The following is a 141,988-nucleotide window of genomic DNA, read 5'->3' as shown; positions in this document are numbered from 1 at the left end:
TGGTACATAACTTATTGAGTTTATAATTTCTACTTTATTAAAGTGTAAAATAGCATTTTCACATTAGATCACTCCGTTTTGATATTCACGTTTTAGAGCCAACTGTTGACAAAGTTTACAACAAAAGTTTGCTCTTCAAAAAGGTGTAGTTTATGAAACAAAAACCATGATTGCAGTACGAGTATGAATCAACCTGCGCTCGTCCCTACATATGTAGTGTCAGATCGGTATGTATAGGTTACTACTCATCCATTGATTATCAGGACAAGCCAACAGCATGTTTATGTCTTATAAATAAAAGCCGCTGACTTCTATTTGACTCAAATGTTCTGCTAAACCAAGAAAAGTATCAAAATACGGTTTTCACAATGATGTAGGTTTATGTACGAGTATACAGAATGGTTTGTGAATATACTTCATTGTAATTAAAGTTTAATTTTAACTCAAAGTTAAAATTTGACTTTTTGACTTACGCAGGACAAACCGTTAGACCTATATAAAAATATAGATCTTAAAAAGTTCTACAAAAAAGGCAGCGATGGCATATCGCTATGTTTGACGTTTTTGTAACAATAACCACTTTTTTCTTTAAAAAAAGCTATTAAAAGAGATGAGATGTATGTATCCTTTGCCACCGGTAGAATCACATATAATTTTGATAAAAACCCAGAAAATAGAGATTACTGTTCCTTTCGCTTTGTCCAGTCCAGTGTGCGTAATGCATGACGAATGACTGCGGTGCGGTCGTGACAACGGCGTGAACCGCATTGGGCGAGCCGGCCTCGCGGGCCTCGCGAGACACTAACGCGACGTTAACGCTGCAGATTTAATTAAATAATTAACTTTAATTAAGCAATGTGCCCAACGGCCGGCCAGGAGCGTGCGCCGAGTACAGTCATCTATCTTCGCTCACTCACCAAATCAAATCACTAGTATGTACAGTCGCGTTCATTAGCGGTATTTCACGTCTAAAGGGTTTGAACTAATTAATATCTAAGCCTTGTAATGTTAAAAGTTAAAATGCTGTAACAATAGCGTATTAAATTATACAATATACAGGGCAGTGGTGAAGGTAATGCACACTTGTCTTATATTTGAACAAACCACAGATAGCAACCAGATTGTTTTTTTGTAAAAAGTGCGTTTGTTACGAGGCGTAATGCTATTTTTCCTGTTAGCAGAATACTGCGAAGTTACGCGAATGTACATTAAACTCATTAGTTACGTTGTTCTCAAAATTCAGATGGATCTATCTTCTGGAAACATGGTCGATTTTAATTAATGTTATAGATTTGATGAGTCCGATTGAGCTCGTATTGTATTGACACAGAGTTCTTTTAATACAATTATCCTGCTTTGCGTCAATTACATACGGTCACGAGTGATTAAATATTATTTATTGTTAATTTCCACTTTGCGGCTGATCATGAACTAAGTGTTAAATAGGTTAAGCTCGAACGAAGGGGCCAAAGAGTTTATTAGCCGCGGCTATGAGTCGACATCGTCGAGCGTGCGGGCGAGCGGGCGAGCGGGCTCCCCGCGCGTGTCTCCTGCTCCTAATGGAGCGGCGCGGGAGCCGGGGGGACCCACCTCGTCCCTCACCGCGCCGCGCCTCCTACCGGTATTGTATGGAAATATATAATTGGCTCTCGTATTCTTCTTTTGACGAGCTCCGCGGCCGATCCATTATGTCAGGCGCAGCGCGAGCGGCGGCACTCGGCCGCTACTGACGTGTCTCCGGTGGACTGCGCTTCAGCCGCGTCACCGCCTCGACTCAGTTGCGGGGCTGCCGCGTCGCCGCAGCGCTTCCGCCGCATCGCGCAAAACACGTAGCGTGCCGAGACGTTTCTTCCGCCGCCATGAACGCGACCGACCGAGGTAGGACACTCACATATTTTTCGGCGGAAACGCCACTGAGCATCGTGAAGTGATCATCGCGCGACTGAGCATTGGTGCAGGATGACAGCGGACGACAGCCGAGTCTCTCAATGGTGTGATGGTAACGCACGGCAGCCGCTCCGCGCCGAAGGTGTCGTGCCTTGTTGTCGGGCCATCCCTCGGGTGTCGCTGGGACGCCGCTGCCCTATATTTCTCGCATCCGCCCATTATACCAGAAAAATACGTCGATTTGGGTGCTGTCAATACAATTATATTACGGGTGTGGTGGCCGATTCCTACACAATAGCCCATGCTCACTTTATATTTGAATTAGAGTCGATTATGGCCCAACTTCCTCAGAGTTGTGCTCGCCGTCTCGGCATGGGCAAGTCCCGCGACCGACCTGTGTCAGTTACGGGAGTCACCTGCCGTTACTCATAAAGCTCGGTCCTCTCATTAAATCTGTATGAAGTGAATTCTTCGAGTAAATACAAACTTTGCAAAGTCTGGTCAAAGACTGAAATAATAACTACACTATTACTCATCTCTCTTAAATCTCTCTCTTTAAATGTCTTTAGACGTCCGAGACGAGACACAAATGTAAAGGCAATCGCTTGACGCTTGACCACTCTCGCTCAACTCTTGTTATCTTACCACTTAGATGTCGATAATTTTGTTCTTCACTGTTTATTTTCTTATTATTTGACATGTTTATCGGCTGCCAAATTAACGTGGTAATGATAAAATAAAAATTGTCTTCTGGAAATAGCTTGAAGTTATCTCCGTATTATTTGTATTTTAAGTGACACTGATATAGCATTCAAAAGAAGCAGAAGAGACAAAAACCTCGCAAAGTTACGAGACTGGAGACCGAGACGGCGATCCCGACAGCAGCGACCTGGCCACATAGTCCCATAGCCACCTAGCCACCTGTCCGCCTGGCCTACTAGGCCGACTAGGCCGCCTGGCCGTCTGGACGTCTAGCCCCGTCACATGAATACGTCGTTGTCAGCTCAAAAATATCCTAATTGCGGGGCTCGGAGCCTATCGTAACTTAATGGTGACCAGTCCATAGTCAACCACGCTGGCCCAGTGCCGGTTGGTTGACTTCACACATGTTATCTTTGATTTTCTTATATAAAAAAATCTGTATGTCTGTCTGTCCATTAGTCTATGTCCATCTTCATGTCCGTGTCTTATGTGTGCTGAAGCAAAAATCCCCTCTTTTTTTAATTCCACTCTGACAATTTCGAGCGATAACTAGTATTGGTAAAAAAAATCAGAATCGAAAAACACATTTGTTAGCAGTGGGTGTCGAATCAGGACCTGTAGTGTACAAGCGTTTAACCCTTGAGCTACCGGCGCTTTTAACGATCTTTTTAACAATAACAACAAAACGACACAACTTACGTCCATGTCCTAGAGGCGTAGGCAGGGACCACGGAGCTTGAACGTCTCGCTTCCTCTACATTCATACATCTATTCATACATGTACTTCGTCTTAGGCTACTCTTGATACTGCCTATCTCGAGTATTTCACCATCACCACTCTGGACGGTTATAAGCTGAGCGACCTTGACCAATACTCACAGTGTCTCACTTACGCGTCATTCTTTACTCACATTCGTATTCTTACATAAGAGTATATAGAATCATTCCCTTACTGTAACATGGAGACCATGTCAAAGTGTAGACATCGCCCTGTCCCCCGCTTCTTCGTCCTCTGTCTAGTGTCGTCTGCGTTCTATTCCAACTTGTAAAGTAAATAAGTAACAACGCACTGCGTGACATGAAACATACAAGGATTTGGTTCGTACCAGTTAATGCTCCAGATGGACTCATAAAGTGAATACGGAGCGAGCTTTACGTCTCGTGTGTTATGTTTTGTATAAGGTGTAAGGTGTTCGTCCCGCTTGCTTTGTGAGAAGCACTAACCATGGTCGTAATGGACAAGATTCCCCAGTGTCATGTTTCGTTTCGGTTCCGTTTGCATTTCGCGAGTGTGTGCTAAAGGCGTGGCCACGGTCCGGGGTCGTGTACTTTCTGTGTGAATAACGAAGCGGTCAACCGTAGTTTTTAGAATCGATCGGAATCGCTCGCAGAGAATTCACTCATAGTTAGTTCATACAGAGGACACTTTTCTTGCGGTAGCACCAGTTCTTTTTTGAAAATCTTTCGCTAAACCTCGTACACGGCAGCCATACGAGAGCGAACACGATCGGGATCAAACGTAATTGAATTTCTCGGTTTGTGCGGTATGTTATGCGGCATGCGGTGAGTGACAACGCGTGACGGGAGTGCGGCGTATCGAGCGGTATAATGTAGACATCCTGCCTTCTTTCATGTGTCAATTCCCTTTGCATTGCACTCACTTAGCCATCTAAACGAGTCCCGGCACGCACTATTCAAAATTAGGGCTTCATATTTATTCGCCTTAAGTATTTGATAGTAGACGCTTCCGACCGCTGTCGCCGCTCGCCGCTCGCCGCTCTCCTCAGGCCCCTGGCCGCTCACCGTCTATCTGCCGCTAGTAAGCGCTACACCGCTTTATGGATACTGCTCGGGTGGTCATGGGTCGGTCATGGTCGGCGAGGCGATATTCAGAGAGCCGGGTCGAGCTTATCTCAAGCAAATCTTTAAGGGTTTCCATTATTAGTTTTAGGAGTATGTGATACAGGGTGTGTGATGTTGTGTGATGATAAGATAATGAAAATATTTGATCTCATAAAATAAAATAAAAAGTTGATTTTTTTTTTAAATATATTTCAACTTTGACATGCTGACATAATTATTATTTTACCTCGCACAAAATGCAGTACTTCTATCACACATATGTAGGTATATAAATATAGGGTCACGCTTTTGAGGTAGACGGTCAGAATAAGTAAAATAATGTAGAAAATCGGTTGTCGTAAATACTGAAGCGCGTTAGATTGAGGCAGGGTGAGTTAATTACATTCAGAAAGCCTACATTTCAAATAGTGCCTTCCTCGAAAATGTAAAGGCGATTTATTTTTGTTGCAACTTTGAGTCTCTTCTTATTTCCTAATACAGATATTCTGCATGATATTAACTCAACTGCTTGTTTTAAACTGACACGCTTAAGCATTTATAACGATAGATTTTCTTACTTCACATTCTGATTGGATGAACAAAATGTAGGGCCTTATACGAGCGGTGAAAATATTTCATTAGGTGCAATCGACCTCTTTCTATTTAACTGCCACGCTTGAAAAAATCTCTAAATCCCATAATAATCGCTATAATATTTAAGTAACCTTTCTTTCCTCTCAATCAGTTCGTCAACAAAAGGTAAAGCGAATTTAATAGAAACCGTAACTTGGAATGTAAGCTGACCACGCATTTGTTAGGAACGTAAGAAATAGGAGTCAATCTAGCCCGGACATTATCAATGTAACACGACCACGCCAACCAATTTGCGGGCGACAACTACGTATATTTTGTAATGAATTATACTATGAACGGCATCATGGTACAACAGAAATAGCAAAAAGCCGCGCACTGGCGCAGACTGACGCAGCTCCCGCTCGTACATGTGGGGGCCACGAGGCCGGGCGCGTGTCATTTTCTAAAATCAGTTAATCCGGTTATGCAAGTTAGTGCTATGGTCATTTGAGACAATTGACCCATTGGCTTGTTGACTGTCACTTGGCGGCCGCTCGGAGCAGGAAGTCGCTCCGTTTGTTTTAAGTCTCCCGGCGACAGCGCGGCGACGGCTCGCGACGAATTGCTCTGCCGCACTAGCTCTCCCCTCTGTGCTTCACGCGCTTTGCAGACAGAGCATCTGTACCGGCCACCGACAACTAGCTCTTTATGTACCTATATATCTCAATGGAACTGCGCACAAGTAGCAACTCAATTTAATGGTATCGGTGAAAGACAATAGTTTTTACTTTCATAGATTCTCCAATCGGAAATCGTGTCGCATCAAGCGTGTAGATACATTCAATTTGATTTTTTTATATTACAAACAGACACTTGAAGTTTGTTTATCTATTATATAGGTATATTGATTTGTAAAGGAGTTTGCTATTTTATCTGTTTGATTATGATACGGTATCTAATTCCACTACCAGTGGTTACTCAATTGTCGATTGCTGATGTAAAGGTTAAGTGATTGTCCTCGGTGGCCAGCAGAGGGCGCGCGGGGACAAACTGTGCAAACGATCATGACATTCGCAACTTTATTTACATCATATTAGGTATATTGTATTTACTCTGTATTTGTGCAAACATTAGCTGGCACACACCTATGTATACCTACATATTGTTTTACTGTACCACGGAACGGCTCCAACTTCGATCATATTACTATACACATTAAATACTTTTCATTCTGTGTAAAAATTACATTAATAAGATTATTATTAGTAAGATAGATTTGCGGTCTTCCTTTTGCAGTAACGTATACTTAAAATTAGAACATTGATGATGTTTTAAGTGCTAAAGTAAAACTGATGAACGTTTGTTTGCAAGTGGAGAACGCAAGCGCAGGGTACGTGTAAAGTATGAAGCGTGCTTCGCCGCCGCATCCGCCACCGCTCACACAAAACATTGAACATTCAACACAACACTACAATACTCACAAACGAGATGAAACAGAAAGTATAGATCGTATTCCCAGACGAATGGAAAAAGCGACTCATTATTAATGTCAACTTTAAATAGTAAATATCGTATGATTACAATATGACTATCCTAAATGTATGTTTACGAATAGATAATTGTGAAATTATTTTTAGATTTGAAGTACGGCCTTGTTGCTTATCTCTAAAGACACGAAGAAACAGGACACGAAGTGGAATTTTTAGAATTTGATGTCGGTGTAGTTAACAGCGCCAGCGCCAGCGAGCCTGGAATTCCTTCAATAAAACCTACCTATGGTTTGACGAAAAATACGTTCACTTTTGAATTTTTTTTAGTGTACAATTTTGTGTTCAAATTACATTGGAGTTTTTTAAACCTACATTTTATATGTATACTACTTAACTTATCTACTAAAGTCTCGCGGTCACCAGAATTGCGTCACTTCAGCAAACCTGGGTCTCCGTCAAAAGAAAGTCCTAATTGTGTTAGGAACCATGGCGAAGAATGAAATTCAGGTAAGGATTGCTTAAGAAGTTTGGGGACTGAAAGTAGTTATAAATAGCAACCAATTTACGTCATTTTATCAAAGATGGGACTCACTGAAATGGCATAACTCGGCCAACTGCGGGATGCAAGTTTACTATACGGCTAGGCAGTTCATATAGTAACGTACATTAACAATGTTCCCGCGACACGCGACGGCTTACAGACACGTACTTATAATGACTTGACTTCATCTCACGGGCTTTACTAAATGAGACCGCTACAAAAAATGAACGATACTTTTACTATTATATATTACGTACATACGAAAATATACACGAGCACTGGTTACGAGTAAACGCACACACTGATAGACGAATTTTCATCATTAATACTTGCTTGTTTTTGCATTTAAAACTCGCTGGCACTCTCTGTTCAACAATGATGTAATTTTCTTCAAGATCACAAAAAAATAGAATTTAATTTCCATACATTACTAGTTAGCTCTTTTAAAGTTTGGGACAAAAAGTAAAATATCCTGAAACTTTAGCTGCCTTAAAATTGATTTGGCATTGAATTGATGAAGTATGGGGTGGCCTTGGGTCGTTGGGGCCCTGGCCGGTGTGCGCGCAGGCTGGCAGGCGCTGCGCAACTGCACACCGCCGGCCATCGACGACTTCCCGGCGGGCCTGTTCAGCGAGGCGCAGCGGCAGCACGGCGCCATCGTGCTGCACGCGCTACTGTCTGTCTACCTATTTGTGGCGCTCGCCGTCGTCTGCGACAAGTTCTTCGTGCCTGCCGTCGACAGGATCTGTCACGGTGAGAGTCCAATGTCGCCCTCACTCGACGTCGTCAAACCCTGTCGGCGGCAGATACGATACAGCCGTTCCCGTTGCAGCGCTCAACATGACGAACGACGTGGCGGGTGCGACCTTCATGGCTGCGGCAACCTCGGCGCCGGAGCTGTTTGTCAACGTGATCGGCACCTTTATCACGGAGGGCGACATCGGCGTCGGCACAATCGTCGGCTCCGCTGTCTTCAACATCCTCGCCGTGGCCGCGTGCTGTGGGATCGGCGCCGGAATGGTATCGTCTGCCCACCCTACTTCATACACCTATATATATTTGTTTTAAATATACTACTACTACTTATATTTGAATCTTTTCAACATCTAAATACCTATAGCCGTATCGTCAGAGTTTCAAAATGTTCTCTTGTGGCAGGTGGTGCCCCTAGACTGGTGGCCGCTGACGCGCGACTGCCTGGCCTACGGCATCACCGTCTCCATTCTCATCTGCATTATGCATGACGAGTACGTACAGTGGTACGAGGCCCTACTACTCGTGTCGCTCTACGGAGTTTATATATGCATCATGTATTACGACAAGTCCATACAAAGCTTTGCTAAAGGTACGTATTATCGTTTTTATAATTTTTTTATTGGTTAATGACACGATTATTCTAGTAATGGTCACGTTATACATTTCAGGCAGCTGGAAATGTGTATCGGAAATGTTAAAGAAAAATGAAGGCAAACAAGATAGCCCATATGGTGTCCCCGGCGGTCGGTACCATCAATTTATCACTAAAGGAAAAAATATGAAATAAAAAATTAAGTGGATCATTTAAAAGCGACTTATGCGGTAAATATAAACGTATTGTATAATTTCCAGACCAGAATGAATCGAAAATAGCATCGACGCATCAAAGAAGTGAGACGTCGGCGAGTCACTGTCTGCACAACGGAAACATTCGCAGCACATCTCTGTACCGCGATCGCGAACGCGACCTGAAAAAGCTGGACACCATCGAAGACGAAGACAAGGTAATGGGTCGTGCGGAGGAGCTGACAGCCTCAGGGACAGAGGGCGCCGGCCAGCTGGAGGCCGCTACTAAAGTCGAAATGGAGCATGCGAACACCTGCGAAGGGGACGCGTACGAGCATTCACTGTGGAAGTGGCCCTCGGGGCGCAGCAAGCTCACCAAGGTATTCATGGTTATCCCATATTTCTTGTGCTTGTTCATGAATTGTGGATCACCACATTGAGTATCTACTCATTGTATGTTTATCCTCATTGACAGATCGCTTGGATCGTAACTTGGCCGATACATCTGGTGTTCCTGTTCACGATACCGGACTGTGAGAAGCCTCGCTTCGAGACCTGGTTCCCGTTAACGTTCGTCATGTGCATCGTGTGGATCGGCTCGTTGTCCTACATAGTCGCCTGGATGATCACTATCATCGGTTCGTTCTCTTGTGACTCTATTGTGTAAAACAAAATGTCGCAAGTACGGCAGGTAACAGTAACATTTAATTTCTTAGGTGATACGTTAATGATTCCGGACTCGGTGATGGGTATAACATTCCTGGCCGCCGGTACCTCCGTACCCGAAGCCGTATCCAGCGTCATCGTCGCCAAGCAAGGTAACCCCTCGCTGCTAACTGGTCGACTGAAGGTATAGATTCGTAAAAACATGTTTCGAGACTAAATGTTTCATAGGGCACGGTTCGATGGGCATCAGCAACTCAATCGGGTCCAACACGTTCGACATCCTGCTCTGCCTCGGGCTGCCGTGGCTCATCAAGGCGGCGCTCACTCCGGCCGAGCCCGGAAATTACTGGGTGACGACTTCTTATTACTTAAAACAACTCGTATACTTCGAAGCAGCCTTGCGAATACGAATGTAAGCTCCGCGACTAGCTCCGCGAACAGATGCATGGCGAAGTACTGAATATGTTTAACTCATCTTATAATTTCATAATATACTTAGCTATTATAAGAGCGATTTCGATCGTTGCGCGTAGCACTCGAGCGTGGGTATGTTTTCGCATGTTTTGATATAAGATCGTATGAATAGGTGAAGATAAACTCGATGGGTCTGGAGTACTCGGCTATATCGCTGCTGTCGACGCTACTGCTGCTCTACCTCACATTTTGGCTGAATAAGTTCCGGCTGGACGCGGCGGTGGGGCGCGCCTGCCTCGCCATGTACGCCCTCTTCCTGCTGCTCGCCACGCTCATCGAGCTGAACGTCTTCTTCCCCGTCAACGTGCGCACCTGCAGGAGGTCCGAGTTAGCCTCTTAGCCGCTTTTCTTTTTCCTATTCCCATTATCTTTCCAATCCCTTCCCTACCAAGTACCTATAGTATCGTAAGGATCCCCAGAATACCGTTTATCCTTTCCTGTTCGTAAATGTCGTACTTCGACGGTCTGTTTAATTCTTTAGTAATAAGTCTCATTTGGTGTTCGAATGAAGCGGTGTCACATTGGAGCTCTAGATCTTTATCTAAAGGTGCTGCCGCTATTTATGTTTGTAAGTGTTCATTTATCTTCTGTATTTAAGACACAAATAATGTTTAAGATAAAATGCTGGCATTCGACAAATAGGGCATTACAAGAAGGCGAAGGCGGACGTGTATAGATAAGTGCGAGTGCTGTTCGAGAGGCCGAGGGATCCGATTGGCGCTGCAACAATTGGCTCAATTGCGCCTCAACGGCATCGACGGCTCCCTCTGTCATCATAAGCAGATAATTACTATGTCATTTGATGGAACATCATTCCACTCCGTTGGTTACGATCGTCGGCTTCGATTGTGCTAATTATTAGTATATTTCGATGAGACCACATTCAATAAAGAACACCGATCAGAAACTTGTTTTGTAAATAAGTACATAATATTTTGTGTGGAGTTTTAGGTTAATTAAATATATTAATTTTGAAATTAACATTGGAGAATTTTATTTTGAATATAATTAGTCAAGCAATGCCGGAAACGATGACATAGCTATTTACTCAGTCACAGACTGGGAGTTTTTCCACTAGCGCAACTACTCGTATGCAGTCGTCTGCTGGTGATACGTCCGCCATCACCGCAGTCACCCAGACCTTGGATACATTATAAAAGTTTCTCTGCGCATGTCCCCCCCCCCCCCCCTATACAGGTAAAAACGAACAGCCACTACAGTTAGCTTCAGAAATATCATTACTTGTGAAAGTTGCCTGCTAGGCATATGTAGCGGGAGGCTCGTATTAAAATAAAAAAAAACCTCTTTTCCTCGTAAAACTTCCTAACATTTTGATTACTCAATAAGTTCTTTACATTTAACATCGTCATTCCGTCATCAAATCTTCTATTTACAACAATTATTATAATTTTTGATTTTATTAAAAAACTATTAATGTGCCAGAATGCAATGAATAGGAGTATGATGGGGGTGAGATTGTCGGACAGAATAAGAATTTCAAATATCAAGAAGCATACCAGAACATAACGTCACAACCGTAGCCAAAAAGCTGGAATGGAAATGGGCGGGCCATATTATTAGGGGAATGGCAAAGGCTTATATATTATACTAGCTTTTACCCGCGACTTCGTCCGTGCGGTATAATAAAAATGCACACAAGATAAAAAAGTTCCTATGTCCGTTTCCTGGTTCTAAGCTACCTGCCCACCAATTTTCAGTCAAATCGATTCAGCCGTTCTTGAGTTATAAATAGTGTAACTAACACGACTTTCTTTTATATATATAAGATAAATTAATGCGTATATCCTGGTTTGGCGGAAGTTCTACTTTCATCTTTTTTATTTTATGTTTAATTTCTAATGAATTTTATTTTCATTCTGAAATATTATCCTACACACATGAAGAAATTAAACAATTTTATCCGCCAAAGTAACCACAACCCAAACTCTATAGTCGCCGGTGGTTTTTACATGACATATACGTGAAATCATAGAGTTTGTAATATTTAAATGACTGTCGTTACATTGTGTAGTTACAGACATGTTCAACATTGATGAAGTATTCGCAATTTATACTAATTGATGACTAAATATTGGCAATATAAAAATAAAACATCTATTATCAATCATATTATTGTATTACTTTTATCAAGTATGATAGAAGGTAAGTGTACTGTTGAAGCACCCCATGGCCAGGGCGTAGCACAAACTATGCTTGGCACTATAAAAGCCGTACCTAGATTAAGAGTAGGGTTGTAATAATTATAATTTTAACAAATCTACTGGGTTTTTCAGTCTCTTGGGTAACTGATCTGTTCTACTACTAAGAATACTAAATTCGAAACAGTATTCAGTTCGGTACTGAATCAACATTAGTGCGGGCGGTGTCAGTAAACAACATTCAATGATTTGGCTGTTCGAGCTCGAGGGTCGAGTCGCTTACGATCAAACAATCCTCTAAAAAATGGAATACACAAACACTAATCAAGATATTTAAGGTCTTGATCCCCTTAGTATATAATTTTTACACTATGGTAACATCAACGTGCCGCAAAAAATAATTGAAATTTTCTTATAATTATTTAAATTTAATTTCTTTCTCTAACTTTGACATCCTGTTATTTTACAAGTCTGTAAAGTGAAATGACAAAGTTTCTGTTAAAAAACACATGTTACGTTAATGAAATAGTTATGTTTAATTTATTTTTAAAATAAAATACAATTTTGAAACTAAACCAACGCTTCGCATATAAGATCATAACTCAAACTATCACGACTTCTTCTACGTATAGCTCCTTACTGCTGGAAGCTCGGAGTCATGGCCGGAGCTATTCTTCTGAAACAACCGAGACATTTATAAAGTATCTGCTTCACTTTTTTAAGTTCCTTTAACATACTGATTTGTCAATAAATGAATATTGGGGTTTAACACCCACATTCCTAAGAGTAAGTAAGTGAAACGATAATGCTATTATTTTTGTACATACGTCGCCAGAGGGGTTGATGTGAAGTCTATCAAGCGAGGCGCAGTAGTCGGTGGTGTGCGCGGGCTGTGCAGGGCGCGGGCGCGAGCAGTGCGCGTGCTGCGCGGGGAGCCACCGGTGCACCACCGGAGTCAGTAGGTCACGATGCACCTAAACAAACAGCAAGTTACGTAGAGACGACACAGCGCTTCGGGGGACCTCGCTCCTTGTAGTTATACCCATCGAATTATTATTGCGACAAAAGTATTTTAAAAAAAATGTTTGAGTTGAACTAAAATCTAATTAATATAATCAAATAATTTTGACACATTTATGCATTGATTGACATAAAGTATCACGCTTACTAAAATACTTTAATGTACCTATAGATCAGACCATTGTGAGAATCGGTTATGCTATTTCTGAGCTGATTAGCGTCCACAAACGCACAAAGTGACAAAATTGTAAGAAACTTTTATATTGTTGATAAAAGCTCTGAAGCTCAGTTTTTTTTTATGATTTTAATTTACAGTCAATATATAACTTTATATCTACCTTTTATTTACATTATGAATGTGTAAATATGACATTTCCATAATCTCCGAAACAGTTATTTCTATTTGTTTATTATTTTTGCACTGAGATATTTATGTCTTTAATAAATATTATAAATGAAAATAGCATTTCAGCTAAACCATCATATAGGTTATGTATTCCGGATAGATTGTGTATATACCTCATTGTAATTAAACTTTATTATACCTATATATAAATAAACAGCGTATTTCTGAACCTCCTTAAAATTTTCCTGTTTTTACTAACGCTGACTAATCCGTCAGACCTATATAAAAATGATGTATGAGAGAATTGTAAATCTCAAAAAGTTCTATTTATTCTGCGTTTCTTTACACTTAGAGTTCAAGAAGGTCTCCGTTGAAGGTAATAGTGATGCAGAGGAGGACAACGCTCGTTCAGGGTACAGCCGAGGCCCGAGACGAGGTAGAGAAAAGTGGTAGGGAAGAGAGACCATGGCTGGGTCGTTGGGCGTGGTGCACCAGGAGACGAGCAGGCCGGTGGCGACGCACACCGCCGTGCCCACCAGCGTGTAGTAGAGGTAGCTCAGCCGGTACAGGAAGAAAGTTGCTGATCTGAAAACGACCTTTATTTTGAAAATATTAGCAGATTTTTGTTGATTTACAATATATTTCTTTTAATTCGTAGCTTATGCTAGAATATAGTCCACAGTCGGATGTCGGGATTCGAACCCACGACCGGGGGATCAATATTCCGAAAACGACTGTCACAAATTTTCTTAATAAGCCCACTGAACGCTGATTTAAAAAGTTAGGCTGTATAAGTGGCAGGAAAGGAATGGACACCTGTCGAAGTCGGTGCGAGCGGCGGCGAGTAGCGGCGCGGAGGCGTTGGCAGGGCAGCCGGCCACGGAGCTGGGCTTGGGCGCCAGGAAGAGTTGCCCGCGTGCCATGGCCGCCTGCGTCCCTAGCGACATCCAGCCCACCAGCAGCGTGGATGCCACGCCGCCCGCCATCGCGCCCTGGACACAGTGCGTCTTTTATTTCTTCGCATTTTCGTCTCATTCCCTTCGAACATGAACGTATCCGAAGCGATGTTGTCGGTCGCCATTAGTTTTACTGCTTCACTAAAAAATAACATTAAATGAGTTGCTTCTAAAATATTCCACAGAAGCGAAAAGCGCTTCAATTCACATTCACACTAATTGTTAAAGTTGTAATTATTTTTATGTATAGTTTTTTTTTGTAGGGAGCACAAAATAATGTTAAAGCCCAGTCTGGCGATAGGCGAAAGGTGAAAGTAATAGACAGAGAAACGTCTTACGGCGGAGTTGACCCAGGGCAGGAAGAGGCCCATGGAGAACATTCCCAGCAGGCTGCCGGCAGTAATGCCGGCCAGACTCTTACCCGCCTGCACCAGCGCGCCCAGATGCTCGACCAGGAACACCAGCGCCGCGCACGCGCCGCCTGCGCACACAAGCCGCCGCTACTAATTTTGCTCCCCTCTTCCTTCCCTGCCTCCTACATACCGCGAGCCGATCTATCTGTGGGTATCCACTGCCGAAGCACCTGTACCTGCTGTCTGTTATCGCGGTTTATTCAAAGATCATTTTATTCTAAAAATACAGAGATATATTTGTTTGTGTATACATTATATGCTTGGGCAGTATCGAACCGCGGTATGTTAATATAAAAAAAGGTTTAAATCGATGTGAATGCTCACCTACAAGAACGACAATTATCTTCATAATGAAACTGGCCGCTCGCTCCGAGATAGGCGACTTATAGGCGGGTCTGATGAGATCCTCGAAGATGACGCCGCATAGAGAGTTCAGGCCCGTCGACATCGAACTAGGAGAGGCAGCGCCGCATTGGCGTCGTATTACTTGCACATATATGCACCAATCGTCCGCAAAAATTACACTTTTCACACGTCCGTTTTGTCAAACCAAATAGTTAAGGGGTTAAAACTTCCGTATTTAATTGATACAACCACCTTTCTTCCTCGTGTTTAACTCCACGCGAAACGCCGAGTGGTGTTAGTATTATTTTTTTATTTTAAATTATGAAATGTTATGCGATACGTGAGGCTCGCCTAGCTGTATAAGTAACGGTACCTGAGCGCGGCGCTGAACACTCCGCTCATGAAGAGGCCGGGCAGAGCGGGCACGGGACCGGCCATGCTCATTACGAAGTAGGGCAGCAGCTGGTCGCTTTTGCGAATGGCGCCCGTCGCCAGTGGGTCGCAGCTCGCGAACGTCGCGTAGATCACCAGTCCCGTGTAGCAGCAAAGGGACACAATTGTGAAGATGCCAGCCGCCATTATGAATATTGTTCTACAACAGACAATAAATAATATAAACTAATCATTTAAATTCTTCCATAGAAGAAGCTCGTAGCAGTCCTGCACCACCATACCATGTCAGGTAGATCATAGTGCTACTTACATCCGTGCTCGCCTGAGGGAGGAGAGCGCGAGGCAACGCTGCACCATCGCCTGATTGACCGAGCAGGATGCGAGCCAGCTGAAGTAGTTGCCGAATACGGTTGTCCAGAATGTGTGCCGAATTGTCGGGTCGAGGTCCATACTGACACAATTTAAAGAAATTTAAAACTAAGTCATTGAATACAAACACCTTATATTGTGATTATATTTATTTTGCTGATCTACGGCTGTAGTATGTAAAGATAAAAACCTCTAATGTTTTTTAGGGGCAACTCTAATTTGTTCCAGAAAAAAAATAACTTTTTTTATGTTTACTTGAAGAATTCGAGACGTTGTCCTTCCTCGTTGATCCTGAAGACCTGTTGCACGCCGCCTAGCCGCCAGGTGCCATACGCGAGCACGAACACCACTCCGAGGAACATGAGGCCAGTCTGCAACGTGTCTGTCCACACGACCGCCTTTAGCCCGCCCTACGGCAGTGTTTTCGTTTCATTTTACATGCACAACGGAAAACTATAAACTCCTCGCATGAAAAATCTTGCGCCAGTTTAAGTAACTCTACAATCGTGGTTGGGTGCATAGTTACTTAGTTGATTCTTGGTCTGGTTTGGTTACGGATCATTTTTTTGCTGGGCAAAAATTTTTTCCTAAGCAGTTAAATAAATAATTCTAAGTTATCACCACAACAGTTTCTTATAAAATTGGACGTGTTCTAGCCTCAGGCTTTGAGTTAGTTGCGATGAGCGTTCGTCGCCCATCTTCTAGTTTGTATGCGAAACATATAAGTAATGTATAGTTCACGAGCCAACGGTTGAGCAAGATATCATCGGGGTCTCGTACTCACAAGCGTCGTGTAGAAGATGCACACGATGCAGACGATGGGCGTGATCATGTGCATGTTTATGCCCGTCACTGCAAACACACAACAAACTGAACACATAAAAGCTAATTGAGAGCAATACCAAAGAAAAACACTTTTACTAAATTAAATATGATTGGTGAGGGAAATTAAGAACAAATGTTTTTAATGCGTTTGGCGGATATACTTTCAGTGATGGGTAGGCCTGCAGCGTTTAACGTGCAATGTGCATCATGTAGCATACCTTGGCTGAAGGCCAGGGCCGGAACGTAGATGACGATCGGGATGTAGAGCATCATCTTTATGATGAAGATGATGGAGCCCAACAGCCGCACCTTTTGATTGAATCTCAGCCGCAGGTACTGTAGCCGACAAGCTTTTGTTAAATTAACTTTAAAGTATGTGTGTGTCATGCAAAAATTAATAGAAAGCAGTAAAGTTCGAGTCAACATTTAATATATATGTATATCTAGCTATAAATACAATACATATATATATATATACTTGACATATTTTAAATAATACATATACATATACATTTGTATCTCTTTGGTTCAAGTAAATGCTTGTTTGAAATATTACAGAAGTCATCGTCAATTTTAACCAATGGTGATTAAATTTTTTGGTAAAGCAAAAGGCTGGGGTGGAGTTCGAGAGCAGCGTTAACGACGTGCTGCTTCGAGTTGTACTGCTGCATCGCATGTGCGGTATCAGTGCCCTGTGCGTGCAAGCACAAGGAGAGTGGGCACGGGCAGTAGGCAAGCGACTAATTGACTCTTATTTCTATACTAACGATTGTTTTACAAGAGAAGGGTAAACTAACGGCCGGCCCAACGAGGTATTCCTAGACGCCCATGGATATCCGCAACTAGTCTCAGCTTTAGTAATTAAATATCAAATATTCAAGAAGCGTACGTGTATTGAAAGTATTTCGCAATTATCGGCTCGTGCAAAAGTTAATGACGATAGGAATAGGTAATGTAATACTGGTTTTACGCATACGAGTATGTGCCTAATGTTTCTCTATTTTGTATTAACTTTGGTATAGTGGGAAGGGTAGTGAGGCGACCGCGAGACATGCCGTACCAAGGTACAGGTAGCACAGCACAGGAGCGTCGCTCACCTCGTACGCTGAGGTGATGTGTAGGTTGTAGAAGACAGGCAGGTAGACGGCTGCCACGGTGAGCGACACCAGCCACTCGGAGAGCACGATGGCCCACAGCTGGGTGCCGTAGGTGTACATCTCGGCAGGCAAGCCCAGCAGCGAGATGCCCGATATGTAACTGGCACAAGTATCGTATGCGGTAACTACTTGACGACAAATTCACACATCGCGACGTTACAATTTGCACCAACCATTATCTATAAATAGATCGCGACAATAAAACCTCTTGAGGATATGTATATTATATATGTACGAGTATATATTTTATATATGTACCTTGCGATGAGAGACATGGATATGGGAAACATTCCCATCGTCTTCCCGCCCATCAGGTACTCTGCGGTGGTGTTCTGCTTCTTGGCGGCGAAAAAAGCGAAATAGACGCCGATGAGGGCGGAGGAGAGCAGCATCGCTCCGAACACGATGTAGTCCAGCCACCCGAAGTAAACCGTCATGTTGGCAAGTGATGGCAAGTGATGGCGCGCGGTGCGTGTACGCGTCCGATGTGTCGCTCGCCCCCGGCGTGGACACAATAGCGCGCCAGCTCGCTGCAATACCGGAACCCGGACCCGTCCACTTGCTATATTTATCCTTGGAAGGATCTCGGTCGGGCCCATTGGAGGGATGAGCCTCGCTAATTGACTATTTACCGGTCGCGCACTTCGCCGCGCCGCCGCTTCTAAGATACGTCATTGTGGCGGGTCGCAAGTCGCGAGTCGACCCACATAGAGCGCCGCGATCGCACTCACGCGGGGCGTCCTATATAATATGTGTAAGTACATACTACTCGTAAATACTGGACCACACAAACTCGAAATGAGACCCAATACGTTGAATTTTCATATAAGGTATTTTGCGTCCTAATAGTAAGTACTAAGTCTTAAACATCACATAACATTTTTGTAAGTTATTCAAAGTTAAAAGGAATCTCGAGTTATTAATAAATATTAACATTTCTACAGCCACCTGCTTGCTACCAACGATCCGACTGAGGAGAGAGGATCAAAGACAGTCGCACAGCTCATCGCCGTTATGAGGTCATCTTACACGAACACGCGCCACGCTGCTCTCCATAGCAACTTGCATCGAAGACATTGCATTAGGAAGGGATAAAGTAAACAACTAAGTATAAATGTATTTATTTACTCTTTTTGTAAAAAAATATTATTTAAAAATATTTCTTGAATCCAATTCTAACTTTTAGCAATTCATTTTAACTTTTTACTCAATGTTTTCAATTTTCCACGTAGTTCTATGAGTTAAATTCTATTATTTTATACCCATTTTGAGGAAATAGTAAAAATTTTTCACTGGCCACTTTGTATTGTAAGCCAACTTGAATTTATTCATAGAGATAAGATATATCATACTCCACAATTCAAGCCCTTTAATTCGATGTGCATGTTGGAGCGGAAGGCTGAGATTAAATATGTCCTCCACCTTTTGAGGCGGCGCCCATCTTGAATTTACAATCACATTGGATTTAAAAAATTGCATTGTCATCAAGACTAAAGGTATGTGCCACTGAGAAACATCGCAGTGCAACCTAATAGTAGGAATTGAATAATAATACATGTTTGATTCTCGACTTTAATAATAATAAATTCAAAGGAGTGAGTTTAGTGTAGTCTGTGAAGCTGATGCGGCTGTTTGTGTACTGGGAGTTGGTTCAACAAAATAAAACTACTCATTTTTGTTTATTCTGTTTAATGGTTGGTTTACATTCATGATTGTATTGAAGAACAGCCTGGAGAACTACAAACCACTATAGTCAAATTCAATGGAAATGAGAAATTTCACTTACACATTTCGCTGGCTGACAATACTCGTATCTATGGATTTGATATAGATAGTTTTAGTGTTTAAATTGATGATACAAACATATCTGTTGTTATAAGTCTGTCATTACAGTCTTCCAAATTGTTGTATTGATTGATTTGTTGTCATTTCCCATTCACATTGAATTCCACTTTACATACGTGATTAGTGAAAGTGAAATTGACTTTAGCGAGTGCTACATGCAGATAATTTACACTTTGTCGTATTGATGTAGAGAATGGAGTGATTAAGTACCACATCAGGCCGACAGTGCACAGCACAGCACAGCACAGCGCAGCATAGCGCAGCACAGCGCAGCACAGCGCAGCACAGCGCAGCACAGCGCACTGGCACTGACACGGCGTATTACAAACATAAAAACTAATTCTCACAAGATATTAAAATGTAACAAAATTATAAACTCCAGGCGTTCAAGCATCTGTTTTTTACATTTAGATATATATAGTTCGAGAGTTAAACTTATTTATACAAAGAAAAATAATGAAATGTTATAATGAGACGCACAAAAAACTATTATTTTTATTTTGCAAGACTAAATCATTAAAATACAGGACTTTACAAAAATGCTTGAATTATCTTCCAGGTACATAAGTACGAGTTGTTAGTTATTTATTGTACATGATGTTGACAAGCATCAATGGGAGTGAACAAAATGTAATAATATGAGACAGTTGTCCGGATTGAAACAAAGTGCGGCACTCGTCAGGCAGTATTCGGGGACTGGGTTTCTGCAGTTTGGAAATTTTTACAATATAATTAGCTACACGGAAAGAACATTTCAACTATCGTTACTACTTTATACTTCATACTGCTACATTTGGCGGTCATCGGTTTGCGACCTGTTGTCGATTCCTGTCTGTGGGAGCTTTGTGCTCCACAGTGTGCGCAGAGAGCACCACGGCCTGCCACGCTCCACCACGCCACATCTTGCTCACATTGCCCGCTTCATTCCGCATGTGCTCCTCCATGCCGAACAATATTTAGATTCATTCAGATTATCGTAATTGCGTAAAGAAAGTTGCTCTTGGTTCTCTGAAGTAGGCTCGCGACGGCGTAGGCGTGTGAGTAGGCGCCGGCGTGGCGGGCTGGCAGTAGATACAGGCAGGATACAATACACAGGTTTCACAATTACCGCGTGCCTTTTTTTTTAATATTCACAAATCTGCTTCCGAGCTCCGAAATCTTAGGAATCGTTTGAGTAAAACTCTTTTTATCGAAACACAACAAATTAACATTTCGTGGGTTTCCGTCCATCAAAGCCTTGGGCAAAGTCAAGTTGTCTTGTCCTTTAATACATTTTCAAGTGACAGATAACAGTAATGTGCGGTTATTTTAGTATTTACACCAATAATATTGTATTCAATACATACTTCTACATAACGTTTCAACTTTTTGGAAAGTTGTGGACTTACACAATGGTTTTATGTGCTGACAGACGTTTGAACAATATAAACGATTTGTTAACTTAATAATATTTGTTTTTATTTTTTGTTATATATAAGAGAAGGGGGCAAACGAGCAGCGTGAACACCAAGGTGTTCATCGAGGCCCATGGACATCTGCAATACCAGAGGAACCGCAGATGCGCTGCCGGCCTTTGAGATGGTGATACGCTCGCTTCTTGTTATTGAAATATGTATAAAGCAGGCAGAGCAGATCAAAGCAGAGCAGAAAAGAGCACAAAGTCAAGACCACGTGAACTTTCCCCGCCAACAGTCGTAAGCTAACACGATGCAGATTAAATAATTTTTGTAAATCAAATTGTTTTGATTATTGCTTGCAAATTGCAATGCAACGCAACTTGTATCGACAATATTTAGCTTTATTATATTTTCAAATCTTCTAATTAACGTAACGGAATAATTAGCGATCAGGAGCAACATAATATTTTTAAAGATATAACAGTTTTCAAAGAATATTCGCATCGCTAATGATCTTGAGTCTTTATCACTGCAAAGTGGGCAAAAAACATCGATGTAGGTCTAGTCGCTAAAATATGATTTTTAGAACTAAATACAAGACAAAAAGACGATAAAAAACAATTACTTTTCAAGAGTTACTAAGGAATAATCCTAATTGATGTTAAAAGCTTTGTATTTAGAATTTTCGTGTTGAATGCAAAGTAATGACGTGGACGTGAAGGAGAACGGAAAGGCGCGGATGGTCAGCCTCCAAGTGCCTGCTCTGCTCAACGTCGGCTCAGCGTCGGCTCAGCGTCGGCTTAGCATCGGCTCAACGTGGCAGATTGGGGCGTGGCATGAATTCACGTTACGTCACTACTTATGCACTTAAAACGATGCTTGATTATATTTTAACTATTATCAGCTATGCCTATATTTTATGTTTTTTGTTAAAATATTTGTAAATATTAATGACCGCATCTAAAGATACGGCAGCAGCTTAATACAAATCAGGTTCCTGTTAAATCACAAGTTATTTTAAAACTATTTAGCTACTTCATTAGCAACAAGGTGCTGCCGACCGGTTGTTGAATGGCGCATTGGATGTTGCATAATGCGCTCGCAAGGTAGCGCAAGTGTAGCCCGGTGACAATGACCACAATGTACTTCGCGCTGTAATGCCTATCCGTTGCCGGTATATTGAGATGTTTTATTTACCTAACCGTAAGTGTTGAGTGTTATATCGAGGTAACATGTAGCTTTAGATGTTAAGGTAGTATGAGCCCTACGTGTTCAGGTGATATGTTATCCCTTATCAGTATATACTATTTAGGGATGAGGGCTCCGGAACTCAAGTGGAAGACTTTAATTCGCACCTAGACCTTTTTAATTGTATTATTATAATATTAATAAGGCAGTGTTTGTTGATTGCAGGTACTCCGAGTAATTGGGTGGCAATGGCGCGCGGTCAAACAAGTCGGCCGCTCGCTCTACGCTGCGGAACTCTGCAGTGACACTGTGCAGCGACACTGTGCAATGACACTATGAAGCGACACTATGCAGCGACACTGTGTAACGACACCGTGCAACGACACTGTGCAGAGACAATGTGCAGCGACAATGTGCAGCGACAATGTACAGCGACAATGTGCAGCGACAATGTACAGCGAGTATGTGCAGCGACAATGCACAGCGACAATGTGCAGCGACAATGTACAGCGACAATGTACAGCGACAATGTGCAACGACACTGTGCTGCGACAATGTGCAGCGAAAATGTGCAGCGACAATGTGCACCGACACTGCGCTGCGACAATGTGCAGCGACAATGCACAGCGACAATGTGCAGTGACAATGTGCAGCGACAATGTGCAACGACACTGTGCTGCGACAATGTGCAGCGACAATGTGCAACGACACTGTGCAACGACACTGTGCTGCGACAATGTGCAGCGACAATGTGCAGCGACAATGTGCAGCGACAATGTGCACCGACACTGTGCTGCGACAATGTGCAGCGACAATGTGCAACGACACTGTGCTGCGACACTGTGCTGCTACAATGTGCAGCGACAATGTGCACCGACAATGTGCTGCGACAATGTGCAGCGACACTGTGCAGCGACACTGTGCTGCGACACTGTGCTGCTACAATGTGCAGCGACAATGTGCACCGACAATGTGCAGCGACAATGTGCAGCGACAATGTGTACCGACACTGTGCAGCGACAATGTGCTGCGACAATGTGCAGCGACACTGTGCAGCGACAATGTGCAGCGACACTGTGCTGCGACAATGTGCAGCGACAATGTGCACCGACACTGTGCAGCGACAATGTGTAGCGACACTGTGCAGCGACAATGTGCAGCGACACTGTGCAGCGACAATGTGCAGCGACAATGTGCACCGACACTGTGCTGCGACAATGTGCAGCGACACTGTGCTGCGACAATGTGCAGCGACACTGTCCTGCGACAATGTGCAGCGACAATGTGCAACGACACTGTGCTGCGACAATGTGCAGCGACACTGTGCAGTGACAATGTGCAGCGACACTGTGCAGCGACAATGTGCAGCGACACTGTGCAGCGACAATGTGCAGCGACAATGTGCACCGACACTGTGCTGCGACAATGTGCAGCGACACTGTGCTGCGACAATGTGCAGCGACACTGTGCAGCGACAATGTGCAGCGACACTGTGCTGCGACAATGTGCAGCGACAATGTGCACCGACACTGTGCTGCGACAATGTGCAGCGACACTGTGCAGCGACAATGTGCAGCGACACTGTGCAGCGACAATGTGCAGCGACACTGTGCTGCGACAATGTGCAGCGACAATGTGCACCGACACTGTGCTGCGACAATGTGCAGCGACACTGTGCTGCGACAATGTGCAGCGACACTGTGCAGCGACAATGTGCAGCGACACTGTGCTGCGACAATGTGCAGCGACAATGTGCACCGAGACTGTGCTGCGACAATGTGCAGCGACACTGTGCAGCGACAATGTGCAGCGACACTGTGCAGCGACAATGTGCAGCGACACTGTGCTGCGACAATGTGCAGCGACAATGTGCACCGACACTGTGCTGCGACAATGTGCAGCGACACTGTGCAGCGACAATGTGCACCGACACTGTGCTGCGACAATGTGCAGCGACAATGTGCACCGACACTGTGCAGCGACAATGTGCAGCGACACTGTGCAGCGACAATGTGCAGCGACACTGTGCAGCGACAATGTGCAGCGACAATGTGCACCGACACTGTGCTGCGACAATGTGCAGCGACACTGTGCAGCGACAATGTGCACCGACACTGTGCTGCGACAATGTGCAGCGACACTGTGCTGCGACAATGTGCAGCGACACTGTCCTGCGACAATGTGCAGCGACAATGTGCAACGACACTGTGCTGCGGTATAACGCTGGCGTAGATCACAGTTAGTTACGCTTAAAAATTTAAATATTCTGATAGCACTTAACTCGGAATTGCTTACCGGCCTTAGAAACTTATCCTACATAATCTATCAACTACACTTAACATCTAATAAACCTAAATTTAATAAAGATTATATTCCAATTGCCATATGTGCACGATTAGTAATATTGCCAACAATCTCTAAACGTATAAATTAATGAGTTTCTACGCACTAAGACAATATTGCAATAACAAATCTTTACGCCTAAGAGGTTATGCGGTTTTAATTTCGAATCGCTGAACCATTAATAATACTCGTCAAGGCACTACTCAGTACTCTCACCACGTTCATGTCTCCTAGTTAGAAAGTAATTCTGCTTTGTATGTGAACTATTCTGTTATTCATATCTTACGGCTGTTTTAAAACAAATTATTTGTAAATCTTGTAGACCTTGTTGATGTTATAGAAGGACCACTCAGGTGTTAAACGCGATTTTGGCTCTTTCTTTTACCAACCCTTATTGTAACGAGTTCACTTAGTAATGGTCCAGCAACTCGAGTGTAACATTATAATGTCCACGGTAAAGGTAATTCCTTGTTATGCCCTCAATGTAACAAGCAATCTGTCGGTATTTAGATAATTATTGCAAAAAGTATTCGCAGTCTAATCGAATCCCCTACTCGTCTTTGAATCCAACACATCGATACGACTATGAGAAGTTAATTAATTAGTTATGCTTTTTATTTCTAATGAGGTTATAAGAACGATGCGATGCCCGTGGGGAGATAAGGCAAGCTACGAAACCTGCACCGGACCACTTCACCTACAAGCTCGGGTACGCCTCCGCTAGCTCCCTCCGCGCCTTTGCTAGCTCCTTCTGCGCCTATGCTAGCTCCCTCTGCGCCTCCACGAGCCATTCTCACCACGGCAACCACACGGATCTCAACATTTTTCATGTAATCGATTGGTTTCATAGATTATTTCTAAATGATATCAATTTCAAGTGATAGAAGAATAATTCCATTTGTTTTTGATAAAACGGGCATCGCAATCGGTAAGGCGCCATGCATTTATAACTGTTACAAGATCAATTGTAGAAGTATCCACAATTATGTACCATTATGAATTCAAAATGAGAAGAGTAGAATGGGTTCATGTGAAAAAACGAGGCTGCGAGTACTCGGAGAGGTCGTTAGGCCCCGTGTGCGACGGTCGGTAGAAGTACATCGCCGCATCGACCTGCCCGGGTAGGGATCACGACAGAAAGGGGGAGCGGCCATGCCTTTGTTCTGCCCAAAGACAGACACAAAAGCCGATTGCCACAGATAGACAAAAATGCGCATGCAAAATAAACAATTATAAAAACTATTTAAACTAAACATTTATATGTAGTTGCCAAAAGGGCATTGTTACACTAATAAGGAGTATTAAAGAAGTAATGCATGCACTAAAGGAGCGAGGCAAACAAACGTATAACGTGAAACTAGTTTGCGGCGCCATTGATGAGTACTCCTACAAAGGTTCATACTTCTTACATATGTACCTAACTAACTATATGTAGAATTACGTTCGATTATCCTAGATGAGGTTACACAGTATTTAAGTCTTATCGTCGGAGTCCGTCGGTTAGGTTGATCGCGAGCGGGGAACGCGGCGCGTCGATCTTCTGCCCCCTATTGCCTACAACCTAACATAACAGACACATGCAAGCCCTGCTATAGACCTTCACGGTTACGGCACAACACTGAACTGTACTGGAATTGTAACTGTTCTGTGCTGCACTGTTTTTGGCCCGCTATACTATATGAAATTTGTATATGCATACATACATACATACATACATATAGATATATATATATATATATAATTTATATTTAGTTTTTATCACTACGATATCGCTATTAAACTATAAACAATAAGTTAACTATAATTAATTCAGAATTAAATATGACCCACTTGAAAATTATAACTTACATATAATCTGTTTCTCCGCTCCGTAACAAATGATATATATTATGATCATATGTGTAATATATTATTTATAAATCTATTTTTCACATTTCTGAATACAATCAATGGAAGTCGTGCAGCCAGAATGAACACATAAGTTTATTGCAAATTAACTCAATCTCTATTCTATCAAACTAACGAACACATCACAACTATACATATCGAAATATGGACTAACCGAAAATATGAAAAACTATATCTCGAGTCAGAGACATTTAAATCAAAAGGACAAATAAATAGTGCAAGTGGCGCCACTGTCCGCTACCGCGGATGAGGCATTAACTAAACATATTGTTTCACATAAACACAATAATAAGAATTAATAAAAAAAATATACAATATAATATATAAGTAATTAATTTAATAAATAATAATTAATTAATTAATATGTAAATAATAGATATAAGAATAATTTTAAAAATACCTAAATAACAAATTCAATACATTCAAATTGCAGTAGCACCTTTATCCTTCAAAGGTTAATAAAGTCTTTTAGCGGTAACGAAGTTTGGGTTTGAAGCTTTTAAAAAGGCTTTTCATATGATGATAACAGTGTACAGTGAACAAGGCTCGGCGATGGCCATGATCGAGTTCTGAATAATCAACAGTTTTAATGTCACTGAATTCCAAAAGATTTTATGAAACGTAAAAAAAACCGAGCGGGAAAGCAGAGTATAACGAGGAATCGTTAAAAGAAGTTCGGGATGATGATCTTTTCGATATGTAAAAAAATAACATTTTGAGTGTAAGTATCTACATAAACCGATATATTTCTCAATAATAACTTTTTAGGACGTAAAGACGAATATGTAAATTGAAAGGGTACGAGAGACCGAGACGCAAGGGCGCCGACGACGCGCCAAAGGTGCGCCTGTTGCGGCCGCCAGCGTCCTCCACAGACCGTAATTGACATTTGTCAATAGTTGGAATAGGATGACGCTCCGCATGAAGCTGGTTCTGATCTGGCCGAGGAACTGTCGACGACGCTGGTGTCAACAGGGGTACTCGCGCTCGGCTCTCCGCTTGTTGCATTACACAACGCTACGCCCCTAGCGACGACACGACGCCGGACAAATTTAATATCAAGAGTCATTTTTAAATGTAATAAAAAATACAGATAATGAGCTAAAGAAAGTTCAAGTTAACACTTTTTACAAATAGTCCGTATGTACTATAAATACACGAAACACAGGGAACGTGCTTGTTGCTTCCGGAATCAACACCGATCACTTGTGGGTAAGTCTTTTACGATTTGTGTGTATTAACACCAAATAATAACGCAGCAATGAATGTTCGGTGTCGCTGGCGGGCAACAAGGTGGAATCGATCTTAATGGCGTACAAGTGCAACACGAACTTCTCGTAAGGCAACATTATCAACGAAATTGAGTATTTATATTATCCTTAATAATTTGATAGAAGACGTGTTGTGAGACGAGGCGGTGTTTAGCGACCTGATCCACGACAGCAGTGACACATCCGCACAGAGTCGACATAACTTGTCATGGTCCATGCCATGGTCTCAAAAAATCAGATACCAAAAATGAACATCACCTAACTCTTTTGGTTAAAAATTAATTTCAATAATTCGGATAACGAGCATACATTACGTAAGGTTCTTTAAATTTCAATTTGGAATGACAATAACATTGTAACTATTTTCTATGTGACCGGTTCAGTTGCAAATTCAGAAATGCTGCAATCAAAATAACCTTTCGTCTAAATATAGTAATTTTGGAAGACATAATTCTTGCGTGAAATTTAAACAACGGGTATTTTAACTTACACTATGTATTAAATCGGAACACGCATCAACTTTTGATGAAATCGGAACCGAAACTAGCTGCATAGACTGCCAGGGCCGGCTCTACACGCACGGGACCGCCAGGGCCGGCTTTGCCCGCACTAGTCCTGCGACAGTGCATTAGCAAAGAGTGAAGCTTACATAACTTAACCAGTCAATAAGCTTTAAAATTAAATAATCTCTAATAATAAATAATAAAGTGAATCAGCCCGCGCCGAGAGTAGGGTTGGGTGAGGTAAAGTACGATGGTCATGTTACCAACGCTTGACTGTCAGAGCGTTAATGTTTCGCGCGATGTTCCGACCTATCGTTGTTTCGAATGGAAGTTGTACATATTGCTTTTAATATATCATTCGTTGTTTGACGAAGTAACGATTGTTTTTCCATTTAATATTCTACGATCTTGTTACAAGTAATCGTATAGACCTAATGAATCGAGATCGTACGAGTATGTGCAAGGCGGGTAGAGCTCGCGAGTACCGCAACCCCCGTCGAGGCTGATTTTAAACATTTCTCTATCAGACTATGATCGTCAACACTGACTTTATCAATTTATTAATTAATTATACTAATTTCACTCTTAATCTTAATCTTAATCTTTTTTTGGATTTTCCTTTTTTGGATTTTTTTTGCGTTTTGCTATTATATATACTTTTTTTTGATTTCATATATTTTGAATTTTTTTTCTGTTTTTAAGTATTTTTTTTTAGCAGCAGTATTTTTGTCATTTATTTCAACTTTTTTGGTTTTTGTATTTTTAATTTTTTTTTGGATTTTGTATTTTTATTTTTTTTTTGGATTTTGTATTTTTTAGTTTTTTTTTGGATTTTGTGTTTTAAACTTTTTTGGATTTTGTGGTTTTAATTTTTTTTTCTTGTTTTCGGTTTTCTTGTTTTTTTTTTGGTTTTCTTATTTTTAATTTTTTTTGGGTTTTTCGTTTTTGATTTTTTTAGGTTTTTCGTTTTTTATTTTTTTTCGGTTTTATCATTTTTTATTTTTTTTTGGTTTTCTTATTTTAATTTTTTTTTGTATTTTCTTTATGTAGTTTTTTTTTACTTTTTTATCTTTTATTACAGCTAAACTAAACTTTTTCAAATTAAAACTTCGCTTATATTTATATATAATCTGTATTCGATAAAGAAATAAAATTTTATAAACTTTAAAAGACATAACGATCGTAAAATTATCCGTGTATTGCAAATCCATGGTGCAGTCAAATGTCGGCCTACGCGACACTACGGCACAACCCGCTATATTGCACAGCACAACGCACAGCATTGCACGGCACAACGCGCAGAATTGCACAGCACAACGCGCAACATTGCACGTCACAATGCGCGGCATTGCACGGCACAACGCGCAGCATTGCACAGCACTACGCACGGCATTGCACGGCACAACGCGTAGCATTACACGGCACAAAGCGCGGCATTGCACGGCACAACGCGCAGCATTGCACGTCACAATGCGCGGCATTGCACGGCACAACGCGCGGCATTGCACGGCACAACGCGTAGCATTGCACGGCACAAAGCGCGGCATTGCACGGCACAACGCGCAGCATTGCACGGCTCAACGCGCGGCATTGCACGTCACAATGCGCGGCATTGCACGGCACAACGCGTAGCATTGCACGGCACAAAGCGCGGCATTGCACGGCACAAAGCGCGGCATTGCACGGCACAACGCGCAGCATTGCACGTCACAATGCGCGGCATTGCACGGCACAACGCGCAGCATTGCACAGCACAACGCGTAGCATTGCACGGCACAAAGCGCGGCATTGCACGTTACTGTGATAACGTCACGAGCCGTGCCGCGTGCCTCGCTACTCCGCTACACTAACCTATTCTATGGTTACCTAACTAGGTGATAATGTGTCAATACACAGTACACACGCATCTTCTAAACAGACAGGCAAACTGCGACGCCATTTCCATTATACAAGTTTATTATTCTAGAAATAATTAAATAAGACGGCAAAAAAGTCTTTAAAAAAAACTGGCTTAATATAATTAATTAGCAATAATATAAATACCTAAATATTTAATAAAATTGAGCGAACTTAAAGAAAATGAGGCAAATTATAGTTAACTCGATTAAAAGATATAGCCAGCAAATCGTTTAGTTTGTATTGTAACCTGTCTTGGCAATGCATTATAACGGTCTATATTTTGGTGTTACGATGGTCGCTTGAAACGGTGGTTAGCGTTTTATTCCGGTTATACCTGTAGGTATGTAAGTATATTTGCACGCAGATATAGTTAACTGTGAACTGACTTGCGCTGGATGAATATGCAGTAAGTAACAAAATCAAAAATAACGAAACGACAAGAAGTATTACGGTGGCTATTTGTGACGGTAGGACAGAGACCGGTAGCGGCCGGCCCCGTCCGACTCGTCATAATCCTACTTAACCTAAACTAGCTATTTATATTGAAGGTACGTCTAAGGGCACTTTAAACCTTAAACAAGATTTCATAGCGGCAGCACAGCTCTAAGCACTTAGCGACGGTTAGAAAATGGCAAGGAAAGAGCGAGGCGAGGCGGAGATGGCGTTCACCCCAGCGGAATGTTACTCGTGGCTGTTGCCCGTTCTCCTGCCCGACTTCCCGCCTCGCCGCCGTCTTAGCGCGCGTAAGGTGTTAGATGATTGGCGAAACATATGATTTATGTGAAACCTTAGTGGCAGCTACATTGAGAACAATCCCACATTAGCGGAGCCTAGCTCAACCGAATGCAGCAAACCTTGGCCTAAACGATATTCGAGGCCAAAGAAGCGATGACGTTCACATGAAATGCTGGACCGTAATAAAGTAAGTAGTTGTATTTGCCCGATGATACTAATCAGTTGTCATTAGTGTGCAAAGCGGCAACATCGGCGTTGCTTACGTCGTCGGCTAACGCTAGGAGAGGTCGTACGTTCGTTCTCCATATCAAATTTTCACACAATTACAGAGAGTTTGCTCGATGAAAGCTACGCCGATTAAGTTATGATAAGGCAAGGAGGAGAGTGGCGAGAGCGCACACCGAACACACCGGCGGCGCGCTGCACTTATTTCATGAATAAGAAGCAATAAATTTACGTTACTCATTATTGCTATTCGAGATTATTTAGCGATAATTTTATGTAAATATAAAACAAACCATCAAATACACTACATACATATTATAATATTATAATTACTTAATCTTACAATGTAATAGCATGGTATTAGGTACTTATAGAATGGTTATATCTAATAAAGAAGACAAAACATTTTGTTGAAAATACGAGAAATTAATTATAAGAATGTGCCGAATCCCAAAATGGAAGAAAACCTTTATCCGAGCGTACGTTGCTCGAATAAAACAAATATTTGCCACGACTAACCACTGCATCTTCTATGCTCTGGATCAAATACACATAGAAAATTTTAGTATTCGCTAGGCGCTAGGCTACAGCGGTTCATGGAATAGTGATGGATGGTAAGAAGAACAGTTAGACGATCAGAGAGTCAGTGGCTGGAGACATATTACCGAGACGCAACTATCCCGAGCCACTAAAACCGTAGCTGGTAAGTTAATTAAATGTAATTGAGTGAATCAGAGAATTGCTTTATTTAAGAAGAAGAGGCAAGGTGAGATGGGGTTGGGCGGACCTTACAAGAGAGGCACTAAGGCACCAGAGGCATTAGGCACCGTCAGCAGCCACAGCCCACCATAACTGTGTGGCAAACTAATTATCCTTTATTATATACGAGGATTATGTACACGGGGATCTCGGGTCTATGTAGCGGACTAACATAACCTATGCATGCTTTATGATGTTACTAAACGTTTAAATAAGTCCGAATAACAAAAAAGGACAATAAAAGATTTAAAACTATCAGATACAAAGTGATCATAAACAATAGAAAATTTAAATAAGTAACTACTTTACATTTCATAGAACCGTTATCTTGACACAAAACATAAAGGACGATTGAAAATTATATTAAAACTTAAAATAATAATAAATAGCTAAAGTTAATGATATTATCTAAGGCCGGTAATAGCAATGATTACTTTGTATTTTATTGCTAAGAAACTATTTAACTTCAATTAGGATTATTTTAAATAAGTTAATAAAAAGTAAAACTTGTGATCGCAAATTTCTTTGTATATTTAAATATATATTATAGTTATTTGTTGGTGAGATTGTGCTACTCGTATCTGCTCTGCTCTGCTTTGTTTTTATCAATTTTAAACTTTGATATATTTGACAAATTGTTATAGTTTTTGGTTTAGAAGAACGTTTAAAAAGTTATCACTTGAGTTATAAAAAGGCTTTGCAAATTTTGTTTGTTAAATTAGTATTTATAATTATTTTTGCTTCAAGCTACCGACGCGACGGTTTCGCATAGTTCCGTCTATGAATCGAAAATCCTATCTAATTTAAGTCGCCTTTACAAGGTCATACATCGACTAAGTCGCGAATCTTCACCGAGATTTTATCCCTTCTACCCCTTGAGGATGTAAACACAAGGGTGTGTAACCACTTTTTCAACCCTTGTTGATTTGACTGTCGCGTCGCCGCCGTTGATTTTAAATTATGTCCAATATTTTTGTTTTCAAATATCAGAATTGGTAATGGCACATATTACACACCTATCTTTTTTTAGGTAGAAAATGGCAAACGAGCAAACGGCCAACTAATTTCGAAGACAACGGCAACAGCAATGACAACACCTATATTAACAAGCACCTAAGGCGTCGTCCTCACAGCAGCAGGCAGCTCACCTACCTATATTTATATCTATGTACCTAGTTATGCTCGTTCTGATTCTCGGTATGATTTTAACATTTACAAATTACAATTCTTATACTCGTAGTTATGTTTTAGTTAACCGTAACAAAATAATACTTTTGGGTAATTGATGAATCAGTTTCCAGTGAACAAAAAACTAGGTCATTTCAGTACAAGTATGAAACCCAAGTACGTAAAGTGTGGATAGAGGTCAGTTGTTAAATAAACATCCTTATTTACGTCGTTCCGGCAAATTCCGGCCTTGCCCAATCGCCATTCGTTACTCTATCTATACAGTACAATTAAACATCTAATAATACTTACTTGCGATCATTATGTATACGTCCAGATTCATTCAGTGGGATATCGCTGCCCTCTCTCTACTTTGTTATGCTTTATATAATTATTTTATAGCTTACAATGATTGAGTTTAAGAGTTGTGTCTACAACTTGAAACATTACAGAATCCGATTACTTTTAATTTGGCCGTGAGTGTGTTTAAGTGGGCGAAGGCGATGCGACACGCCCCGAGCTCTATGTAACTATGGCTCTGAGTGTTTACAAGAGAGAGAGAGAGCCGCGGTAGACTCGTAAATGGTTTTTGTATGTGCGCACGAATGTCTGGACGTATAAATAATAATGTGGCAGGAGTAGAGTAGAGTAGAGCAGAGAAGAGGTGGGGCGGGGCGATGTTAGATGTCGGCGGTCGCGGCGGGGGAGCCGAGGTCGAGCCGTGAGCGGCGGCGGTCGCGTGCCGCACACAGCGGGCCCGAGGGCGAGCGCTGCAGCGAGGCGGAGCGCGCCCGCGAAGGCTCCGACTTGGACTTCTTCGCCTTGTCGCCGCCCGAGGCTGGCTGCTTGCCCTTCAGAGACGAAACCGATACCACCACGTCTCTCGATATACCGTCTTGCTCTGTTAAACGACGCGAACGATTTATTCAAGGCGACGCCGGACGGTGATATCAGGTTGATGAACCACGTGGGTAAAATATATTCACCTGTCCTTTTGATGACTTCTCCCGCGTTGTTCAAAAAAAACTTAGGTTTTGCATCCTTGAGGGATTCCTGTGAAAAAGTCAATCTATTTTTAAAACTATTTCACTGTAAACTTATGTTATTTTAAAAACGTAACTATTAGCTAATAATTGGTAATAAGTATTCGTTAATGACCTTAGATTTAGAAGATTTGGAAGCAGATTCAGTGCTCCCGCGCCACCACGGTCACTGAATGTCGCAGAAGGAGCGGCCGGACTCTTTGGCGGGCGTGGAGGCCTCGCCCTCGGCCGACGCTTCGCCCTCCGGCTTGGGCGTGCCAGCGCCCGAGGCCGCGCCGCCCCTGTCGGTTGAAAAGCTGTTTAATGTGTGCTCGACTAAGAACCGCGAATACCGCGAACTCACAGAGATCAGTAAATGAGTGTGTGGTCGCATGTGTGGGTGGGTGTGTGCGCGTGTGTGTGGGTGTATGTGTGGTGGGGTGGATGTGTGAGTGTGTGTGCGTGTGTGTGTGTGTTGGTAAAGTGGAGTTGAGTAAAGTGGAGTTGGCAAGAGAGTGGAGGTGGCAAGAGACTAACGGCATGTCGATCCTGACGGTGTTGCCGGCCTGCTGGCTGCGCATGGCGAGGGTGGAGAGCATGGGCGGCCGCTGCGGTTTGTTGCCCAGCAGCCGCTCCACTTGCGCCATGACAGCCGGCGTCAGCTGCGGCACTATCTGCACAAACATGAACAGACTCTCGCTATCGTTTCCTGTACTTACAATCAACCACAACTTTTTGATTTTGACTTTTTGATAGATCAAACACAACTTTTTGTTTATTAAATGGCATTACTTACCTGAAGAGCGTGAATATGGTGTTTGAAATGGTCGACGCTGGTGGCGCCGAGCAGCACGCAGTTGACCGCCTCGTTTTTGAGGCACCACGCCACCGCCAGCTGGCTCATTGTGCAGTCTGACGAGAGAATATTCGCCTTTAGCCAGTCGATGGGCAAAATAATACGTCCTCAAATCATTCCCTCACCCAAATGATGGAAAAAGCAAGAACCTGTCGTACTGGTCTCGTATATGCACACAATCTTCCTACATACACTCGTACGGACACGCTAACTTGTAGCCCCTATCCGTAGTGGCAAGTTAATAATGTAAAACTGGATCGCATTGGTAGAGGCAAAGTGAACGGGGCTAATGCGGTATAAGTATGTATATATAAATAGGAGCATGCATGCACGCACTCAAAGTGTCGGCGAGGTCGTGCAGGGCGCGCAGCTTCTCCCCGTACGTGCGTGGGGCCTCGCCCGACGGCTCCCTGCCTTCCGCACCACCCATCGCTGTATGCTGTGATGTGTACCATATATTATATATTTGAAATATATATCCGTACCATAATACAAATTTTCTCGTAATTTGATCGTCACCGACAACTACGACTATAGATCTATGCATAATATAATTTTATAAAGACGAAACATTTGCATTTTTGTATTTAACGAAGAAACTCAACAACTTCAAGACCGATTTAAATAATTCTTTTTCCACGAGAAAGTGAAACTGTCACTAAGTGAAATACAAGGTTTTCTTTTGTTAATTTAGCTCGGACGAAGTCTCGAGCAAAATTAGTCTAATATTAAACAATATTTAAGTCTGATGAGATAATGTACAAATGAGTTGCATACGTACTTCTGTGAGCGCTAGATTCTCTTCGCACCAACTGAAGGTGCTCGACTTGCGGTTGAACCTGGACTTGGCGAAGAGACCGGCGCAGTCGTCGCGCCCGACCCGGCTGCCCGTCGTGATGGCAGACCACACCATCATGCCTGTCATTGTATACAATTTGCCTATTATTGTCTTTGTTGAGTAGTTACATACATAAATGTATTTTATAAAAATATTTAATTTTGAGAGTGGTTGATTCTCTACGTGTGGAGCTCAGCATTAGTGATGGGGCACGAGGGGACTCACCGACGCCGATCTTGTGGTAGAGCTCGGGCATGTGCAGCTCCGGCTTGTCCCTGCAGAACATGTTGTATTCGGTCTGCTCAACAATGGGGGTGATGCAGTTGGCGTGCTTGCAGTTGGTGTACGCTTCCATTATCTGCGCCAGGACCACGGCCATGAGTTTCATGGGTATTGGCATTTCTCTTGGACCCATCACCACTATCACACAACTGCATTACGCGCAATAGTCTCTTATTCGCGACGGCAAATGTCACAGAAAGGGATAACACACGATCGCATTTAAAACGCTTATACAAACAAATATGACATCATTTTAAAATTACTGTAAATAAAAGTTCGACAAAATATTTAGGCAGCGCAGTCGAAGCAAAACTAGCTACACACAACAAAATGATTGTCGTTACCCCATAGTTACCAATAGCATGTAGGAAGGTAATCGATATAAAATATGCAAAGGCGCAGCTTAGGTATAAGATATAATTGTCGAGTGTTGAGATGATGATAGAGGACAAGAGCAATTCCTTTTCATCATCATCATCAAATCAGCTCATTACATGACTTATTCAAAATGTAATAGTGGTTTACCTCGGAGGGAGACCAGCGAGCTGTGCCCCAGTACATGACCCAGCCTTGGTTGATTACGTGGTTCATTGCTCGAACTAGCTCTGCAAAAATAAAGCCGCAATGAACATTGTCGAAATTGAATAGCCCATTCAAATGAAATATTAATATAACATTAAATCAGCAGTTACCTGACATTGGGCAGACAGGGTCCGCTTTATGCAATAAAACCACATCAATGTATTCCGTTTGGAGGCGACCGAGCGATGCCTTAACGCTCTCGATGATGTGCCGTCGCGACAAGCCGCGCTCGTCCGAACTTAAACAAAGTTGAAATAACTTGAATTGGAACATACATACCTAAGCATATAGTCCAATTTTTCGGGTTAATTTAGTAATTTTGTATAGTTACAAGACGATTATTAATACGTTTTTTACGGAACCGATTAAATTTGACCGGCCCATGTATTGTTTTTTGTAGATGTCTCCTTATAGATATAATGAGCTGCAATTATTGATTAAATGTCGTGGCCGAGATAGGTTGCTGCGTTAAGGCACCGAACCTGCTGCGACTACGAACCACAAGCTATTTTAAATGGTACGGTCACATTTAGCATTACAACGGGATTTGTAGAAGCACCTTTACATGTGATACTCACTTGGTACTCCAGTATATTTTAGTTATTATTATGACACTGGTTCTCCTCACGTTGTTTTTCTTAAGGATTCTTCCTAATTCGGCCTCGCCTTTAGCTAAAAAGAATATTCTTGTTTAAATTGTGGAAAAGAACGCGTCAAAAAACACGCAACACTACACCGGAAACAGGCATGTTGTGTAACTATGACGCGGATATCCGGTGGAATCCGGGTAAACTACAGGACATAGATTTGAGAAAGTAGAAATAACGCATTGGATTTCGTTATCTATGTTTATGTTTCGGACACACAAGTAACGACGCGTTTGTTATCCGTCGTTGATACTTCTTTGAGATTAGTGTTACCGTTATGCGCTTCCGACAAATCAAAGAGGTTGATGCCGTTCTCTAGCGCGGCGGTGACGATGGCCTCGGAGCTGTCCTCATCGATGCTGCTCCATAATCCGAGGCCAATGTTGGGGACGCGGAGGCCTGACTTGCCGAGGTTCCTATAGCGCAGCCCGGCCGTTACCGCCGAGGGCAGGTTCGCCAGGCTGTGGCTCGCCATGTATCTTGTCATCTTTCTGGATTCTGACATTTCTAAAACTGTACAAATTAAAACATATACTGTATATCGGCTTTCTTCCCATCCCATCCTTCTTGAATTAAACATACATATTATGTTCCTCAATAATTGCCAGTTATTGAATTGCAAATTAAACCTCACAGAAGGCAATAGTATTCATTGTTTCCATTCATTTCCTCTCACTCCTCTACATTCAAACCCACTTAAGTGAGAGGTGTCTACTGTGTGGTAGTGCACTGTTTGGTGCAGTAGCGACATGCGGCCGCCTACTCTACCGCTGTGAGTAGTTAATGTAGTTTGAAGTGAATAGGTTGTTCCAACGCACGGAATCCGAATATTCGCACCAACGTGTAGTACATAGTACATAATTATTTATACTTGCCTTGATCAAGCATTTGCTGCGAATTGGAACTAAAATCATCCATACAATCCAGTGAGGCAATGGGGGCGCGGCATCTGTTTGACAAGCGACAACACCCGTTAACAATGAGCTCTCTAAGGTAACATACATACGAATAGTATATATGTATGTATATGTTAGCTAGCATTCAACCAAATTTTAAAATGATTCATTGATTGTGGAGCCGTCACTTTTACAATTCCTTCATCAAAACCATGTGACTGCACGATGCACAGAGCGACCTTAACAGTCGCAACTTCATGTGCCATACTTATGAATACGTATTTAATAATCATTTTATAATACTGTTTTTCGTATAGACGAATACATTTTATGAGGTACTAGGTGTCATCAGCGATTCCGTCGCAGCAGAAATTATAACAAGATCCGTTTAGCTTGTTAATTCTCTCGTCTCTGCTGTTATTTAAATACATTACAATATTTCCTTCTAAGGAAAATGGTATACATTATTTTTTTATCAGAGATAAGGACAAACAGATGGCGGGAACACAAAGGTCATGTATGTCTGCGACATTAGAGAAAGTGATTTGGTGACTTTGTCTTTGCTAAGCATTTGCTCAGTATAAGCTGAGCACATGACTCTACATTTCAAAGCAAACTTAACCCGTAAGATAGATATGAGCAAAGGTGAAGTGCACTCTATAAATTGCAGCCTAAGTCGCACCGAATCGGATACAGACAGACTTTTCCACAATGCGACAGTGCTAGGCATGAAATACCGCGAAAAGAACACTATTAAGGATAACCGGCCATCGAGATGGTGCCTGCCTACCATCCAGGTACCTGGATTGTTGAGGCCAGAGGATGCACCGTCGATAACAACCTTATGCTCTGACACTGTAAAAAGCTGGAAATCCAGACGACAGTCCTTAAGAAGGTAATTTCGCTTCTATAAAGAAGCGATTCGTGTCACACCCAATCAAAGCAAACTAACCGCCAGGGCCTCCTCCGTCTATTGCCTTAGACCATTGACACGTAAGGTAAAGAAGAATTTCTCGTAATTGATGGTCGTCTCTATGACGGTCAAGGGGTTTATGAATATCGACCTTTAGTTCTACGGAACGCCTAAAGAGTAAGAGAACCCGAAAATCTTTTCTTATTTTTATTCATCTTATTAGTTTCAATAACGTTAAAAATGTTACCTAATCCGGACATTTAAAAACACAACTTAATAATTTTACAACAGAAACAAAACACAACATTGTGTTTTTAAAAATGTTTTGGAATTTTTTTGTAAAAAATTAAATAAAAGTAAATGTTCACCATCGAAAAGTAGAGATTTCAATGAACAGAAAGGCTACCAACTTTTTGAAAAAAGCTGATATTTTGACGGGCGAATTTTCGATTGAAAATTAGTGTGCTTTTTCTATATTAATTCAAAATAAGGTGAACAAATAAATATTTCTAATCAAATAAATTACATCGTATTTGGGACATAAAAAGGTAAGTTATTTATTTATTTACAATACAGTGTTAACCTTGGAAATACAACTATATCTCACAAAGTTATTTTTAAATAATTTGACTGTAGGAATCAAAAATTATTTTTAAATTTAAATTAATATAAAATGAAAGTAAATAAGCTAAGTTAATTTAAATTTAAATTTATTTAAAGAAAGTAGTAGTAGAAAGTAGTTTATTAAAGTTTTCGCCAAATTTCATTTTTTTTGTGAAAGATAAAAATAAAAAACTTATTATAAATTATTTTTCCTTTAATTTTTATAATATTCCCCTCCTTTTCTAATGGGTTTCATCCTACTATTTTTTTTTTTTGGTTTTCAAAATTATCGCCCCTGGTCTAATAAAATGGCAAACCCTTTTGTCGCAAAATAACATTTCAAAAATTTCGAAGTCACTTTTGAATGAGGGAATTTGTATTAAATACGCCATCCGTAGTTGTGAATCTATTGTTACTAGATAAATATTTTAAAAAGTAGTCGAACCGTTGTCAGTAATAATATATCTGAAAAGAAATATCGTTTTGTTTTCTAGATTGCTAAGATATTTAAGGATTGTTCTAGAACATGTTGTACTACGTTAACAAGATGTCGCTTCAGCTCATAACGCCATTTTGAAATCGATTCAGCAAGTAAGGCGAGCCGCGCATGCGCGACAGCGCCATCTTGATTTGCAAGGTCCACGCTATGTCAAAGAAGCGCAGCATTACGCAATATTCCAATATAGTTGATGAAGGCAACTAAGCTATGTTAGAAAACACTACTATGATGTATTGTTTAAGTATATTTTGGTCTTTAATACTATGAAACATAAATTAATATGTCTATGGTACAATTGCAACTAGATCTAAAATAAAAGAGCATTATTAGTACGTAGCTCTAAGTTTAGCATAGAATTTATCTATTTCTATGCTATTTCATTGTAGTGACTGTCAAAAAGTTATCGGATAATTGTATTTATGTAAGTACTAGCTTACTATTGCAATGCTTAATATAGTATCACTAGTACAGTTAGTTACTACTATTGTATAACTTCCACTTTGTAATTAGAATTATGTAGGCATTGGATCTGAGTGTAAAAGCTATAATCTACAATAAACATTATGATATCAATAGTTAGCAACAAATTGTTAGTAAGAAACAAATTCGTCACGAAGGCATTTTTGAAGAAGTCGGCTAAAAAGAGTGCCAACTCATCTTTAGTCGACTATCGTTTTGTAACGAATCGGACATCTTGTAATGAGTCGGCCATCTTGTAATGAGTCGGCCATCTTGTAATGAGTCGGCCATCTTGTAATGAGTCGGCCATCTTGTAATGAGTCGGCCATCTTGAAATGTCTGTGCCATTTTGGAATAATACGATAGTTATGTAATCTAGAACTTCCATAAATACCTTCATGATTACATTGTTATTATCTAAATTTATATTTGATCAAGATTCACGAGGTAAACAATAAAGAGAAAAGGTAATACGGTCAGAAGCATACACAAGCTTGAAAGAAATACGTGGTACTAGGATGAAGGATATATGTGGGTATGAGGCGGAAATGTGACTCGTCCATGTGCGTCCTGCCTGGCGTACTCGAGGATTACCGTACCTTAGCTCCGGACGTCGGCACCGAGCTGCATGATGCAAGCCAAGCGGTCGGACTATACTCGTATCTCAAGCTGTTGCGAAGTAACAAAGAACAATGTAACATCCTGTACATACGTCGATGGCACTTGACAATGCGTCGAGATACGGTGCCGTGGTTGCTACTCGCATGCGACGATCACGGTGCGCGATGCAGCGAAGTGCTCAGCTGTACTCGTCCTTGGGAGAAGACATACGTACGAAGAACCGGAGCTGTCAACTTAAACTCCTCTGCAGCACCTCTACGGCAGCACTTCTCTCGGCTCTTGTGTCGACAAAAGGACGCAGCGCACTTCTGTTGAAGCCGCGATACATGTTTAAATGCGCATTCCCACTAGAGGTGCGTTGCGCCTCGATCGATATTACGTCTTCTCCCTAGACGACCATCCTTATAGGTCAGTTACCGATATATCGTGGGCATTGTATTGGAGTCGATGCTGACGGTGTCTGGTAGGCCGAGCGGCGTCCGCGGCGTGTGCGGAGTGTGCGGCGTGTGCGGCGTGCACCGCCCCATCGAGGACTCGCTGCGAGACATGAGCACGCTCACGCCCTCTCGGCCGCCCTCTTTGCCCTGCATCTCGTTCCGCCTCATTCTGCTCCTACGCTTAGTAACGGCACCTTATCTCTCTACGCACATCTCGTATGCAGCGAAATGATCACACGTCTCCGCACGCGCACAAACCCCATGGAAAGGATAATAGCAGGTTCAGTTTTGAAACACTTAAGGACAATAGGTATACACAGATAAGCATGCATGCCCTAACGCTAACACATAGTCAGCTAGGACTCTGTGATTCACACCAGGAAACAGAAAACATCTAAGCACTGAATTCTAACGCGAGAAGATAGGTAGAAGGTGAAATTTAACGTTTATTTCGCGGCCGAAGACTCACCGAGGTCGAGGCAGGCGTCTACGTACTCAACATTGGTCCGGAGCGGAGCACTGGCGGACCCTGACTGCGCCGAGGCGGCCGCCGCCCGGGACCTCATAGCCAAGCGAACAAAGGAATTGCGCGCGCACCTTCGGCCCGGGCCACCCACGGTATCCCCTCATCAACCCACTCCACCCACTGACGCCCGCCGCCGCCGCAGCCCGCCGCCGCCACAGCCCACCGCCGCCCGCCGCCTACGCCCGCCGCCCGCCGCCCACGCTAATGTACCCACTGAGCCTCCCTAGATGAAGCTATTTTTGGATTCAGCCCTAGATGCTACGTGTTCATCCCATAGCCTTATTGATTTCATTTTCTGTGTCCCTCATAGCATGTGCGTCATCGCTCGCCCCCACACCGATCCCACAGCAGTCGCACAGGCGGTCGCCGAAGAGGGGTGATCCACCCGACCCATACCCAGGCTAGGCAAAATCAATGTTGCAGCGTGGGAGGCTGCGAGGTCACGGGCTAAAGGGCATCACGTAAACTGCTTATTTCAACACACATTACATTTAATATTTTATGATTAACATAGTCATAATATAGTCTTTATTCACAAATTGTTAAAAAAATCTATTTTAGGGGTTTGTGAAATTTTGACTTAATATGTTAATAGTGTCGAACATGGAATACTTTATGTTTTACTTTATTTGTAACTAGTAAGTTACGGGGAAACAAGAGTCGGCTCACTCTGTAAGGGTGCTATGTGCTCATCGACACGCAGCTCGGCGATGAGACGTCCCGAGGGGCTACACGTTCATACGTCACCGCAGCTTGCTATTTCCACAAGTTTCACTTGTTGCGTGCATTTGAACCACTAACACAGTGCCCGACATTAGATTCCCTTGCGAGTTGCCAACACTAGTTATGTGAAAATGTTACCAATGCTTAATAATAGATATACACACATAGAGACAAACCAATAAAATACTGTTGAATGTTAAATATTCTGTCATCGGAGAGTATTGCAAACGGGCGCTAGATAACTTAACATTTTGTTTTTCGTCAATAGCGCTATAGCTTGTCGTGGCACACCCATGCCTAGCGAACGTTAGAAAAGATTTCTATTTTCTAGTTAGTGGAACGACTTTTCGACACCGTGTCTTTCTTTGATGGACACTATGGTGCTTTGCGCGACATCCCCTCCCTTAACGCCACCACTGATATTCTTGGGTATATATTCCTGTAGGTTTCTTTTGGTAATTGATGTATGCTCGGTCTATTGCTACCCCGTCACCGCAACCAGATCGAGCGATGTGAAAGTGCGGTATGTCATTCGACCCTCTTGGGGGAGCTCGATTATATCTATCTATCTATATAAAAGAAAGTTGTGTTAGTTACACTATTTATAACTCAAGAACGGCCGAATCGATTTGACTGAAAATTGGTGGGCAGGTAGCTTAGAACCAGGAAACGGACATAGGATAATTTTTACCCCGTTTTCTGTTTTTTATTCCGCGTGGACGGAGTCGCGGGTAAAAGCTAGTATGTAATATAAGAATTGGTAAATGCTATATAATAATAAAGCTTCATATTTTGATAAGTTAGCAAGAGCAGAATTATTTATTGCAATATATTTGTAATGCTGCATTTAGTGCGGGAGTGGGCTGTGTTGCTTCATACCGCGCTCCGGTCGCCCTGGTCGATATAGCAGATCGGTTGCGCCGAGCCGATTGCGCATCTACGTCTCTACCTGCCCAGGGTGCGCAACGCGCCCTCCGCCGCCCACCGTATCTAGGTTGGCCTAGACTTTAAAGCGCTACTTCAAACATACCCCCCATTGGGTAGGGTGTGAGGTAACCAGCCACCCCCGGCTCCGCCAATTTGTTGGCGCCGCCGATATTGCATTTATGAAATATTTTATATACATACTTACTATGATAATATATAACAAATCTTGTTGATTTCAATCTCAAAAACACACAAGTCTGCACAATTACCGCTAAAAATCAACCATTTTTCGTAGATCTTCTTTTCGAGGTCACTCCCCTGGTTACTTCAGCCAGTATCAGTATTCTCGGCGTTCACATATCGGACGACATTAAGTTTCGCGGTCCCTTGGAAGAAAAGACCAAGTCGGCTTCCAAAAAGAGCAAGGCATTCTCAGCAGGGGAAAGCAGTATTTCCATCCGGGCCATCGCCTTCAGCTATATAAGGTGCAAGTTCGGCCCCACATGTGTAATACTGTTCGCCTCACTGGGTGGGAGCCTCCAAATACCAATACCAATACCATGGGGAGTGCTCTGAAGAATTGTTTGGGACAATTCCTGCTACATGACAGACCGCCAGGTACCATCTACACCGTCTAGATGACCGGCAACCTTCAACCTCATGGTTATCGCGCATTTTTTTTGCCAAAAAATGGCGCCGCGTTTTGGTATGGTGTGTCCTCGGCGGTATATTCAAACCAGTAGGACTTAGGGTCCTTCAAGAAGCAAGCGTACCTCATGGAAAAGCCCACTTAGGCCCACTGTGTTCAGTTCAGTTCTAATGTTCAGTTAAAACGTGAAGTTTAAAAGGATAATGTATAGCCGGCTTATGTACTTACTTAGTTGAATAAGTGTGGAAATTTTTGCGTAAAAAGCGTTTAGTGGATGGTTTCTTTGTTTTGTCTTCGTTCTCGAAGCTTGAATCCTCGATAGTTGCGTCGTAAGTTTCCATTGAAGTATCTGCAAAATTATCGAACTTTTATCACGCCTTTTATTCACGACGGAATTGATAAAAAATAAAACGCACTTAACATACATGTAACGGCTTAATTAAGGTATAGTTATAGTAGGGTAGAAATACATATTATCAGAGCTGGGCATAAACTCGTTAATCCGTTAATCGTTAATTAACGAAGTTAACATTTTACTTAACGGATTAACTTTTAAGTTAACTTCAAAAAGTGTTAACGCTTTTGTTAACTTTCGTTAAACTCAACTTCCGTTAAAAAGTGTGTGCTGTCATTTTGTTTAAATTAGTTCAGCTATGTTGGGCGACTGTCAGTGACTCGAATGGTGAACTAACGAGTTGATAATTGATATAATATGTGAAGTTCGCGTGCAACTGTGATGCATGAGAGCGTCCGGGAAAGACGTGACCAACATGACTAAATCAAAAGAAGGTTCGAAATAGTATACTACATTAATAAATAAATAAAAGCATGAGTATGTAATAGCCCACATTCCGAACGCTCTTTGTCCCTGCAATACGCCACTTTTTGAGCAACAGTATTAAAACACTTTTTTACTCGTGCTTTTTTTGTCAACTGTCTACTTTCCCAACTGTCAAAACAATGTCTGTTAAAAAGAATAACCAACCACGAAGTTTTTACAAAAAAAATCATTGAAGTTCATCATAAAGATTCATGCAAATATTTCTAAAAAGAAGCTTCTAATTGGTTACAATATCAGATTTAATGATTTGATTCAATGAATAAGATTAGTTTTCATTTTATTTCATCTCATTAAATTTCATTTTCATTTCATATACTCGTATATTCAATAAAAATAATCTACTGAAGACTTGGTTGTTTGGGCAGAGTTTCCTTTGCCTACCCAGAATGTGTGAAGAAAACAAAATAAAATCTCTGTTTGTATTCTTTTACGGTTGGCGCCATTTTCCAAACATTTTAGATAATTGAGTTTATTGTGTTTTTATTATTATATTAAATTGCTTCATTTTCGCAACTGTACAATGTAATATATAATAGTTGTTTACTACACGTGCGGAACTGTCATTACAACTTGTTCCAACTGTCAACCCTCACCTTCGGCTGCGCCTCGGCTCGGGTAGACATTTGTCGGAACTCTTTGCAATGACAGGCTTTCCGCACTCGTAATGAAATATACTATAATGCATTCATACTTGTCTCTAATACTAATGTGTTATAGAATGTATAGTCAAATTACTATTTTAAACAAGTGTCGCCAGAATAAGTGTGAAATTAGTATGTATTATTTTGGTATTGTTAACTGTTAACGATTAACTTTAACTTGCGTTAAATTTTCGAGAATTTAACGCTTTATCGATTAACGACGTTAATTTTTTAATAAACGATTAACGAAGTTAACTTTTTGATTAACTGTGCCCACCTGTGCATATTATTATTTTTTCAACAGATTAGGGATATGAAATAAAGATAAGTTACAATTATGTAAAACGAGGCTAATTATCTAATGGCAGTAAAAACCAAAACAACTTACTGATGTTAAGACTTATGGTTTTGTGTGATTCGAGCTCGGACTCCTGCAGAGAGCGCGCTTTGGCTAACTTTATCTGTAAGTTCAAGATTTATGCATCTAGAGAGTTTTGAAAAAAATGTGCAAATGGAAACTTCTACAGTCCGTCTTTTTCCACTTTCCACAGACGGCAGAATTTTATACTATCTGACAAAGTATCGGAGGTTACGTATCTCCTTTAAGGCGTGATATTATTTACATCGCAAACACAAAGACGTACGTGTACGAGTGTGCCTAACCTAGCCTAGCAGCCGTCGTGTTTGTGTAAAGCTCACCTTTTGTTTGTGCTCTTCCTCAGCCCCAATAGCGCGCTGGTACAACAGACTTTTGTCTAGCTGCCGCACCTCTTCATCTTCTCGAGCTTGACTATTTTTTTCCTGTTCAAAAATTTACATACCTTAGAGAGTTAATAAGTATAAGTAATAATATTGAATTAAAAAGTTGATAGGGACTTGTGGTCCCTTCCAATGTTCGTTGCCTAAATAAAGGAAAGAATTTTTAAATTAATAAATGTTTTCTGCGCAAATAGTTATGCTTTTTCTTATAGTGTTCTTGTATGTAGTTATTTTTGTATGTAGTTATGTTCAAATTAATTGCCTTTCAATATAATGAAGCTTGTGTATCAAGTTGGTCTGTTTCTTCTAGCAACATTCACAATGATCATTTCTAAATTATTTAACAGGTACAGGTCAAAAAAGAATATTCACTTTTTGCAGCCTCTCCTCATGATTAAAGATTTGTTTTTCTAAGTCTTCTTGAGGGAAGGGGGGTGTTTCATCACCGCTCGAGGTGTGTTTTGCGCCTGCGAATGAAACAAGTCAATAGATCAATATTTCATTATTTCAATAGGTGCAATAGGTAAAGGAGCAGATACAGTAGTTTGTGGTAGTAAACGTCTCACTCTACTCAGGATCTCCATCTTTTTCGTCAACAACTCACGCAGTGCAAATTTAACCATCAACTTCAAACAAATATGGATTCTGCTTTATAAAGCACACCTATCCATTGACGTCGAGACGTTGAAACCTGAATAATAAGTGTTGATCTGTAACATGAAAGGTAAACGATCAAAATGTAGACAATTTATTCACATTTGACAGTGTTTACGTGGAGTTTGGAATATATCAGACCGGGGCCGGTATTTGCATGTACTCAGACATGCTCCGTGTTTTTCTTTCGAGCTAGCCTTGAATAATATTGAATATTTTATTTCGTACCTTTATAAGAATTTTTCAGATAAAGGTATTTAAAAAGCATGTTTTACGTCTGCTGTCATACTCTGGTAGAGCAAAGCAACGTAATAAATAAGGTAGTGCCGAATGTGCCGTCGTTGTCTGGATATTAGTAAAATATCTCAGGCATTTACAATAACTACATAACAAGTTAACAAGTAAAGGCTCTACTTGTCGTTGTGCTGCGCATTAGAGCAAACAGTTTCACCGCCCGGTTATAGCATGAGTAACTACTAATCACTATTTCGATGAGTAATAGTTGTGGCAACCGTTTGTTAGATCTTCTGAAGACGAAGCGAGTGAAGTGCATTGGTGCAAACTTTAATTTTGACACTGCTCTATGTTCGAGTTAATAAACAGAGGATAGCCGATGGAAATATCCAAAGCTCGTTAAGGAGAAAAGGGAAAGTTTTGAGCACCCACCAGTTACATCATCATCATCAGCTCACTTTACGTCTACACTAAGGCTCTGAGTCTACTCTAAGTTAGGGGTGGCTAATCCATAGTCACACACACATATCTTTGAATTTCTTCGCAGGCTTGTGCAGGTTGCATCACGATGTTTTCCTTCACCGTAAGAACGTCGGATAAATATACATATCTAAATCGACATTCGAAAAACAAATTGGTACATTTCGGTATTCGAACCCAGGACCTGCAGATTACAAGTCAAGTGCTTAACCCCTGACCTATCAACGATCTATGTGTATGAAATGCTGAAATTAAGACTAGGTAGATAGACTTTAGTATGGCCTTTAGCCTTATTTCTCTGAACGTTCAGCTAAAGTACTCACGTACAAGTATAATATCATTAGTAATACGTAGAAGGTTATCAACGTGCATCGAATCCACCGAAAATCACCTACCTGTGTCATGCATACGTTGAAATTACGAAATATGAAAATTAAAAAACCAAAAATGCAATTAACTTTCTGTAAGAAATTCAAATAAAGAACAAATATGCATCAACATCGGTTCAGGCGTTTGGGTTCCAGATGGTCACAACTCACAATATAATTTAAATAATATGAGAAAAATCATCCAGATCCGTTGAGCCGTTTTTGAGATACGTTCTAACAAGCAGCCATCCATACAAACATACGCATATATAAGTAAGATATACATACAAACATAGATTCATAAACAATGATTTATCTACGCTGGAAAAACATAGACACGCGCTACTACCATTACCCTTCCGAGACAGTCGGGTAATTATGTTTCATTAAAACGATAAACTTTTTTTAAAGGCACAAAAGTACCTTTCTCAGTTTACCTTACAAAAGTTTCATTAAAACACAATCAAAACTTTTGTTGTATGCCTTAAAAGATGACATTGGGCCGAGAATTTTTTGAGAGTTGAAGCCCCAATATCTATCGTTGAAACCCAATTTATGTTGCACGATTTTCATATCAGATCTAAAATTATTACTATTATTTTGTAAACAAGAGAATCATCCTCCCTGTGCCGACCCTCCATAGGGATAAGGGCAGGTTGATGATGATGAAACAAGAGAATCATAAAAATCAAATATTAAACTGAAATAGGCCTTGACTATTTTTTATATTTATTTCTTAGGTATTTATTTCTTCAATATTAAGTTTCGCATCGTCGTGAAGCTTTTTTGGTTACATACTCACTTAAATATATCTATCGTAAAATTCCAAATTAACTTTCCCGATAATTAATCTTATTAATTTTTCAAGCATCAAGTTCGTATCTAACCTTACGATTTTTCTATGAAAACATGAAAAAATTGTCGAATAATTTTTCACAAACAAATGTCTTTAAACACATTTTAACCTTACACAATATCTTAATATTTGGTATTTATTGGTATGACTGATGAGTTTGAGCACAGCTTACCAGTATGGGGGTGGTAGGAGATCCAGAATTGATGGGCCAGCTTAGTGGGTAACGGTGACGGGCTGGTCGGGTCTGTGCGGGAGGCGCGGGCACGGCCGGGCGCTGCTCGGTGCTCTACTCTACTGAACGCGCCCAACGCCTCACAATTTATTCATAGATGTTTATTTTGATGGTAACACATACATATACATTCAGTATAAAGTTAGGTTTGTGCGATTGGCAAGCGTCCAAATCTTTTTTGTCCCTAAATCTCGCTCTTTGTGAACGATGTTAAGCAACACGGCCACAGCGTGTTATTATGCACAATAACATAATTGTTTCTGGATACCTCATTAAATTTATAAGATTTTTTTCATCCGGCCTACCTACGACATTAGGAGCTCAGTACAATTAAAGTCTGCATCTTACCTGTCTTAATAATTCTATAAGATAAAAACAAAACAAATTTAACTAAAAATTGTGAAAATATTTGATGTGATTTTTTTTATACAAATACTTTTTCTTTCCTCTTCAAACTTCCAAAATGAGGATACTCGAAAAGCGCCTGTATGCTTTTTACGCAACGGACAAGAGAGTTAAAAACAAAAAAGAGTTCGACTCTCACTAGCCAAAACTTTTTTTACTACTAAATATTCTTTATGTTTTCTAGTATATTCGAGAATATACACGATGATTCTTAATGGATTGCTTTGTGGAGGTACAGGACCTCAACAGTTATCATTTAAGCCCAAAGTATGTTGCGTGATTTTCAACAGATCTATAGTTATTTCATTTTTGTACAAAAAATAGTAAAAATCTGATTTTTGTATATTTTTTTCTTGTACAAGCTCATCTTTCCTTCGGTTATTATGTCTCCTTTTAGATTGACTATCATAAGAACGGAATAAAAATAAAAAATAAAATCATTTTCTTAAATATAATTTCTTTTTCCAACTTGATATGTTTTAATAATTTTTTACGCATATTTATTTTTCAAAAAACTATTGAAAAACTACGCCCATGTCTGTAGAATAAAACTAAAAACAAAATATTAGTCTTGGATTTTTTTTTTCATGTAAAAAACATTTCGGTAACGTTTCATGTAAATAAAACGGCAGTGAGTTTCACTAAAACCGCACAATCGTGCGGTTTTTCTGACCCACTCAGCCGCGTTGTGAAAAAGTCTATTGGTCTAAGGTCCTCGGCGGTATTTCTAAACCGCTACAACTTAAATTCCTTCAAAAAGCGAGTGTATCACCTTCTCAAAGACTGGCAATGCATCTGCAGTTCCTCTGGTATTGAAGATGTCCATTTTTCTTTTTTTTTTATGTTTTAGCTCGTACATCCCATGTTAGCTCCGGGTGTGTGAAATGACTCCGGACATACAGCACGACTTCGCACGGGAGGTGCACCGACAATAATCAACGGTGCACCCCGAATACGGAGCACGGGGAAATAAAACCACCTAATGCTGGGTAACGAAAGAGATTTATTTGATATATGTTTCGCCTTATATTTGTTCTTAGATGCCTGACCAAGCATGAGCATTTACACAATCTACATATGTGTATGTGTTACGTGCGCCCCAGTCTTCTAGATTTCCTGCGTGCAGTGTGTTTTTTGCACAGATCAAGTCATCATCATCAACCTGCCCTCATCCCTATGGAGGGTCGGCACAGTATGTACTACTCCTCCATACATACATTCATCTCTAGCATCTCATCTATCCATACTTTCTTTGGTCTTCCTCTACCTTTCCATCCACATTCAATCTCTTTACTTTTTTGTTTATATGATTATCATCCCTCCGCATAACATGTCCAAACCACGCTAACCTTCTGCTCCTCAATTTCTCGAGAACTGGCGCTACTTTCAAACTTCCTCTGATATACACATTCTTAACTTTATCTTTTCTTGTCACTACAGCTCTGCTGGGCGGGGCGAGGCGCGGGTAGATTCCGTATTTGATAGGAGCACTCTGGATAGCCTCAAGACGGGCGACGATGGAGAAACCTTGCAGGTAGACGCTGGCTCACGACAGTTCTGGTGGGCGGAGCGGGGCGCGGGGCAATTTCATAGATACTGTCTTACAGCAGCGTCTTTATTTTTTTATATTAGTCTATATTTTTTTAAGGTTTCACATTGTCTTTGGTTTTGATTGGTGCAATCATCGAAGATCTGTGGAAAGTATATTTTATTTTATGATATTTTCGAACTAAGATACATTAAAAGAAATTATTTATCGTTAACTTTCATTGTTTTATTACTAAAAAATATTAACCGTCTTTATCAGGAGATATAAACCGCGTTTTGTATATTTTTAGATGTGTATTATATAAAGTAAGATGGTTATATACCGTACCGGTACCTTATCCGTTGCAGCTACACGAAAATGTCCATAGGAGACTATACATATTTGTTCATAGAATTTTTATCCCCATTTTTATCCCCAACAGATTTTCAAAAAAATGTGCACTTAGCAAGAAAATTGCCATTTTAGCATAAAATTCTTTTTAGCTGACTTCAAAAAGAAGGAGGTTATCAATTCCACTGTATTTTTTTTATGTGTCTTACCGCAAAACTCCGCTCCTGGTGGTCCGATTTTGATAAAAATTATGTTAATCGAAAGGAAGTGCTTGCAGATGGGTCCCATTTTTTTTAAACAACTACAAGACTAGTAGATTTTGAATTTAGCTTCAAAATGTGTGGCGAAAATGAGGGACATTTTTGCTTTCAACGCTTACGTAGGCTATATGACCTACATAGAAATGATGTATCGAAGAATTGTAGCTCTTTAAATGTGCTAAATAAAAGTCTGCAATAGCATATATCTATCTTTTATAGTTTTCTCACAATAAACATTTTTTTCTTTATGTGCTAATCGATCCTGTTTCTAATACTGATCAAAAAGTTCTATGGGACCTACCAAAAAGTTGGAGTTGGAGTACTCAAAAAGTCACAAATTGTAAAAAGCTTTTCCATTACATTTTGTCAAGAATTTGTGTAACTGAAATACAGGAAATAAAATAAAGGACAACGTAGAATTTTACACATATCAAAAAGAAGGCGTATTATTACAACCATAGAAGTTTTTGATAAGTACTAGATACAGGATCGATTAGCTTTTTTTTTTGTAAAATGGCTTTTTTTCTTGCTAAATGTACATTTAAAAAAATCTGTGAATGGAGATCAAAATTCCATGAAATTTACAGATAGACTCCTAAGACCATTTTCGTGCAGCTGCAACGGATAAGGAACTTCCCCTTACTGCCCCACTGAAAGTTTCCACCCTGTATAGTTGGTAATCTTAGAACGTAAGAAAAGCATCAAACAGAAAGGAACTTGACTTTTCCTACGCATCGCTACTTCATCTTTACTAAATTAGTATTAAAAAAAACGTAATTAGAACGACGGGAAATCCATTTATTGAATTTAAAAATGAAGAAAGCTGTGCAAAAACTTTGTGCAGTAAAAAATTAAACATCAAGTTTGGGGCGGAAAATATGCTTTATACCATAAGAAACCGAAAGTTAAGAAAAATCAATTTTTAAAGGAATTCTTTTACCGAAACCTTTTTCTTTTACTTTGGTCGAAACTGTGTTTTAAGGGCTTTATCTTTGTTGGCCTATTATTTTTGAATTTTTAGTGCAACACTAAAACCTTATGATCATTTAAATAATATTTTTACAGTGTGTATATTTAAGGATGATTAGTTTGACAATTCAGTAGATATAGGTTGAGTAAAATCGGTTATGAATCTTTTCTGTTTTCGATGGTGGTTCTCATAGAACTTGTAATCGAAAATTTCCTGATTAATTTTGTTGAATTACAATGTTATACTTTATTCTCCAAAAATACGTAAGGAAATAAAACATTAAACCAAAAAATAGAGGTGTTGACAAACAAAATAAGAAATGTATTTGATGTAGGTATTTTTGGTTAATTATGCGATACCTAGCCAAATAACCGTGATAAATTCAAAAAGTAAGAAAATACTGAAATTATAATACATAATTGTTTTTTCTGACGTTATGACAACCATCCATTATGTAAAACATACAACATTAAGGGTATGTTCCGATATGCACTGCGACCACTGTACAATGTGACGTCAATTCAGTATACTGTGAAGCCGTTCCTTTATAGCCAGTTATACTGATTTCGATTTAAAACGGAACGCAATCCCGTATACTGTCAGCCGCATTTTTTCAAATGAGTGTATTCAAGTTTTCTAGTACATTAAAAAAAAATGTTTTGGAGTACTGTCAAATTAAAAATATTTTAATTAATGTTAATTGTAAGTTGAATTTATAATATAATAAAAGTAAGTACTTTTTCATAAAAAAGAAAATGTTTTTCATTACTCAATTTATATTAACTTTGTGTGTAAGTTTTAATTGTAAGTTAACATTTTCAACACAGTCTAATAAGGTTAATTTTTGCAATTCTTCCATTGTTTTATTGTTTTATTTATTAATCCAAACTAATTACAAAACTTTAAAATTTTCTGATTAAAATGTAGCTTTGTTTATAAGACGTTAGGCACTCGAGTGGTTTTGACTGATCACGTGATCAAGATACTGCGAGTACCTTACCTCGAAAACGCCAGTGATCACAGTAGAATATGGCGGCGATTTATGACGTCATATATTTCCCTAGGGTACTGCGGCAGTGTACTGGCAGCCCATAACGGAACGAATTTTTCTACAGTGATAGCACTGTGCAGTGCTTGCAGTGCATATCGGAACATACCCTAATTCGATACTTCGTAGACGTCAGTTGTCAAACTAATCATATATAGACACACTATAAGTTTTAGATAAATATGCTTTCATTCATTTTATTGTTCAGCAAAGCTAATTTACGGTGAATTTTTTGGTTCAATCCGTAAAATGGCCCGTATATGTCTGGCGTCACCTATTATAAAAAATACCAAATAGTTTTGTCTATGGTAGAGAGCGAAAGAACCTCTTTAGATATGGATAGGTCGCTGCTACCAATTTTAAAGCGCCTGTCTATGTTACTGACAATTAACTCTATCTCTATTATTAGCTTTAATCGGCACCACCGCCACCAAACGTTACCGCCAGCGACAAAATGGCCAAAACCAAATAAGCACAAAATACCACAGCTTATAGCCTATCAATGCATAGTGTTTAGTGGAAAAAACTTATTTTTGACATCTGTCGTTTTGGTTGAAACAAAAAGCCAAACAAAAAGTTCAAAGATGTCTACGGTTAAATCATCGACGCCAGTGATTAATGGATTTTATTACAAGATATTCCGGTTTTTACTAAAATTTTGTTAATTTTTAGCATTATGTAAATATTACTCTGACTTTTATGTTATTAGAACGAGTGCTCTGTTCCGCCTTTAAATTATTGATTTATTAAGTGAAATACTGTTGAATATATTCTATAGATCTATCGTCGTTTTACATGTGCATTAACGAAATGTCAGAATAGCGTACTGAAGAAAAAAGTAGGTAGTATCAATATGTTTTGGCGATGAATATTAGCATAATTCCGTTTAAAAGCATCAGAAAGTGATGTGATAGCTTTGCGTAATGTGCCGACGGCTGGTGCTGCTGATTTAAGTGTGTGACGGCCGGCGGGCGTATTAAAGATGAACAATCGCACCGGAGGTAATGAAAAGAAGTTTAACATTTCGAGGGAACTCAGTAATCCCAATCAGTCGGAAAAAAAAGAAAGTCCCCTGTGTATTCCATTTGATCATATCTACGCACGTCAAGCCGATAGCGCTGAAAGAAAACCCGTTCGGTCAGAGAGAGCGGAGGATGTCGCAGATGACAAAGTACCAGCAGGCGGTTCTAATGTTAGACATGTAACAAGCAAGTTGTTTACTGCCTACACCCCACATTTCAAAACCTCTGAATGGAGACCTGGGGAACAGGAAAAAAATACCGAGGCTACTTACCAAAGTCCTATAGTTGAAAACAAAACTCCAGGAGGCATAGTTGATATTAAACAAGGAAGTATTGCAGCAAGAAGACCTTTGCACCGAGAGAAAACTGTTCACTTGTCTACTCAGTGCACAGCTGTAGATGACAAAGTTGCGCCCTCTGGCTCTTCCATGGATACTAAAAAGGCAACCAAAAAGTTAATAGCTATTTATGCTTCAAAGAGAAATGCTAGCAGACCCGAGCAACAGGATAAATCAAAAGAGTTCCAGAGCCAATTCATCACTACGGACAACAAAGATTCGGACACAGATAAAGTTAAAAAACTGTCCGAGAGATTAATGGCTGTCTATACCCGTATGAAAAACTCTGAAAAAAAGTCTATGCAACAAGTACCATTAGAATTAGCTGCACAATATATTTTCCCTCCAAGTACAGCATCCCACGTCTCTGGAGCATTCCCTGGTACCGAACAGGCTTCAAAAAACATGGCCGCTTATGACCTGGCAGCTGCGCTGGGAAGACAAGAGCATGGAGTAGATCTGGCTGGCCGGTTCGGCATAGACGGCAGAGGGCCCAATGAGTTTGATGATGTTCACCACATGTCTAATAGTTTTGTGCTGACTAGCCAGTTCAAGCAGCTGCGGGAGCTGCTCGTGTATCACCTCGATCTCATACAGAACTTAAATGAGACTATTACCTCTACTACCAAGTTGTACCAAGACTTAAAAGATGAGAATGATACTGTAAGTAAATTGTTCCTTATTGTTTCCTATTCTTCTATTACTACTTATTTACATATACAGTCAATCCCGGTTCAGCGAGAGTCATTGTCCGGTCCTGAACGAATACCTCCATAAGTGAGAAATTCGGGCGAGAGAAAAATCTCTGTAAGCGAGAAAATATTGTTGGTCCCTTGGACACTCACTTATCCAGGTTCTACTGTATAATATAATTTGAGGCAAACTACGCATTATCACACATTAGAATTGTGTAAACTAAAATTAATACATTTATTAATATTTATATAATTTGTATTGTAGATGTGCTTTGTATTCCTGTTTTAAGAACCTTTCTTTATAAAATTTGATAATTTGATAATTTTTAGATCACAAATATAATCTATTTGGGTCCAAAAATATTAATAAGTTATACAAAGTAATGTATACTTCAATGAATAGGTGACAATATTATTTATTGTCCTATTAATATGTTAGCACAACAAAGTTCAGCAAACAGTCAGGTTTCTGGTTTATGATTTCCATTGTCCATTGTCCATTCCAAATAAAAAGTCAAAACAACAAAAACTTATACACAACACTTATATTCTCTTTAAAGATAAAAAAGGCTATTTGAAAGGGAAATTTTGCAGTTCAGCAAACACTGTGTTAATCATCACCCTGTTGATATTACCATTGCTGTAAATTAGCTCTGAGAAAAGGTCTAATAAGGTACAGAATCTTAAGGTATATGATATGGTGTGGGGTTCATTATGATATTTGACATTTTTACTGATATGATATTGTAAAGTAGTGGTAGATGTGTTGTTGTGTCAGTTTGTATTGCTGGTGTCATTTCTATACAGACATATCCATTTCAAGAACAATTGGCAGATGATGTAATTTATCAATTGTATTCTTTCTTTCCTTTCTTTTAATTTTTCTCCAATTTATACAAATAAAGTTATCTTGTAATTCGTATTAGAAAAAAGAAGCAATTTTTTTCACAAACAGGTTGTTCAGAAATGTACAAAAATATTTTCTATAGCAAATTGCTATTAGTCATTACTAATGATTTTAGAATTTTGATCTGTTAGTTGGGTTGTCTTTGAGTGTTACATGACAATTTACCTTTCTGAAGTCATAAGTTCAAGGCATGTAAGTTTATAATTACATTTTGAAGTAGCATTGCCTGCCACTTCGTTATTCCAAAACAATTAAAAAAAGCCTAAGTTACTCCCGTACACCTGATCTACCTTCCAGCAAGAGTGCAATCAATATAGATTTCAGAGATTACCAGGAACAAACACAGACTTGCGGATAGACACACAATCCAAAGGTTTAAAAAATTTGATTTTTGTTATTAGATAATATACTTAAAGAGAGGCGGTATCCTTGAAGTGTCGGAGATTGTGACACTTCAGCATGGATCAATATACAATATTCGTATTTTTAAGCAGTTTCACTGCAAGCAAATGCTGTTAACATCAACATACTACATGTGCTTTCAGCTCAAGAATGTTATAAAACGAAAAGCGCTGCCTGGCAGTCCCCACTTCGCGCTGAGCCACGCGGCATCGCGCAATGTGGTCACCACCTCTGTTGCAACGTGCACCGCTACCTCCTTACTGGCGCCGTCGAGGCCTCACAACCATAACGAGGTACACTTCTCTCACTCAATTTCACTTTTCCAAAACATTTCTTAGAACTGATTGTGTCTCTATGACCAAATGTAAGTAGATCACTTGATAGTTTACATTCCACATAGGGTATTGTGGTCACTTTGTGAAGGTGGTCACTGCTGGTGGCGTTGAGGTGGCAGGTGGCAGGTGGCAATGTCATTCGGCTACGGCCGAGTGTAGTGTCAGATGTACAATACATTTTGTATGATTCCAAGATTGCTCTAAGAGATTAACTTTATGGTGTATAGGAAATATTAAATTAAACTGTTGTGACATATTTATGTATATAATATTGCCAAATTAATTGAATTCAAATTTCTTCATCATTTCAGATGGGGTTATCGCATCGAGACAATTCAAGCACAAGGAAAATGTTTGGTCCGGTGCGCTCCGAGGTGGCAAGACTCTCCACCTCAGGTAAATAGGTTTACATTTATCAACATCATAGATACTAGTTATTTATTTACAGATTGTTTTGCTAAATGTTTATTTCAGTTTTAACAGATATTTGTTTGTTTCTTTATAAACAATTTAAATATTGTTTTTTTTTTTATTTGATTTTAACTATTGATTGAAATGTAAGCTATGCCACTTGTATGAAGTTTGTGTGAACAACAACAACATCACTACTATTTTTAGGAATGATCATTACTATATTTAAAAAGGTGCAATTTTTTAACTTAATACTATGAGAAGATAGATAATAATTAAATGATGTCGTCCTCCCGCAATGTAATGTTCTTGCGAAAGTTTATGTTACATGCGAAGTTACATGCGTATAATGTTCTGCCAGCGATTATTCTTTATTTTTCTACTGATGTTATGAGAGGTTACATTTCTTGTATTGGAAAATTATCTTGCAATTTTGATACTATTTATTTTCTCTGTCTATTTGCGAAAACTATAAAAAAACACAGTTTTGCAATTAAATAAAAAATAAAGTAAATAATTTATTTAAATTCAAAGTTGTGCTGCATGAATTTGAACGAAGCTATTTGGATAATAGTTTATTTGACATAAAGCAATGCATTTGCTCGCCTCCCACCTCCCACCTCCCACCTCCCACCGCCCGTCACCCGCCTACCGCTACAGCGAATGTACAACTTGTGTATTGCAATCTACAAATAGATTTATACGTGATAATATTGTCTTGAATTATTGCTGCATTATTTGTGTTTTAAAGTTGTTGCTGTGCACTAATTTGTTTTCATATGAAAATGTGTGTTTATTTTTTAATTTAATTGAAATCGCATACATTGCAATGCATAGGAAGACAACGCGACTCCCTCACGTCGCTACCTCACTGTGCGCACGTCGCCTCGGTACAGGACGACCATCGCTCCATTCATTTATTAATACCATTCTCGCGTCTGCCGACCCGAGAATGTTATCGTTCAAAAATTAAATCTAATCATTTGATTCGACGCACAAGTGGTCAATATGAGTAAACACTACAGTGATGAATACAAGTTACCGGTTCTCGTTGTGATTTGCAAGGAGCGCCGTCTGCGAGGAGCTACCTGGCGCAGGCGCGAGGCTCGCACCCGCCGGCCACCTCCACGCTCACCTTGTCGTCCTGTCTCGCCTCGCCCACGCCCACGCCCACGCCCACGCCCACGCCCGCGCCCTCGCCCACGCCCACGGCCACCATCACCTCGCGCCACGCCACCGCCACCGCCACCACCACCGCCACCGTCACCTCCACCTCCGCCTCCGCCTCCACTGCCACCGCTGACGCCGCAGACACAGAGTAAGTCGACTTTCATATTTTTATCACCGGCCTCTTGTTGAACTTGTCTATGTCTATGTAATGATAGTAGAAATCATTGCTATCTCTCAGTGTACTAACACATCTGCATCATTAGAAGGTTTTTGTTATTAAAGGCGAAGAAGCCAAATTTGCGACCGACTATAATCTCTCAGAATTGCGTTGTGTTTCTTTTTCTAAAATGTTAAATAAAATATTGTGTAAAAACCGTAATCTCACCGCATAATATGTTCAGTTCTTTTGCTTCTCAATATTTTCTTTACTGGCGCTACTTTCAGACTAGACCTATAACTATAATATACACATTCTAAATTTTATCTCATCTTGTCACAACACACATCTCTCAGGTCTCATCTCATTTAAGACCATTTAAGATTGGAGAAAAGCCTATATCAGATTACCAAAATTACAGAATAAATGTTCTGTTTTTCCGGCCTGCTAATTTTAAGACAAACTCTGTCCAATCTACCTCGCCAGTCTTCCAACCTGCAGTATTATATATATATATATATATATATATATATATATATATATATATATATATATATATATATATATATATATAAAAATAAATTGTACATTATTTATCGCTTAGTTAATCGTTTATCAATAAAAAAAATAATAATGTACAATTTATTTTTTTAAATGTAGATAAAAATACTTACACATAAAAAAAAGCTTGAAAAACATTTTGAAGTTTCTCAGTTGATAAAAAAAAATTTTTTTCGTGTAAATTTTCTCAAAACTGATAGATTAAATTGAAATTTTTCGATTATTTAATCAAAAACTCTTAAAATCGGTATACATGAAAGTTTGATGATGAATATCTTTTGAACGCTTAATTTAATCGCCAAAACATAAGATACCATTTTTATAGAGCAGTTAATTTGCTACAAAAATTTCTATTGCGCATTCAATAATAGCCATTTCTTGTCGAGTTATAAAATTCATAAACAAAAGTGACATTTGACTTAAAATAATCAATATTAAATCTTCAATATTAGTGAAATGGTGAGGTTTACGGAAAAAACATAAGATACCTTTTTTGTAGAGCATTAAATTTCCTACAAAATTCTTAAAAAAAAATTTTCTGTACGACCAATTAATGATGAGGAATGAATTTTTTTCTATTGGACTGAGAAAAAAATGAAAAACTGCGACGCGGAGGATCTTCCCATTAAAATTAAGAGTTCATATTTGGTGAGAATTTTTTTAAGGTGCCTAGTAACCCATTTTTCCGTATTAATTGTAAAAAAAAAAATAGTTGATTTTTTTGACCCACCCTAATATATATATATACACAGAACATCCGAAATATATTACCTACATGATGGTGATAACTGTATTTTGATCCGATTCCCTGCTTAGCAAAACATTCAAATCCAACAGAGGTCTCGAATAATGACTTTGTTACAAAATATTTATGCCATAAAAATAAAAGACGGGAATCGCTCGCTAAGCATTATTTCACGTCGACCTAAACACATGTGTAACTACAACATGTCGCAATATCGCAGATGTTCACTCGCCTTTCCCCCACCTGTTTATTTGTTAAATTTCATTTGAGTATAAATTGTTGTACAGTTTTGTGACGTCGGCACATTCACACACCGGCCGCAGCCGCAGCCGCAGCCGCAGTCGTCTCGGCCGCTCCCTGAGCCTCAAGCGAGCCTCCAAGCCCGCCGCCGTCTCCCTCTCCCTCTCCCACTCCCACTCCCAACTCACACACACCGGTGAGTCTTATCTAAATATTGTACACATATATAAATTACCTCAAACTATATATCTCTTCCTATGTCAAATTATGTAATCATTGTTTTATAATTGTTTACACTTTGTGAGACTATATCATGAAGTGATTGGAGAAGTGGAGACATTTTTAATCAGTTTAAAACGATCGATATGTATGAAATAATTAAATGAATGTTTCTGGTGACGTTCGTTGCAGATAGAAGACTGCACATTGCATGTCCGTCACATGTCGCATCACAAATATTGACAAAAATGTCAAAGGCGATGCAACATTTTATTCTTTCCACTTTGTAACACCTTTTGAATGTTAATTTCAGGGAAATCGCGCGGAACGAGGACTTTCAGTGCCAATAAGAAGCCAAAAATGATAAGCTCATTCGGCAAAGACGAAGGTGACACCGTTAAGAGGACCAAGAACTTCGGCTCCTTGTCGGACCGTCTGCAGCTCATAGACACGACCCCCACCGGGGAAGATCCGTATCAACTGGGGGAGGCGGACATGAGGGAGCAGTCCCCCATCCCCAAACTGATGCTGCAGAAGACGAGCCTCGGCAGGAGGAAGATATGCTCCGGCACGAGCTTCGCCCCTGGCACAGATATCGGCACAAGCACCGGCTCCGGCGTGGGCCTCGGCTCAGGCACCGGCACGGGCGCAGGCGCAGGCACCGGCACGGGCGCAGGCGCAGGCACCGGCACGGGCGCAGGCTCAGGCACCGGCACGGGCGCAGGCTCAGGCACCGGCACGGGCGCAGGCTCAGGCACCGGCACGGGCGCAGGCTCAGGCACCGGCACGGGCGCAGGCTCAGGCACCGGCACGGGCGCAGGCTCAGGCACCGGCACGGGCGCAGGCGCAGGCGCCCAGAAGAGGACGACCATCTACGATCTGTCCACCTCTGATGCCACTCTCAAGTCGAATCTGAAGTCGAACAGGTTCGTTTGTTTATTAATTTAACGTATTTATAAAAGATTCGTTCTCATTCGTTTCTAAGAATTAACTATCAAATGTCAGGGCAATTGGTAACTTAAAAACGTTACAATATAAATAAAAACCGATCTGTGGTGTATTAGCGAAAAGGCGATCGTTTTGGGACTTACATTACACTTGTACATCGAGAAGTATGACAGAGATGTCGTTTATCGTTTCCAGGTATGCTCTCGACAGTCCCATCAAATATACCAGTATAACGGAGCAGCCGCCGAAGACTCTGATGACGGAGGACCCCGACACGGAGTCGGAGGGCGCGTGGCGCGTCGCCGACGAGCCGCGGACCGGCGCCGACTTCTCCTGCGGCGACGCGTCCGACGAACTCGTCGCTACTGATCCGGCGCTAATGGATTTCCAAAATATCTTCGCCGCTGCCATTCCGAACGCGGACGATACGAAACCGGGCGACGCGGCCGGCGAGGAGAGGCCGACGCCGGCTCCGAAGAAGAGGAGAGGAAGAAAGGGTAGCGGAGATCGGGCGGAGCGGTCGGTCGAGTCCGCACTCGCTCCGAAGAAAAGAAGGGGCAGAAAGTCCAGCGCGACCGCCACCGACTCGTCATCGACGCGACGCGACGCCGCCAGAGACGAGAAGCCCCCGGCTCCGTTACATCCGCTTTGCTCCGTCGTCGCCGCCGACATCTCTAACGCGGGAAACGGGAAAAAGTCCTGTACGACTACATCGTCGTCCGCCATCTTGGACTCCACCGAACTAAACCCCGAGGAGAGCTCTCTGCCGGTGCGACAGAAGAAAAGGGGAAAAAATAGTGTAACATCGGACTATCCGACTATGAATCCGGGTGACTCTAGCTATAAAAACTATTCGTCGACGTCGATCCCGAAGACGAGGAAGGGAGGGAGTGCCGGTGGCGCGTCGGAGGTTCCGGAAGCGCTGCACTCTGCCGAACCCGGTGGTGTACCTCGGTCCTCGGCGACGTCGGCCAAACGAAGCCGAGTGAGGTCACGGAGCAGGAATACGTCTACTACTGATGAATCGAAAGCGGACCTCGGTGACCCGACGACTTCCAAATACGCCGCCTCCGATTACTCATCGCCATTGACCACAAAAAGAAATAGGGGAAGGACCACTAGTGGTACATCAGACCTCCCGGAAGGCTCGTACTCGGCGGAATCCGGCCACACGGCCGAGACCTCGTCGCCGGTACCAAAAAGAAAGAGCGGGAGGCGGCGAAGCAGGAATACATCGATGTCAGAGGAATTGCAACCGGATGCGTACAGAACTGTCAAGCACCGCTCGACTAACTATTCCTCGCCATTGGATTACAAACCGAAAACCGAGTGGCCGTACAGTGGTGCTCTAAGTCTATCGGAAACAATGTATTCAGGTGAACCGAGTACTGTGACGAACACCTCACCTACGACACCTAAAAAGAGAAGGGTAAGGTCCCGGAGTAGGAATACATCCGCTGCCAAAGAATTGCCTGCAGAAGTCTACAGTCCGGTTAAAGATAACTCTAGCAACTATCCCTCATCTCAGGACATAGATCCACGATATGAGTGGACTTATAGTGACGACATTAATTACTCGATTTCGTTTTATTCAAAACGAGCGGAAAACGTCGCCGAGTCCTCGCCGTCGATCCCCAAGAGGAGGAGGGGTCGACCCCGAAGCAGGACCACATCGACAGCCGATGAGATGCCGGCGGACGACCACAACCCTATCCAAAGCGGCTCGGCCGATCTTTCTTCGCCTTTGTATAATGAGGCGTTAATCGCACCATTATACTCGACGGAGTCAGGTGGTGTCGGAAACTCCTCGACATCGGCACCCAAGAGGAGGAGTGGGAGGTCGCGAAGTAGGAACGCTTCGACGAGTGGTGAATCGCCATCGAACTACTCGTTGCCTCTGTATAGTGAGGCGACGGACTCGGCTGCACCGACACAATCTGCGGAATCGAGCATTCCGGAGTCGGCGCCGAAGTCCTCGCGGGCGACGACCAAGATGAGGGGGCGCACGCCAAGTAGGAACACATCGACCACCGGTGATTTGCCAGCGGACGTCTTCGGCCCCGTTGAAAGCTCCACCGTCTATTCCTTGCCCGTGGACACGGAAGTACGAAATGAGTGGCCCTACAGTAGCACTTTGAATCTATCGGAAACACTGTACTCCGCTGAATTGGGCGATGTGACGAGACCCCCGCCTCCGGCACCTAAAAGAGGAAGGGGAAGGCCCCCAAGTAGGAACACGTGCACTACGGAAGAACCACCTCTACAAGGTTACGGGCAGGTTAAAGATGGCTCCAGAAACTATCCCTCGTCTCTGGACACGGATGTAAAAGATGAGTGGACTTATAGTGACGACATTAATTACTCGGTGTCGTTTTATTCAAAACGAACGGGAGACGTCGCCAAGTCCTCGTCGACAACCACCACCACCACCACCAAGAGGAGCAGGGGCCGACCCCGCAGCAGGACCGCGTCGACAAACAATGAAGAGAGCTCGGAGATGGAGTCGTCCGCCATGTCCGCCATGTCCACCATGTCCGCCATGTCCGCCATGTCCACCATGTCCGCCATGTCCGCCACGACCAGGAAGAAGCGGGGCAGGCCCCCCACTGTCGCCACACTACATGTGAGTACTGCTCTCTGCTCAGTCTAGTCGTTACAGTCATACATATTTGGTATACACGACGTGACAAGGTTACGTTGTTCCATTTTGACGAGGTGTCAAATGTGGAACATTTATAATGGTTCATCTAGTTCAGTCATAACTGAATTACAAATGAACCCGTAAAATGCAAAGCTGCAAGCAAGCAAGCTAAAAGCATGTAAAGGGCATTAACTCGTTAATCCGTTAATTAACGAAGTTAACATTTTGCTTAACGGATTAACTTTTAAGTTAACTTCATAAAGTGTTAACGCTTTTGTTAACTTCCGTTAATAGAAGTCCGTTAATCGTTACATTAGAAAGTTGAAAACGTGCTGTCATTTTGTTTAAATTACGCACCACGCCACGCTCGTAAGTTCAACTATGTTGAGCAACTGTCGGCGACTTCGTGAACGAACGAGTTGATAATTGATATATGTGAAGTTCGCGTGCAAGTGTGATGCATCAGAGCGTCCGGGAAAGACGTGACCAACAGGACAAGATCAAAAGAAGGTTCGAAATAGTATATTTCATTACCAGTATATAAAAGCACGAGTATGTAATAGCCCACATTCCGAACGCTTTCGTCCCTGCAATACGCCACTTTTTGACCAACTGTATTAAAAACACTTTTTACTCATGCTTTTTCTTTACCTTTCCAAACTCGTGCGTTCTCTTTCCCAACTGTCAAAATAATGTCTATTAAAAAGAAATAACAAACCAAAAATTTACAAAAAAAATCATTGAAGTTTTTATGATTCCTGCAAATATTTCTAAAAAGAAGCTCCTAATTTGTTACGATTTCGGATTTAATGATTTGATTCAATGAATTAGGTTAGATTTAATTTCATTTCATCTCATTAAATTTCATATCAATAAAAAATCTACTGAAGACTTGGCTGTATGGCCATAGTTCCCTTTGCCTACCCAGAATGGGTGAAGAAAACAAAAAAAAATCTCTGTTTATATTATTTTACGGTTGACGCCATTTTCCAAACATTTTGGTTAGTTGAGTTTATTGTGTTTTTATTATTCTATTACATTGATTCATTTCTTCGCAACTGTATTAAAAATAGTTGTTTAGTACTTGTTGGCGACGTAGTTACCAACGCATGTTACACGTGCCGTCCTTGAACTCGCATCGCCACACGTTTAAGAGTTCAAGGACCGCGCCTCGGGTCGGCAATGTTTATCCTGTGCCGCCACAGCGGGCCGCTAAAGGGCGGGATTCTTTGTAAATCCATTGTCGGTTTACGCCGAAAGACGCGGCGTCGTTTTAACTTCTGCCCGCTAAAGAACGGTGCGGCACAGGGTTACGTTTACTGGAGCCGCGGCGAACTTAGTATAAATAGCTATTGTTACTTATCAAAATTGTCCAATCGTTTGGGAGCAATAAAGGCGTTAGTATCTCCGATCAAGAAGAACTTTCATTTAATACAGTCCACTACAGTACACGTGCGGAACCGTCATTACAAATGTTCCAACTTCGAGAATTTAACGCTTTAACGATTAACGAAATTAACGAATTAACGAAGTTAACTTTTCGATTAACTGTGCCCACCTGTGGTAAAATGTATTATTGTGATATAACTACGGTGCGATGTTCTACTTGCAGGATTACGAGATGAGTCTGATGATGGGGGGTGCAGCAGGGGGAGCGGCCCGTGGTCGCGGGGGTCGCGGGGGGCGCGGCCGTCAGCGTGCGCACTCCACCACCGAGTTGGCACACTTGTATGACACACCTCCTCGCGCCCACGACACGGGTAAGTAACAACGGAAGCCCCGCGCGGCCCCGCACGACGCCGCACGACGCCGCACGACGCCGCGCACACGGAGCGCAGCATTGCGATATGCGTACATTTCATAAATTAAGCGCTAAGCCTACAATTTAAAAGGTCTACATGCTTTTGATATTTTAACAATTTACGCCAAAAAAACGCGACTGATTTTTTTTTTTTTCGTCTACTGCATTTAGGAAACCTTAATGTATACAAAACGGCCGATTTAGGAACACGGTATTGACATGAAATGTGTATATAATCACTCCCCCCGTCCGTTTAATCGTGCTCGTGCCTCCTTTCTCCTTCAACCCCGATACAAAAGAAACAAACGGCCGCCTCTCCGAATGTAGGACGCGAGTTTGTAGACTGGCCGGTCGGCTTGCAATCTGTCGTTGTGTTTGTATCTATCGCCTGCGCATGTTTGTTGTATTCACTTTGTTCCGTGTCGTTCGCTTACTCCCTGTGCCGAGACACACATAGCCTTGTACATACTGACTATGGACGTGGTCGACAGCGCGGCGCGACCGGCCGGCGCCGGCGCCTTGCCTGACGACACGCGAGCCCTACCACACGGAGCTCGGCAACCCCGACCTGCCGTGGACGCTCTCCTCCGGGGACGAGGTGGCGACGCGAGCGCCCCGCGCGCCCCGCACCACCCGCGCCACCACCCGCACCACCCGCACCGGCGCCATCCGCGCCTCCGAGCAATCCCTCATCGAGGTAACGCCCCCATCCACCCCACAAACTATTTAGCGCTCGTGACACGCGACGAGTGCTCCTTTGCTCAGATCGTCCTGCCGCAAAGGGGCGACCCGAGGTCGGCCGAGCGACAGTTTTGTCGCACACGAGACTGCAACCACCCGGCCATTGATACCTCGGTCGCTACACGACACTCGCTCGCGTCCGACATGACCGAGACGAGCCATCAAAATACAACAACTGGATAAAATTGTTTGTGTGGTATGTATGCACGTGCGTCGCTGCGGTAGGAGATAGGAGGTAGGGGGTAGAGAGTGGAATCGACCCCCTAGAAAATATAACAAATACATATAAAAACCACTTTGAATAAAACCATATCAATGGTAGATGCCAATCGGCTGACGACGCCCGTGTATGTATGTATGTATGTATGTATGTATGTAGCAATAGAAGACATGCTAATGTGCTAATAAATTGTAGCTCGTTTCATTAAGCGCTTCGCCTAGTATTTAGAAACAGAATTTCAATAAGGAATATATTCGGAGCTCATTCACATTATTAAAATATAATTATATATACTATAAGTTATTTTACAATATAGAAAATTCTTCTCATTTGTATAACGGCTAATGGTAAAAAGCTGGAATATATTTGTTAAGAATTCTGTACATACAATTACAATGTTCTGTCATAGCTTAGTATATATGTATGTATGTAGTTATTTAGTACGAGGTAGTGAGTAGTTGCGTCACGGAGAGACAGCTGTTTACAAAACACCACCACCCCCACCCCCATCCCCACCTCCCACCACCATCTCCCACCACCATCACCATCACCAATTCAATTTTAAATTATACATTGATGATCAATTAACTTACACGATTTCCATCTCATCATTACCTGTATATACCTATTTTTTTTTTAACAATTTTAATACTACAATCTAGGCATCAAATGAAGGAGTTTGACAAACAGAACAACGTGGTTAAATCAAATACAAAATTAAAAAATTAGTTATGTGGAAGGTAGCTTATGTACGCGGGCATATTATAGCCAACTTTTTTTTATTCTGCACTGAGGAAGTCCGCCATTTTGCAAAAATTGCATTGGTACCGTAGATATATAACCATTAGATACCCAATCTGGAGCACAAAAAACAGCCCAGAAAATAGGCTTTATTTATTTACTTTACTTTACTAACAATGTATGGACTTATAATGGTCTGAATTAAATGATTTTTTTTATTTTTTTTTATTTATAAGACAAATTGTGTAAAACCACTTTCTTAAGTTTATTTGTTATTTCTTAATTTTTGATAAAGTTTTAAAAAAGTAGTAGTCGTGACATTTTTAAAACATAAATAAATCTTACTAATAATATAAATGTGAAAGTTTCGATGGATGGATGTTAGTCAGCAAAACACTTGGGCTACTTATTATTATTATTATTTTTTAATTCCTCACGGACAGAGTCGCGAGTGACAGCTAGTCATTATTAAGAAACAAAATACAACAGTGTGTTTCTTAAAACAGACAATAATTGATATTTTAACAAATATTGTATGTAGTATGTTTTACTTTTATTTTTGACATTTCTTCATTACAAAATTGTTTTTCGATTATACGTCATACATGTATGGAATTATCCATCCATAGGTTTTACAATGTTATGTTTAATGGACTCATTAAAATCTTTGTGCAGGTAGAGGTGGACCTCGATGTCTATCGTTTATCCCAAAGTGTGTTCCGCTATTTTCAATGGATCTCAGATTTTCGATTGAAAATTTTCGCGTGCATTCGAAATATTGTTATTAAAGTGGTAATATTTTTTATTGAAAAGCCTAATAATTGGGCTTCCTTCCTTACCGTTGTCATATATCAAAAATATTAAACACTAGCTGTGCCCGCGACTTCGTCTGCGCGAATACTGCCTTCGGCTGGTATTTTTAATGACTTAGGATACTTATTCATTGGCAGTTGGTACATGCCCTCTACTTAACCTCGTGCCGCCGAACAAAATAAATATATGTGCTATTTATATTGAATACAGGATGTTATAAAACACAATATCAATACCATCACGAGTCGAATAAGATCATTCCTCGGAGAAGTTGAACTGCCATTTGGCAGGAGATAAACTGCCTTTTGTTTACTGGAAATAGCACTAAGTACATTACATATACCACACATATACCACACATATACCACACATATACCACACATATACCACACATATACCACACATATACCACACATATACCACACATATACCACACATATACCACACATATACCACACATATACCACACATATACCACACATATACCACACATATACCACACATATACCACACATATACCACACATATACCACACATATACCACACATATACCACACATATACCACACATATACCACACATATACCACACATATACCACACATATACCACACATATACCACACATATACCACACATATACCACACATATACCACACATATACCACACATATACCACACATATACCACACATATACCACACATATACCACACATATACCACACATATACCACACATATACCACACATATACCACACATATACCACACATATACCACACATATACCACACATATACCACACATATACCACACATATACCACACATATACCACACATATACCACACATATACCACACATATACCACACATATACCACACATATACCACACATATACCACACATATACCACACATATACCACACATATACCACACATATACCACACATATACCACACATATACCACACATATACCACACATATACCACACATATACCACACATATACCACACATATACCACACATATACCACACATATACCACACATATACCACACATATACCACACATATACCACACATATACCACACATATACCACACATATACAAAAACATTTTATTTTATATATACACAGTATTCTGAGGATTGTAGTTATAGCAACGATTTTTGTCAAATTATACACAAAAAAATAAAAAAAAATATTAAGTAATTTTATAATGCAGTTCATAAATTATTTTTAACAAAAAATTACTTTAGTTAGTTGTACGAGCTCGTTTTCTGCAACTCCACGGCTGGTGCGTATTTTGCGTGTGAGCAGGACCTGGATTCATTCCAGCCAAAAAAAATACTTTTTTTTATTTTAAATCCCTAGAATGACGTATAAACACTTTGACAGATTACAGCCCACACTTGGCGGCGGCGCCGAATATATTTTATATAACTTTATGATAACATTAAGTTTAGTAAAATTTTTCAATTTCGCTACTCGTTAGCGGATACATTTTGGTTTCCTTCTTGCGTAAGTTTTGTAGGTCGCGTTAACATTAATAAAAGTAGAAAACACGTGTTAAGAAATGGCAAGCGTGTGACATGTAGTAACAGTGTGACACGACTCGCCCTCGATACTGGTCCGTGTCACGGTCATAGGAGACTACATGCACGAACAGCAGCGACAAGTTCTTTGTGCTACGTAAGGTTTAGCTGTAAATGTAAAGAGCCGCGCGTGCGCAGGTGCCCCGGTGGCGGGAGAAGCCGTACCAGAGCCTGACGTCGGCGGAGGGCGCAGAGCCCCTGGATGACCGGGAGCGGGAGCGGCGCCATAGGAAGCTGGAGGCCGAGGAGAAGAGGCAGCAGAGGTGAGCAGAGCGCCGCTCGCCCGCACCGCGGCGGCGGGCGGCGCTCTCACGTGTGCGTGTTGTGTGTGTGCGGTGTGCAGGTGGTACGTGCGGCGGCTGCGCGAGGAGCGGCACACGGAGCACCTGCGGCGGCGCGAGCGCGCGCGCGGCGGCGCCCCGGGGGCCGGCCGCGCGCCCCCCGCGCCCCCCGCACCCCCCGCGCCCCCCGCACCCCCCGCCTCGCTGCTGCACCCGGCGCCGCACGACGCCCTCTACATCGAGCTCACCGATCGCCTTCCCGTCGCCGCCTTCGGGGAGCCGCTGCCCGACCTGCCGCCCAAGTCAGTATCGCCCACCGAGTCACCACAACATGTACCTCACGACATGGCGTGGAACTATATATATATATAATGATATGTCGTTCTTTCCGATTTCAGACCCTTCATGCTGAAATGGATGAAAATATCGAAAGCGCTGAAGCGGCTGAAGAGATCTCAAACGTTGCAGTAGAAGGCGGCGGCGGCGGCGGCGGCTAGTGGTCGTACGGGCGCAGTGCAGTGCCGGGATCACCTGGAACCTCTCGGACCTCAGTGAGGAAGGAGTGTCGTATTGTGTGTGCTGATGCTGGACACGCGGCTGCTCCTCTCCGCTTTACGGACGTCTTATACGACTACACTTTTAGGAGAAGAAGTATATTTCGTTGACTTACTGCGTGACTGGAGTGCGTGCGCAATGTAAGATATGACCTGCACACGTACTGCTGCAGACCGCAGCGCTATCACTCGAATCCTTTATATTTCCCCACCTCAGCCTCGGTCTAGAGTCGGGGGGGGTGGGGGTCGTTTATACATCAGCTTTATTTTTTACTATATTTTTTTATTTCTGTTTTGTTACTTTTTCCAATTTTAAAAATAAATATTAGAATAAGAGAAAGAGATGATATTCCAGATGTTGATAATTTGTGTACCTACAGTCCGGCCGCAAGTCAACGTGAACGAGCACCAACAACAATATTTTCTGATCCACAAATGATATGGAGACTAAAGCTTTCAATGTGGACATTCTTTTTTTTTACTTTTTTTTCTACTTTTCAACATAGTTTTGATTACGATATAATTAAATGAACGTTATATTAATAAGTACATAGTTATTTATATGTCAAGTTGTTGTGTATGTTGTCTTTATAAAAGCTATGTATAGATATAATTTAATGAAACTCTCAGCAATTTGTTGTTGTCTTTCAAAAGTCAAACATAATGGAAGAACATAAATCTAATAGAAATGTTCCTCCTCCTATAAATGTACATAAAATAATACTTTGTGTAGAAAGATGACAACTTGTCAGTGAGTCATTCATAGATGTTGTTCTAAATGAACTCGTAGTAACTATGTAGTTGTTGAAATGTATCGTAGCGTGTATGTCTGTCTGTCCGTCTGTATGTCTGTCCGTTTACGATGTGTACAAGTGTACTGTACACACAATATTAGGGAAAATGATGTAAATGTGTTGTACGAGTGAGTGAGTAGATCGTTGAGAGAGGAACAGGAGGTACAGCGGACATCCTCCACACTCCTTCACCTCCACTCACTTCACTCTACTGCTGCACCACACAAATATAATTGTACAAATTGTTACTCTCCCTCTCCACCACTACCACCACCACTACCACCACCGCTACCACCACCGCTACCACTGTATACACTCTATCGACTAAAAAGATCTCATTAATTGTTAATATTGGATAATATGTGCTTGTTTTGAATTTTTGTCGGCCATATTGTTGATTATTAGAGGTAGTCGGCGACGCCAATCGCGGCGACTCGCCGAAACACTTCGGCGCTTGAATTTCTTTACTTTACATAATTATCTCGTTTATTTGTAATTGTATGTAGAATAAGATTTTTGAATAGATAAGTGTTCGTGTAGATGTAACTGTTCAATGTATGAGCTCGCACGTCGCTGACGTCTTCTGAGGGAGGAAGGTGTGACAGCAGCCAGAACACCGCCCCTGGCCCCCGCACCATCTTCAGTGTCATTTCTAAATTATTTTTTCTGTATGCTTACGTTAAATCATGTGATAATTCTGTTTACGTTAAACTCATAGAATAAATGGAGATTAAATATCTTTATGTGTGCTATTTGTTTCTCTTATTTCTCGTTCGTTAGAAAGTATTCTAGATCGACAAGCTTCCATAGTGATAGTTTCACACGAGGGCAGTACAGGTGAGTCAGAGCAATACTACTATTGTGTGAACCCACACATACTGTATGTAGATATTAATATAAACGATAACAATATTTCAAAATTTGGTGAACACTTTTCTTTAATCTTCAAATCTCCGTCCGCGCAGAATTAAAAATAACTTAATAGTAGTAGCCTATGTGTTCTTCCCGACTATGTTCTACATCTGTGACAAAATTCAGAGTGTTCAAGATGCAACTCACATATTGTAATCACTTAGGTCGTTAGATGGCGTAGTGTTCTTATTAGATCGCACTATGGTTTGGTTAGCGTGGTAATGTATACGGACCGCGAGTTAAAAATAAAGACACGCTCAGATCAGAATACAGTTGTGGTTTTATTTAATTATTGACCCTTCTAGTAGTTCACAAATTTTGAGGAGCTGTCAAGAAAACACGCGAAGTGTTAAACACAGAGATACCTTCAAATATTCATTTAAACTTTCGCGTTTATAATATTAGTAAGATATGCTCTGAAAATACACAAATAATACTGACTACGGGTTCCCACTGTGACAACATTGCTTCCTTGAAGAAACAACAGTGAGATCAAACAACAAGGCTTTAATATAAGTTTTTCGACTCTACAGTGAAATTCTACTTTTAAGAAAAAAAAAAGTCATAACACGAACGCCAAATAGTCACCGCCCTTCCACTTCTCAATGTTGACCTCTACGGACCTGAATCTGACTAAAATGACCTCCTCTGTTCTTTTTCTATTCATTCTTCAGAGAAAAATTTCCTTTGCAACCAAAGTGATTTTAAGACTGCATTTCGTTAATATTTTCTGATTCAGTTGCGACATGTTCATGTCTTAGCGTAAATGAAACAACTCTGAATATAGAAAAAAGGGCTTATTAATCAATGCTGACGAGGGCTAGGCTATTAGTTCTTTAAATAAAAGTGCGACAAAGGGGGCTGTGGGGGCTGACGTGGCAGAAGGCGTTATTCTCAGGCAGCGGCCGCGGCAGCGCGGAGCTGCGCGCCAGATGCACCCGGGTGGTGCCGCGGTGCCGCCACGGCGAGTGCCCGCCGCCGCCGCGCTGTCCACCGGCCGTCGCTTCGCGCCGCAACTCCGCGGCCGCCTGCGACATCTCTATCTGCTCCTCGCTTTGTCTCACCTTATTTCTTTCCTCATTGAAAACTCTCGTCCGAAACCTATCTTCTTTTAAGTATTTCAGTTTTTTAATTTCTAAAACAAAATCTGAGAGTTAATGCAAGACATAACTATGTTATTATAATAGTATCCTCTATGGTAATCGAATCTATTTTATTTGATAAGTAAAACAAACTAATTAGATATTTATGAGATATGTAAGTGTGATAAAGTGTTTACTGAGCGCGTTGGTTGCGGCGGTGGAGGTTCTCGGTGGCTCGGAGTCTTGAAGGGTGCGAAGGCTCGTGGTGACAATGTTCGCGTGTGTATTAAGTGCCGTGGCCGTGGTGGCCGCTGTCGGCTCGGCTGTGGTCGGAGGGGCTGGCGTCGACATGGCGATGGCGGCGTTATCTTTCGCAGGGGACGAGCTTGTCTTCGTCCAACTTGAAGGACTCGACTGTTCTTCGGAAACTTTGCTTGTTGCCGTTGAGCTTGTAAAAGCGTCATTTCCATCTAAATCCAGAATCTAGTCTTAGTCTATACCTATCTATACGATAATTTTTTTTAATGCTGTAAATTATTTCAAAGGTAAGTCAAGAATCTTATTGTCTCGGATTGACTAAAAAAGTAAAATTGCTATTAAAATAAAATTTACATTATCTTGTGAACGAAGGTGCTAACTATTTTATACGTAAAAACATATGAATGTGTAAACCTGGGTGGGCACCGAACGAGTCCTCGTACTGCAGCTGCCGCTCGCCGCGCCCACCGCGCCTTCCGCCTGCCCCTTACAGAATATATCACAGTCATGAATATTACGTGGAAGCGAGTAATTAACACGCGAGCCAGTGTCGGCCAATTTTACACTTTCTGCTAATCATGTCCCCTACATCACCGCAATGACAGAAAATAAACTAAATCAGGCGTATGTTCTTTGGCAACCGGGCGAGGACAGGGCGGGTCTCTTTGGGCCGGTACTGAAATAATGGCGTTTTAGAAAAGATTTTTTTCGTGTTGTTTAGTAAAGAAAAAAGTTAATAAATAATCGGATCCAGAGATTCCCAGAAAAAATTAAATCAATTTGAACGAAACCAAACAGAATCAACTCTACTTTAAAGCAACATTTATAAATACGACATGCGATTTAACTAAATTATAAAATAAACAAAAATACTAAAACATTACTAGAAAAATACATTTTACACGGTTGTAACTTACCATAGAAACGTCTGAAAGGTGCATCTGAAAGTAAAATATGTACTTAATAATGACATAAAAAACTAAAAACGTCGTCAAGTCAATCGATTATTATAAGAGTAGACATGCACGCCTTTAGTGTCGTACTAGCCACTTGGTTCTCACAATGTTGCACATAGGGTCAGTGCCCCCAAACAACCAGTCGCGTCAGTGACTTAGTAGTGTGAAACAACTCACCGTATAAGTAGTAAGGCACGGGAAACGCGCCATGCGTGCCGGGCAAGGGCACAGGAGGCAAGGCGGCTGTGGCCGGCGCTACGGCGCTCGCGGTCGTCCTACGCATTACCATACCTGGGGTCACACGTCACAATGTTTTCAAACACAACAATGTCGCAGATATGTTAACTACGCTTCTTTCACTCATCAATACCTTTAAATCCCATCAGATGCAGAGCATTCTACACTATGTCAGGTCAGAGTAATCGTTTAACAGAAACGATTACCGTGTGCCGTGAGAAATATCCGAAAGAAGAAGAAGTACATAGTCAAAGATAAAATAAAATGTAATAAACACTTTTCATCAAAAATAATTATATCAAAGTCATTTTCAATTCACACAAAACATAGAAGTGCGTACAAGTCGCCTACCGGATCTAAGAATATCAACCAGGACGAGTGCCTGGCGCAGCTCCTCACTGGTGCCGGAGTCGGGGGACGGGGTCGCCAGCACCCCCAGTGCCGCGAGCGCTGCGCACCCCGCGAGCGCCGCGCACCAGCCGTCTCCCTTCGCGACTGCAGCTAGCATCAACAACTAATTCACATGAGACTGCAATCGTATGCACATTCGAACCACGATCAACCGGCCGGCTCGGCCACGAAACTCTCGGCTAGCTATAAGCTGAGCGGAGTTCACAATGGAGCGATTTTCTCGCCCTCTATATTTAAATCATCAATCTAGTATCATGACATCACAACGAGAGAATTCATATTAGCAGCTGCATCGCCTGCCTTAGCTTACCTAATTATTCATCTTACTAATATTATAAATGCGAATGTTTGGATGAATGGATGGATCTTTGTTTGCAGGTATCTCGTACATATTTGGTACAGATGTAGAATGTGGTCAGAAAGAACACATAAGCTACTTATTAAGTTTTAATTTTACTCCGTGCGGACGGAGTCGCAGGCGGCAGCTAGTATGTATATAAGAATAATAACAGTTGTGACAGTTACTATGACAGAGAGTAGTAAATCCCACGTGTTCGAGCGACGACGGTAAAACTTGCGCTACTTGAGGCGTAGCTAAGTAACGTAATGTATACTGGGTGCTATGTGCGCGATAAGATCCAAACATAAACCAGTTGAGCAACGAATGCATTCAAATGTATTTACGTTAGCACATTTGAGAAAAACCTGTTTACGATACGATAGCGTTTGTTAGTTTATATCAGGTTTACACAAACACAAAATTAGATATTAGAGAATTAAAATAAACAAACGTTAGTCTGTTGTTATTCATTTAATACAATATTTTTGTTCACAGAGGCACAATACTAGTGGTCGACGCGCGCAGCAAACGAAGTCAAAGTTATCATTTCACGTTTACTTTGTGAGTGGGGTCGCGGGCCGGGCGCTGTGGCCTCCTGCCGGCGCGTCTAGGCCGGACGGGCCGAGCCGTGTGGCGCGCGGCGGCAGCGGCGCAGCACAGCGGTTGCGGCGACGACTCGCTCTGTACCGCGCGCCGTTCGGCGAGGCGCAGCGCGACGCCAGAGGCGGTATCGAGGCAGGCGGCGGGTGCGCGCGGTGCCCACGACACCGCGGGCCAGGCGGGCGGCGACGGAGGGCACGGTCGCCGCGGCCGCGCCTGGTACAGCCGCGCATTCGGCACCAGCTGGCTCGCCGGCCTCATCTTTTTCTTACGGTGTAACTTTGTATTGCTTTCTTTTGGTTTCTTCTTCGAAGCTCGTACGCCTGGATATCTAGGACGAGGTGAGATTCTCAACGTTTTTGCTTCCTTTACGACTGTCACGTTGAGAAAGCAAAAACGTTCGTTTAATGGCGATGTGGTACTCACAGTCTGGAGTTGGGCGTGTAGGGAGCGCGAGCGCGCCGCCTATGCGGGCCGCCCAGGTCGATCACATCGCCCGGCTCGTTGCCGCTGCTCGCCCGAACGATACACACATTAGTAAGAAGGCTAGTCGCTACCAAATAACACTTGCAACATTTAAAAAAAAAAAAGAAAAATAATTTATTGACATCTAAAAATACAGTGAATTATCCAGGATCCTCGTACTAGGCGCAGCCTGTATCGCGAGGACCCAGCTCAGTGTTTTAACAAGAAACATCGTTAGATGGCAACACATGGGCATTAAACAATATTAGAATAGTTAGGAGTTAAGTAAACTACACAAGAAAACAAAATATACTCATTACAACTCAATCCATAAATAATCACTTAATTATTCTTATTTAATGTACTATTTTAATGATTTTCTCAGTTTCCGCATATGATAGTTTCCATAACCACGACTTCAATTTTAATTTAGCTTTGTAAAGTGAGTCTTGTTTAATGTCGCGTTTACTTAAAATAATATTATACATACATGGCCCTAAGAAATGTGTGAATCTTTGTGTAAATGTGGAACGAGAATATACATATATATATAGTATAGGTGAGATTTCACTTACTGTTCATTTTTTTTCTTAATGACCATTTTGTAGGATGAGGGATCAACACGAAAAAATTTAGATTAATTTACAATTTTCAAAATTTATGTTTTTTAAAGCTTGACGTTACTTATCAAAACATTTAAATAAAATATCTGTAAGTGTCTCGGGAATGTCTAAGAAATGCACAGATCTTTACGGATGGAGAGGTCGTTACTTGGAAATTATAAGTTCTGCTTCGTCCCGACTTAAACGCTCCTGTTGATGTTTCTGACAGTTAATTCTATCTTCATTATTAGTTCGACTCCTCACCACTGTTACCAAACACAACCGACAGCGCCAAGATGGCAAAAATCAAATAGACACAAAACAACACGATTTATAGCCGGTCTATGTATAGAGGTCAGTGAAGAAACGTTTTAAAAATCTGAAGCCTAACCAACAACCTAAAAACCACTAAGGTGTACTAAACATTATCATATCAGTGGGAGGTATATAACTAATATTATAAGTGTTATCTTTGTGCTCGCATCATCACATTGAACAATAATAGAGCGGCATCTGCACTACATAATGGTACCATTTTTATATTTTCGAAATTTCAGAAAAATATCAAGTGTGAAGATTTGAAGTGCAGTTTTAGTTGCTAATCACGCCGTGATCATGGGTTCATGGGTATGATGAAGCTAACATGGGAATAATCGTTATTAATGTACTGTTAATGCTAAACATAATTATAAAAAAAGTAAATTTGTCATGTCTTTTCTTGAAAAATCCAATCATCAATTTAAATAGTAATTAATTTGAATAATTTAAATAGTAAGCAATTACTATGCGTATTCAAATTTATACAACCTGCAACATATCTAAGAAGAAATTCAAAGATATGTGGGAAGTCAACCAACCTGCTCTGCTCTGGCCAGTATGGTTGACTATGGCCTAGTCACCCTTAACTTAGGTTAGGCTCCGAGCCCCTCAGTGGGGACGTATGTATAGTGAGCTGATGATGATTCAAAATGTAAGTTGCAAATATTATGCTTTCTAATTATTTTTCAATTTAACATTGGCATATTTCTGTAGTAGTTACGATTTTTTTTCACTAGCCACCCTAAAACTTATAGACTATATAGATTCTTTTCCGACTATAAAATATACTTTACTATATATATTATTGTACTCTTTGGATTTTACAAATAGCTGAAAAGTGACGTGTTATGGCTGTGAAATGAAAATGAACTATTTTATGTGTCACACGAAATAATGCAAACCAAAGGTAAATAAAAACTAAAAAATGTATTTATTACAATAAGATAATGTGCGGTTATCAGTTTTTCTTAATCGCACATATTTTCCTAAAAAAACATAAATGAATTATTTAATAAATATATATACGTAGATATACGAGTATTATAGTGTCTTATTTCACTGACCAAACCCCTACGCACTGTACAATACAAGTTACTTTGCAAACGAATTTTCTCCCAAATTGTGTTTGAAAAAAGAGAGAATTCATTTTTCTCAGTTGTATACTTGCATTCAGAAGAAATAAATGTCTGGACACAAAATGAGAGTAATAAGTATGTACTACATATAGTTCTTTCTTCGCACATGCAGAGCGTTACCTTGTCCCACCAGCACCCATGGCTCCGCCGACCCTCAGGTCATAGGGCTGAATCAGGAGAGGGTGCGCGCGGTTTACCGTTCACCTTTTGTCACCTTTCTTGCTACACTACAAGTTATTTCGTTCATGCATTTTGTGACAATCGCAATGATGCGGGAACGCACGCAGTCTAGCAAACTTCACCTCTCAGCTAATAAAGCAAAGCGATATGATATGTTTAGCGGAAGACCACTGTGTGTGCTGGCGACCGTACGACGAGGTATACAGGCACGGGCCACGGGCGTACCGCGCCGGCCGCGGCCTGCTTGCGCTCGAGGACTGGCGCCGAGACCCTGCACTCCTCTGGCTGCACCACGTGCCGACCAACAATGGGCTGCAAACTATTGACTACATCCTAGGGTGACCACTCTTATATCCTTATCGAGTGCCATTAGCCATTAGTGGTTAATGGAAGGCGCATCCGATCATGTGGTCGAAGATTCGAATCTCGCCACTTGACTATTCTGAACTGTATCCTGCAATAAGCCTCACTTAGTTGGAATATTAAAAACTTTAGTATGATGTGCGAAAATGTTTTATGATAAATATAAAAAAATCCTAATCTATCATTCTCTTCGGATAAAAAAAAACTATTTTTCAGTAGCTCTGCCCAATTAATAAGGAAACTAATAGACTATTTTACTTACATAAAGAAGTAAGCCATTTTTTTATAAAGAACTAGCGTTTCCGTCCGCGTGGAACTAAAAAAAATACTTTATTAGTAGCCTATGTGTTCTTCCAAACTACCCTCTACATCTATGCCAAATTTCATCAAGATCTGTTGAGCCATTCCGGAGACACCTTCAAACAAACATCCATCCATCCAAACATTCGATTTATAATATTAGTAAAAAGTAAGATTAAGAAGTCTTCCAGTTCGGATGATACGTGTTTCTGGTCGATACCCGACGTGGAGCGGTACTTTGTGGGTGACCTGCACTGCGAGTCCGTCCTCTTCCCTGCCCAGTACCCCACCCTGCCTCTGCACACACCGCACGGCAACCACCTTTGGAGGACTCACACGGCTCAGAAACGATCGCCTTTTTCCTACTTAAAGGAGTTTCATATATGTTTACAGACAACTATGAAGGTTTGTAATCTGTTTCTGCACTGGCACTACTGAACTGAACAAGGCTTGCGTTACAATACCAAAGTCTGAATTATGAACATTTTTTTCTCTGGCCTGTTTACAACATCCTATCAAAATCCTACCATTAAATGTGTCGCGGAGCTCCGAATACAAAATGTCATCTTTTTATAATTATAGAATATACTTAGATAGAAAAATTATAACACTCAAGCACAATAAAAGTCATTTTATCTTAAAGCGTTCATGAGTAAAATATTTACGAGACGATTATTCAGAGGATGGAGCTAGAGGAGAGACAGATGGAACGCATGATCGTCAGCGATCGATTGATACACCTCGACACCATGGACTACTACAAGAGGAAGAAATACTTCCAAAGTCTCTTAAATATCCTGAGGTGCGTACTGACCTAACACACACTTCCGTGGCACAAGTCCTTTCAGGACAGCCTGTATAATTTAAAAGTTATGTCTAATTATAAATACATGTATAAGTTTCCAGGATGGGCTGCAATTGGTGTGTTTCGAGAACCTACGTTGCTCGCGGCTAGAGGGCGTACGTCTGATCCAGCAACTCGCCTGTTTCAACGCGCACTCGCTCAAGTACTTATTTCTCTGGCGGTTTTTTGACTGCAACGAAAATCCTCTTCTCGTTAACTACAGTTATATAACAGGTGCGTCTTTAGTTGATACAAATCTTTCCACAATTTATGACCTTATCTTGTTTATTTATCGACATTTCAATTCTTTAGTTTTTTTGTACTAGTTTTTTTTTTTCTAAAATGAAGTGTAAGCGCTCCAGCGTAATGTGTTAAGCATTGGTGAAGCAATGCATGCGGCGATCGTACAGGTAGCGGCGCGTACATCCCGCGGCCGAGCACCGCTCACTGCTTCTCGCGCAGCCTTGGAGAGCTGCTGAACCTGCGCGTGCTAGCACTCGAGTACGGCCACTTGGCGGACGGCACAGGCAACGCGCTCCTCTCGCTGCTTTCTATCCTCAAGAGGCCGCACTTCAGACTTCAGGCATCACATTTACTACTTGCATTAGCAATTATAACCAACTACAACTAACTATTATTTAAAACGTATCATCTTGGGAAGTCCAATTGTATGCGACTCCCGAATATCTAAATCTTTTTTATTTGCCATCGCTTGGTACTTTACAAGTGTGCATTGTGTACGAACACACTATTAGGTTCTGTGCGTGGAGGAGCATACTCCGGGGCGCGCTGAGCCGGCATTGGGCGGCGGCGGGCTCGGCGTACCGGACGGCGCGTGGAGGCGCGTCGCCAGCGCTTGCCCAGACCTCTACCTCGTCATGCTCTTCTGTAAATGTCCATGTTTAACTCTTATTTCTTTTCTTAGCAGCCTCAGTATGATGTGTGTTACCCTGATATAAGCTTCAACTGTCATATTATTGGTGAATTATCATTGCCTATACAATGTTGTTTACGAGTGTCTCGTTATCAGTTGACAAGAGATAGTGGTGAAAGATGTTATTACCAAAAATAATAACTAATATTACTTACTTTATCAAAAAAAAATACAATATTATATGTGGCTCCATGTTTGCAGATCGCATGTCGGAGTACGAGCACGTGCGGCGCTTTCTGAGCCCGAGCCTACCATTACGGGAGGCGCACTTGCACAATGGCACACGGCTACGTGGCGCCCACCTGGATCTTGACAGCTTCCTAAGACACGTCGCTTACTATTACGCCAGCACATTAGGTCAGCTCGCACTTGCCTACGCATATAGTACCTACATATATCACACAAATTATTGTGTGATATATGTAGGTACTATCTTAACAGAAAATATTCAAAATTATTTTCACTAACATATTTTATACCGTTCTGGAGTAATTTTGCAGAAAGGACGTTTCAAAAATACTGCAGTGACAATACCTGGTTGATCTCATCCCTTCTTTTGCCTGTTTTTTGTTAACTCCCAAAAACATAACTTGAAATAAACAACATTTCTAAATATTTAATGCCCTTGCCCTTTGTATCTCCTTCCATCCTTGTTTAATATTTTGATAAATCATGTTGTGTACACTCACCTTGGTTTATAACCTAGTTTCTTGAACTTACTTTACTTTTTTGTTACTATTAATGGTTTTAAGTTGTATTGTGCACTTATTAAAATAAATAAATAAAATGTGGTAACAATCAGGCAATCGTCTTTATAACATTTAAAATGATTCTGTGCGTAGTGACGTTGAGCGTGCAGCAGCGGAGTAATGCCGCGGTGCCGCTTCGGGCGACGCTGGAGCGGCTGCCGGCGCTGGCGCGGCTGATGTTCGTGGGCGCGGTACACGAGGAGGACCTCAGGGACTTGCTGGTGCTCGTCGCGTGCGGCGTCTGCTACAGTCAGCATCTCTTTTTGGTGGTGTTTTTGCCTTCACCTTGACTGTGTGCAAACAAGGAAGTTTATTTTCTACCCATTTCGGGGACATGTTACAGCATGGCCATTGGCCACGGCAAAACATACACACGCGCTGAATTTTACCTGTTACAATGATATTTTAGTGTACAATGGGAAAGCGAATTTAATACTTGAAGTGTACATGGACCACATAACAAAGGCTCATCGGGAAGTAATACTCTTCCGTTCTCACTGCAGTAATGAGAAAAACGTATTAGTATACATGTCATACTCAACGTAATAAAGCGGAACCATTCGACTCGTTATTATTAATTTTAATTTCAAAGGAACTTCTTGATTTATTTTTATATTTCAGGGCTCGAAGAAATGAAGATTCTGGTGGAAGCGGACACCGATAGCAGAGAACATTGGAAAGTGGTCTTGTCGCGTCTCAAGGAAGAGTTTAGCGATATCATGAAACTTTTCGATATTGAATTTACTTTGAGTTTACATAAATTTTAGTTTTGTTCGGCAGATTTTACTTTTTTAGAAACATGTTTCACGGAAATTTTGTAATAAACGTTACAATATTTTAAAGATGTTTTTTGTCAAATTTGATGTTTTTTTTGTCAATTTTGATGTTTTTTAGTGTGAGTGCGAGAGGGCGAGAGGGCGAGAGGGCGAGAGGGCGAGAGGGCCTCACAGTGCAAGACTTCGTCCCACTGATAAAATAAAAGAACAAAAGACTGAAAAAGCTTAGTTCATCCTTCATCATCGACATATTAGAGAAAGTATATTAAATAGTTTTCATTGTAATGGCTATTGGGATGATTGGTTCAATAACAATAAACAACTTTACAAAATTAAATCAAACTATAGTACGCCTAATACACAAATGAACGAATCTTAATTAAAAGTTTATCTCATGTTAATGTTATCACTTACAACCGAAATTATCATGTTTGTAAATGATTTGGGTATTTCCGCGAATCAACGAGAGCCCCGCTCTAAATATTTCTTGAGAACGAACAGGGGACAAACACTTAAAATTGATTAATATTTAAGTAATTAAATAGACAGAATATAATATATGTACGAAAAAAAACAGGGTCGTCTTAATCTGTGGGTGCAAAGGATGCGGGCCTGGTGTGGTCTTCTTACCTTAAGGTTTTCTTACCCGAGCACCCAATATGGTTGAGACGAAGTTGATTAGAAAGAAGGTAATAAAACGATTTATGACTTTAGCGACCTAACATAAAAATCCTTTATTTCAAAACCAAGATGGCGCATTTGCCGATTGTTTCTTGTTTGAGAAATGTAGACGCGGGAAAATCGATGCAGCAATGGCAGCGGCGGTGGCTGTGGCGCGCATGCGTATTCTACTTCTAAAGGGACCGGGTACAGCCCTGCCTCCCACACCGCCGCATAGTCATGGGTAACTCAACTAAAATTGATGACTTGCAGATCAGCTCACGGTTCATGTGTGAAACAGATCAAAGCTAGTAGCTAGCAAAATGAAGCAAATTGCGTTTTAAGCTGCGAACTGCCAGTCAACAGGTAGCTGGCGGCTCGTTGGCTTACATAGAAAAGTAGAACGCCATCCCAGTTATGGATCAGACTGGTTTATTGGCTTCCATGGTCAACATTGGGCCAGTTGTATGTCAGCGCTGATTTCAAGTGCGACTGACCTACTGAGCTGGACTAGTGTGAACGATGAACCGTGAGCTGCCAGTTTAGTTGTTGAGCCGCAGCTCGAATTGACATACGTCTATCGTCTATCGCCTCAGTTCGGGGTTGGTCTCTGCTCGGAGCTATCGTGTGCGTAATACACCTGTAGATATATCTATATCTGCAAAGGGCTTTGTTTGTGCTTGTGATTCCTGATGTAAGAAGAACGATTTAAAAATGCCGACAACTGAGAAGCCACCCACCATACACACGTAAGTTAATACAAAAACTTAGTCTGCTTAAATAATATATATTTTATTTATTTGCAATCTTATAATATGCCTTTTAGATATAAGTGCTATTTAACTAATCGCTATGATAATTTATATGTAACTAATATTTTAAATGCGAATGTTTAGATGGTTAGATGTTTGTTTGAAGGTATCTCCGGAACGACGCAAAGAATCTTGATGCAATTTGGTACAGATTTAGAACATTGTTTGGAAGAATACATAGCCTACTTATTACGTTTATTTTTTATTTGAATTTGAAAAACTATATCCTATCACCTATTATTAATTCTGTGCGCTTATTCTTGCTGAGTTTTTAACTGTTTCGTTTTTCAAATACTTTAAAATAAAGGTTTTGATAATGTTAAAACAAAATGGCTACTACGCGTGGTGGTGCTGTACAGGGGGTAATCGATTAAAGTGGGGCATGCGCGCTGCGGTTTGCGAGCTCGTCATGGGAGCCGAGCTGCAAGGCGCATGCCCCAGGATTCCCGGGCGAGGTGAGGTCGTAGCTCGTGCGCACTAACGCTAACTGATTTGCCTTTGTCTTCTACTGATGTATTCTTTACTTCAATATTATAATATTTAAATGATTTATAATTGAGAAGTTTAAGGTTATTAAGACATGTGAACAATTTATTTATTGCGAATTATCAAAAATGATGATGTTCTTCTAGAAAATTGTAGACAAAGAAACAAATACTGCTACAAGGGCATGTTGTTGCGACGCGTCGCAACGGCGACGCGTCACCGGAAACATGCTAGCTTAATAAACTATTGCACGGCATACAATTATTGTCTTAATAGACGATCAAACTTATTCGCCGTCCCTTTCACGTAAAATGCTCCTTAGTTCATTTATTCATATCCATAGGAGAGATACCGAGAGATGTTTTGTGCTTATGTTGTCCTTTGATTCTTTACTTGAAAAAAAATTAATGAAGCATTAATTGGTGAAGTACGTATAATATCAAAACAGATTATCGCATTACCACAAACAAATACATTTAGTCGTTTCTGAGATTTGCTTCCACAAACACATAAACAAATATTGTTAAAGTAATTCTTTTGAATTCTATAGCGTCAATAAAGAAACGCTTGAGTCAACATTTTCTTAATTTATATTATTGTTCATTGTCTTGTATATGCGTATATGCGTTGCTATCGGGGCGAAATCGTGACGGGCGCTAGTGTGTAATTTTTTATTATTTCCGTTTATTTATTATTGCGACAAAAGCTATGGATCCGAGTCGCTTAATCTTAATATACGACTTAATTGTTTGTTGTGTAATTTCATAGTTATAATATAATTGTGTGTGATCAGGTGCGACATGGAGCACGTGGACTCACTGAAAAAGTGCCGCAACGCGCTCGCTGCCTACTTCACCATCGACCTGCCGTGCGCCATACAACTCATGGACATCTGGTCTGTCCATACAACAAAATAAAACGTTTTAACATTTACATATTAATTATTACAAGCAATCAGGTTAGAGTAGATTAAATTATAATTTGTACATACATCTAGAGAAAAATCTAAAACGAACCCGCAAAAATAAATCAAATAGAAGATTTTTACCCTACCCATACTGGATACCGGAATGCTGTAGTCAGTACTAGTGTACACAGTTAGTCGGTCTTGTGAATTTTGTCATAGTCTAGTCATCTCAAAGTCTGGTAGGCTTCTGTCTCCTCGAAGGAGATTAGGACAGTGTGTAATGTATTGTGTTGTTATGTGTAGGGCTCGGTCTGGGAAGTGCCACCCGCCGTCGCGCACGCAGCAGGAGTACCATCCGCCGGTGATTCCGACCCGCCTCGACCAGGTATTCGCGCTTGGTGCCACAATGCGTGGCGTGCGCTCCACCTACTACCAGCAATGCCGACTGCTGGCCCTCGTCGACCTCTACGAATCGGTAACTACTACAATACTACTATTTATCTATTATTGCCTTTCTTGCCAGTTTTCCTTTTTTTTCAGTCAAGCAGCAGCAGAGATCAGCAGTTTGTTGCCAACAAATGTCGTTTTTGCTTTAACAATGTGTTACAGATATATTCTATTATTATCCGACCTACTTTTATAAAATAATATTAAAGTAAACGAGTAAGTACCTACTATATGTTTATAGTCATATTACGATGTCTATTAATAAAACGGACAGTAACTAAAGCTTACGTAATAATTGCAAACAGATTGACTTCGATACGATGAGCGACTTGGGGGCGGACGACATCATCAATGAAGCCTAGTCCGAGCTCGTGCAGGCTGCCGAGTTCCTCGTCGATAGCACGGAACTCGCCAGATTCCTGCAAGCATCGGTTAAAATTAACCATTGCTATCTTAGTCATAGGTAAGTTAACAAATACTTACAGTTCAGCAACACAACAACTGAATGGATTTATACTCTTTTTTTTTCCTCGCCGTTTACACCTTAAAAAAATAGAATAGCAATATACATATATGTATTTTACACCAAAATTAAACTTAACCCGTAGTATGTTTAACAGGAAATCCTCCGATATAGTTCTTTACAAAATGTTCGATGAACAAGAAGCGTATTTCCACTACCTCGCTAAGCTGCAACAGATTCTGAACACTTTCAACGCCATCATCGGCACTCTCTCGCGGCGTATGTTCGAGATCGTCGACTTGTTCCACGTGAGTCTTCTAAACGTGTCCTAGATGTTACAACTCATGCAAAATGAGTCAGCAGTGAACTTTACCTGCTCGTTGTTGGTCAGGCGGGGCCGAAGAATGCGTGGACGTACCTCGCCAAGCACAGGCTGCAGCCGCTGCGCAACCGGTGCGCCCTCGCAACCGCCGTCTATCGCCACGCGGACATCGATTCTGAGGAAATGAAATCTCTTCGCAAATTTTGCCCCAAAGAACTCAAATGGATCAATGGGTAAGAACAAAACCACATAAACGCGTCAATGGCAAAAAATTGAAGTTAATTGTTTATAAAGGAGTAAATAAAAAGATACATGTTTTAAATAAGATTCGTATTACTATTTAAAATATTAAAAAAAAATTAGATCATTTATTCTTTAAATTGTTATTGTTAAGTACTGCGACCCTGTTCATTCGGCGCCTGTCGCTGTGGCCGGCGGAGGAGAAGCAGCGCCGGTTGGGCGTTTTCAGGTGCTATGAGGTGTACGGCGCCAAGCTGCTGCTGCCGCTGGTCGAGCTGCTCGCGCTCGGCAACGCCGTCGCCGCGCTCGCGCCCGACAATAGGATCACCAAATACTTGCTCGAAGTACGTACAGTAATTTATATGCAAGCCGTTGGCTGCGACTTCTAAATGGAGATAAAAAAAACTGACTCTTTGTTTCGTTACCATTAATTGTTTCACGATAAAAATCCTATTTCATAATTTAATATACAGCACTGTTCCGAATTTCATTCAGTATCGTTTATTTGTTTTGGAGTAAGAAAATAAAACTTCTAGTTATGTAGCTCCTAAGCTCCGCAGTCCCTTTTGAACTCCGGCTTGTTCTTGTATACAATTGAAACAATTGAATAGTTTAGTTTCAACAAATTCATTTTACCTTTGTACTGTGTTCTTATATAGGAGGTGGAGAAGGTGGACATCAACGAGGAGTGCAACAAGAGCCGTCCCACCGACGAAGACTACAAGGAGTACCGAGCGTACCTGGACTACATCAGCGGCTGCTGCCTCTCCGCGCTCGACTCCCCGCGCGCCGCCATCAGGTCGCTCTCCAAAGTTACGAGGTAACTACCTTCTCCCCCACCACCCCCTCCACACAAATGCTATTGTACAGGCGAGTACAGAGCACTCCACAAAGCGATGATGCTACGGTTTGGACGCACACTTATGTACTTCCAAACAGTACTGTTCAATTGCAGTGTATGTAAATGTATTAATTTATATTATGTTCATAGAACGATTATAAAATAATAAATAAATAAATAAATAAAATAAAAATCATTTAATTCAAACCATTATAAGTCCATTAATTTCATTATAAATGTAAGATTGTTTAATTTGTAGGTCATTTCTGAACATACCTCAAGATCACGACTATTATTTGACTCCGTACGCCTTGTTGGAGTCTGCGGTGTGTTTCCAGAAGCTAGGGCGCGAGCGGCGCGCGAACCGCCTCATGAGGAACGCAAAGTAAGCAACGGCATCTCAATTGTTTGTGATAGCTTGAGAAGTATGCCGCGCATATTATGTGACATATATTTGAGTATTACGAGTTGATTCCCATTGACATTTACAAAACGGCTGAGAGAGATTTATAACTGAATAGTAGGAAATGTGGCGACACTCAGTAGGGACAAGGGCAGGCTGATGTTGAACTCGATATGAAGCAATGTTGTAACGTATGTATGTATGTATGTTGACAGGAGACATTTCTACCGGAAGTCGCCCGAGATGCGCACTCTGTACAACATGTACTCGAACGTTCTGGACAAAGCCAGGGTGAAGCCGGACGTGAAGCCTAAGGAAGAACCATTCATAGATATAAGTTCTATTTCCTTGTAATTGTATGCGCTTTATGTCAATGCTTATATCGAATATTAATTATGTGCACGTTGTTGAATCCATATCGACCTTCAATTACTCGATGTTTAGAAGAAACTGTGTCATTATATCTGTGACTTTAAACATTTCAACTTAACATATTGGTGTTTAGATGTAAGTACTTACTATGTTACGGTGATCTCAAACTCGGGAGACCAGCTTCTCTGATAACAATTTATGTTTTCCTCTTTATTTTTTCCGTGGTCTTCTTCTATCGACTATTTTGAAGATGTGTCGGGTTTTACATTGTGATATTTTTATTTTTATTGAAAGACTTCGTCCTATAGATAAAGTGGCAATTTGTGGAAGCGATAAAATTTCAAAGACAAGTTACGCGGGTAAATTGGTATCTTAGATACGAGAGATACAGTAGGAGCTCGGGCGCAATGTTGGTAGCGATCGCTATCTCCATCCCGGAAAGGGTCGACAAACGAGAGCTAATTGAGAGCTTATATATTTTATATATTTATTTACTTTTATTATTAAAATGACTAATAACTGATTTAATATTTCAACAGGCGACTGTAAAATAATTATTTCTACTGATTTTTTAAATACCACCTACAATTTATAATCAATTAAATTTCTCTGCGTATTCATCCTGTATTATTATTATTATTCTTATTCATTTATTATCTTATTATTTATATAATACATTTTATAATAAAAAAAAATTAACAAAATATATTATATAAAAAAAATAGTATACCACCGGCTGCGGAATCCCATTACTCAAACAACCAGTGGTGAGGGCTACAGAGACAGGAACCTCCTAACTATGCGTGCGGTTTCTAAAATAACTGCCTTTTGTATCAGGCCCTTAATCCAACTGTTTAGCGAGAGCTTCTTAAGATGTTGGTCGAAGCTCTTCGCTATCAGTCCATTCACCGATACGATTATCGAAATAATGGTAGTCGATTTCATACGCCACATGGCGGTAATCTCGTGAGCCAAGTCTAAGTATTTTAGTAATTTTTCTTTAGTAATTTTTATTATTATTATTATTATTATTATTAAAGCTCAGTAAGAAAAGGATGTAAATTTTGATAAACTTTTTTAAATCCGACCATTATACTAACTAATGTATTATTTATCTTTCTATGTACATAAGTTACAAAGCCACATTCTGTTGGCTCTATTTATATTGGACATATGTTTCGAATGAACTTATTATATTCTTTACCTAATTATATAATATTATTATGTCTTTAACCAATGTAATGTAGTTTCTTTGGATACATTTACTATATGTACTGAATATAATATAATATGTATATCTATGAAAGTGTCAATACTATGATATATTAGCCTTTGTAGGCTCTAGATGTAAGAAAATTATATAAAGTATTGGAAATACATTATGTACGGATGTCTTTTAGAATGTGACGTCATTTACTTATGTACATAATAAAGGGATGGGGCTTGGCTCTGCACTACTCTGTGGTATGAAAGACAATTTGAATTCAATCATTAAGTAAGTACATATATACGATTTATAAAGAATTTAGATTTATTGTGTAAGGCGGTGCAGAGCTTGAATGGTCATTTTATTTTAACATTTTTAGTGACGTAGCACATTATTGTAAACATAATAAATGTAATCTGATTTTAAATTTGAAAACATTGTGTATTTAACGTTGATGGCGCGACGTGACGCGACGTGACGCGACGTGATGCGACGTGACGCGACGTGACGCGACGTGACGCGACGTGACGCGACGTGATGCGACGTGACGCGACGCGACGTGACGCAACAAACAAGACATTTTCCGATATCAATGAACGAATTCTACAATTATCATATTATGTATACTTCAATAAACTATTTTGTCTGAAATAAATGTGGTTAGAAATGTGTGTGGTATTTTTATTAAATTTAAATTTTCTTTGACTATACAAATCAAAAACTCCCCCCGACATTGATTTGCAGCGGATTTGTAACTTCTACAACGAGATAGACGCACGGGGTAAGGTGTCTTCACTATCTTAGTAATCCAGAGTTAAGCTTGAATTACTTATGTAAGAAGTTAGCTTCAATTATAAATAAAATCTGTCGCTCCACTACAATACAAATGAACTATGTGACGTCACAGCCCTTTCCTACAAAACGCGGCTGCTCCCCGCGGCTGTGGTTATTGTTTGCAACAGTGGTAATGAGATAGACAGTTGCAGTGCAAAAAGAGTTTCGTAGTTGCATACCCCAGCTCCACTACAAGATGAGCCCAATAACTGGTATAATGTTAAACATAGACTGATGATTGTGATCCACACAATACTCTCACTTCCCATCCTGTATTACTGAAGCGAAGAATCTAGAAGGGTAATGTTAGGACAGAAATAGATTCGATCAATATTACTGATTCGGTCGCAACTGCGCAGCTCAGGTGAGCATGGGGAGAATTTGCCGCATTGCGGATAAATGTGCTCTTTATGATTTCACATCTGCAATATTAGACCTTTTGCACATATAGCATAGAGTATATTTTAAACAGACACCGATGATTTGAAACCATTGCGCATGCTCAGATCTTATGACGCTTGTAGCCGCCCTGACGCCACCGCCGCCACCGCTTGCTGCAGTACTTTTGAGCTTGCGTCGCGCGGGTTGCTTGAGCTTTCTTTATCCATCGCTCTCTTAAACCACCTGATGGAGAACTTCGACTCCGAGCTTCCAAATCTCTCAAAACCGGGTAAGTGATAACACAAACAAACTACGTGGTTCTGTGGCATGTTTCATTAAAGTGCCTCAGATAAGAAACGTGGACTAAAGAAAGGAAGTGGGATAATGTGAAGTGTTCCAATATTCATTGTGTGGATTACATTTATATGGAATGTTTTGTTGTGCTGTGTTGTGTTGTGCTGTGTTGTGTTGTGCTGTGTTGTGTTCTGTTGTGTTGTGTTGTGTTGTTTTAGTGTTAGTGTTACTGAAGAATTATGGCGAGGTGACTTTTACATGAATACATATTGACGTCGGTTGATGCAATATAATTGTGCGAATAAGTTTTCTACATAAACTTGTTTTCTGACACTTCTTAAAGTTATCAGTGAAATGGTGTTCGAGCGCAGTGTTACAAGTTTAAGTTAAAGTTTATAATCTCGTGAAGTGTTTTTTATTAATGTGATAAATGTGTTCTGTCAAAGTAATTTGTTTATAAAAGTATTTAAGTCATGTGTAATGTGTGGATATTTAAATAGTTCATTTGTTAATTGTAAGTTTAACTTAAACATTAAGTGGGAATTTTAAAATAAATTTTTATAGTTTACTCATATAATTTTTTTAATTGGTTTTGTATATTATAATAAATACATCATTAAAAACAAAAAAAAGACGAACTATGAAGATTCATCTATAAAAATGTAAATAACAAATAAGATTAATTAAAAAAACATTAACACAAACAACAATATTGATGTTTCAACGTAGAGTTTCACGACGTCGTCTGCACCACGCCGCACCACCATGGCGCACGCAGACATCAAATATTGTTTATTTTATTAAAATCAAAAACCTTAACCTCTGAAAATATTTTGAAATATATAGGGTTTTTATATTATTAGGTAGCAAACAAGCTGGCGGGCAACTAGAAATAGCGAAGCGACCGTTGAACATACACATCTGCAACTACATCGTTGCATACATTGCGCAGAATGAAAGTAGAATGTTTCCTCTTCCTATACATCCCCTCCTCTGGTAAATTCACTACCCTTTCCCATCTTTATAAGAAAAGTATAGGAAGAGAAAGAAGACTAAAATTAGGCCTTCATAACCACACGCCTCGGATGAAATACGGAATTGCTACCACTTGACCCGTGTCTTCTGTGTGATCGTAGTTTTGAAGCGGACGAGCCGGCACATTCATGCAACTGATGTTGTACCTAGTCACCTTTGTTTACAATAACACTAACATAATAACATATTTTAAAAGAACACTTCACTTTATCACACAATTTTCTCAAAATAACTAGGTAGGTTAAACGTTGGTCGAACAGTTCCTTTGTTTATTTAACGTCGGCGTTGAATTGAAACGAGGTACACTAAAAATACATTAATAATATAAAATAGTATACTCGTACATTATCATAGAGATGTTATTTTTGTATTAATATATATGTTTATTGTTTTCTACGACAAATCACAATCCTGGGATATTATTATACAAATAATGTATAAGCTTTGCTAAATACCATATATTCTTAAATAGTATTTTTTTTATTATAAATATGTGATTTAAAGTGCCAAATGCTGTGCGTAAGTTTTATGTTTTCTATGATTCTGCATTGCTTGTTCTATCTACGATTACCTACATTTTGCGGCGTGTATGTGGACAACTGAAATTCAGTATTGCGCGAAATTGTTTGCCTAAGTATCGGCCGCGCTAACAGAAATATGAAGAGTTGTGTTGCATTGCGTTGCGTTGCGAATAAAAACAAGATACATAAACGAGTTCATATTTATGTCATTATATGTTAATTTTCTTATCGCCGCCGCTAGCCGAGTTGATCTGTCTTGTAAATTTGTATCTTGAATATATATTTCACATAGGAAATATCGCCAAGTTTGTTTGATGCGTTGTTGCGATGAATTGTTTTACTGCATGTATTATGCTAAGCGGTAAGATTTATGAAATGGCTGAGCGTGTTTTGTGATATCTTAGGATTGTGGCAGAGCAGCGGTTTATCACTGACCTAAATATAAAGTCAGCATATGTATTAATCAATATAACATAGATATATACATATTTAGATACATTTACTGAAGATTTGCATCTCATTTACTATGTAGAGCTAAGTTGACAACATTAATCATGGTCAACACAACATTTTTTTTTGTATAATTATGAATCTTATTGACAAAGAATTATAAATAAGAATGAATTAGTCCCTAGAATGACTGAATGATAATGTCTATTTCTTTGATGTTGATATGACGTGTTCATGAGTGACTGCGAAAAACATAACACGATTGCTTTGTGCGAGAGACCTTACTTCAAATCTCTATTCTGTCCTGAAACAAGTAACATGATAAGTAAAAATTACAAAAATTATTTTAAAAAACAGACGGGGCAAAACTAACGTCTTGTGACAATTGGAAATAAATATGTATGTGGGTGCGGTGCCGCAACAAGACCGTCGCGTCAGTCTAGAAACCTTGTAGTCTCGTCTCAGAAATCGATAGGTCGTAGGGCGCATGTACTGGGCGTGTCTATATTCATATTCAATACTAAACGACGTAAGTAATTATACATTATTTATTAATATATCTTGTTTCAATCCAACGCCGAAATTAAACAGAGACATCAAATTCCATATATAGGTATGAGTGACATTACTATATAGATATTTCACTTATCACTCTCGCTATAACGTTACCGAAGAAAAGGAGTTTTAGCGAAAATATTTTGGAATATCATTGGTAAAGTTTTCTAATTCACTGAGAAATGGACTGTAGCGCATTTTTTTCTCAAGTGATCCGTCATATCTAAAGATACATGTACACTAGCTGTTGGCCACAACTCCGTCCGCGCGGTATTTAACAAAATACTAAATTAGTATGTGTTCTTACAGACTGTATTCTATATTCATGCCAAAGTTCATCCAGATCGGATGAGGCGTTCTGGAGATAGATTCAAACAAACATCCATCCATCTAAACATTTGCATTTATCATATTAGTAAGATTAAGTAATTGTATTTGAAATTTGGAAGAATGAGAAGAGCGCGGTGTGAGGTGGGGTGAGATGGGGTGAGGCGGTGTAATGGCGCCGCGCCGCCTAAATTACATTGCCCTGCTTCTCGCTAATTGCGTGGTGGCGGCTTTTACTTAGACTTATGTCACTCTCCTACAACAACATCATATATTTGAAATTTCAATACCGAGTCTGCGCACGCGCCTGCGCTCACTTGTTCGAAATAAACAAGCACTAAGAAAACGGTTGAGATTTTAAAATATGTAATACAAGCCAAGTTGGATAACATCTATTTTGTTTTGATGGAGTTTCAGTAAAAAAAAAAAAAATATCCTGTTGCTAATCGCATTAAATATCAGAAGATAAAATGAGATTTAAACTTGTACTTTTTTAAATCAATTATTGATTGAGTAAAAATCACCGGGTTTCGATGATTTGTTGTCTTCTGTTGATCTTGTGTTCGAAGTGTCTTAACGGTAATGGCGCCAAAGTAGCGCCAGTTGACCTGCGAGCCAAGAACGCAACACATTATGGATTTAATTCATCTTTTGTGCTGTTTGTGTGTCTTAGACGGTGGCGGGGGCCGCGACAGGGGAGGTGGTCGGGACAGAAGTGAATCACCGCCGCCGCCGAGGTCGGAGGATGAAGTAGGGCGCGGCGCCATCAGGAGACGCCCTCTCCCGGCGCCCAAGAGGCGAGAACCCCAGATGCCGCAGAGACCACAAATACCACCGAGGCCACAGAGCCCCCAGAGGTCACGAAGCCCGCAGAATCGTTTTCTGGGCGTAATGAGAAGGAGGCAAGTCGTTTTATTTCTTACTACTCACTAGTTGTGTCTTGAGTTAGCCATCTCCAAGGTAAAGCTATAGTGCTATGTAGATATGTATAAATTACAATAGGCTTCAAAGAGATAAGTGGATTTTAGTCTCCTACATCGGCAGTTTCCACCCTCCTCACTCCTGCACCTGCACCACTTTGACCTAGTCTCAGACTTGCAGCTCCTGCAGCCTCCACTGCACCTTATCCGTCCTATACTCGTAGCCCGTACGTACTTGGCAGACGCTATAACGTATTCAGTTGATATAAATTAAAATATGAATATTTGATCGATGTTATGCGTCACTTTCTACTAGTAGTTAGATATTGGGGTTACATAGCACTAACAAATATTAGCTCTAGTCTTCACTGTGTTATGTATTTCAGAGGCGAGATGCGCAGCTTAGAGCTACAATGCGTGCTGGAAGATCTGGCGACCTTCTTTACCCATGATGTTCAAAATATCTACATTGTACTTATTGCTTTGTAAGTTCTTTTCAATTTACATTTATATTGACTAGATTTTCTGTATTATTCTGTAAAGACGGTATTTTATAATTATCAGAAAAAAAAATCACGTAATGTAGAATACATACTCGTATAAGATGTTAATCTTACCTAAATTTTTATTTTAAAATATGTAGTTATTTTTTAACTCAATAATAATAAAGGTATATAATAATAACAAATTAAAATTTAAATATTCTGTGAAAATATGGACGTAATACTTTTAACAGATAAAATACTTTTTTTAATGGAAATTTCTAGGCTGTAGCAGGGTGAAGTGTAGTGTACATATGAGCGGGCGACAACATATGTTACATTATATACCACAGAAGCCGCAGCTTCCAGTGCCGCGCGGACGTCTCGCGTGTCAACGCAGGGCCCCGGGTCCCTGTTGTCAACACTGACTTGATGAGCGTGGTGCTGCTCTTCATGGAGATCGTAGATACCTTCAAGAAGCAACTCTGCAGGTCACGCGAAAAATTTGGTAACCTCGTAAGTACATATATATATATATATGTATAAAGCTTGTCTTCTTAATAGGTCTTTACCAATGAAATTGCCGTTCTGCAGTACTGGCCATTTCAAATCAATATATATTTTTTTGGCTAAGAATTCTAATTTCAGATTAATTTTATTTTAAAAACATGAATTTATTTTTCCTAAAGTAGTCATTTGTTTATTGATTAGTGTTACATTCTCGTCGCATTTCAATCTTTTTCGTCATTATGAATAATACGTTATAAAATCGAGTAGTTACGGAATATGAGTACCGTGGTGGCAGCAACGCGGCACAAGCGGCATTCAACATAAACGACATTTACAGAGCTAACACTACAAACCAATGCACCACCTGTTATTTGTTTGCTCGCTTCCGTTCTGGAAAGTTCGACCTGAAAAATGAACCTCGTGATCGCCGAAAGACTTTTTTTTATATATTACAAGGTGGCAAACGAGCAAGCGGCCACATGAATTCGCCTAGGTGGCGAAGCGACCGCTGCCCATAGACATTCGCAATTGCAGATGCGTTACCTACCCTCAATCGACGAAAGAGGAGACGCACAAAAAGAGAATTTTTAACCTTCCTATGCGTCTCTTCCATCAGATCCACCTCCCCTTCCCATCCTTTCCTTATAAGAAAAAGGGTGGGAAGGGAAAGAGGACTAAAATTAGGCCTCCGGCACCACACTCATCAGGCGAAACGCGGAATTACTTCCACTTCACGTCTGTCTTCTGGGTGGTCGTGGTATTTCATCGGGCGAGCCGGCTAATTCGTGCAACTGATGTTGTTGTTGCTGGCGTCTACCACTTTAGTCGACAATGATGAATTAAAGGCGATTGTGGAAGCCGATGATATACAATCTATGGCTGAATTTGCAGCAGCATTGAATGTTAGCGTCAAAACAAAATTGGTCCATTTGCGTCAAATTGGCAAGATAAAAAAGCTTGACAAATGGGTGCCCCACGAACTCAATGATCGCCAGTGCAAAGTACGCGTCAAGACCTGCCTTGCACTGATAAATAGACACACAAATGAAGCAATTTTGAACCGTATTGTTACCTGCAATGAGAAATTAATTTTGTTTGATAACTGCAAGCTCTCAGCAAGTTGGTTGGATCCTGGTTCAGCACCTAAACAATGCCCTAAACGAAAACATACCCCTAGAAAAGTGATGGTCACTGTTTGGTGGTCTAGCGCCGGTGTGCTTCATCACAGGTTCTTACCAAACGGGGTGAGCATTACTACATATGTGGACTATGAAGAACTGAACACAATGATGGAGAAGTTGGCACATCTCCAACCAGCGTTGGTCAATCACTCGTCTTCGCTGCTCCTGCACGTCAACGCGCGACCTCATGCTGCACAGCAGACAGTCTCCAAGTTGCAAGAACTGGGTTTGGAAGCTGTCCGTCATCCGCCCTACTCACCAGACCTTGTGCCTACAGACTACTACTTTTTCCAGAATTTGGATAACTTTTTGGCGGGAAAAAAATTTAATACCCGAGAGGCAGTACAAAATGCCTTTTGAATGCCAAATGAAGAATTTGTTGCCTCCTGTCCAGCTGATTTCTTTAAGAAGGGCATCAATAAACTGCCACTGCGTTGACAAAGATGCATTGATTGCATGGGTGATTACTTCGATTAATACAAATAAAAAATACATTAAAAAAAATAGTTTAAATTTTTTCATGCAAAACGGCAATTTCATAGGGAAAGAGCAAATGTTAATTTCCATATTATCTAATATTTCCTTTAAAAATGTTTTTTATTGTATGAGACAGCATGTTTTATAAAAAAATTAAATGTTGTGTGCTGTCATGACATTATTTGTTTTGTAAGTGCATCTCGCCGGAGCGGCTCGACCACATCTCCGACGCGGATGCGTACCTCGAGCTGACCATCCTATAGGTAGCACTCAAGCATGCAGCCGAGCTCCTCCACCACATCTACAACAGTGAGGGCTTGCTGTATGCTATAAAATTATTTTGCGACGATGCATTTGATTTTATGTAAGTTCCTTCAATTTCTAACTATTAATATTATTATCTAATAGCTATGTGACCGCTACTCGTATACAAGCAGCATGTTAAAATATGTTAGGCGATTTGTCTTTCTTTATGAGACGGAGACTGTGACGCACAAAAGGAGGCTATTCCCATCCATTTATCATGAAAATGGATGAAATATGAAAAATCAGGACACGTATATGATGTCTGACCAAACGAAACGCAGAATTTCTTGCAATACCGAATGCAAACGGAGGCTGACAGTTCCTTTTTTCGGTTCCTACTATTAGCTTGCTCTTGGCCTATTTGTTTATATATAACTAGCTTTTACCCGCGTCTTCGTACGCGCGGAATAAAAAAAATGCACACAAGATAAAAAAACGGCATGGGTATGGGCTTCAGATGAACGGGTTTCTCGAGCTGATAATGGTACACTATGAAAAATCTAAAATAGCCGCCGTCATAAAATTGCAGATTACATATTACACTACTCTCCCGATAAAGATATGTTAGGCAAAGAAAAGACTAATAAAAAAGTGGTAAAATCCATTTCAACACATTAAGTCAAAACTTGACATTGAGCTGCTAAAATTTACGCGAATGTTTGTTTGCTGCGAATTCTTGAGTTTTTTTAAATATTCTTCGTTAAATATATAACCTTCTTCTTTTTGAAGTCGGCTAAAAATACAGACCAAATGTAAACAATTTTTTAATATTATTTACCGTTTGGTAGGTTTTGTATTCAAAAGTACAAAGAAAGAGTATGGAAAAGTTTCGTGCGACATCAAAACTTTAACAAAATCGCCGGAAAGGGCTTGAGGACCATTAGCCGAACACCTGAAAGGTTGTTGCCTAGACTGATCGAACACATGAAGGCGTACATATTCGTTCCGGTTGCATCGAGCTGCACTGGGGCCGGGGGCGGGGGAGGTGCGACAAGGCGCACTGATACCCCACCACGTAAAGAGAGCTGTGTTCCGGAGGTGGCAGAGAAGATGAATTTCAAAAGATATAATGACCAGGACAGTTCAGAAGAAAAGGTGGGGGCTACATGTTTCAACTATCATAATACCGATGCGGACAAATATGAACGCAAAGTGAGTAGTAGCAACAAATTATTTCTTTAAAAAGGGGTAATCTTTTTCTAACAAAGGATGGATTGCGTGAAAAATAACACGAATGAGAAGAAGATATGTTGATAGTCGAAGTGAATAATTGTTCTGACATAAATACGAAAACTATCTATGATATAAATATTGTACTGTTTATACTCGTATAAAACACAATTATTTCAACAACATGCCAAAGACACGAATACAGTGCTATTATGATTCAGTAACAGCAATAACGTCTAAATAAATAGCTTCTCACTGAACTTAGTTCAACTTTACCTATACGCTAATGTAGTCAGATGGTTTTAATAGTGTTTATTTTAAAGCAAGACCCGGTTGGACCCGATCAGATGCTGCTGACTCCGCAGCGGCTGAGCGAGCTTCGGGAGCACAGTGCGATCCTCGCCGTCTGCTATCGCAATCGCCGGCGGCTGCAGGACGACGACTTGCAAGAACTAGCTCGCATGTTTTCTTGTGAAATTATGTACTCCAATGCGTAAGTCATCATTTTTACTGATATCCCAACAAGAATACGGCCGATCGGCCCAACGGGAAACACTCAAGAATATATTCATATAAAATATATAAATACAAAAACGGATAACAAAACAAATGTTTGCAGATCCTGCCTTGAGTTAATAAAGAGGTTGACAGGAGGTACACTATATGAAGGGACACAAATATTTTCCGGGATCCCTTATTTCGAAATAACATCAACGAATACAATGTTACCATGCCTTGAAACTCTATATCTTTGGAACACATTGGCTGCGCAGTCAGACGACGATCTGCTAGCAATTTGCATGCTTGAGGTAACATTCTCACAAAAAAATTGTAAACAATGTTGTCAAGTGGCACTTGGGCTATAAATTTATTTTAACATACTTAAATTTTACAGCTAATAGAAGAGGCTAGACAATATATATATTATAATGATCTTCCAACCGGTATCTCGCAACAAACGAAGAAAGCCTCCTTAGATTTTATTAGAGGATGCTGTTTGCAACGTTTGGGTAAAAGAGGTCAAGCCATGAAATGTTTTCGGAACATATCCAGGTAGGTACAGCTAACGTCACTAAATATTTATTTTATATAAAATACATGTGTGATACAAATTTCCCGATGAGATTATTTTCTCTTTTGTTACATTTCATACATTTCCAACTTTTACAAACATTTTGAAATTTTCTATTACATATATGATTACATTTTCATATCAATTTCAACATTTTAGCTTGGAACGTAATGAAATGGCTTTCAATGATATAGAAGACGACTTCTTGATACTGATTGCATTGTTGGAAGAGGCGCTCTACTATTATGACCAGGGCGTCGAAGTCACCGCTCAGCTGATCATTTCTTACGTGTTGTGAGTACTTACCCGCATCATACGTAAATTAATTGTTTCGTGTTATTTTGTGACAATTTGATTTCCTACATTTTGTCTCTATCTAATCGCTTGTCCCACTAACAATTGAGTTCTATTTTGTACATTTATATTTTCAGGAATGTATACGACAACATGTCGCGTGGTGCGCGCACCTTCTGCATTGCTTTCGCTAAAATCATGAAAGTGAACCTCCGGTTCCCTGGATGAAAACACACGTTTCTAAGACATTCTCGACAATAAGTTGGAAGATAGATATTAATTTAATTAAGTTTTGAAGAAAGACAATTAGTTAACAATTAAATGTGTATTACTCTTCTTAATTACTATTAATGTGTATGTAAATAGATTTCGATGATATTACGAGTACATGAACGGTTTTTATCACCAGATCGGGAGCTTAGGTGCATAGGTGTAATGTTTTTAATATTTACATATTGTAACAACAAACTCTGTTTATGTTTTCTGAATGCGAATATTATTCTATTTATGTAAAATTCATTGTATATAAAAGTAAATTCAAAATTACATCAGTTCGTGAACATTCAATTAGAAAAAAAGGGTATGGCGACATAGATTATAAACTGTTGATTGTCAATATTGTTCAACAACATAAAATAATAAATATAAACTTTTTGATATTTATACATGTAGGTAGGTAAGTAAAGATTTTCTAATGTGATGTTTAATATTGAGTATGAAATGCGTAACCGAACACACACACACACATACACTGACTACTGGAGCAGAGGTTAGGTCCAGACTTTACTTCGTTACGTCCTCTGTATCCGGCCTTAAGTTAGTTGACTGACATCGAGTGAGCCCTTCCTAAACTTACTTGAATTCTCTAAGACTTTTAAAATATTATTATACAAAATTTTTATAACAATTTATACACTTCAATTACATATTATTTTATTTATTATATAAATGCTTATTATTCTATACAACATAGTTGTGTAAACTTTATTCCCAATTTATGTACAGATTAATTATTATTACCACAGTTTGCTCAATTTTTGTTATTAGACGTTTTTTTCGAACCTAAACTTTGGGAATATAAATTATTTAAGAACGGCTTAACTTTCATATATAATTGTCCTGTGACGGCACCGACTAGTTTCGGACCAGTTGAGGGTCCATGTTCATGTCCATGAGGGCGAGTGTTTATTTTGAGATGTTCGCGGTCGCTCATACGTGAGCTAAGCCGTTCTTAATTAATTTATTATTATGTAACAAGAAATTTTAATAAATTTAGGAATAAAATTCATAGTATAAGTTATTGTATAAGGGAACAAGTATCTAACTAATATCCCGCCTAATATTGAATTTTAACTAATATGTGACATTGCAAAAACTAGGACAATACTCACATTTACCAACTACTTTTGTTGAAAGTCCAATAAATGTCGTTTATATCGAGCATTTACCACTATACTATATAGGTATACATAATTTGATAAGTACTTCAAGTACACAGTAAATGTTTACAGACAGACAGCCGACGATCGTCATGTTTTTAAGATGACTTATAAAATTAATGTTTTTTTTTATTATTTAAAAACATATTATATAGATAATGTGTCAATGTCTCACACTAAGCATACACTCCGTCAACTCTGAGTGCGGCAGTAAGGAAAAATATGTTATTCGTAGCAGTAACTATACATTTGTATGTCATAATTTAAATATCATGTATAAATTTATCTCCGAGGACAAGCCGTTGTTGTAACACCGCGACCATTTACTAAATATTGATATAATTGTTATTGATTGATTGTAGAGCGTCGCTGGCTCAGGGGTTTATCACTTGACTTGCAATCTGCAGGTCCTGGGTTCGTATCCCGCCATGTACCAATGTGTTATTCGAGTTTCGATTTACATATGTACATTTATCTATATTATTCTGTATTAGCGTGGTTGACCTAGTCACTCCTAAGTAAGGGTATGCTCCGAGCCCCTCAGTGGGGACGTATATTGAGCTGATGATGATGATGTTGATTGTAAAGATGTGTGCAGGAAAAGTTTACCATTCGTTAGCACTGATTCTGACACGTTATTTTTTATTTTTCAAAATTTATATTATCTTTTACTCGTAGTTGTGCATCAACTATTCATATTACGAGTATTATACAAAGTTAGGTTTACGTACAAAAAGTACATTAAAGGATGGAATCTATTGACTTACAAGTTGGTGCTAATTGTAGGTCACTGTTTGGAATCTAAAGTATGCAGGTTTTATGACATGGTAGTAAGTAAGGTTTTGAACTTAAAATGTTAAAATGTTTGGTACAGGATGTGTCAATGATGGTAAATTGAAGGGTATTTTCGAAGGTGAGGTTCGGGAAAATGTCGTCTGGGAGTGACAACATTTTTATTTACTATAAGTCTTGCAAGTAATTGTGTGTCTATATGTTTGTATATTAATGTATTGATGTCATTTCAATAAATTATGGTCAAAAAACTATATTTTCTATTGTCGATTGTTCATTTCTATTCTATTAACACTATATATATTGTGTAAGTCGCTAAGAGACTATAATCGATGGTATTAAAGATTAACGCGGCCTCGTGTACGCGGGGAATTAGTGCAAAAAATAGTTAACTAAAGAACATAATACCTAAAATTAATGAAAAAATAATAGTCCTCAAAAACTTTTGTTGTTTGTCCAAACATGACTCAAACACAAGTTCTAGGGTCAATGTTGTGATTTAATCACAAATTTATATTTTAATTAAACTGATGTATGACTAATGCGAATTTTTCAACAAGCTGCGAGACGCTCGCAGGCTGCAAACTGCAAGAGTCTGGCTGCAAGCTGCAAGATCCCCAATTAGTCTCTGCTGCTGTTCTATGTCTGACGCTGCGATTTGCTTTCAACTTTTGATGTGTGAAATTAAATACTATATAATATTTTTGTTCATAAAATATTAACAAACTTTGTCTTATTCATATTTTTCTTTGCAATTTTTTATGCGAATTGATTCCAATTATGTTAAACAAAAAATCAGACATGCTGAAGCTTCCTAATTTTTTTTCCTAAAATATCACTGTCGATTATAATTTACATGTTCATTTGTGAAATGATTCAGCTGGCGTTTAATATAGGCGTGGCATTTCTAATACAATTATATTTATTATAAAAATTCTTAACTCGGTGAATGTGGTTGAACTGCGATTACCGGAACCAAATCATTTTCATTCGCATGAATGCCAGATCAAGTCAATAGCCTAGGACCCTACTAACCTATACGAGACCTTTTGAAGAACTACAAGAAATTGTTGCAAATCAATACTCTCTGCTAAGAATCAACAGCATCCTCACATTTTGTACCTAGTTGTTACTCTTCACTATATCCTAACTTAAAACCTATCCTATAGCTACTTGCGCTGTCAGCAAGTCTGGATTCACACATATCTTCTTTCACACAGTCAAAATTTCCTTTTGTTTTCCTCTGCCTTTGCTCGGAATAAACAAAAACTTATATTTCTTTATTATTATTATTGACTGTCATCTCGATGATTGAAATTAATTTATCTTGATAAAAATTGACGACAAATTCTTAATGAAAACTGTATTGGTAAGGATACGACTAAAATTAATGCAGTGGCAATGCGTTCTTTGAGAAATGTGAATGGTAGGATATGAAATAGTGCTATAAGGGAAGAATGTGGTTTAACAGAGGAGGTTGTAAGTAGAGTTAAAAAAGACATGTTGATAGGATGAATGAAATGAGATTGACAAAGGAAATTTATGTCGGCAAAGTAACCGACAGTGTCGGTCGGGGCCGGCCCACATGGACTTATACCCTCCAGATTGATGAAATATTCAAGAAGTGAAGATATGTATTGTAAATGGTTATGGAAAAGAACCTGATTTGAAATAACATTTACACAAAAGACAAAAATCTTAAAAAAAATATAGCGTAGACAAATTAAACGAAACTAAGTGTTGAACGTACAATAATTCGCATAAAACTGAAAATTGGTAGCAATATATAACTAGGTAGGAACACCATTATATAAGGTCGTAATCTATGATAATAATATACCTCCATTCAGACTGTCGCAAACTCTGCTGCCTAAATAAATGCAGAAGCGTACTCGTTGTATGTAATAACAACTAGAATATACGAGGCCAACGTCAACTCTTTTAAGATCGCGCGTACCATCTTTCGGACGGGCATTACAGCTTAAAGTGGTCAAGCGCTACTTCTAAAAAAAATAACTAGCTCCATTAACTGTGCCCCTATCATTAAAGATTTGGAGAACAATATGAATCAAATTAGATCCTTTTAAGCAAGGAAAAGTAAATCTTCGAAACAAAAAGTGTTTACGTGCGTCCCGAGTTTCGGGTAGGGAGGGTCTTACTCGCAGTGACTCGAAAATGTTAGCGACGCGTATCTGTGTTTGAACCCCTATGAAATTGTATTGCTGAGTCGCTTAGAGATTAAACTCGTCGGATTTCGAAGATTCTATAAGATCTTGCTAATACGATTTACTATGAACAATTACGAATTAAAAAAATTAATTACTTAAACCTACAGAAAGAATATTAAGTACTAGCTATCACCCGCGACTCCGTCCGCGCGGAATTAAAAAAAACTTTATTAGTAGCATATGTGTTCTTCCAAACTTTGCTGTACATCTATGTCAAATTTCATCGAGATCCATGCAGCCGTTTCGGAGATACCTTTTAACAAACATCCATCCATCCATCTAAATGGCTTTGAGTCTAATCAACATTTTTGATAGACTCAATCGTCAAGTAAAATTTGAGTTTCAGAAAGAAAATATGTACATTTAAAATAGCTAAATGCCGTCTACATGCAGTTGACAACAAGCAACACGGCAAAGCATGACGCCGACTTAAGAATATATTGTCATGAAGGTTGCCATGCGCGGCGGCGGCGGCGGCGGCGGCGGCGGCGGCCGCGTCTGCGCCGTGGAGCCAGACACCTACGCACGGGCTCTTATTGATTATTTGTTGGAAATTTTCCGCTCGCGAATTTACTAGAAATGGTTACCACGACGCACCATGCCAAATTTTACCGTCTTCCCTCAACTTGTACAAATTTGGATAGTCTCTACGCGCAGTCGCAGAACGAAATAGGTCAATGGAATGGGGTAATCCGGAGGAGAGTCTGCGCGGAGGAGATGAAAGGATGCGAGCCTTCGCCGGCCGTCTACGCCACTTCTCGTCCGGACCCTAGCCGGTGAACACGTATTCATTTATTTCTCTCTGAGTGTTGTGCATAAGTGGTGTTCGTGCCAGTGCATCGGAGTATTTGTGGCCACCAAAACCCACAGGTGAGTAAATGTTTTTATTTAATTTGAATTTTTTCTTTGTTACCTTTTTCATACCTTTGTTTTACTTATATTTCATATAATTTTATCAGCAACATAAATTAACGTTTTGTTTTATTGTTTTATCTTTTTCTTGGTTTTTACTTTTTGAAACTTTCGCGTTTGATTTGCACCGAATTATAATTTAATTTCGTTACCTAAAGTGTTAACTAAATCATTGTTCTCAAAAAATTCGCCTTTGTTATATATAGAAAAACCCCGCCCTGTTAATACATATTGCGTGGCAAAGAGGCTGAGAGGGCGCGGGGGTAAGGATATCGATTGTCTGTGGCCGCGGGGGAGGCGCGGGGGTGGCCCGGGCGTGGAGGCGGCGGCGACGCTCGCCCGGGCAAAGCTAGGGAACGCAAATAGGGCCTGCGGGAAGTGCGTCACAGCCTCCAGAACAGCAGCGAAGTGAAGACGTTATTTGTGTAATTAGTATTGTTTTAATTTAAACAAATTGCACTCGTGATAAAGAAGTGATCCTTTAAAAGAGACCCGCATCCGCATTATTCGGTATGATTTATTAATAACTTTCTTGTAGTTTTATAAGATTCCTGTGATAGGGTAATTTTTTTTTTACTGACAAGCTTGTGATGACGGATATTTTTTCGACATGTTTTAGTTTAACGATTATTATTGTCGTTCGTTTCATACAATTTTTAATTCCTGGGGTGTTCAGCCATATAAGGTCCGGCGGCGGACGAACCACCATGGCGGGGGGGAGGGGGTGCAAGGGGGTTGGGGGGGGATTGGTATGATTAGATCAATATCTGTAGCGGGCGGACGGGGCTCGAGGTGCGGCGCGCATGCGCACATCCAAAGTTATAGATAAAATGTACTGTCTCATACAACTTCAACAATAACACCAATGTCTGCCGACACTTGCGTTACAACAAGAAGAAATTATTTTATTTTTACTCTACCTGGGTAAATATACCTACATTTTGTTGTTATACAAGAGTGTTAAAGATTAAACGTTCGACTGCTCCTTTGTTCACATTTATGGAAGCGAAGAACCTCAAACCTGTCTTTGCCGTTCCAGCTTTGAAGAATTGAATAATTTTTCCTCTGTCCCGAATATTACATGATGGGATCCAAAGGTTCTGATTACATTTTCGGTCGCGACGGTTTTCATTATGGAAAGACATTGTCCTGACCTCAAATGTAACCAGAAGCCTAAGATCCAGATGCATCTAGAACCCGGACCTGCCAGAACGAGATGTCCTTCGCGTTCAAATCTACTTAAGATTCATATTAACCAAGTGCACGGAACCCAGATCTAGGCTGAAATCGGCTCCCTTCAGAACAGTAGATGCCCAGGTTTAAGATCTGCACAGAACGGATAAGTGCCAATAATCACATGCATCCAGCACCGGGATTTATCCGAAACTCATATAAGTCAGGGCGACACGTGTCCTGGTTTCAGATCTGCCCTATATGGGAATACGTGCATACGACCAGATAAACTTGCGGACCAGATCGACAAAACACCGAAGCTCAGACCAGTATAAAGCAAGTCATATACGTGAGATGAGACGTTCACAAAACTCAGATGAAATGAGAACGCAGAATGCGAATGGCCGAGGCTACGTGTGTCGAGAACTTAGATATTAATATTATTATTTTAATGTACCCCATCACAAATTTCCTAAACACTTTTACTTTGAGTTTAATCACCGTTCTATATCCGACGTTGGGACTTAATTGCATTAAACATTAATTGAAATATACGTATACATGCATAGCTGTGATAATTAAACATTCTACCATCTCTCTTATATGATTATTTGTTTTAGCCACAAGATGAATACTAAAGAGAAGTTGATGAAATGCAGGGAATCCCTCAGAAAGTTTTTTAGACATGACATCTTTGGCGCCGTAACGGCAACAAAAGTCTGGTAAGATTATACACTCTTCATGTAGTAACAACTAACAGTTGTCGTTCCAGTTTAACTTAACAAACTGTACTAATAAAATAAAGGAACTAAATAATTATATTTATTACTTACACCCTTATGAAGGTTGGCGTATGTGCCAGCCGATTGTGATCTCGTTTGAAACAGTCGTATCTTCAATATCTCTTCCATTCCTTCCTTCCTTTATCTGTCTTTTTCCATTCCCGGTTCTACTATATTCTAAATAAGTATTTTTATATAAGTATAATTATTTCTAAATAAGAAAAAACGATAAAAGTGTGAGAGTATAACAGGCGAGAAACTCAGAACTACCACCGATTGGGCATCACTACATCACCGTCACCGCCGATAACGCCGGTGCTGCACCTGCGCGATGAGGAGACGACTCTCTTCCTGTACGCGCTCAAGCACACTGTCGCCATCTACAATGACAACACGATCTTCGTCAAGCAGGCTAAAGAGCTGTTCAGATACTTGTGCGAGGTAGGTTTGTCGTGTCAGCCAATACCACTCGTTACCTGCTCACATACACACAAGTCATACAACACGCACCGCTTGCAGCCTAGATAGACTCTTTCATTGACGCCCACTGGATTATAATATTGGTATCTCTATCTAAAGAGTGGACTAACCATTAATTTAGCGTCTCCTCGTATAATTTAAAAACATAGGTTTTCTAATTTGGCTAAAATCTTTTATTGAAATGTAAGTTTTCTTATAAATTTCTAAACAAAAGTGTAACTACGTCTATACTCGTACATATATGGCACTTAACTAAAACAAATGCAGAAAATCATGTCTTAATAATACGAAGACAAATGGTAGGGCAAGCAGTAATGTTGCGGTGTGTGCATGCATTGACATCAGGAGCGCGGGGTGTCGCGCATGTCGGACGCGGAGGCGGGCCGCGAGCTCCGCTCCGCATAATGCGAGCTCACGCAGGCCGCCAGGTACCTGCTCTCAGTCAAAGACTTTGCCGGCTTCTTACATGCCGCTATCAAAGTCAACAACTGCTATGAACCTTATAAGTGAGTACAATACATTACGTACAATTGGTACGCCCAATGCTTTGTCATATTTGAATCTGTTTAACCAGATATGAACAAATGGACTAATTACCTGACTTACGTGTTTTTTTTTTTCAGAAAATGCTATAAAATAATGCGTCAAAAAATATGGAGTAACCGAGCGTGTCGCCAACGCTACATTAATAAGATGTCGATGAATTTGATGGTCTTTCAAAACCTGACCAGCGTGATCCCGCTGCGTCTGCAGACTTTCATCGACACCTTGAGCTTTAACGAGAACAGCGTAAGGCTTAGTCATTATGTTATTATATTAAGAGAAATTACGTTCCTGGATATATAGACATTTAAATATGTTTGTGGTCTGTTCTCCAGAACTCTCCCATTGACAGCGGCATCGTGCTGACGCAGCTGCGAATGAGAGAGATCCGGGAACGCGCGTGCATGGCCGCGGGCATGTACCGCAACGCGCGCGATCAGCCCCAGGCCTTGGCTGAACTGCCGCGCTACTGCTACTGGGAGATCATGTGGGCCAATGCGTATGTACACCTACCCTGCCCTACGTCTTACTTAACTTATAGTTTATATCGACCGAAATTAATATTCTAATTCTTCATTAATAATTCTTTTTATCAAATTTAATTCAATATAGAAGGAATATAATAACAAGCTACGTATCTCAAGTAAGGGAGAAATTATAAAAAGTTTGTTTATGTATTTCAGGTCCGCGCAAGAGTTCCTTGTCAGGATGTCGGGGCCCAGGTCCCGTGCGCTTGAGCCGTCGACGTACATCCGCAACGTGCCCTACTACGAGATCTCCAAGTGCCAATTGTTGTTACCCAGGATCGAGCTTCTCAGCTTGTGGCTCGTCGTCTGCTCGCTCTCCAGGGAGAGACAATCCCTCAAATTTCTTCTTAAGGTACTTGTACATTTTACCTTTTTCACTGCCACGTTCAGCATCACCAATTGAGGGCCCCTGACATCGGAGGGTGGGGCCCTGTACGATGTTTGGACAGTCGTTACTTGCGCGGTAAAACTTTTCTACATAAATATATCACCTTCTAAATCTAAAATGTAATATAGTAAAAAAAAAACCTCGTGAGCCGTCATGGGACGCCTGGCAGATGTGAAACATCGTGTGTGTACAAGTAATGTGCATAAAATATTAAATATTATAATTAAATAAATAATAGTAATAATGATAATGGCAATGGCAATGGCAATGGCAATGGCAATGGCAATGGCAATGGCAATGGCAATGGCAATGGCAATGGCAATGGCAATGGCAATGGCAATGGCAATGGCAATGGCAATGGCAATGGCAATGGCAATGGCAATGGCAATGGCAATGGCAATGGCAATGGCAATGGCAATGGCAATGGCAATGGCAATGGCAATGGCAATGGCAATGGCAATGGCAATGGCAATGGCAATGGCAATGGCAATGGCAATGGCAATGGCAATGGCAATGGCAATGGCAATGGAAATGGCAATGGCAATGGAAATGGCAATGATAATGATAGTAATGATAGTAATTATAATAATAATAATATTAAGAAAAATGTTTAAATCAGAAAATTAATAAATATGTGGAATAATAATAATAATAATAGTAATATTAAATATTCAATATTATTAAACTAAACACATAATAGATGTTTCACATCAAAAATAACTAAAGAGACATGTAAAATTAAACAGCAATTTGAATGGTATCTACACATAATTGTTGCTTGCATTCATCTACATGCACATAAACTTAGTGAACATGATCTCCTTACAGTTGATAAAAGAGGTAATGTCGAACATTAAGAGGGAAAAGAAGAAAAAGCGTCGCAGCCATGAGGAGAACAGTCTGGCGGCACTGTGCTTGCTGAAGGGGTGCTGCTTAGCCTCGCTGCACTTGCCGCACCAAGCTATCGAGTGCTTCAAAAGCGTCGCCAGGTAATGTGTTATTTACAAAGCAAAATAACGTTGCAAGTTAAAGAAAAAAAAAACCCTAAATAACGTTAGCTACTCTAATTTTCCAATATCACTTCAATTTATCTAATAACAGAAAATGTCAAATAACATCGTATTATATTCTATTTCACTATCCTCTGTTTTCTTGACTTTGCGATATAGGTAAATTACATGTATATTGTTATTTCAGACTTAAAACAAAACGACGCATGGACAAGTACTTAATTTCGTACGCCATGCTCGAGTCTGCTATATGCCATTACAACATCGGCATGGTGGATATCGGTCATCACATGTTGACTGTTGCTAGGTGAGTTTGTAGCGACACAAAGCGCACGCGGTATCTACGAGTATACGCATTGATGTACTATGTGACAGTGAATGTTGTCGTGTGCAGGACGCAGTACAGCAACGGCACCCGCGAGTTCCGCGCCCTGGGCCGCGCCTACAGCAAGTCCATGATGATAGACGTCTCCGATTCAGACTAATTGTGTTATGCAGGATAACATAAATCGATTAAATAATTAAATACTGACTAAGTCCACAAACTATTTGACTAATCTAAACTGATAGTATCGATTATTTACACGTGTCGTATATTTCATAGGTGTAATTGTGAAATGAACAAATTGGTTACTCCATCGCATTGTTTTATAGCATTCAAAGACTCTCGTGCAATGGACACAATTATAGTTACATAAATACGTGTGTTTAAATGTTGTGCTAAAAAAACTAAAGAAAAAAAAAGTAAAAAAAATACGAAAAATACAAAAAAAAAATTGTGTTGTAGTTGTAGTATAGATTCTAAGTAGCTTTGCTAAAAATATATTTGAATGTAAATATTCAGATATATTTGTTGCAAACTTCAATATATATAAGTCAATGTTACAATATAATATCAAAAAAATACAAAAAATAAAAAAAACAAAAAAATATATATATTTATTGCTTTTGTGCGCATTGTTTCTTAAATAGGAAATACAAAACTTGAAAGATATGAAACAAGAAATGTTCACTGAAATGTCAATGGAAAGAGATGTGATAACAACTGTATGAAATCGTTGAGTTATATACGAGTATAAGTACCTACATGTAATCTGCTTGCCCGCTTAGATACATTATTTTAAGTACATTATTGTAAGTAATGTTAGAGTTAGGTAACTATGACCGTTATTATTTTATTGACGATTATCTTAAGTAAGTAAGTACAGCAAACAACGCACACAGTGTGAAAACACTTCATATGAGTAAGCGAGAAAGTGTAAAGAACAAATTACAAAAAAATTTACTTTTATATTCAGTTTATCCTGATCTCTATATTACAATACAACAGATACAATCACTAGAGTTTTGGTTTAAAAAAATCCCCAGGGAATTGCTCATGTAACCATTTTATTTATTTTCATACTCATAATGTGGCGTTCAATTGTCTGATGATATAATAACGGTGGATAGTTAACTCCTATATTAGGTATATAAAAACCAAGTATGACATATATGCAATCTTTGTGTAACTATTATTGGCATTAGTGTGTTTAAAGTTGTATGAAAATGGAAACATGTGCGGTGAATAGAAGATCACAAAGAAAGATGTTTGCAATGATACAGAACGAGTGTACCATGTTTGACAACCTGCCAGCATTGGAAATAAAGATACATCTGATGAATATCATAGAGAAAGGAATCGAAGCCGCAGAAATAAGGCTCCGCTACGGAACCGTTACAATTACGTCACGCCAATGACGCCAAGTCGGATGGCCCGAGAGTGCGTCGGACAACGAAAAGTTTTATATCAACAAAACGTCATAGAACTTGTTTACTAAATATTGTATTAATATAAAACCATTTTCAAGGCGGAACATGACGTCAGGCCAGTATACCCACTAAACCACTTCTGTTCCTCCTGCGCATGGTGACGGGGCTACGGGTACGCCCTTTATACTCCTCTGCGGCCCCGCCTGCTCTAGTCGCCGAAGCAGCTCCTCCACAAGGTGTTTACTAAGCCCACTAACCTCCTTTTGAATGGCGCGCCTGAACGAAGGCGCACCTTCCACCTGGCCCTTAGATACGGTTGACTGGTCTCCCAGAACCTGCCACCAAAGGGCTATGGAGGCCAGAAAAGCGGGAAGTCTCACCTCTGCAGCCCCCTATGGCGGATCCGCTATCGGGTTCAACCGTCGACCTCCCACGGCCGCAGAGGAGCAGAATTAACCAGTACACCGACCCCACCACGCAACCGACCACGAGGGCTGCATAAGGGCAACATAAACCGATACCCCTTAACAGACCCCACGGCCCCACTAGACAACCGACCACGATAGTTGCAGGAGAGCAGGATAAACCGGTATCCCTCCACAGCCCCCACGGCCCCCTAGACTACTGACCACGAGAACTGCAGAAGGGCGGGATAAACCGGTACTCGCCAACACACCCCGCGACCCTATCTCTAGGCATGCTCCGAGGCGGACCCACCATAGTCCACCTCTGGCAGACTCCTCCAGATGGGCCGGTCCGCCCGGACGCTAAACCTACCTATCCCGGGCCTAGATCGGCTAGACTCACGCGCAAGACTAGCCCTGGTTCATCGTAGCTTCTCCGAGGGTGGCCACCAAGGTTACTAGAACCCCACCACCACAACAAAGCGGGTACCGGATGGTGTTGATAAATTTTACAATATTTTTTATTGTATTTGAGTTATGAAAAAATATTGTGTATTATTTAATTTCATTATACGTAATATTTCATATATTTTATTTCATGAAATAATTCTATAATTTCATTGATTATTATTAATTATAATTTATGATTTAAGAATTGTTTACTTCTACCCAAATTGAAATGGACTAGTCATTCCCTTCCCAACATTTTCTTATTAGGAAAGGTTGGGAAGGAGAAATGGATTTAGTGGAGGAGGAGAAATTCCCACATTCAAGTGCGTCCCCTCCTCCGTCCAAAAAAGTTAGGCAATGCACCTGCGACTTGTTTAACTTGTTGCGGATTGTATGGGCAGCGGTTGCTTCGGTAATTCAACAAATTCGGGAAGCCGCTCGCTCTATTGCCTCAACTTACTGGCGAAACTATGAAGAGAGAATTATGCGGCGCAGAGACCTCACTCGGTAAATCTTTGAATTACAACAAGGTTTGTTGCTTTCAAAACGCTGAGGACGAGGGTGCTGGCACAACGTCGGCACTGCGCCGCCTCTCGACATAATTTAACTCAGGACATTGTTGCGTATGCGTGGGATACCGTGCGGGTGGAACTTGCGGTGGCGCTGTGAAAAGCGGAAAAAAAAAACAGAAAATCGCCGTCAAAATGTCGCAAAACCTCTCGTAGTCAGCAGTAACGCAAGATATAACCTGCTATTGGCGGTTGTATGATGATAACAGCGCCGCTGCCTCCATCATAGCAAGCATCTCACGTCATTAACAGTGGTAGAGTTCTCAGCAGCAATAGCTGTTGCACGAATGGCCCGCTCCCCCGGTGCAATACCACGACCACATAGAAGATAGGGGTCAACTGGAAATAATTCCGCGTTTCAGCTGATGAGTGTGCGTGCCGGACGCCAACTCTCATCCCCTTCCCCCATTTTCCAATAAGAGAAAAATGGAAACGGGAATTGGCAGGGGAGAATATCCTCTTCTGGACATCTTCTCCTCTGCCATTAAAGAAAGTCAACACATCTACAATCTTAGTGCAGATGTGTATGGACAGTGGTCATTTCGTCATAAATAGCGAAGTGACCATTTTAACTACCAAACGGTAAACCGTTGTCAAGTGGCCGATTGCTCTTTTGCCACATCATAATTCTTCTAAGAAATTTTTGAATGATTTTCTGAATTATTTTTTTAAACAATAAATCTAATAAATATAAAATATTTTTCAAATTCAATCTAAGTCAAACATATTATTTCTATTTAACTAATGTGGCCTCATTTTAGCTCGTCTTTATTTGAGGATTTTTCAATATATATTTCAGTAAAGTTTTACTCAATTACTGTAAAATGTAATAATTTATGTATTACATGCATTGTGTTCGTACTATGTCACAGATACCGGACATATGTCCGGTGTCGGCACCGACTAGTTTCGAGCCCTTCGGGGGCCCTTCATCAGGTTGAGTGGGACTGGTATTATTTCGCAGACGCGGCCCGTCGTACACTGCGCGACTGCGCTCTTAGGGCGCGTCTTGAGGGGGCGGGAGGCGCGGGGTGCGCCGGCGTCGTTGACGAGGTTGATACCAATGCGTCATTGGTGTTGTTGTTAAAGTTTCCGGGGGCACAAAATGTACTGATTATGTCCACAAGGTCAAAGATTAGGTCCACTCACCCTGATAAAGGGCCCCCGATGGGCTCGAAACTAGTCGGTGCCGACACCGGATATATAGACGTGAGTGTTTTAGTTCCTATATAAGTTAATGATAATGTCTCACGAAAGTTTGAATAATTTAATAACTTGTTATTATTGGTAATATGATAGTAGTGGGGAGGTTGGGGTTAAGCGAACAACATTTCACAATCAACTTGGTAATTATTATTTTAGCAAAAGTAACATTATCTTGTTTTGATTAAGATTGTGTGAATTTCTTATTTTTCCCTTATTTTCTCGCTAAAAACTTCAACAAAAAAAGATCAACTGTTCCACTCCCTCGTAACGGAGGGAAAACCCACGACGTTTAACTCGTATTTCGTTGAAAACTATGCTTTCTTTAATAACTATTACGTGTATCTTTTCTAAAACTGTATCTTCGTTCAGACATGTGGGCAAATGTCGTGCCATCAAAACTTTATGGCGGCTCGCTAGTCGGGCAAGAGACGCGGGTCGCCAGCACCTCACTAGCGCCGGATTCCCCGCGTCGCTTGCCAAATACAATATGCGCACGCAATTCAACAACATCCGACATAAAGTTTGAATATTGTAATACATCTTAAGAACGATTTTTTGTTTATTTCATCCATAATTGTAAACTACTAACTACTCCGTCTGATTTAGAATTAACATTGGCCGCAGTGAGTGTGTTCATCTCAATTGTGGCCATATCATGTAATTTTAGAATTACCTGAAATTACCTTCACCCGGCTCAGGGTACAGTTTGTAACAACTTTACTTATCTAACTATTGTTCTATTTATATATTACTTAATCATCATTTTTATATACTATTTGATCATTTCGACAAAATGTGTAACATTTAAAAACTAAACAACCAAACTGAACTGTTAGATTTCATACTAGTGTGTCATATACCTACGTGTATGTGTATGTGTATCTATCTGCATATAAACAAACACCTTATTATTATTGTAACATCAAAAATGTAAAAATGAAAAATGAAAATATTATTTTTTAATCGCCGAGAGGGTAGGGAGGGGGGGGGAATGTGTAATCCACAGACTACAAGTAAAGTTGGGATATGGTAATAATACAAAGCGATTAACTGTTTTTTTGTATTATTATTTTATTTAAAATGTACGGTAAAGTATGGTTGTTTAGTTTCATTATATAAATAATTCATGATTGTGTTGAAAAATATTTTTCTTTAAAATGTTATCAAATTGGAATGGTGCATAACTGACCAGATATGGTCGATGTAGTTAGGAAAGTCGCCGCGGTGTAAACCCGGCGATTTTTATCGTTAACCGACTTACGCAATATGCATCGAACTCTCCGTACACACAAAGATAAATCCTTGACGAAAGTTGTCTAATCATTTAGTACTGTCATAGCGACTACATGTCATCTGTATAAATTTCCTTCGCAGTCTTGAAAATATTAGCTATCGTGATCGGCGATGACGGATAAAAAATCCGCGCGCGCTTTGTGCGAGTCTCTACAACTTTGTATTGCGAAAGTCGCTTAACGACAAAAATCGCCGGGTTTAAAAAATTTACGGTACCTTGTGTACGAAGGTTCTGATTTGACTGCGGCGACTTTACAAAGGTGCGGTAAAAGGAAAGACTGCTTTATGTTAAGATATTTTTTATCTTCTTATAGGTATAATTTTGGATGTCAATAAATTATTTTTCATTTTCATACGTACCTACATAACGTCCCATAGCTAACAACACCGCATAAGTCATTTTTATCAACTTTACAGGAGACGAAGAAAACTGTCTATTTTAAAAAAAATCGGCGGATTTTTATTTGGTAAATTCTTACGAAATAATTACTTCTTTAGTTTTATGTCGATTTACTCTATTTTAATTTTTTTACTATATTTATTTACCTTTCAATTACCATGTGACCAATGGTTAGACGCGGAATGAGCAGCTCAATCTAATGGCATTAAAATGTGAAAACCGAAAATTTTCGACTTTAGCGATGTTGTAAGATAAGGGACGTTATATAACTCTCATATGTATTCATCATCATATATCGTCATAATAAATATTTATGTCATCTTCATTTTGCGTTATTATTGTTATTGTCTGTCCTTTTTTTTTTTCCAAGGAGGAATGCTTAATGCATACTCCGTGCCTCGGGGAAGACACGAGAGTTATGTGAGATTCTCTCCCCGAATGGGAGCATACCCACTAAACCTCCTTGTTCCCTCATGGCCATACTGTGGGGCGCCACGGGATCGCGTGAGCTTGCCACCGCGACGCCCCACTGACCGCCCCGGGAGGGGCCCTCTCTGCGCCCCCAAAGGGGCGCTGCGCCCTTAGGCGCTCCTTGAAGACGACACCGTGCAATGCAGGTTCGGAATCCCCGCCTCCCCCGCTGGTGCCGCCTAGTGTTTATAGAGACCCCGCCTCTTGGCCCCCGTCTTGATCAAGACAGGGGCCCGCGGTCCCGGTGATGTCCACCGGGATTACGCGATGGGACGCAGGTTCACACGCTATCGCATAACAGATCTGCAAGCAGAGTGCTACCGAGGTCGTGCTCCCACGTCCCAACCGACGGCCACGACCCTAGTGGGCCGCGCCACCCTCCACACTTAAGGCTTACCCTCACCTTTCGCTGCCCTGAAAAGGGCAGTTACTCAGCTCGGGTTCGCCGCCCTCTCTTGTACGGACCCACAAGTGGGCCCGCACCCTAACCTACCTTAACTAACTTAAACTAGCCTACTCTAAACTAACCTATAGGTTCGCCCTCACCTTTCCCTGTGGTACTCAGCTCGGGCTCACCACCCTCTCTTCTGCGGGCCCACAAGGGACCCGCAGCCTAACCTAGCTAACCTACTTAACCTACTTATCCTAACTAACCTACCTTACCCTAACTAACCTACCAGTGTTTGGTTCGCGGGGCCGAAGCCCTACCCCGACAGAAGGCCGGGGCGTTCCCCTATCCACCACCCGGGGACGCGCCACGTCGGAGTTCACCTCTCCGCCCACTCGGACAACCGAGCAGGTCCGTGGTTATTGTCTGTCCTAATAGAAGTCTGTGGAGTGAACATGCAAATGCTGGCTTTCTCATAAATAACTAGCTGTTATCCGCGACTCTGTCCACGCGAAATTAAGATTAAAAAACTGAATAAGTAGCCTATATGTTCTACCAGACGATGTTTTATATCAGAATCAAATTTCATTAAGATACGTTGAGCCGTTCCGGAGATACTTTATAACATTCATCCATCCATCCATCTAAACTTTCGCATTTGTTATAGGGCCTTGGAGTAAGGAATAGGAACGAAAGGATACCCATAAAAATATTGAGCTTAAAATTACAAAATAGTTTCAAAAAAACCGAAACCTAAGCCATCCATCATGGATTAAAATTTTTACAGAAAATCAAAATCTCCAAACTGAACATTTTAATTGATAATTATTTTACACATGTAAAGGTTGAGATATACTAACACTAAATATTAAGTGACATTTAATACAATACGTCAATGAAGACTTTACCCAAATCAGTTAGTCAATTTGAGAGATTAGCGCCCGCAAACACACAGACAAGCAGATAAACTTTAATCATTACGGGTTATTGTATGGCTCTCTCCGCTCGCCCCCATTACGAAGTCGAAGGGGGCTTAAGGCAGTTGACCAAAAATAAATTAAATCAACCAAAACTAAATAAGAGTAAAAAAATGTTCGTTTGCCACTTGAGGGCCTCGCGTGAACTCGCCCACATCAAGCTCTGCACTTGCTCTGCCACTGATTAGAACTACTAGTTATACCTTTCTAGCGAAAACAGCTTCAAGATAATAAATTTAAAAAAGATCAATGAAGCATTTATTTAACTTTTCCTCCATCTTACACATTAAATTCTGACGATCACAACATGAGTCCTTACCACAAAAAATTATAAATACTGTAAAAATCTAAGAGTAATTAGTAATAAAAAGTTTAAATTATAAAAAAAAAATGTGTGAGATGCACGTATGCATAGTCCTGGTTAACTTGTTTATGGGCTAAGGACAAATAGGACTAGACCTAGGACTACAGTACTCTAATGTTGACAAAACTCGGTGTGCAAAGAAGACGGCGAGGACGAATAAATATTACATAAATAGGAGCTGAAAAAGCGAAAAAAATGTTGGCTAGATAAATGGAAGAGAGTCGATAGCTTTGTATGTGGGGGGTTGGACATGCGCACAAGGCTCGACCCCGGACGAGCGCCGCCTCGGCAGCCTCAGTGACGCACCACTCCGCTTTCCTTCGCCACGCGAACCGCATGTTTCGCATTTTACAGATATAACTTTGTTCAGTGTAACTATTTTCATATAGACTTAAATAAATATTGAACGTTTTGTGAGTGTATTGTGTTGTACTGATAATTTGTGACTTTAGTTACGTGATGACGTAGATAGTGAGCGCCCGAGCCGAGACCCAGAGCAGACACACCGATAACCGCAAGTATTACAACTTTGATATACAACAAAATATATGTCTATGTGTCTGTTGAAGTGCTTATTCATTATTGCTCATTAAATTAGCTTATTTTACTTATTATGGTAGATTTTGTAAAACTATCTTTCTAAAATGTAAACCATTTATTTATGAATTACGCCTAATTCACCTAATTCCCTAGCCTTGGTTTAATTAATATGCTGATCAAAGCCTATACATACTATATTTATACTTTGTTTAAATTTTAGAAGTAAGTCATGACAAAGGTTCTTTGCGAGATAGATAGTTGACAAAAGTTGTGAAATGATGTCATAAAAACTCTCACATTATGTGACTACCCAACTTTGTCCTTTGTTTAGTTCATTATATCCGGGATTTCGCAGTTGCGCAGACTCGGAGAGGCGCGGTGCGGGGGGGGAGGTGTCGGGGGGGGGGGGCGTTGAGGGCATCCTAGATAATTCTAGATTGCTTGACCTTAGTCTTTTTAAATTGCTTAACTTCTATTGAATTAAATTAAAATTACTACAAGTATTTATGCAGCAGTTTTTAATGCGGTTCTTCCAAATTGTAATATCTGAGGACTTGCAAATTTTTCTAGGTTATTAAATTAGTTCTGTCCAATATTTGATCGATTGAGCTCCATCGCGCAGTCGCAAGCCCGGGCAAGGTGGACAAAACCTGGCTAGGAGAGGCGGTGAGGGTGGGGGTTGGAAAAACACCCTCGTCGATAACAAACAAAGCTCCGAAATGTATTATTGATTTAGGCCGTGGGAGATTTAGGCAACCTTTAAAGTAATTTTATTCAAACACGTGAAATTTACATAAAAATTATTAACTTTATAATACTATAATATACCTTTTATCAAAGTATTTCAAAAAGATACGAGTATAATGTTGGCAGAGAAAGAAGTGCCACGAGCTAGGAAACTGTAGGGTAGATATTAAAGTAGAGGGAATGATTTCTCATATAGTTTTAAATATATTTAGATATATTTTGTACACTTTATCAAAATTTTGATACTTTAAATATAATGTTATTTATGAGGGAATCTCAAACCTGAAATGATAATGAATCAGATAATGCTCTCTTAACGCGGTCATGACGATCTTTTTAGTCCTTTTCTCATTAATATCCAATGAACAATCAAATTTAAAATAATTCAACCCGTAATAATCCTTATTATTATCATGGGTTGTATTGTACTTAACGATCAAAGGTAATTTTCATTTAATTTCCTAATCATGCAAAAAACATTCTCTGACCTCTTCTAAAACATGTTGGTTTATGTGTCAAATTGTTTAATGTACAAACCGGCAATTTGCATTTATTTATTTTTGTTGCTACGTTTTGGGGTTATTTTAGTATTTAAAAATGATTAAAAAATACAAAAAAACTGTGTACTTTGTAAGAAAACTCTAAAATGTAAGTGATTTGTGACGATCCCTATAACACCTTTAATGACATCTCACTCATCAAAATAGGTTTAGTCGTTTCGACTCTAGGCCGTCACAAAATAACTTACGTACAAACAACCCCAGATACATAGAAAAAACATATAGTTAATTATATAAGCGCGAATAACACCCTATTGTAAGTAGGGAATAAGCAATTCCATCAACACAATGGCTCTCATACATAACTCAGTAAAATAGTTCGGGGTAGGGGAGGTCGCGCCCGGGCGGACAGGTAGCCCCGGTACATGGCGCATGTGCAAGTGCATCACATATTCGACGAACAAAAGACTCTGCAACGCATCAAAAAGGCGTGGCCAAGCCGGAACTGGAATGCAGAAATATGCCGCCCCATCTTATAAGGAGGGATAGAAATAGTTTTAAATCAAAATTACTTTAAATGTTTTCTTTTTAAACATGTTTAAACCTTTTGACAGAAGATGATGGAATTTGGTACAGATGTAGAACAAAGTCTGGAAGAACATATAGATTACTTATTATTATTTTTGAATTCTAACTATCTATTATTATATTATTCTAAAAACTATCTTAAAAAAAAATATATTTTTTATTTTTTGGAGTGAAATTAAGCGGAATTTGTTGCTATAACTACAGTCCACAAAATCTTTTGTACTTTGTATGTCTGTGATTTACCAGTATTTAGTGCTACTTTCAATCTCGATCATGCTGACATCCAGTCCAAACTTCGATACATCCTAAAATTTACGGATAAAACCGTAACGTAATATATAGCGAAAATAAATATGTGAAAAAACCTTTGGTTATTTCAAGACGACGAAAATAATATGACATAACATGTCTTATTATAAAGTATATAGTATATTATATGAATTTAGAATCGATATCGTCACGGTAAACATTGATTTATATTTATAATCTATCAACATCGATGTCCTGATTCCTTGTTGTTTTTGTCCAAGAACTGTTAAATATTAATCAGTTTTATTAAACGTATCCTTCAAATGCAACGTGATCTATTTTTCTACGTCGTAACGATGGAAAATTTTATGTGTCACGTTGCCAAATGCGTAGTATTCAAAACGGCTATGGCCACATTTATCATTCGATGTTTACTCGCTCCTCATTTTGAAATTCAACCAGGATTTATAATGTTAACTCACCTCGCGCTAACACAGTTTAGTGCATCAATAAATCTCTATGTATTTAGTACTTTAACTTTTTTAATACGTATAAGAATATATATAAAATTGTCTTGTCACAATGTTAGTTATCTGTAAAAATAACTTTAAAATATAACCATTATTTATATAACTAACTACAAATTATATTGTAAATAACTTGTAACTGACTACGAGATAATACTCGAATATTTAGCTAAATCTAATTTTAAGAGCAATATTAAATTTTATTGATACCCTTATGACCTGCAGCGAAAGTTATCGCTCAGTGACCCGGGTTCGTGAAGCGCTTGTGCATCGATATCGTGCGGCCGGACTAGAATACGGGCATTAAGGGTAAAACCTTCTTGCAATATATAATATATATTATATATATAATATGCGATATATAAAGAAAGGAAATAAATGAAGGTCAGATGCCCGCTCGCTAAATGGTAGGCGCATGAGCAATGCCTATATCGGTCAGCCATTTTGATCTGTCTCAACTGAGTGGGATGAGTGGGATAACTGAGTGGCATAGAAGGCGCTACAGGGGGAGGGAGTGCTACTGCCCAGGCTATATATTGAGCTGCTCAGCACATTCTATTCATGAAGGGAAGCAACAGTTATCTTGACTCGAGTCTCGAGCGGGCCTCCGTGTAACTCCGTGTAAATTTGATAAAAATCAGTGAAGCCGTTTCGAAGGTGTATAGTTACTAACATTGTGATACAAGAATTTTATACATAAGATTTAGATATTTTCCAATCACTTTTTATTATTGTAATGTTACAGTTCCCAGACTTGGCCATATTATGAAAGCGTACAACTCAAAGTCGTCTTGTTCCCACTAAAGCTGTAATGTCTTGTTACAGCAGTCAGCAGTCAGCAGTCAGCAGTCAGCAGTCAGCAGTCAGCAGTCAGCAGTCAGCAGTCAGCAGTCAGCAGTCAGCAGTCAGCAGTCAGCAGTCAGCAGTCAGCAGTCAGCAGTCAGCAGTCAGCAGTCAGCAGTCAGCAGTCAGCAGTCAGCAGTCAGCAGTCAGCAGTCAGCAGTCAGCAGTCAGCAGTCAGCAGTCAGCAGTCAGCAGTCAGCAGTCAGCAGTCAGCAGTCAGCAGTCATGGTTACTATCCAGGATTGTGAGGACGCTCTCAAAAAACTTTACGCGCGGGACATTTCAAGCTTTGTAGACGCTCTAATACTTTGGTAAGAAACTTGAACTTCATTAATTAGTATAATTAAGTATTATTATGAAAAAGAGACTTTTTAAAGTCTTTTTTGTTAAAATTACTCTGTTTATGTCATATGTTACAACTTTATTGAATATAATATAATTTTATTTATTCTTAAACGTGTTTAAGAAGTGCGAATCCAATATCACATAGACTTTTGGTTTTTAGATGATGAACTTTGAAAAAAAAGAACTAAAACACATTGTTAAATATTTTTACTAGAATTATTGTCTATGTTTTGTCCTTTAAAGATCAATTTGGTAAATCCCTTTCTTAGTGCTCGTGTACATAGTAATAAAATGAAGCGGGAAATTTACATAGACCCCTATGTATAAACATCGATTTTAGAAATATTTTAATTACTTTGTATGAAACAGAGTTCCAAAATAACTTGATCGCTCTCTGTAAAATAGATATTTTTTTTAATTGCCAATGCGATTTCAAGATCACCTAAATTAATTTTAAATGTTAATTTAAAAATATCAAGTTCAAGGAAAAATGATGCGCGATCGATTATCGAGCATGGCCGTTAGTAAATCTTCAGCTGGGTAAGCAGTATTACTAAAGTACAATTTATATGACAGGAGTGTTACAAACACCAATCATACGTTTGGTCGGGAGCTGCCTAACTTCGCGCCAATAGTGGCGTGCAATTCGACGGTGTTGGACAACATCCTGGGAGAGTACAGGACTACGCGCGACCGCTTGGCCGCCTCATTCAACACCTACATGGCCCGCTGCGACACTGAGGACGAACGCCAGCGCGTACGTTCCCCATCACTACCCCATCCCTACACTATATGTCACGTCAACGTCGTAACACGTTGACGTGACGTACACATCTACTTTACGGTGCTGAAGAGCCATACAATTGACAACAAAAACTTCTATGTTGTCCTTACATTCATAATTATTGACATAGAAGAATGCACTTGATACTTTCTACATTCGAAGTGTGTAAGACGTATTTTAAGTGAAAGATATGAATGGGGAATTGACGATGGCTTGAGAACGCAACTTTTTTTCGTGGCTAATGTTTTCTAAGCACTGACATCATTTATAATATGTTTTGCCGTGCTTTAGGGTAACAATAAATGTAATGTGTTGGTTGCAGTGGGAGGCGGTGTTCGCCGGCATGACCGACGACCGGGCGGTGTCTCGCCTGCGCGCCTCCTAGTGGTGTTTCTCGCAGACTGCCCTGCCAAATCGCGTCGAAAATTACAAGGGCAATCTGCGAGCCGCTAATGGATTATACAGCTTCTTCTCCGAAATACGGTTTGTAATTACTTCGAAATACGTATTCAGTGTACATATATGACAACTATAGAGAAACCTCTGTAACGAGTTAATAAACTTCGCGTCTTCATTCATGGTGACCCAGTTACAGTTGAATTTCCTTGCACTTCACAACAAACCTTTTTTTCAGCGACTATTATTTCCTTGTCTCAAGAAAAACTTGGACAAACCAGAATGAATTTCAATCTTTCAAGAGAATGATAAAGCAATTTATGGACGAATATGTTGAGTTCTGCGGCCTCGTGTCCTCGAACCTGCGCCGTCACGTGCTTCGCCTTTGCAACGAGGCGTTCCCGGTAAGTGCTCTCCACGAGGCCGTACTATCAACAACTTATCTTTGAAATCATGATAACGTGAACAGCTAGTTATAATTTATTAAACAACAGTGCCGTCCATCACTGAAAGAAGCGAAGCTTAATAGTATAACGTACAGAAACTAAGCGTAAAAATAATAAACCATACTGCCATTTTTGCATAGTAACAATTGATTCGAAGTCCTGCTGACAATTGTCTGCAATTTTCCGTGTAACTGGATGCCTTTGCCCGCGACATCGCCAGCGCTAAGTTAAAAAAATTATCACTGAGTAACATAAGCTGGCTATATGTGTTAAAATAGTAGTAGTAACAGCAAAAAATAAAAATATTTTTTTTTGAAATAGTTGAAATTCGAACATTCGTCAAACATACGAAAAATATATCTATATCTATATATATAAAAGAAAGTTGTGTTAGTTACACCATTTATAACTCAAGAACGGCTGAATCGATTTGACTGAAAATTGGTGAGCAGGTAGCTTAGAACCAGGAATAGGACATAGGATAATTTTTACCCCGTTTTCTATTTTTTTTTTTTTTTTATTCCGCGCGGACGGAGTCGCGGGAAAAAGCTAGTATATTATATTATTGTTTATTATTTTATTATCTAAATATATAAAAGAGTAAACTGACTTACTGAACTATCAACATACAGCCAAAACGTGCAGGTTTAGAGATTAGAAATTTTACATAGAGGTTTCCGTTACTGTAGGCCCTGATACTAATGAAATTTTCTTTGAATATTAAATAGCGAAATAAGCTATTTTTTATAATTTTTTTTTTGTAAATTCGTGAGGACGATGTCGCAGTCAACTGCTAGTATTAGTATAGATATGTATGAAGACATATGGAGATTAAAGTATGTTTGGCTTTACATCAGATGTTGTTTGAAATGGCGGATGATTTTGATGCCCGCGATACCACGGACAACCTGCGCGTCCGCAGCGCACTCGCCGCCGCAGTCTACCGACGCGCTTGTCATCTAAATGCGACTGTCAGAAATCTGCCGAAAATATGCTACTGGGAAATCTTATGGGCTAATACGTAAGATTCCACTTCTTATTTATATTTTTTTATACCATAAAATAGCAATCTACAAGCGACCAGTCACCTGAGCTCGCCGAAATAGCACAGCAACCGCATAGACATCCACAATTTCAGATGCGTTGCCTACCTCTAATCGACGATAAAGGGGATGCACGGATAGTGAACATTCTCACTTCCTATGCATTCCCTCCTCCGTCAAATGCACTTCCCCTTCCCATCCTCTTCTTAACAGTTTACGTATTGAAACACACTGTACATACGTGTATATATTTCTATATGTTTATCTCTCTCGCACAAACTAACGCACACACATTCACGTATATGGCTGAATACATGAATGGCTGAACTCTCAACTGCCCCTGTACTGAATTACTTGCACCTTGTTAAAGTAAAATTACGTGCAGGCTGAAAACCAGCGCGGCCTTCAGTGAAAAGCTGATCCTCTTCCAATTAGCCAAGAATTTTTTTTGTCTCTGTAATTGTTAACTTTTGTAAGTGTAATTTGTTTTGTTTTTGGTTAATAAACTATGTTATTTTACTTGTATTTTACTATGTCCTTGGCTGAATCCAATGTTTTTATTCCAGGTCAATTTTTTCGTTCAGTGAATTTGCAGAAGAAAATTCTTCAGTAGCACAGAAGGGTCTCCTGAACCTATGGAAGTTGCACAAGCTGCCGACGAGCGGCATGAGGGTCACCCACCAAGACCTGATTTCCCTATGGAATCTAGCGGTCGCCATCCTGGATAACAAGCGTAGCCAAGCAAGACTCATTGATGTACGTCTAATAAATTGAATTAATTACAATCAAGCAAATGCTGGTCGGGGGAGGTCGCGGGAGGTCGGGAGAAGTCGGAAGAGGTCGGGGGAGGTCGGGAGAGGTCGGGGGGAAGCGACAGATCTCGAGCTCCCTCGAAATTATCTAAATTCTACAGTCACAAATTCTGAATTCTCTTTAATTCAGAATCTCATTAAAATTATTTATTTATTTTCTGATAAATCAGCGTCTATAGCTAAAATAGAACCAGCACCTGGTCTATAGACATCTTTTGTTGCACATCCAGTTCTCCATTCTACAAATCATGTCATCAACTTTAAATGACTTGTACTGGTTCAGGTAAACGAATGAAAGGATCGTTGCTGTTGTGCAACTGTTACTGGTCGCCTAATGGAGGTTTGACGTTGTCCACAGATAATGGTGGTGACTAACGTTCAGATAACATCGTACGGAGAAGCGTGGCCGCCGCACCTCGAGGTGGAACGCGTCGCCCTCCACTATTATGTCATCGGCTGCTGTTACGCCGCAATGGGAGTCAACGAAACGGCCATTGAGTATTTACTCAAAGTCACCAAGTAAATTAATGTTTCAGGCATACATTCACTTGTGGTATTTACTTAAAAACAAACATTAACAAAATCTTTTTCACTTCTTTTCTTGCCAGAATGAAGCAACAAATAAAGAAGGACGAGTTTCTGGTACCGTTCGCGATGATAGAAGCAGCAATGTGTTATCACTCTTTGAACGATCGCGAGATGGGAGACAATCTCATGACCACAGCGTGGTGAGTCTCACTCTCTCTTTCTACACTGTTGTACTTGACCTTCCTCCTTCGTTACTTAAGTCTATCAAATTAAACTTTTCCTTCTTTGAGACGCATATTAATTATTCTTTTTCAGATAGTTTTATCACTTTAATGTGCCGCATGCAATACTTTAACATATACTCGTAATGTGTATAAACTATCAAAATTTGTTTTTGTTTTTACACCGTGGCGTCGCGTCGTCGAATGTTTTTGTAATTTCAGTCACTTAATTACAATCATAATATCTAATAAATACTTCTTGAAGTTGTTATGAATAAAATCGAAATAAAGCTGTAGCATTTATTAGAATGTGCAGTTTCGAACTGTACAGCACATAACAGTATTTAATGTATGTATATTGTGATATGCACAGTCAGGAGTACGGCCCCAATTCACGAGAGTGCAAGATGCTGCTGCGTGTGTATGAACGCGTCCTCCGGCACCCGCTCAGCAAATGCTACTACACTGACACCAACACTGACTCAGACGACGACTATCCCGATCTCGGATTGAATATCAGCGATTTCGATCATGATGAAAATAATGATGCGAAGAAGAAAACGGCTACCGTTGGTGAGAAGAGCGGTAAAGCGAAGAAAGCGTTCGCGGGCACATCAAGTAAAGCTGGCGGGTCGGGCGACAAGGGTAGCAATGCATAAACACCGACATCCAGTAAGGCGCTGGTCTGCTACGACAATCCCATCTCTCAGCACGACGCCAGACGCCACCCCGCGGTTAGCCTTTACTCAAAGCTGCGACAATTCCAACAATGAAGCGACTATATTTTCGACTTTAGACGAAGCTGCAGATCAATTTCTTTGGATCTTTAAATATACTAAAAGAGCTTAAAAGAAAGGTATTTTGAATTAAATGAAAATTTACACAGTTTTTATTTCCAAAATCTATATTAAAAGAACACTATTTATAACTTAAAAACGACTGAACCGATTTAGCTGAACATTGACTGGGAGGTAGCTCAAAACCAGGAGACGGACTTATATCCCGTTTCCTTTTTCTTTTTTTATTCCGCAAGGATGAAGTCGCGAGCAAAAACTAGTTTATTATAAATTTAAATCGTAACTAGTAGAATAGTAATACGTTTCCTCGGTTACTTTGAAAGACCTAAAATAAGCATTTATAATGTAATTGTCGTCTTATTTATCAAACAAAAAGTTTGATAGATTACTTATATACTTGTGAATAAGTGCAAGTGAAGATTCTTCTCTTCTCTTCTCTTCTCTTAAATATTATTTAATGATATTTATAAATAGACTGAATGAAGAAAAGACTTGAAGTGTTTGATATTTTGCGACAACCGCATAAAATGGAAAGTGTTTTGAGACTGATGATGATTTATAAAAAAATATCTATTTAACTAATTACTTATTTACTAAATGTTTAAAAAAAAGCGTGTGTATTGAAAACGTGAATGATGTTTAACTTTGACGATATAAAATGCATACGTACATGTTTGTATGAGTACCCGTATGTATGTTGATGAAAACTTTTTATTATTATATCTTTGATCGATGGCTCCTACGTAAACTGACAAAACTGCAATAAAAAATAAACTGCTTTGTTATTTATATTAAAGTTCTTATTTAATTTACATGTTTTAACGCACGAATGCAGTTATTACAACAAACGGTCCCCCAGTACTGAGTACAATTACCTGCGTGTTACCTTCCCCCCCTACACCGCTCATCCGACGATGTAACTCGTCTTATCCATGACCAATTCATAGTCATACGTCTATTTGCCTAAAACTTTATTTTCGATCTAACCACAAATATAGTTTTGAAAATCATAGAAAACAGTTACCTCCTTATTACATAAGAGCCATCGATATATAGAAATAGAAAGCTGTTTACTTTGTAAAATGGTTATATCTTTCTATGATGTCTATTATTCTTATATAAATATTTATGTGCGCTGTTTACATTCAATTTACTCTTCAATAAATGTTTAGATCGTAAGATATTATATAATCAGTAACTAATTATTAATTAAATAAGTAATAATCATATAGTATAAGGTCTTTACATACAGTGGAATCCGTTTAGTATACGAGTATCTATCTATATTCACCGACCACTTGTTATGAAGTAATCACACAGCAAAGTTTGGTTTCATACATAATTCTTCATAACAAAATGGGATATAACGACTTCGTTTAAGTGCTTATAGGTGCATCAGAATAGTAAACACGAACTGTTTATGTCAATATTGAAAATTATAATAATTTTTTGAGGGCGATGTTTTCTTCACACAATTGTATTAAATATATTTGAATGTCATTAATACATACAATTGTTATTTTCATTAATCTCCATTTTGTTTCAATCAATTAAAATAAAAAATACTAACAAAACAGGAGATTTTTATTAAAAGATTGTTTATTTTCTCATAAACGCTTTGTAATTACATCCGCTGAATATGCTGTGTTTGTTATTTCACTGCGATGTCATTATAAACGGATGCCACTGTATCTGCATCATCTATAAATGTCTGTATGAACCTGAACTATGTTTGCTCTGATTAGAAGTTCCCGAAAATTAGAACTCTGGACGTCGTTCAATTTTGTGCAACATTATTTTTTGATGATGTTATAGCATGGAAAAAAAACAACGCATCGAAGTAATCAATCCAAAAAAATACATGGAGTATTTCTACATGGATTTTTGAACTTTCCGTAGCCTAACTATATACACAAATGTTGCAGGCGCACGTCTATGTATCCATTATGTGACAAATAAACGTATCTAGATGATATTGTTGTTTCATTTAACAATCAAAACAAGCCAAAAATAATCAACTCACTATGTTGGCCTTTAAATGGAATATGAATCCAAACGAATAAGCAACAGGTGTCATAAGGCCAAGTGACCGCTGGCCGCAGATATAAAATGTTGTTGCATAGAAGAGAGGACAAACAGTAACGGAAAATTTCTTTGAACTTTATATCAAAAGACACAGTTGAATAATATTTGTTATTTGTACTTCTGCGATCTAGTTTGTCCACACGCGCAATACCCACTACAGCTGCTCAAAATTCCGCCATAGTGCCACCCAAACGTTACATGAACTTTACGACTATTTCATAGTCACAGCGTCCACTCTCGGGACTAACATACCAAGTTAGGGGTGACTCGGCCACGCTAGCTCAGTGCGGATTAGTTGACTTAGCACACATCTTTGAATTTCTTTGCAGATATGTGCAGGTTGTATCACGATGTTTGCTTTCTGAACTGTAGAGAAACATAATATCGATGTGTTTCTTTAATCTCTAGATTAAATTGATAATGGAATTAGAATTAGTCCGCCTAAGCCTAAACAGCGAAGCGACCGCTGCCCATAGACATCCGCAATTGCAGTTGTGTCGCCTACTTTAAATCGACAGAGGAAGGGTCGCACAGAAAGAGGATAGGAAAAACAAAGATAACAATATATTTTAAAAATTAAAATGAACGTAAATAAAAAATATTTATTTACGTCCAAATAAAAAATAATATAAGAGGAGATTTTTACTTCAGAAACCCACAGTAAATATTTTTTTCAAAGGTTTATGTTTTATTATTTTACACCGCTGTACTGCACTCATAAAACCAATTAATTAAAGAAGTATTAAAATAGAATAAAGCTAGTATGACAGTCCTAGCAGAAACAGGTCACAAGTATAAATGGTTCATTCACACAATGTTGTTAGAAATATGTGAAATACAACAAAAAATCAATCACACGGTGCTTACGTGAGCTACGCATTTGGATTTTTGTCACCAGCGCCATCTTGCTGATATAATTCAAAATACCAATGTTGAGCAATGTATAGCAGAAATTCGCATTGAATACTTGATATTTAATGATCTTATACTGATAAAATAAAATAAAAATCATCCACAGAAATAATTTAAGGCCACATTAACATTTGAAGTATAATTTAAATATTGTTAATTTCCCAAATATGCTGCCATCTAGTGATCCAACCGTATATTTTCAAACACCTTTTACCTGTTATTTTTTATTTATAAGAGATGGCAGCAGTCTAATTAATCTGTAACCGCAATTTTTCTGGTATTAAGGCAGGCTTCTGACTTAAGTTGGAATTTGAAGAGTGGGGATGTACTTGACATGGGATATTATCTCGGAGTATAAACATTATTCGGCCAACCTTTGTCATATCAATTGTACAATGAGTAAACATTAATAAGTACAACTTTTTTGTTTAATTTAATTAATGGGATTTTTGCAATGCGAACACATCGCGCAACATGTCATTATACCTGCATCTTATTATAAATGCGAATGTTTGGATATATGGATGGATGGATGAGTGGATGTTTGTTACAAGGTATCTGTAGAACGACTGCGTGGAACTCGGTTATATTTGGCAGAAATATGGAAATGGCAGCCAATTTTAACACTATTCTGACATCGTCCGAAGACGAGTTGGCCAGGACATTGTTTACCTGGCGGACATTACACCCACTAGCCTTAAAACATTAAAGCCCAAAACGTTTGCCCCGACACGCTCCGATACCGTGCTAAATGACTTCGACAACACCACAATCCCCGCCATTAGATAACTCAACTTTTTTCATTTGGAATACTTGTTGTTGGTCTTATACCATATCCCGCTAACTATCAACCTAACGTCAGAAACCTTCTAATGTTCCTGTTACGTACATTATGTGTCAATATCAACACGCTGCATGAAAGTTGTATAATGCCGATGCAGCAAAGCAACAGCAACCGTTGTGGCTTGTGACCAGGTACGTAGGAAAATTATAATATATGTAATATGTATGTTTGTGTATAATGGCTTATTCCTGAATGAGTGATCGGTAGCCATTCGTATTCAATCGATGTCAACAAAAGGTGTTAATCTGCATTTCAAAATGTATCTCGTTCGCACCGAGGCGGCGGGGCCGGGACCCAAGGACTCATCGGCCTCGGTACGTCAACATGTTGTCTCACATTACAAATCGTTCTACAACAACATCGCCGCTCCATTTACATTTAACATGTCGCACACCTTGTCTGGACGTTTACATTACAATAAAAAAATATATTTCAAATACCTACCCCTACCTAACACATTTCCATGTTTGGGAATATAAAAGGAGAAGGTCATTTTCTGAAAGAGGATTTGTGACAATGAAAACAATTACTGTTAGCCTTGAAGAAAGATTTACATTTATATAAGTAAGTATTCTGTTAGTGTCGCCATTTCCCGGAGCCAGTAGACTACAGCATTTTGCTACAGCTCTGTTTGACGTATCGGCTACAAATAAATCCAGGAGACCTCATAGACCACTTTTTATTGGACAAACGTAAAACCTTTTCTTGATATTGGAATCATGTCATGATCCGAAAATAAGACCCCCGTCCATTAAGTACGATATTAATACTCATACAAAAGTATTTCAATACTTCATGATCGTCAGTTGTCAAACTACATACATACTAGCTGTCGCCCGCGACTGCGTCCCCGCGGATTTAAAAAAAACGTAAAAAGTAGCCTATATTTTCTTCCAGACTATAAAAAAATTGACTGACGACAGAAGAAAACCTACTGCTGGCGCCACCTATTTGGAGCTTTCACTTTTTTTTTCCATTGTGAGACAGTTTTGGCAAAGATCAACCGCTAACGTCAATGCCAAAATGGCAAAATCAAAAAGGCACCAAATACCACGGCTTATAGCCAGTCCATTGGTTTACAGAGGTCAGTGTCAAATATATATGTTTGTCGCTGTCTGTAAGTACGAGTAGAAACTGTGTCAAAATGTTAAAAACTTACATTTTCTTAATTAATTAAAATCTGGGACTGGAATGAAATATTTTTGCAGTCTGAAAGTGGAAAATCTTCTACATAAATAGTGCGACCTCCTTGGAACCGCTCCTCGCGTCATGGCCGCTGAGACAGCGAGACATATTTTTCTTCTAAATTCGAGTCACCGTCAAATCGCATCTGCAGACAAAAGACAGCCGAGCACGATCAAGTCTCCGACACCGTCTTCCGAACTACAAAAACTGTTCACCCAATAATCCCAAATACCGGATACCAAGATGAACAAGCTGTACATCGGTAACCTGCCCATCGAGGCTGACGAAGCGGCCGTGCGCCAGCTGTTTGCGGAACACAACTTGACGGTCGCGGACATTTCGGTGAAGCGCGGCGGATACGCCTTCGTCGACTTTCCCGACCAGTCCGCCGCAGACCGGGCCATCGACAAACTGCACGGTAACTATGAAACTCTTTGTCTCATATCCATCTTTATAGCTACCAATGAACATGGGAAAACTCTGATTTGGGTTCATAACAATGTAACAAATTGCACGCCAATAATAGATTTATGATTGTAGAACCACCAAAAGTGTAGCTTTTAGAGTAAAGTAAATGGTTTTTCAATTAGTAACAATCGAAAATTGCTGAACATAATTGTATGCTATTTCTGAGTGAAATCATTCGACAATTTTCACGGAAATATAGAATTGAAATATGCCGATTTAATTGTGACAGATGTCACGCCGTTGCCCTGAAAAGCTATTTATTTTATGACAAAGTGAAATATTGTGTTTATTTAAACAAGTTTAACGAAAAAGCGTGTTTTTTTTAAATTATAATAGCGAATACCGTACGCCAAATCAGTTTTATATTAAAAATTAATTTAGACATGTTATGTTGGTTTGGTTATTTAGTGACGGCGGTTGCCCAGCAACCACATCGATTATTAAAACTGATATGTCTCTCCTATTTAAGGTTACTCGTACTGTGGACTCCCGCTAATCATCGAGCCATCCGTTGCAAATAAAAAAGCGTAAGTAGCAAGCAACTTTCATTTTTTTATTTTCTTAAATTTCGTAAAATCATTGTCTATTACGCCTGAAAAATCTTATTATCTAGTCTTGTATTTGAAGGTTTTCTTCATAGATACCTAATGCGGAGCAATAAAGAGGGGCAAGTTAAAAAGCCCTCAGAGGCCTTACACTTTTTTCTGTATTTGAGAAACTCTCCTTGACTTTCAAGACGACTTGACTTTCAAGATTTCTTGACTTTCAAGACGATGCAATTATTATCGCCCAGGCTAAGCTCAAACATCACAAACAGATCACACGCCGCAGTCGATGTCGGCTGCGACAATCATTCTCGCGATACGGCCTCATAGCAGGCAGGTTTTCACCTATTAATAGTAGAAGCGTTGCTGGAGTTTCTTCCGCCACTTCTTCTCCCAGCGCTAACGCTTTCCGAAGTGGTAGTAATGTTAGCTGTATTAATAATAGCAATCAGATAATAGCAACCGATCAAGCCGAGGTTCGGCCCTCTCGGGCACCCTTGAATCGGAATGCTAAACGCGTAATGAGTGACAGCCCAAGCCGAGGTCCCCTCTCGGGGGCCCTTGCGCCCAGTCACTCCATGGAGCGTCCACCGAAGCGACCTAAGAGCTCGGTGACCTTCCAATCCGGTAATAATAACGAAGTAACAGCCCGAGCCGAGGCTCCTGAGGGAGCTCTCGAGCCTAGTTACTCTTAAACGAGGTTTAGGCTAAGCGCCATCTGCGCCCGGCCACCTCAAACCCGGTGAAACTGTAAATGCCTCCTCAAGGCAAACAGTGACTACTCAGTCACAAAAAAAAAAATTGAGAAACTCTATTACATTGGTATACATTTGCATCACGCATACTAATGACATTTCGAAAATTGTCTTACGATTCAACGTCAAACTTGTATGAAACATGTTGCAGGATGTCCGGGAAACACGTGTACAAGGAAGTATCACATATTTTACCCAACTTACCTATATTAAAAGTTGCTTCATTTGACCGCTAGAGCAACTTCAAACAAAATCAAAAATATTATTATAAAAATGGGTAGTGTGAGCAAAATTGTTAATAATATTTAATTTAACCAATTTACCGTGACATATTTATGGTTTTCTTGCTCAGATTTCGAGTGTTTGATTGTATATCGTTTGGCATTTAGGTTATTATTAAGACAGTAAGATTTATCGGTTATTTATATGGTAGAAGTGAAGATGTAATTAGTTGTGTCTAGAGGAGCGCCCTAGGAGCGTTAAGTTGTAGATTGTTGTGCAGGACGGATAACGACTCTTTGATGGAGCATTGTGGCGTCGTATTGTAATGACAATGGCGATGTTAAGCGCAGCCAGTAAACACACCGGCCTGCCCGATTCTTGGAAATTCTCGGAACTTTCTAGATGCATCATCCGCACGCCTTCCGGCCTCGTATGGTGCGGGGGTGTGCGGGGCGTGTGCGGGGGTGTGCGGGGCGCGTGCGTGTACTCGATGTCGGTCGCGCAATCTGCAACAACACTCGAATAATATGGAAGATTTGCACTTCCATCATGGTTAATGCAGTATTGACAATCTCGAAATAGGAAGCCTTGTTTATGTGACGTGTTTGACGTTGCGAGGTCGCGACATGGGTGAACGTAAACAGTACGGGAATTGACACACACAACCATAAACACACAAGTTATTAAATCAATACAAATAATGGATGTAAAATTTATACTTGAATAAAGTTGTTGCCTTAGGACTTGGTAATATCTGTTACCAGCCTAATGGTTGAGTAGTCAACGTGAAGATACACGTACGATTCGAGCAGAGCACCACCACTGCCTGTCGTTCTTTTTGTACGGGCTGATTCAAACCTTGTTAAACAATCGAGAAGGAAATATTGTAACATTAACAATAACAGTAGTTCAACAATCAACAAACTAATACTGCGGAATCTACCTATAATAAGTTAGAGGGGTAAAGGTAAAATTTCCAGAATACTAGTCCATTGATTTTTTCTGTATGATTCTCTTTGAATATAATTTCCCAGTTGAGCAACTTTTTCCCTCCTTAGGTAGATTTGGAGTTAACTAAAAAGATGGTTGCTGGCAGACTAATAAAAATGATTCACTTGTGGCGTACGGAGAATTTTGAGTGGTGTTTAGTCTGAGCGATGGTGGCGAGGAAGCAAAGGCATTGTGTCTATGTCGACGCGACGCGAAGTGTCACTTGACGCACGGGACAATGTGCGCTCCGCTCGCAGCTCGCAGCTCGCAGCTCTGAGCTTCACTAGTATTTTGTCTTGATAATAGCCATAACTTACCTCTTATTCAATTATCGACGTTAATAACACTACTGCACGAATGAGGATCAATTGATTTAATTAAATTGAATTAGACATGTATAAAAAAATAAGACAATAGCCTTTAAAAAGTGGGTCTTTTTGTGCAAAGTACCTTTTTTATTTTCACGTACCGAATACAAAAATTATATATTAGATATACGTTAAACTTAATTTAAAATATCATGTACCTTAGGTACATGATATTTTAAATTGTATTTTTTTAATCAATTAAAATTGATGCGCTGAAATGTAAAACATTCGATGGCTGACAAGTAAGGGGTGTAATCATTAAATTCAAAACTTCAAGTTGACCATCTTGCATATTCATGATGTTCTATTTATAAACAAGTTGCTGACGCAAGTGTATTTTTGTTTCTGCAGCGTGAACCCACCCACCCTGCAGAGCACCAGTAGCACGCAAATCAAGGAGGCCAGCAACGACTCCTCGGGAGGAGCATGGAGGTAAGTCTAGTTATAAGCATTTACAGCCCTTTTGTCACAACGGCATCAACCGAAGCGAGATAGAATCAAAAAATGTTTAAAAAAAACAACTACAGCAAGTAGTGTTGTATCTTGATTACAATCAATGTAAGTGCGCAGCGCAGACTCGTATCTGTTTGTGGAAGGAGGTCGGGGCGACATTTAATTTACTCATTTCTTAATGTTTTTATTTTGGGTAAGTAAAGCCGATGTGCGCAATAACACGTACTATAACTATACGATAACAATTACTCATGAGGATCTTTTTTATTTTGAATTACACATTCGAAAAAATATTTGTTGCTTGTAAGCATTATTGGAATCCTTTTTATTTTTTTAACTAACCATTTTTAATATCTTAACACAGGGGTAAACTACAAAAGATAAACACTTAATGTTTGTGATTGGTAGTAAAGGAGTAGTTGTGCCTTCTTCACGATTTAAAACATTGTCCATTTTAATAAAGCATTTTGGTGGAAAACTGAATTGACAAACAGCTAACACAAAAGTCTTCTTTAGTTTTCCGCATGCTTTGTGAAGGAAAACTATTTTCCAAGCTAACTTCTAACCAGTTCGGCGAAGAAAGCTATCCGAAGAACGCGTTTAAGCGTAATTTTTAGATTACCTTGTACGCGCATAATTTTGAGTTGAAGTAAATTGCATGAGCATTTCCCAGATAATTCCCGTCTCCGACTTAAATAGATTTATAAATTGTGCCTCTTAATTCTTACTCCAGCCCGTCTCAAAACGACAAGAAGCGTCCAACAAAATTGAGTGCTTTAATAATGATTTTAGAAGTCGGAATAACTTTTGTAGTTATTCCGACTCCTAAAATCATAGCCGCGTAGTTGTTGCAAGTGATTGATTGATTGGTAAATATGCAAGTATTTTCATATTGTATGTATGTAGAAAAGCAGCGCAAAAGACCTCCACATCATTTGCTAGATTACATTGTGAACTTTTACCTCGAGTAGAATTTAAATCGATTTAATCATAATGTCACCTGGTTGTATGGACTATTTTTTATTACGCTAAATTGTGCGAGTGTTGCTCTACGACGATGAATGAGTAAAAGAGAAATATTATAACGAGTGCTTCACGACCGGCACTCTAAACTCATGCTGGATAAAAAACATCGTAAGTCGTAATATTATTTTAACTTCTAAGATATTTTAATAATTAACATAACAACCTAGACAACGTTCGCGATACGAACGCGCCACGCGCACTATAACATTATCATGTAAAATAACAAGCTATAAATAATGTATGTTACAATGGCTTTGTATACTTTGACAATGTCGTCGATGGCTGTTGATTTGGATGTGCGGCGGCACGTGGAAGTGCCGCCCCCTCGCGCCTCTAAGGCTAAATATGAGTGAAAACATTGATAACGCGTGGGATGAGCTGAACATAAAGACCAAACTAACACAATCACTAGTCATATTGACATGTAAAGTTGGAATCTTTATGAACACAACGCATTCACAAAAAATTACGCTTTTGAGACTTCGTGCCTCTTTGAGGGTCGAAACTTATAATAAATATGAAATGCCCAGTCTATATTTTGTCGTCTAACTCAGAAAGCGTGTAGTTTTGTAAGGTAGCTAGCTCAGTAATGTAAGCGCCCTGCGCTTGCGAAGTTACCTGTTAGTAGCTTATTCGTGTGTGATATTGAATAGGAGTCCATTTCCAATAAGTAGTGGAGTAGAATTATACGCTCCAGTAAAACCTATAACGAGCTGTACAATCATGAAGAGTTTGCTTCGCCTCGCCTCGCCTCACCTCGCTTTGCCTCGCATCGCATGGCATCGCATTTACCCACTACTGGCTAGTATTTATCGAAGTGTTCAACGCATCCATTTTATGATCCTTAAAATTTTGTAGAAATGTACGTAAGTGGGCGTGGGCGTGGATGTATAATTTTATTATAGGTTCGGTATATTCAAAAATCTTCAGAGGAAAATTAAAAGAAAAAAAATCTGAATACAGAGTCTTTTTCCCTTGTTTCGACTACTTTCAATGTAAATAATTCCGCCCTGCATACCTAGATCTCGTACAAGATAGCTGATTAGCTAATGCTAATGCTAACTTTAGAGCATTAAATATACGGGTAATGAATTATTATGCCGGGTTGTATTTGTTAGCAACAGAATGCGGAGAGGTTGCTTTCCTGAGATGTGCACTGTAGGGGGACCTGAGATATGGGTTGGTGGGGGTGTTGAGATGCCCCGTAGCCTACGTCGTAGGTAATGTGTAGCGGCACTATCCGGCTGATAGGAGGCGGCGGAGTCCGCCCCGAACAGTGTGGGCGGGCGGACGGCGGGCGGCGGGCGGCGGGCAGGCAGGCAGGTGTTGCCGGCAATAGTTAGTGCTCGATTGATTGAGCACGGAGCAGGGCAGGCGGGAGCGAGGGTGAGGGTGGTGGGGGTCGTATTGCGTCATCCTACACACGGAGACTGCGCAAGTCGTTGCCGTGACTAAAATATATGTTGATCCTCCGCGTCGTCAAATCAAATCAAATCCTGTGTTCGGTAGAATATGGAGCATTATATTATTTAATCTTATGACATATTAATAAAAAAAACAACCACGATTTGCCGCGTTTGACGGGCAAATGTAATCAATTGATCATTTTATTACATCATTCATGTTTGTCAAATTGTCATTTACCGTGGGTTTCTGAGACCAAAATCTCTGAATAAAACAAATCTTGAACACCGGCATTATCTATGATAAAATAGTTTAGTTTTGCATTGCCTGAAGCTTTTGTACCGTTTTGTAAGGTTTCTATGGAACATAAACCTACAATTTTACAACTCGTTCGCATTCTCTACATAAAAAAGGAAGTGATTGATTGTGAAAGGAGGAAGTGAAGATTCAGCCGTTATTGAGTTATAAATAGTGTAACTAACACGACTTTCTTTTATATATATAGATATTCAATAGGTAACTAGGGAGGGAGGTGCGTGTAGTAGGTGAAGGAAGGGAGGTGTCTTGAATTAATGGAACGGGAAGTGCGGAACATGTGTTGATAGGCAACAAGTGCTCGGTGACCTCGCTCAGCGCTACCTCGCCACAGTGCTAACAACTCTCTCTCCCCCTCTCTCTCTCTCTCCCTTTCACTCTCTCCGTCTTTAACACCTCAGAAAATTCCCTGAGCGTTTTATACGTATTATGCATTGTCTTTTGCAGAAAATTAAATAATTCAATGAAGGAAAAATCAAAGGCTTCTCAATTTTAGATATGGGATGTGAAGGAATGCGGGGCAGGGGACACACCTCGCCCTTTTCCGCGGTGGTATGGCATCTGGCAGACCGGCGCTCGCAGCTGCTGCTACGAGCCGCCGTTAAGTTTGAATCTTATAGTTCCCACTTGTAGCTTGTAGGTTGTCGGATCCGTATATTAATCGAAGGTTCCAGTGGCAGAGATTTTCACATGAAGTTG

At 40.0% G+C, this 141,988-nt stretch overlaps 14 protein-coding genes across 19 annotated transcripts; 10 read left to right on the top strand and 4 right to left on the bottom strand.

The window, feature by feature from the left end:
• Nucleotides 1–1,653: 1,653 nt before the first annotated feature.
• LOC106717256 (sodium/potassium/calcium exchanger 4) lies at nt 1,654–10,656 on the top strand. Its single transcript, XM_014511032.2, has 10 exons — nt 1,654–1,878; nt 7,603–7,788; nt 7,868–8,055; nt 8,194–8,380; nt 8,460–8,534; nt 8,644–8,957; nt 9,053–9,215; nt 9,294–9,395; nt 9,472–9,593; nt 9,830–10,656. The coding sequence occupies exons 1-10, from the start codon at nt 1,860–1,862 to the stop codon at nt 10,055–10,057; spliced, it is 1,584 nt and encodes a 527-aa protein (XP_014366518.2). The 5' UTR covers nt 1,654–1,859; the 3' UTR covers nt 10,058–10,656.
• Nucleotides 10,657–12,327: 1,671 nt separating this feature from the next.
• LOC106717097 (sodium-coupled monocarboxylate transporter 1) lies at nt 12,328–18,303 on the bottom strand. 2 transcript variants are annotated; one of them, XM_014510811.2, is made up of 13 exons: nt 17,959–18,303; nt 17,641–17,800; nt 16,762–16,879; nt 16,503–16,570; nt 15,974–16,128; nt 15,660–15,800; nt 15,330–15,548; nt 14,936–15,063; nt 14,537–14,679; nt 14,059–14,234; nt 13,707–13,827; nt 12,704–12,850; nt 12,328–12,552 (listed from the first exon to the last, which is right to left on the bottom strand). In XM_014510811.2, exons 1-13 carry the CDS (start codon nt 18,297–18,299, stop codon nt 12,499–12,501), a joined length of 1,971 nt encoding a protein of 656 aa, XP_014366297.2. In that variant the 5' UTR covers nt 18,300–18,303; the 3' UTR covers nt 12,328–12,498. The 2 variants fall into 2 exon arrangements, with proteins under 2 accessions (XP_014366297.2, XP_014366298.2); XM_014510812.2 differs by having other exon boundaries at nt 12,328–12,549.
• A 14,721-nt stretch (nt 18,304–33,024) lies between these two features.
• LOC106717243 (voltage-gated potassium channel subunit beta-2) lies at nt 33,025–49,532 on the bottom strand. Of its 4 annotated transcripts, XM_014511006.2 has the most exons (18): nt 49,426–49,532; nt 47,034–47,128; nt 46,602–46,703; nt 46,291–46,363; nt 44,649–44,769; nt 38,043–38,116; nt 37,441–37,680; nt 37,099–37,192; nt 36,631–36,758; nt 36,464–36,543; nt 35,882–36,014; nt 35,600–35,736; nt 35,155–35,257; nt 34,759–34,874; nt 34,500–34,636; nt 34,099–34,264; nt 33,927–33,993; nt 33,025–33,841 (listed from the first exon to the last, which is right to left on the bottom strand). In XM_014511006.2, the coding sequence occupies exons 5-16, from the start codon at nt 44,759–44,761 to the stop codon at nt 34,150–34,152; spliced, it is 1,470 nt and encodes a 489-aa protein (XP_014366492.1). In that variant the 5' UTR covers nt 44,762–44,769; nt 46,291–46,363; nt 46,602–46,703; nt 47,034–47,128; nt 49,426–49,532; the 3' UTR covers nt 33,025–33,841; nt 33,927–33,993; nt 34,099–34,149. The 4 variants fall into 4 exon arrangements, with proteins under 4 accessions (XP_014366492.1, XP_014366490.1, XP_014366493.1 ...); XM_014511004.2 differs by lacking the exons at nt 44,649–44,769; nt 46,291–46,363; nt 46,602–46,703; nt 47,034–47,128; nt 49,426–49,532 and adding exons at nt 41,576–41,770; nt 42,065–42,144; XM_014511007.2 differs by lacking the exons at nt 44,649–44,769; nt 46,291–46,363; nt 46,602–46,703; nt 47,034–47,128; nt 49,426–49,532 and adding an exon at nt 42,065–42,147.
• Nucleotides 49,533–54,574: 5,042 nt separating this feature from the next.
• Nucleotides 54,575–71,794, top strand: LOC106717041 (pneumococcal serine-rich repeat protein-like). Its single transcript, XM_045686162.1, has 12 exons — nt 54,575–56,070; nt 57,555–57,704; nt 58,058–58,142; nt 59,223–59,475; nt 61,078–61,226; nt 61,563–62,175; nt 62,393–64,820; nt 66,451–66,598; nt 67,131–67,336; nt 70,881–71,005; nt 71,086–71,325; nt 71,422–71,794. The coding sequence occupies exons 1-12, from the start codon at nt 55,030–55,032 to the stop codon at nt 71,492–71,494; spliced, it is 5,511 nt and encodes a 1,836-aa protein (XP_045542118.1). The 5' UTR covers nt 54,575–55,029; the 3' UTR covers nt 71,495–71,794.
• Nucleotides 71,795–74,082: 2,288 nt separating this feature from the next.
• LOC106717039 lies at nt 74,083–76,340 on the bottom strand. Its single transcript, XM_045686237.1, has 6 exons — nt 76,168–76,340; nt 75,757–75,870; nt 75,541–75,564; nt 75,038–75,109; nt 74,563–74,835; nt 74,083–74,418 (listed from the first exon to the last, which is right to left on the bottom strand). The coding sequence occupies exons 1-6, from the start codon at nt 76,322–76,324 to the stop codon at nt 74,120–74,122; spliced, it is 939 nt and encodes a 312-aa protein (XP_045542193.1). The 5' UTR covers nt 76,325–76,340; the 3' UTR covers nt 74,083–74,119.
• A 770-nt stretch (nt 76,341–77,110) lies between these two features.
• LOC106717038 lies at nt 77,111–78,304 on the bottom strand. The gene is made up of 3 exons (XM_014510724.2): nt 78,208–78,304; nt 77,594–77,677; nt 77,111–77,498 (listed from the first exon to the last, which is right to left on the bottom strand). Exons 1-3 carry the CDS (start codon nt 78,231–78,233, stop codon nt 77,111–77,113), a joined length of 498 nt encoding a protein of 165 aa, XP_014366210.1. The 5' UTR covers nt 78,234–78,304.
• A 1,077-nt stretch (nt 78,305–79,381) lies between these two features.
• LOC106717036 lies at nt 79,382–83,828 on the top strand. Its single transcript, XM_045686236.1, has 10 exons — nt 79,382–79,459; nt 80,029–80,206; nt 80,723–80,936; nt 81,212–81,333; nt 81,431–81,609; nt 81,786–81,958; nt 82,131–82,263; nt 82,511–82,666; nt 83,152–83,307; nt 83,680–83,828. Exons 1-10 carry the CDS (start codon nt 79,447–79,449, stop codon nt 83,823–83,825), a joined length of 1,470 nt encoding a protein of 489 aa, XP_045542192.1. The 5' UTR covers nt 79,382–79,446; the 3' UTR covers nt 83,826–83,828.
• Nucleotides 83,829–85,053: 1,225 nt separating this feature from the next.
• LOC106717115 lies at nt 85,054–87,591 on the top strand. Its single transcript, XM_014510832.2, has 4 exons — nt 85,054–85,243; nt 86,586–86,687; nt 87,003–87,174; nt 87,452–87,591. Exons 1-4 carry the CDS (start codon nt 85,209–85,211, stop codon nt 87,506–87,508), a joined length of 366 nt encoding a protein of 121 aa, XP_014366318.2. The 5' UTR covers nt 85,054–85,208; the 3' UTR covers nt 87,509–87,591.
• LOC106717114 (tetratricopeptide repeat protein 39A) lies at nt 87,516–90,323 on the top strand. Its single transcript, XM_014510831.2, has 7 exons — nt 87,516–87,609; nt 87,767–87,917; nt 88,001–88,164; nt 88,326–88,515; nt 88,831–88,991; nt 89,272–89,397; nt 89,631–90,323. The coding sequence occupies exons 2-7, from the start codon at nt 87,795–87,797 to the stop codon at nt 89,767–89,769; spliced, it is 903 nt and encodes a 300-aa protein (XP_014366317.2). The 5' UTR covers nt 87,516–87,609; nt 87,767–87,794; the 3' UTR covers nt 89,770–90,323.
• Nucleotides 90,324–96,715: 6,392 nt separating this feature from the next.
• LOC106717153 lies at nt 96,716–102,709 on the top strand. Its single transcript, XM_014510881.2, has 9 exons — nt 96,716–96,796; nt 97,147–97,309; nt 99,156–99,325; nt 100,056–100,419; nt 100,785–100,930; nt 101,057–101,246; nt 101,333–101,490; nt 101,669–101,803; nt 101,941–102,709. Coding segments are annotated over exons 3-9 (1,086 nt in total). The 5' UTR covers nt 96,716–96,796; nt 97,147–97,309; nt 99,156–99,323; the 3' UTR covers nt 102,032–102,709.
• On the top strand, nt 98,098–98,844 carry LOC123723474 (histone-lysine N-methyltransferase SETMAR-like). The gene has a single exon (XM_045686160.1). The coding sequence runs from the start codon at nt 98,098–98,100 to the stop codon at nt 98,842–98,844; it is 747 nt and encodes a 248-aa protein (XP_045542116.1).
• Nucleotides 102,710–106,824: 4,115 nt separating the features above from the next.
• LOC106717117 (tetratricopeptide repeat protein 39A) lies at nt 106,825–113,184 on the top strand. 2 transcript variants are annotated; one of them, XM_014510834.2, is made up of 10 exons: nt 106,825–107,132; nt 108,968–109,069; nt 109,381–109,570; nt 109,955–110,115; nt 110,233–110,398; nt 110,488–110,651; nt 110,836–111,031; nt 111,896–112,056; nt 112,265–112,384; nt 112,472–113,184. In XM_014510834.2, the coding sequence occupies exons 5-10, from the start codon at nt 110,249–110,251 to the stop codon at nt 112,560–112,562; spliced, it is 882 nt and encodes a 293-aa protein (XP_014366320.1). In that variant the 5' UTR covers nt 106,825–107,132; nt 108,968–109,069; nt 109,381–109,570; nt 109,955–110,115; nt 110,233–110,248; the 3' UTR covers nt 112,563–113,184. The 2 variants fall into 2 exon arrangements, with proteins under 2 accessions (XP_014366320.1, XP_014366321.1); XM_014510835.2 differs by lacking the exon at nt 106,825–107,132 and adding an exon at nt 107,519–107,684.
• An 11,340-nt stretch (nt 113,185–124,524) lies between these two features.
• Nucleotides 124,525–129,801, top strand: LOC106717120. The gene is made up of 9 exons (XM_045686176.1): nt 124,525–124,656; nt 125,267–125,447; nt 125,797–125,957; nt 126,109–126,274; nt 127,174–127,337; nt 127,926–128,115; nt 128,530–128,690; nt 128,780–128,899; nt 129,294–129,801. Exons 4-9 carry the CDS (start codon nt 126,176–126,178, stop codon nt 129,577–129,579), a joined length of 1,020 nt encoding a protein of 339 aa, XP_045542132.1. The 5' UTR covers nt 124,525–124,656; nt 125,267–125,447; nt 125,797–125,957; nt 126,109–126,175; the 3' UTR covers nt 129,580–129,801.
• A 5,107-nt stretch (nt 129,802–134,908) lies between these two features.
• LOC106717035 (insulin-like growth factor 2 mRNA-binding protein 2) lies at nt 134,909–139,221 on the top strand. Its single transcript, XM_045686159.1, has 4 exons — nt 134,909–135,161; nt 135,681–135,738; nt 138,443–138,523; nt 139,218–139,221. Exons 1-4 carry the CDS (start codon nt 134,987–134,989, stop codon nt 139,219–139,221), a joined length of 318 nt encoding a protein of 105 aa, XP_045542115.1. The 5' UTR covers nt 134,909–134,986.
• Nucleotides 139,222–141,988: the final 2,767 nt, after the last annotated feature.

The sequence above is a fragment of the Papilio machaon genome, chromosome Z (genome assembly GCF_912999745.1).
Source record: "Papilio machaon chromosome Z, ilPapMach1.1, whole genome shotgun sequence".
Classification (NCBI taxonomy): Eukaryota; Metazoa; Arthropoda; class Insecta; order Lepidoptera; family Papilionidae; genus Papilio; species Papilio machaon.
The sequence above is the reverse complement of the archived record's forward strand: the minus strand, read 5'-3'. Positions and strand labels throughout refer to the sequence as shown.

Bases quoted from the DNA above. Each gene is read 5' to 3' on its own strand.
- LOC106717120 (XM_045686176.1), top strand. From the start codon at position 126,176: ATGATAAAGCAATTTATGGACGAATATGTTGAGTTCTGCGGCCTCGTG. The intron at 128,116-128,529 runs GTACGTCTAATA...CGTTGTCCACAG, and splicing joins GCCAAGCAAGACTCATTGAT to ATAATGGTGGTGACTAACGT. The intron at 128,900-129,293 runs GTGAGTCTCACT...TGATATGCACAG, and splicing joins AATCTCATGACCACAGCGTG to TCAGGAGTACGGCCCCAATT.
- LOC106717153 (XM_014510881.2), top strand. The intron at 100,420-100,784 runs GTGAGTAGTAGC...GGACCCGATCAG, and splicing joins CGGACAAATATGAACGCAAA to ATGCTGCTGACTCCGCAGCG. The intron at 101,247-101,332 runs GTAACATTCTCA...TAAATTTTACAG, and splicing joins TAGCAATTTGCATGCTTGAG to CTAATAGAAGAGGCTAGACA.
- LOC106717115 (XM_014510832.2), top strand. From the start codon at position 85,209: ATGCCGACAACTGAGAAGCCACCCACCATACACAC. The intron at 85,244-86,585 runs GTAAGTTAATAC...GTGTGTGATCAG, and splicing joins AAGCCACCCACCATACACAC to GTGCGACATGGAGCACGTGG. The intron at 87,175-87,451 runs GTAACTACTACA...AATTGCAAACAG, and splicing joins TCGTCGACCTCTACGAATCG to ATTGACTTCGATACGATGAG.
- LOC106717117 (XM_014510834.2), top strand. From the start codon at position 110,249: ATGCGTCAAAAAATATGGAGTAACCGAGCGTGTCGCCAACGCTACATT. The intron at 110,399-110,487 runs GTAAGGCTTAGT...TCTGTTCTCCAG, and splicing joins TGAGCTTTAACGAGAACAGC to AACTCTCCCATTGACAGCGG. The intron at 110,652-110,835 runs GTATGTACACCT...TATGTATTTCAG, and splicing joins GAGATCATGTGGGCCAATGC to GTCCGCGCAAGAGTTCCTTG.
- LOC106717243 (XM_014511004.2), bottom strand. From the start codon at position 41,763: ATGAGGCGGAACGAGATGCAGGGCAAAGAGGGCGGCCGAGAGGGCGTG. The intron at 38,117-41,575 runs GTAACTGACCTA...CTTGTCAAACAG, and splicing joins ACAATGCCCACGATATATCG to ATGCCGCGCCCCCATTGCCT. The intron at 34,875-35,154 runs GTGCGTGCATGC...TTCTCTCGTCAG, and splicing joins CGACCTCGCCGACACTTTGA to ACTGCACAATGAGCCAGCTG.
- LOC123723474 (XM_045686160.1), top strand. From the start codon at position 98,098: ATGTTGTTGTTGCTGGCGTCTACCACTTTAGTCGACAATGATGAATTA.
- LOC106717035 (XM_045686159.1), top strand. From the start codon at position 134,987: ATGAACAAGCTGTACATCGGTAACCTGCCCATCGAGGCTGACGAAGCG. The intron at 135,162-135,680 runs GTAACTATGAAA...CTCCTATTTAAG, and splicing joins GGCCATCGACAAACTGCACG to GTTACTCGTACTGTGGACTC. The intron at 135,739-138,442 runs GTAAGTAGCAAG...TTGTTTCTGCAG, and splicing joins TCCGTTGCAAATAAAAAAGC to CGTGAACCCACCCACCCTGC.
- LOC106717114 (XM_014510831.2), top strand. From the start codon at position 87,795: ATGTTCGATGAACAAGAAGCGTATTTCCACTACCTCGCTAAGCTGCAA. The intron at 88,516-88,830 runs GTACGTACAGTA...GTTCTTATATAG, and splicing joins TCACCAAATACTTGCTCGAA to GAGGTGGAGAAGGTGGACAT. The intron at 89,398-89,630 runs GTAAGCAACGGC...GTATGTTGACAG, and splicing joins CGCCTCATGAGGAACGCAAA to GAGACATTTCTACCGGAAGT.
- LOC106717039 (XM_045686237.1), bottom strand. From the start codon at position 76,324: ATGCTAGCTGCAGTCGCGAAGGGAGACGGCTGGTGCGCGGCGCTCGCG. The intron at 75,565-75,756 runs GTGAGTTGTTTC...TTTTACTTTCAG, and splicing joins CGTGCCTTACTACTTATACG to ATGCACCTTTCAGACGTTTC. The intron at 74,836-75,037 runs GTTTACACATTC...TTCTGGATTTAG, and splicing joins CTCGTTCGGTGCCCACCCAG to ATGGAAATGACGCTTTTACA.
- LOC106717041 (XM_045686162.1), top strand. From the start codon at position 55,030: ATGAACAATCGCACCGGAGGTAATGAAAAGAAGTTTAACATTTCGAGG. The intron at 71,006-71,085 runs GTGAGCAGAGCG...TGCGGTGTGCAG, and splicing joins GAGGAGAAGAGGCAGCAGAG to GTGGTACGTGCGGCGGCTGC. The intron at 71,326-71,421 runs GTCAGTATCGCC...TTCCGATTTCAG, and splicing joins CTGCCCGACCTGCCGCCCAA to ACCCTTCATGCTGAAATGGA.
- LOC106717097 (XM_014510811.2), bottom strand. From the start codon at position 18,299: ATGGGCCCGACCGAGATCCTTCCAAGGATAAATATAGCAAGTGGACGG. The intron at 14,680-14,935 runs GTGAGCATTCAC...TTGTGTGCGCAG, and splicing joins GATAATTGTCGTTCTTGTAG to GCGGCGCGTGCGCGGCGCTG. The intron at 12,851-13,706 runs GTCTCTCTTCCC...CTGTTTGTTTAG, and splicing joins CGCCCAACGACCCAGCCATG to GTGCATCGTGACCTACTGAC.
- LOC106717256 (XM_014511032.2), top strand. The intron at 7,789-7,867 runs GTGAGAGTCCAA...TTCCCGTTGCAG, and splicing joins CGTCGACAGGATCTGTCACG to CGCTCAACATGACGAACGAC. The intron at 9,216-9,293 runs GTTCGTTCTCTT...TTAATTTCTTAG, and splicing joins CTGGATGATCACTATCATCG to GTGATACGTTAATGATTCCG.
- LOC106717038 (XM_014510724.2), bottom strand. From the start codon at position 78,233: ATGGTCATTAAGAAAAAAAATGAACA. The intron at 77,678-78,207 runs GTAAGTGAAATC...TCGGGCGAGCAG, and splicing joins ATTAAGAAAAAAAATGAACA to CGGCAACGAGCCGGGCGATG. The intron at 77,499-77,593 runs GTGAGTACCACA...ACCTCGTCCTAG, and splicing joins TACACGCCCAACTCCAGACT to ATATCCAGGCGTACGAGCTT.
- LOC106717036 (XM_045686236.1), top strand. The intron at 82,264-82,510 runs GTAAATGTCCAT...CCATGTTTGCAG, and splicing joins CTACCTCGTCATGCTCTTCT to ATCGCATGTCGGAGTACGAG. The intron at 82,667-83,151 runs GTCAGCTCGCAC...TTCTGTGCGTAG, and splicing joins CTATTACGCCAGCACATTAG to TGACGTTGAGCGTGCAGCAG.